This window comes from Oncorhynchus keta, chromosome 7 (genome assembly GCF_023373465.1).
Source record: "Oncorhynchus keta strain PuntledgeMale-10-30-2019 chromosome 7, Oket_V2, whole genome shotgun sequence".
Taxonomy (NCBI): Eukaryota; Metazoa; Chordata; class Actinopteri; order Salmoniformes; family Salmonidae; genus Oncorhynchus; species Oncorhynchus keta.
Genome location: NC_068427.1, coordinates 12,524,542 through 12,658,487, shown reverse-complemented (window position 1 = coordinate 12,658,487; position 133,946 = coordinate 12,524,542). Strand labels below are relative to the sequence as shown.

The 133,946-nt window shown below is 41.8% G+C and overlaps 2 protein-coding genes across 9 annotated transcripts; both read left to right on the top strand.

Annotated features, from left to right (window-relative positions):
• Positions 1–13,280: 13,280 nt before the first annotated feature.
• Positions 13,281–47,526, top strand: cobll1b (cordon-bleu WH2 repeat protein-like 1b). Of its 5 annotated transcripts, none has more exons than XM_035773341.2 (14): positions 13,281–13,431; positions 14,281–14,364; positions 34,899–35,096; positions 37,028–37,235; positions 37,388–37,613; positions 37,837–37,896; positions 38,089–38,183; positions 38,361–38,603; positions 38,801–38,918; positions 43,586–43,847; positions 43,945–44,030; positions 44,170–45,533; positions 46,422–46,601; positions 46,992–47,526. In XM_035773341.2, the coding sequence occupies exons 2-14, from the start codon at positions 14,303–14,305 to the stop codon at positions 47,046–47,048; spliced, it is 3,159 nt and encodes a 1,052-aa protein (XP_035629234.1). In that variant the 5' UTR covers positions 13,281–13,431; positions 14,281–14,302; the 3' UTR covers positions 47,049–47,526. The 5 variants fall into 5 exon arrangements, with proteins under 5 accessions (XP_035629234.1, XP_035629233.1, XP_035629235.1 ...); XM_035773340.2 differs by lacking the exon at positions 13,281–13,431 and adding an exon at positions 13,563–14,066; XM_035773342.2 differs by lacking the exons at positions 13,281–13,431; positions 46,422–46,601 and adding an exon at positions 13,577–14,066.
• An 861-nt stretch (positions 47,527–48,387) lies between these two features.
• Positions 48,388–108,151, top strand: LOC118386005 (growth factor receptor-bound protein 14-like). 4 transcript variants are annotated; one of them, XM_035773335.2, is made up of 15 exons: positions 48,388–48,552; positions 60,121–60,335; positions 61,849–61,981; positions 89,113–89,269; positions 101,201–101,322; positions 101,475–101,549; positions 101,785–101,922; positions 103,369–103,479; positions 103,648–103,743; positions 103,849–103,908; positions 104,996–105,112; positions 105,245–105,314; positions 105,910–105,997; positions 106,190–106,283; positions 106,364–108,151. In XM_035773335.2, exons 2-15 carry the CDS (start codon positions 60,157–60,159, stop codon positions 106,508–106,510), a joined length of 1,587 nt encoding a protein of 528 aa, XP_035629228.1. In that variant the 5' UTR covers positions 48,388–48,552; positions 60,121–60,156; the 3' UTR covers positions 106,511–108,151. The 4 variants fall into 4 exon arrangements, with proteins under 4 accessions (XP_035629228.1, XP_035629229.1, XP_035629232.1 ...); XM_035773336.2 differs by lacking the exon at positions 60,121–60,335 and having other exon boundaries at positions 48,403–48,552; XM_035773339.2 differs by lacking the exons at positions 48,388–48,552; positions 60,121–60,335; positions 61,849–61,981 and adding exons at positions 83,278–83,379; positions 83,476–83,562.
• Positions 108,152–133,946: the final 25,795 nt, after the last annotated feature.

Genomic DNA, 133,946 nt, shown 5'->3' with positions numbered 1-133,946 from the left:
GCCTTTAGGGTTGCGGATCTCTCCCAGTCAAACGACCCGCCGAGGTTGCCTGCCTCGTATTCGAGTTCAATTAACCTTTGGATATGATCCACCTCCCTCCTCTCCTCCCTTTTTTTCCTCTTGCAATACCCTATTATAAAAGCCCTAATCCTCACCTTAACTAATTCCCACCACTCTAACACCCCCTCGCACATGGACCGGAGGCCCTCAAGCCTCCAAAAGAAACCATAAAACCAGTCATCAAAAGCCTGCTCCTCCAGCACATCCCGATCTAGCTTCCAGTACCCCCTACCAAAGAGGCAGACTGGCGACCCCACCTGCAGGAGCACCCCGTCGTGATCCGAAAAGAAAACAGGCAACAGCCGCCCAGACAACTTACCCAAAGACCTGGGTACAAAAATATAGTCGAGCCTCCGCTCAACCCCCCTGGAGTTGCGCCATGTAGGACCGTCCATTTTCGGAGTAGTGTGCAGACCACCATCTACCAGACCATGGCAAGCCATTAGCCTGGCAATGGCGCCTGCACTGCTATCCCCCCCTCTTCCTAAATCTGTATTAAAATCCCCCCCTATCACTAATTTCCTATTTGTGACACACAGGGGAGTCAGACAGTCCACCATCTACCTCCTGTCTGCCACCACCTGTGGCCCATACACCACCACTAATCTAAATTTACAATCCCTTATCGTGACATCCACCCCTATAACCCTCCCCTGCATTACCACAAAAGAATCCTCCACTTTTACCTCCCTGTGCCCACACAACACCCTACCCCCGATGAGTGCACCCCCCCAACACCCCAAACCGACTCCCCCTTGTCCCACTCCCTCTTAAACCTAACATCCCCTCCATCCCTCAGGTGAACCTCCTGTAAAAAACAAAAATCAAACCCCACACCCTCCAAATAACTAAAAACCGCCCTCCTCTTAACAAAATCCCTTAAACCCCTTACATTTAAACTAACAAAAGTAAAATTAGACCCCATGAAAAAATAAAAACATGTAATACACTCAAATTCTAAACCCAGACAGAAAAGAAAAAAAAAACAGGAGACTCACCCGATGCTCCCCTGCTCCATATCTACCGGTGAGAACACCATCCGTACTCCCGACATCCCCCCCTCTTCCTCCATCTCACCATCCCAGGATGCAGGAATAGTGTTTGGCTCCGGGGTGCCCTGCACCCTGGGTCTACCCCCACAATCCTCCCCCTCCCCAGTGTTGCAGCTGTTTTGGAAAAAAATCGGGGAGGCTGAGTCCCCAAACAAAAAACTCCCCACCTCTTCCTGTACCCAGTCCTGAGTCTTGTTAGGTGTGTCCCCATCCAACAGAAGTTGAGGGCCTGGGGAAACCAGCAGCAACCCAGAGGTTTCTCCCACCCCCATCACTCTCTTGGCCATCCCCTCCCTCTCACTGTCGGCCAATCGCACCCTCCTCTTCATTCTCTTCTTTGGTGATGACGGCAGTGGAGAGATACCACCCCCACCCCCCCGCCAGCTCCTCCACCATACCCCTCATCTCTTCCACCAGGGCACTTTCCCCCCAGTCCACTTGCTCTTCCACCATCTCCTTCTCCACCACTCCTCCCTCGCTTTCTTCTCTCTCATGCTCCTCCACTCTCCTACTCCCGTGCCTTCCGTTTCCTTCTCTCTTCCATCCGCCGCTTCTTGCTCCTCCTCCTTCCTTGTGGCCTTCCCCTCTGGACCTGTACTCTGGTCATGAGGCGTGCTTCCTTCCCCTCCTCTTCTTCCCCCATCCCCCACCCCAGATCCACAAAATCTGCATTTTCTTGTACTGCACGAGGCGAATATGTGACCGTAGGCCATACAGCGCCTGCAAAATGGGGGCTGACGTGCATAAAACAACGTCCCCCTGTCAGCCCTTAGGGAGAACATAGCAGGAGGATGGAGGTAGCCACCATGTCCCTTTGGGTCCTCTCTGAGGAGGGCCTGGAAGCCTCTCCTCCCATTCCAAAACCCAAGGGAGTCTTTGAGGTGCCTTGCTGAGGAGACGTTATCCATGTATCTCCCCAGAAAAGCCCTCACCTCTTCGTCCTTAACGTAAGGGTTGTAAATGTTGACAGTTACAACCCTAAAGTTATTCTTCGCCAGGCTTGTTATTTCGTAGTGGCACATCGGCCTCTCACCTCCCACTGCTCTTGCCCTTCTCAGGATATCATCGTGTTTCTCCTCTGTATATAGTGCCACGTCGTATGCTCCCTCCAACGAGTTGCCTTGGAAACAAAACACGTCCTTCACCGTCAGCTTTAGAATCCCCATCAATATTATCCTTCCAAAAGTTTCCCGTCCTAAAGGCTCCAACTCCTTTTCCTTCCAAGTAAACCGAATGGTGTTGGCCAGCCCAATCCCAGGGACCGACCGTGTTGATGTATTTAGCACCATCTCCGCAAGGAGAATGGCGCTCGTTCTCTTCTCTTCCAAAACAAGTAAAAAAGAAAAACCAAAGTGACCGAGCCTAATCTGGTGAAACTACACAGAGACAGGAACAATCACCCACGAAATACAAAGCGAAACCAGGCTACCTAAATACGGTTCCCAATCAGAGACAACGAGAATCACCTGACTCTGATTGAGAACCGCCTCAGGCAGCCAAGCCTATACAACACCCCTAATCAGCCGCGATCCCAAATACAACAAACCCCAATACGAACCACAACATATAAACCCATGTCACACCCTGGCCTGACCAAACATATAACGAAAACACAAAATACAATGACCAAGGCGTGACAACAGTACTGTAAAAATAGGGGTACAAGGAGGAGGAAGAACAAAAAAACAAAATTGCAAAGAGCAAAGCAGAGTAGTAATTTCTGATCAATTGAGCTACTATGATAGAACATGTTTTCGTTCATCAAAAGACAATGACGGAAAAATATGAATGTTTTTTTTTTAGATTAAAAATGTACTTCTCCCTGAGAATTGTATGTTTTCTATTTTTCAGTGTATTGTTTACTGACTGCTTGAGAGTGTATATCATTTTGATCACTTTGTTTATGATTTGCGAGTAGCGTTTAATTTTGAACATAGGTAAAACTGTTTTGAGGCGAATGTTTCATTTTGAGAGAGGAGTCAGAGGTTATGTAAATAGTGCTTGAAGATGAGGTTTTGATGAGGATGGGGAAATGGAGCAAGGTTTCAGAAATTGTGTTTTAGCAATTGAGAAAAACAAATATAAAACCACTTACCCACCTCTTATCAGGCAGCCATCTAGCAACTGGGCACATGACGTCTTCAGGGGACCCTTTGAGGCCTTCTCAACTATATTGACTGCCATTTTATGCAGATTGGTTATCAATATATAAACCATGTAAATTCATGCTGTATATTTATTCTGTAAATTAATTAATCTATTGTATTTTATTCAGGATTTTATTCAGTTACAGCCTTATTCTAAAATGGAATACATGTCCCCCCCCCCCTCAATCTACACACAATACCCCATAATGACAAAGCAAACAGGTTTTTATACATTTTTGCAAATGCATAAAAAATATTCTGAAATATCACATTTATATAAGTATTCAGAACCTTTACTTAGTACTTTGTTTAAGCACCTTTGGTAGCGATTACAGCCTCAAGTCTTCTTGGGTATGACGCCCCAAGAGTGGCAAACCTGTATTTGGGGAATTTCTCCAATTCTTCTCTTAAGATCCTCACAAGCTCTGTCAGGTTGGAAGGGGCGCATCGCTGCAAAGCTATTTTCAGGTCTCTCCAGAGATGTTAGATCGGCTTCAAGTCGATCTCGCTGTTTCACTCAAGGACATTCAGAGATTTGTCTCAAAGCCACTCCTGCGTTGTCTTGGCTGTGTGTTTAGGGTCGTTGGCCTGTTGGAAGGTGAACCTTTGCCCCATTCTAAGATCATGAGCACTCTGGAGCAGGTTTTCATCAAGGATCTCTCTGTACTGTGCTCCATTGATCTTTCCCTCAATTCTGACTAGTCTCCCAGTTCCTGCTGCTGAAAAATATCCCCACCGAATTATTCGGCCACCACCGTGCTTCACCGTAGGGATGGAGCCAGGTTTCCTCCAGACGTGACTCTTGTCATTCAGGCTAAAGACTTCAATATTGTTTTTAACAGAACAGAAACTCGTGTCTCATGGTCTGAGTCTTTAGGTGCCTTTTGGCAAACACCAAGCGGGCTGTCATGTGCCTTTTACTGAGGAGTGGCTTCCGTCTGGCCTCTCTACCATAAAGGCCTGATGGGTGGAGTGCTACAGAGGTGGTTGACCTTCTGGAAGGTTCTCCCATCTCCACAGAATAACTCTGAATCTCTGTCAGAGTGACCATCGGGTTCTTGGTCACCTCCCTGACCAAGGCTCTTCTCCCCAAGATTTAGTCTTGGTGGTTCCAAACTTCTTCCATTTAAGAATGATGGAGGCCACTGTGTTCTTGGGGATCTTCAATGCTGCAGAAATGTTTTGGTATCCTTCCCCAGATCTGTGCCTTGACACAATTCTGTCTCAGGACAATTCCTTCAACCTCATGGCTTGGTTTTTTCCCTGAAATACACTGTCAAATGTGGGACCTTATATAGACAGGTGTGTGCCTTTCCAAATCATGTCCTAATCAATTGCATTTATCACAGGTTGGATTCCAATCAAGTCGTAGAAACATCTCAAGGATTATCAATGGAAACAGGATGCACCTGAGCTCAATTTCAAGTCACATTGCAAAGGGTCTGAATACTTATGTAAATAAGTTGTTATATATATTTATGGCACCATTAAAAAAAAAACGGTTTTCGCTTTGTCATTATGGGGTACTGTGCGTCGATTGATGAGGGAATTTTTCCCCCCACCCATTGTAGAATAAGGCTGTAACATAACAAAATGTGGAAAAAGTCAAGGGTTCTGAACATTTTCAGAATGCACGTTATCTAAGTTCCCTATCTACCATGCTAGACTGCTAGCTACACCAGGTGTGAGAGTTTGCTCTACACCACAGTTGCAATATTGGCTAGCTAGTAGACAGCTAACAATAGTATGTTGATATAACCAAAGACACTTGTAACTAGCTAGCTAATTTGGGGACCAGCATAATATAGATTTAACTTGTCCGAACGGACAAGTAAACAAAACACACAAAAATCATCACTATATCAAAAAATTACTCCAATCAGAATTAGATCAGAGAGGCCAACATTGGAATAATGTTAAAATCTATTTTTAATATAATAAATAAAAATGCCTACATGTCAAAGTGTAGGTGATATGCATATTGGTTACAACCTCATGTCCAAACCGATGCTGACATGAGGGAGGCGCCAGAAAAAGAATCCAAACTTTAATGAGACTTTTAAATACATCAATATGCACTAAATGCCAGTCATTTTGACAATTATAATGAAGGAAATGTACACTAGAGGCCCAGTTCATTCAGATCAAATGGTCAGGAGACCAGAGAGTGGAGGACCGTGCCTGTTAAGCACCGCACATCACCTTCCTTGAATCTGAGTGGAGGGAGTCAGCATTTTGAAACTATAGAGAACAAAAAGATAAATGCAACATGTAGAGTGTTGGTCCTATGTTTCATGAGCTGAAACAAAAAACACCAGAAATGATTCAGGCACACATAAAGTACAGTCACCCAGACAGCTGATGAAACTGTGGGTTTGCACAATCAACATCCTGATTAACTCTATGCGAAGGTGTCACGCCCTGACCATAGTTTGCTTTGTATATTTCTATGTTTTGCTTGGTCAGGGTGTGATCTGAGTGGGCATTCTATGTTGGATGTCTAGTTTGTCTGTTTCTGTGTTTGGGCCTGATATGGTGCTCAATCAGAGGCAGGTGTTAGTCATTGTCTCTGATTGGGAACCATATTTAGGTAGCCTGTTTTGTCATTGTGGGTTTTGGATGATTGTCTATGTTAGTTGCTTGTGTCAGCACAGTTCTTATATAGCGTCACATTTCTTTATTTTTATTTTTTGTTCAGTGTTCATTAAATTCACGCTGAACACATACCATGCTGCATTTTGGTCCTCCGATCCTTCCAACTACTCCTCCTCAGACGAGGAGGACGACGATTGTGACAGAAGGAGATTACTTGGTTTTGAGCCCTGGAGGGAATTATTTTATGAAGACATATTTGGTTGCAAATGTAATGTTGCAATATTTTATAAGCTAAATACAGTTTTTAGTCATGCCTTCTAAAAAAAAAGCAGGACATGTTTTGGATGACTTGCTACGTTGACCGACCACTAAGACTTGGAATAGCATTATGAATGTATAGGCAGATGAAATGAGTAAGTCAGAGAATTTGGCTGGGCATTCAACATCCAATAGGATGTCTCAAGGGGAAATCCTAACTTTACATGCATCTACAGTGCCTTCAGAAAGTATTCAAACTCCTTGATTTTGTCCACATTTTGTCGTGTTACAGCCTGAATATGAAATTAACTACATTTAGACATTGTTTTGTCACTGGCCTCCACAATACCCCATAATGTCAAAGTGGAATCATTTTTTTCAGAATTTAACAAATTAATTATAAATGAAAAGCTGAAATAGCTTGAGTCAGTAAGTATTCAACTCCTTTGTTATGGCAAGCCTATATACGTTCAGGAGTAAAGATTTGCTTAGTATGTCACATACAGTAAGTTGCATGGACTCACTCTGTCTGCAATAATAGTGTTCTTAATTACTACCTCATCTCTGTACCCCACAAAAAACATACCTGAATTTGCCCAATAGAAGCTCTCATTTGCAGCTGTTAGACTAATGATTACACCCTAGACCAGCTATATGCAGGCAAAAGTGTGCAAGGCGATATTAAATGTGTCACTGTTTTTATTTATTTATTTTATTTCATATTTATTTAACCAGGTAGGCAAGTTGAGAACAAGTTCTCATTTACAATTGCGACCTGGCCAAGATAAAGCAAAGCAGTTCAACACATACAACAAACATACAGTAGAAAAATAAGTCTATATACTATGTGAGCAAATGAGGTGAGATAAGGGAGGTAAAGGCAAAAAAAGGCCATGGTGGCGAAGTAAATACAATATAGCAAGTAAAACACTGGAATGGTAGATTTGCAGTGGAAGAATGTGCAAAGTAGAGATATAAATAATGTGGTGCAAAGGTGCAAAATAATTAAATAAATACAGTAGGGGAAGAGGTAGTTGTTTGGGCTAAATTATAGATGGGCTATGTACAGGTGCAGTAACCTGTGAGCTGCTCTGACAGTTGGTGTTTAAAGCTAGTGAGGGAGACAAGTGTTTCCAGTTTCAGAGATTTTTGTAGTTCGTTCCAGTCATTAGCAGCAGAGAACTGGAAGGAGAGGCGGCCAATGGAAGAATTGGTTTTGGGGGTGACCAGAGAGATATACCTGCTGGAGCTCGTGCTACAGGTGGGTGCTGCCATGGTGACCAGCGAGCTGAGATAAGGGGGGGCTTTACCTAGCAGGGTCTTGTAGATGACCTGGAGCCAGTCGGTTTGGCGACGAGTATGAAGCGAGGACCAGCCAACGAGAGCGTACAGGTCGCTGTGGTGGGTAGTATATGGGGCTTTGGTGACAAAACGGATGGCACTGTGATAGACTACATCCAATTTATTGAGTAGGGTATTGGAGGCTATTTTGTAAATGACACCGCCGAAGTCGAGGATCGGTAGGATGGTCAGTTTTACGAGGGTATGTTTGGCAGCATGAGTGAAGTCTGTCTTTCTGTCACCTTGATTACTCAAATTCCTCTCGACCTGTGCAGCTACGTTGAAACGTTCATTCATAGGCTAGGTTGTAGTAACCTCATGATGGGTACAGGGAAAATTGGAGTATCATGTAGTAGCCTAAATGTATCGATATTACATTGGGTTGTGTGAATGGAATATGAATTACAGTCACCCAATACTTAATAAAAATAAGGCCAAAATGTTAATCCAATTACTCTGTGTCCATAGTCCCCCGACACTGAATGCATGAGTATTTACACGATGGAATGCAATTTAGGCTGTTGGTGTTGTCTTTTGAGTTCTCTTCTAATATAGCCTATGTGTGTACAGCTCAAGTTTCATAATAGCAGAAATCCACACAAAACAACGACACAAGAATGTAGCTTTGGACTTTGGTAGATTGTAATACTTTGCTATATACTTTTGTCTTGCATCCTATATCAGGCATCACAACAGCTTTATGATCTATGGCTCTCTGGAAGAACCAAGTCTTGGTCTCGTGTCACTCACGTCTGTTGGTTCTTCTCTGATTGTCAGTGCTCTGTTTGCTGCGACTGGCTATGCTACCTTCACTGGGTACACGCAAGGTAAAACACTCATGGTATGTCTCTAATCACTCTCCACTAAGTGTTCTTTTTCTAACCTCTTATCTCTTTTTTCTTTGAAAACTACTGCAGGAGCGATGACCTGGCTATGTTTGTTTACTTCTGTCTTGGCATCAGTATAATAACAACTTGTCCTCTGGAGTGTTTTGTGACTCGAGCGGTATGGTGCATTCTGAAAGTATTCATACCCCCTCATCAATCTACACACAATACCCCATAATGAAAAAGCGAAGACAGGTTTTTAGAAATTGAGCAAAAAATGTATAATACAAAAAAATACATATTTACATAAATATTCAGACCCTTTGCTATGAGACTTGAAATTGAGCTCAGGTGCATCGTTTCCAATGATCATCCATGAGATGTTATTGTAACTTGAGTCCCCTGTGGTAAATTCATTTGATTGGACATGATTTGGAAAGGCACAGACCAGTCTATATAAGGTCCCACAGTTGACAGTGCATGTTAGAGCAAAAACCAATCCGTGAGGTCAAAGGAATTGCCCGTAAAGCTCCAAGACAGGATTGTGTCGAGGTACAGATCTGCAGCAATGAAGGTCTCCAAGAACACTGAGGCCACCATCATTCTTAAATGGAAGAAGTTTGGAACCACCAAGACTCTTCCTAGAGCTGGCCGCCTGTCCATACTGAGCAATTGGGGGAAAAGGGCCCTGGTGAGGGAGGTGCCCAAGTACCCGATGGTCACTCTGACAGAGCTCCAAAGTTCATCTGTGGAGATGGGATAACCTTCCAGAAGGACAACCATCTCTGCAGCACTCCACCAATCAGGCCTTTATGGTAGGGATGCAAGACACAAAAAATATTGCAACATTACATTTGCAACCAAATATGTCTTCATGAAATAATTCCCTCCAGGAATTCCCTCTCAAAACCAAGTCATCTCCTTCGCATAGAGTTAATAAAGCTGTTGATTGTGCAAACCCACAGTTTCATCAGCTGTCTGGGTGGCTTACTCAAACGATCCCGAAGGAGAAAAAGCTGGATGTCGAGGTTCACAGCTGGCAACAGCTCTAGTGGACATTCCTGCAGTCAGCATACCAATTGGACTTTCCCTCAAAACCTGAGACATCTGTGGCATTGTGTTGTGTGACAAAAGTGCACATTTTAGAATGGCCTTTAATTGTCCCCAGCACAAGGTGCATCTGTGTAATGACCATGCTTTTTCATCAGCTTCTTGATATGCCACACCTGTCAGGTGGATGGATTATCTAGGCAAAGGAGAAATGCTCACTAACAGGGTTGTAAACGTATTTGTGCACAGAATTTGAGAGAAATCAGCTTTATGTGTGGATGGACAATTTCTGGTGTTTTTTGTTTCAGCTCATAAAACATGGGACCAAGACTCTACATGTTGCATTTATCTTTTTGTTCTCTATAGTTTCAAAATGCTGACCCCCTCCACTCAGATTCAAGGTAGCTGATGTGCGGTTCGCAACAAGTATGGTCCTCCACTCGCTGGTCTTGTGACCATTTGATCTGAATGAACTGTGCCTCGAGCAGCCTATGTCGACAGAATCAAGCCTATAGACATTAATGTACATTTCCTTCATTATAATTGTCAAAAATGACTGGTATTTAGTACATATTGATGTAATTAAAAGTGTCATTAAAGTGTGGCTACATTTTCTGGCGCATCCCTCATGTCAGCATCGGTTTGGACATGAGGTTGTAACCAATATGCATATCACCTACACTTTGACATGTAGGCATTTCTATTTATTATTTTAAAAATAGATTTGAATATTTTTCCAATGTTGGCCTCTGATCTAATTCTGATTGGAGTAATTGTTTGATATAGTGATGATTTTCTTAAAAAAAAAATGTTTACTTGTCCGTTCAGACAAGTTAAATCTATACTATGCTAGTCCCCAAATTAGCTAGCTAGTTACAAGTGTCTTTGGTTATATCAACATACTAATGTTAGCTGTCTACTAGCTAGTCAATACTGTGGTGTACAGCAAACTCTCACACCTAGCAGTCTAGCATGGTAGATAGGGAACTTAGATACAGAGCATTCTGAAAATGTTCAGAACCCTTGACTTTTTCCACATTTTGTTATGTTACAGCCTTATTCTAAAATGGGTGGGGGGGAGAATTCCCTCATCAATCGACACACAGTACCCCATAATGACAAAGCGAAAACCGTAAAAAAAAAATGGTGCCATAAATATATATATAACAAAAAATATATCTTATTTACCTAAGTATTCAGACCCTTTGCAATGTGACTTGAAATTGAGCTCAGGTGCATCCTGTTTCCATTGATCATCCTTGAGATGTTTCTACAACTTGATTGATTGATTTTTTTTTACTTTACAGCCTTATTCTAAAATGGGTGAAATATGTTTTCCCCCTCATCAATCATTTGCAAAGTGAAAACCGTTTTTAAAAATTTGTGCAAAAAAAATATATATATATATATATAACAACAAAATACCTTATTTACTTAAGTATTCAGACCCATAAGTATTCAGACCCTTTGCAATGAGCCTTGAAACTGAGCTCAGGTGCATCCTGTTTCCATTGATCATCTTTGAGATGTTTCTACAGCTTGATTGGAGTCCAACCTGTGATAAATGCAATTGATTAGGACATGATTTGGAAAGGCACACACCTGTCTATATAAGGTCCCACAATTGACAGTGCATGTCAGAACAAAAACCAAGCCATGAGGTTGAAGGAATTGTCCGTAGAGCTCTGAGACAGGATTGTGTTGATGCATAGATCTGGGGAAGTTACCAAAACATTTCTGCAGCATTGAAGGTCCACAAGAACACAGTGGTCTCCATCATTCTTAAATTAAAGAAGTTTGGAACCACCAAGACTCTTCTTAGAGCTGGCCATCCGCCCAAACTGAGCAATCGGGGGAGAAGAGCCTTGGTCAGGAAGGTGACCAAGAACCCGAAGGTCACTCTGACAGAGCTTCAGAGTTCCTCTGTGGAGATGGGAGAACCTCTCAGAAGGACAACCATCTCTGCAGAACTCCACCAATCAGACCTTTATGGTAGAGAGGCCAGACAGAAGCCACTCCTCAGTAAAAGGCACATGACAGCCTGCTTGGAGTTTGCCAAAAGGCTCCTAAAGACCTCTCAGACCATGAGAACCAAGATTGAACTCTTTGGCCTGAATGCCAGGAAACCTGGCACCATCGCTTCGGTGAAGCATGGTGGTGGCACCATCATGCCGTGGGGATGTTTTTCAGCGGCAGGGACTGGGAGACTAGTCAGGATCGAGGGAAAGATGAACGGAGCAAAGTCAGATATCCTTGATGAAAACCTGTTCAAGAGCGCTCAGGACCTCAGACTGGGGCGAAGGTTCACCTTCCAACAGGACAACGACCCTAAGCACACAGCCAAGACAACACGGGAATGGCTTGAGGCCCAGCCAGAGCCCGGATTTGAACCCAATCTAACATCCCTGGAGAGACCTAAAAATAGCTGTGCAGGGATGCTCCACATCCAACCTGACAGAGCTTGAGAGGATCTACAGAGAAGAATGGAAGAAAGTCCACAAATATAGGTCTGCCAAGCTGGTAGCGTCATACCGAAGAACACTCAAGGCTGTAATCGCTGCCAAAGGTTCTTCAACAAAGTACTGAGTAAATGGTCTGAATACTTACGTAAATGTTATATTTCAATGTTATTTTTTTCATATACATTTACACAAAAAAACAACCGTGTTTGCTTTGTCATTATGGGGTTATGTGTGTAAATTGATGAGAAAATCAATTTTAGAATAAGGCTGTAACGTAACAAAATGTTGAAAATGTCAACGGGTCTGAATACTTTGCGAATGCACTGGATGATTTTACTGATAATATGGCACTTCATAACTTCAGGCTCAGTGTTCATTCGTTTGAATGCAAATCACCTACGAACAAATGTTTTTTTAATGGGTCTCTCAACAACTGTGCCCATGTGGCTGTCACCTTGCTTATAGTTGCAGTGTTTACATTGCTATCCTTGGTCTACGACTGTCTGGGTATTGTTCTGGTGTTAAATGTAAGTCAGATGTCCTTTGAATTATTGAAACTTATTTCCCTACTCTGGTAAAAAAAAAGAAAAATGTATTATGAACTCTGCAATGAATGTGTGTGTTACAATTTACTATTTGACTATGATGTTTGTGTGATAATGTGCCAATACGCAATGCATTTATCAATCTGTATATCAAATTGTGAAACAGTGAAGTTCCACCTTGAATTGTGCATGTATTTACCTACCACATGATGTCGCTATAACATGAATAAAACGATCATAAAAAGGCTCCATTTGAAAACTAGGCTACCTACAGTATTGTCCTCTTGCCTTAATGTCATTATTCACCCTTCAATGATTAATATAGATCCAGAGCTGTAGGTGTTTGTCCATTGGTAGTGTCCCCCTAAGAACAATGTCCAATTTCTGACACAATAAAGCTAAGTTTGGTAAAAATTGTGGTATGTGGATGATGGTCAAGAACTATAAATGGATTTTTTTTTTTTTTTGTCATTTCACGAAATGTGTTTTTTAGACAAGGGGTTTTTCTGGGGTACTGGGGTAACATGAGAAAAACATGTATCTAAAAAATAACTCAATGAAGTTACTTGTAGATGGTTTGGGCATGATTTGAAATATGGTAATTTAGGTACCACTGACTTGCATTGGATCACCTTAAATGTTACTGCTTTATTAAAAACTGATTACAATGTGTATCTCTAAACAAGTGGTTATTTATCTTTAGGCTCTCCTAATGGTATATATAACTTTTTCTAAATGACAAAATATTAGATCAACTTAACTCAGAATTATTTTGTTCGAGTGACAATTTTTTTGTTTGTTGATGAGACAGATACCATTTTTAGTTGAGCAAGCGCATTGGCAGACAGAGAAAGTGTTGGAAAAAAACGCGAATTGTTCATTTCAGATGTTGAAAATACCAATGAAAGTCATACGAATTGGCTCCTTCAATCAAGTTTCACATAGATTTAGTGAACAAAATATTGATGCACTTAAATATTTTGTCTTTCCCGTTCACCCTCTGAGTAGCACACATACACACTCGTTACCAAGACTTAAACGTCCTTCTTTAACCTGTCCCCTCCACTTTATCTACACTGATTGAAGTGACATCAGTAAGTATCATAGCTTTTACATGGTCAGTCTTCCTTGGAAAGAGCAGATTATCCGCTGTTCTTAATGGGGTTTTTTTTAGCACTCAGTGTACATATTTCCAATATTTCCAACATGCTGCTTTAAATGAATACAAAAGCGAAACGTTTGTAGCCTATTCCTTCTGGGATGGAGAGATGAAATCAATCACCGCTGGGAGGAAAACTAGGGCAGTAAGGTATTCGACGCCCCACGAAAGGCTATTTGCACGCTGAGTCGTCGTCGTGCAAAGCATCTACAGTACCCATAGGCCTACGTTTGGACGCCGATTTATTTGTATTTTTTAGTTGTTGTGCATTCGACGGAGAACTTGGCATCCGTAGCATTGTGTCACAACTTTGATATGTTGACTGCTGGCTAAACGGGAAAGACTGGGTTGTGCTGGCGGCGTATTGGAACAGAGCAGTGACTTGTTTTGATCCAAGAGTTGGAGGTAAAAGTGGGAGTTCCAGAATTCACAAGAACGCAGAGTAGCCTAATGGATCACTGAACGAATGAAAAGTCTACGGTATATTTTGTACGGTATAAGTAATTTTTTGAATCCCTAATAAAGACTGATGAAAGTTGACAGCTGCTCGGAGGGGCAGGGCCATTCATGGTAAGAGAATGATCTTAATGAAATTGTACTTTAATGTCTGTAACACTTTGTAAGTCTGGGAAAAGTTATCCGGCGAAACTATGACTTCATTGTTAATAGGGGCTCGCCCATCCGCAGCAGGCACTCGGTCGTTTGGGACAGCTCTAGATGTAAATCTGTGCATTTTTTTGTTATGAAATATGAATAATTGTGTGTTTTTCTTGCCTTTCATTAGTCCGAGGGATTTAGTTAAACCTATGCAGCTAGACATGGAAGAAAATGGGTCCCAAGGAACTCGACGACGACTCTCTGGCTCTAGGTACAGTATGTGGATGCATTATGGGTGCTAGGTCAGAGGGTTCCTGTGTGAGAACTGTCAGCTGTCAGTTTTTCTTAGCTGTAGTCTACTACATTATTGTTCACTTCAGGATAGAATTGTAACCATTACTTGGAGGTGTTCTAAAATGCTTAGATTGATTATGACACTTAAAAAAATGTGTATATTAGATCATTTATGGTGGAATTCTTGAGATGACATCAGTTGGAAAATATGGGACTTTTGTAGCCCATGGTGTCTTATGTCATTCCAAACCCTTATTCAGTTCAAACCTTTTACAAAGCTCCACTGGGATTCCATCCCTTCAATGCCATTATCTACCCCCCACGCACACAAAGACAATGTTGCAATACATTTTCTAGACACATGTTGCAAGCAAATTGCAATTGAATGACATAATTGCATGTCTAAGACAAAGGGTTTGACTCATTTAATAGTCCACAACCAGAGGGGATATATCGGCTAGATTGAGTAAATGTAGTCAGTAACTGAAGTAACAGTTGTTGCAGACATTTCAGTAACCTTTGAACTCCACTCATTTCCTGCCTTCTGAGTTGTTCTGAGAAATTGCCTTGACCACATGTTGGGGTCATGGGAAGCATTTTGGAGGAAAAACCAGTGTGCATCTCATGTGCATTATAATCAACATCTGGTTATTTATTTATATTCTGAAGTCTTTTGGTCAATAATTGTATGGATGGGATGATCTCATAGATATATCCTCATATTTCAGTCTCAATATGGAAAACTCCACATCTGTGGAGAAATGGAAACTTCACATGGATTGCTATTAAACCCTTAAATTCTGCATCTCATTCCTAATTAAAATCTCAATAAATCTGCAGGCCTGCGTTGCATGCCAAGGGAGTGAGCAGTGACTTTCTAAAAAAAAACTTGCAAAGAACTTTGGAAAACTCACTCCCAAGTTTTTTAAGAGCAAACGCCTCTGACCAACTGGAATACGGTCAGCTGACATCACCTTCAAGCAACCGGTCTTGAACCAAATAAATGGGAAATTCCACACGGTCACAGTCATAACACTTTTAAAGAGCTCCTCGTTGACTCTTGTTTATTTGATATTCAATATTAGGCAAAATACACATTTAGACCTCTCCTCATGGATCATTTTTGTTTTACCACCAGTGGTATTTTTTGGGATAGGTGCTTATCACGAACTCCACATAACCACACAGTAATCTATTGGATTAAGTGCTGTAGTGTCAGCATGACCCTTTTGATATGTCATTGTAGAATTGTGTAATTTGGTAGCATAGCCCATCTCTGGCTTTCTAGAGTAGCAGACTACCCAATTCAGTCTGTGGTTTGTCTGTTATTTGGAAATGAAAGCCACTCTCCATGAGCTGTTGTGTGTGTGTGTGTGTGTGTGTGTGGGGGGTGGATACATGTGTGCCGGTTTTATTTGTGGCTTCTCATACTTTGAGCCACAACTGCTTCTGAAAATTCACCCCGCTTTTCAAGTGCAATGACTTGTGGAGACATCATGTGGCCCTTCACGCCATGCTACATTTGTTATCCTGCTTACAGACCCTTCCAAAACACAGGCCCTTGTCCAAGGGTGGCAGTTTGTAGTGCACACAAACATGCATAGCTCTATGAACACAGTGATATTCACGTGAGGATTTTCCAAATTAGACTCAACTAAATAATTGTATGTCTAGTTCTGCTTTGGCCGTTGGAAAAGTGACTTAATGTCTGCTAAAAGACAGCATCATTTTGCCACCACAGCATCTGTTTGCAATGACATCTGGTCTCTCATTTTGAAATCCTTCGCTTGGCAACCTTGCATTTCTGAGTAGAGCGGCACATGCAGTGCCTTCAGGAAGTAGTCATACCCCTTTTTCCACGTGGTGTTGTGTTACAGCCCGAATTCAATTCAATTAATTGATTCATTTGAGATATTGCGTCACCGATAACCCAAAATGTCAGCGGAATTATGTTTTTAGAAATGTTTACAAATGGATTGAAAATTAAAAGCTAAAATGTCTCGAGTCGATAAGTATTCAACTCTTTTGTTATGACGAGCCTAAATGTGTTCAGGAGTAAAAATGTGCTTAGCAAATCACGTAGGTTTCATGGACTCCCTCTATCTGCAATAATAGTGTTTATTGCACATAGAGTGGGGTACAGAGATGACTACTCCATCTCTGTACCCCACACATACAATTATCTGTAAGGTACCTCAGTCGAGCAGAGATTCAACCACAAAGACCACTGAGGTTTTCCTATGGTTTGTTATGAAGGGCACTTATTGGCAGATGGGTAAAAGAAAGCAGACACTTAATATCCCCTTTGAGCATGATGCGGTTATTATTTTTACACTTTGGATGGTGTATCAATACATCTAGTCACTACGAAGATACAGGCACCCTTCCTAAATCAGTTGCCGTAGCGGAAGGAAAACGCTCAGGGATTTCACAATGAGGCCAATGTTGATTTTTAAAACAGAGTTGAGTGGTTGTGATAGGAGAGAACTGAGGATGGATCAACAACATTGTAGTTCATCCACAATACTAACCTAAATGACAGAGCGAAAAGAATTAAGGCTGTACAAAAAACAAATATTCCAGAATATGCATCCTGTTGGCAATAAGGCACCAAGTGAATACTTCAAAAAATGTGGCAAAGAAGTTTAACTTTTTGTCCTGAATACAAAGCATTATGTTTGGGGCAAATCCAACACAACACCTCACTGAGTACCACTTCATATTTTCAAGAACAGCGTTATATGTATGCCTGTCCTCAACAAGGACTGGGGAGTTTTTTTTTAGGATAAAAATAAATGGAATAGAGCTAAGCACAGGCAAAATCCGAGAGGAAAACCTGGTTCAGTCTGCTTTCCACCAGACACTGCAAGACAAATTCACCTTTCAGCAGGACAATAACCTAAAACACAAGGCCAAATATGCACTAGAGTACGCACAAAATTGAAGGTTCCTGAGGAGCCGAGTTACAGTTTTGACTTAAATCTGTATAAAAATCTATGGCAAGACTTAATGACTGTCAAGCAATGATCAACAACCAATGTGACAGAGCATGACAATAAAAAAATATATATATTGTATTGTACAAATACTGTACAATCCAGGTGTGCAAAGCTCTTAGACTTACCCAGAAAGACACAGCTGTAATCACTGCCAAAGGTGATCCTAACATGTATTGACCCAGGGGGTTGAATACTTATATAATCAAGATATATTAGTGTTTTATTTTTATCCATTAATTACAATAATAAATAAAACATTTCTTCCACTTTGACATGAAATAGTATTTTGTGCAGATTGTTGACAAAAAAAAGTGACAAATCCATTTTAATCCCACTTTGTAACACATCAAAATGTGGAGAAAGTCTAGGGGTGTGAATACTCTCTGAAGGCTGTACAGGCCTATCCAAATGTAGGATCTTGATTTGTATCACCCTGTTGCAGGAGAACTTTCCTGAAATGCAGGAAATGTCAAACTTGAGAGACACCTTTTTTTTCACCATGATCTCACATTGCAGGCTTCCCTCGGAGTGGAGCCGAGCATGGAATTGGTATAGGTATTGTGAATCCCCGCAGCTGTTTCCAGACACTTTAGCAGTTCAAGGGCACAGCTGCATTTGAATTCAGTAGCTTTATTCCCATTTAACTGCATCCACTGAAGATATCGTAAGTCTCGACCCTGGCAAATGAAAACACTGTTGCACATTGTAGAGGCTCAACTATTTGGACGTTTCTATTTTAGGTCTTCTGTTCTGAGTTGAAACTTTGCAGGAGTATAAATGGATTGGGTCTCTGCAAATATTTTGGACAATTAATTAAGCTCACAGTAGCACTAATCAAACTGGTTGAAAGCTATGGCGAGAGGGATGGGCTGAATTCTACAACAGATCAATATTAGGAAAATATAGCTGCAAGCTGAAATCATTGGGGTCAAAGTTACTGCCCTATAACCATATTTTGTGTTATACCGCCAGAATTTAGCATACTGACAGCAGTACGCCCTTATAACGAGCTACTGCACACCCATGTTTTCCATGGTAGAAGTTATAGGTCTTCGAGGCTAACGTGTTCGCTGTGAGGAGAGGAACTTGTGAAACTAGTACTGCAATTTTAAAATCGAAATTTGCCATTTCAAACCACTTTGATTAGTGCTATTGTGAGCTTAATTAATTGTCCAAATATTTGCAGAGCCCCAATCCTTTTATACTCCTGCAAAGTTTCAACTCAGAACAGAAGAAGACCTAAAACAGAAACATCCAAATAGTTGAGCCTCTACAAACAGAAGTGTTATAAGTCTAGACCTTGGCAAATGAGATCTTCACTGGATGCGTTAAAGGGTAATATAGCTACTAATGTAAGGTTATGATAGCATAGACAAAAACCCTCAGAGTTCTAGCATTTGCAACATTTTCCCCTTAACTTTCCTGAGGGGTAAAAGCCTCTGTTCAGCCAGGAAAAGAGTTTCCAATTGGGCCAGGAACTACTGTAGGTTACAAATTAAACACAAAACACGGTCACAAAACTCTGAAAGCCAATAGAGGACAGCAGGTGTCATTCCCTCACTAAATGCGATGAACTTACATGAAAATGAACACATTTCGAAATACATTTTCAATACAGAATAGTATATACTGCGTTTTGATACAGCATTTGTGCGATTATTCTTATTATTCTTATTATACATTTGTACAATGTTGTTCATCACATTACAATACTGTTTGCCAGATTCAATAGAGTAGATACAGATATCACACAGGCCTTGTTGTTTGTAGTTTCAGTGAAGAGGTCAGTAGCATTCCAGAGGTCACCCACACCACTCATAGCAACAGCATTACATGTAAAGGAGAGGCAAAATCACTGCATTTGGCCAGTGGGAAAATGAAAACTTCTTCTAACAAAAAATGTCATTGAGACCTTATTAAGACAAGCTTGTGTTTGCTAAGCCCGTCAGGTCTTGGGAATACAGAGGCTTTTATGTCTTGTGGATGGGATGCTTTATGCCTCAGAGAGCTAAAACAGACAGTGGCCATCATCCAGAGAACAGGGAATAATGGGTTGTCTTTGTTGTGCAGTTGAAGCCAACGCACTGACCGTAAATACCAATGAGCGCTTATTCCTAGAGTTGTACTGGGTTAGTATACAAAATCAGTCAACTATATGTTAAAATTTCGCCAAATGAATTGGTAGGCTTGGCTATTGCAGGAATTTATGTGCTCGGTTTTATTACCAGAGAGAGCACGTATTCGACACAGATTCCACGCAATAGCTCTGTGCAAATGGCGTCATAGTGCCTGGACAATACCAATGGTCAATGGTGTGTATGAAGTCTTGGCCTGTGCTTTGTCTCTGTTGTGTACTCTTCCACCTACCATCCACCTTCATAACAGAGCCTTTTGTGTTAAAAAGGTCAGCGAAAAATAGAAGGACAGGGTTGAATAAAAGTATGTGTAGCAAATCTCTAGATGGCGCTATTCTCGCGCACATTATCATTTACCAGTTGTTCATTCGGTATATTGAATATGTCACAGAAGCAGACATTTCGCAGCCGTTAACCTGATGGTTACAAATTTGAGAAATATGTATCTTTCATAACGAATGCTAGTTTATGGCACTGTGGCCCATGTGTCATTTTATTTTTGGATTTCCTCTTGTGTCTTTTACATGGAAAACTGTAATCACAAAGCAAGATTGTAGTTAACGATTCCTCTTGGGCCTTTGACATTTTGTAAAGCTCCAGTGCATGTGATGAGCATCAGGGGAGACCGCAGAGCAACAGGCTAATGCTTCTTTGATAAACAGTCCTGTATAGACAATGCAGCATTGTCTCATAAAAGAATGAATGCAGTCTGATTATATATATTATAATTATGACTCGAAGGGGAAAAGCGCTCTCTTCTCCTGCATTTTTATGTAAATGTTGACCTCACAGAAAGGACAAACTTGTTCCTCTTTTTCAGTAGCGTACACATTTTATATACACTCTTAGAAAAAAGGGTTCCAAAAGAGTTCTTAGACTATCCCCATAGGAGTCCCCTTTTTGGGACCAGATAAAACTGTGTTTGGTTCCAGGAAGAACTCTTGGGTCCCATGTAGAACCCTTATTGAAAATGGTCCTAAATGGAACCCCAAAAGGTTATGCCATGAACCAAAAAGGGTTTTCCTATGGGGACAGGCGGAAAAAAACTTTTTCGGTTCTAGATGGCACTTTTTTTTCTAGGAGTGTAGGCAGCTGAAGCGTTACGTGTATTTGATGGGTTTACAGTGCATTCAGATAATATTCAGACCCCTTTACTTTTTAGACATTGTTACATTACAGCCTTATTCTAAAATTGATTTTAAATGGTGTTTTCCCCCTTATCAATCTACCCACAATACCCCATCATGAAAAAACAAAAAAAGGTTTCAAGATTGTTTTGCAAGTGTATAATTATTATTTAAACATCACATAATATAATTATAATATAATCATAATTATTCAGAACCTTTGCTCAGTACTTTGTTGAAGCACCTTTCGAGTCTTCTTGGATATGACCCTAAAAGCTTGGCACACCTGTATTTGGGCAGTTTCTCTCAAGCTCTGTCAGGTTGGATGGGGAGTGTTGCTGCACAGCTCTTTTCAGTTCCACTACAGGTGGACTCCAATTAAGTTGTAGAAACATCTCAGGGATGATCAATGGAAACAGGATGCACCTGAGCTCAATTTTGAGTTTCATAGCAAATCAAAGTTTATTTGTCATGTGCGCCGAATACAACAGAATAGTTACAGTGAAATGCTTACTTACAGACTCTAGCCAATAGTGCAAAAAAGGTGTTAGGTGAACAATAGGTAAGTAAATAAATAAAACAACAGTAAAAAGACAGGCTATATACAGTAGCGAAGCTATAAAAGTAGCGAGGCTACATACAGACACCGGTTAGTCAGGCTATTTGAGGTAGTATGTACATGTAGATATGGTTAAAGTGACTATGCATATATGATGAACAGAGAGTAGCAGTAGCGTAAAGGAGGGGGTGGTAGGTGGCGGGACACAATGCAGATAGCCCGGTTAGCCAATGTGCGGGAGCACTGGTTGGTCGGCCCAATTGAGGTAGTATGTACATGAATGTATAGTTAAAGTGACTATGCATATATGATAAACAGAGAGTAGCAGCAGTGTAAAAAGAGGGGTGGGGGGGGGTCACACAATACAAATAGTCCAGGTAGCCATTTGCTTAGCTGTTCAGGAGTCTTATTGCTTGGGGGTAAAAACTGTTGAGAAGCCTTTTTGTCCTAGACTTGGCACGCCGGTACCACTTGCCATGCGGTAGTAGAGAGAACAGTCTGTGGCTGGGTCTTTGACAATTTTTAGTGCCTTCCTCTGACACCGCCTGGTGTAGAGGTCCTGGATGGCAGGCAGCTTAGCCCCAGGGATGTACTGGGCCATACGCACTACCCTCTGTAGTGCCTTGCGGTCAGAGGCCGAGCAATTGCCGTACCAGGCAGTGATACAACCAGTCAGGATGCTCTCGACGTTGCAGGTGTAGAACATTTTGAGGATCTCAGGACCCATGCCAAATATTTTTAGTTTCCTTAGGGGGAATAGGCTTTGTTGTGCCCTCTTCACGACTGTCTTGGTGTGTTTTGACCATTCTAGTTTGTTGTTGATATGGACATCGAGGAACTTGAAGCTCTCAACCTGCTCCACTACAGACCCGTTGATGAGAATGGGGGCGTGCTCAGTGCTCCTTTTCCTGTAGTCCACAATCATCTCATTAGTCTTGGTTACGTTGAGGGATAGGTTGTTATTCTGGCACCACCCGGCCAGGTCTCTGACCTCCTCCCTATAGGCTGTCTCGTCGTTGTCGGTGATCAGGCCTACCACTGTTGTGTCATCTGCAAACTTAATGATGGTGTTGGAGTTGTGCCTGGCCATGCAGTCGTGGGTGAACAGGGAGTACGGGAGGGGACTGAGCACTCACCCCTGGGGAGCTCCAGTGTTGCAAATCAGTGTGGCAGATGTGTTGCTACCTACCCCCACCACCTGGGGGCAGCCCATCAGGAAGTGCAGGATTCAGTTGCAGAGGGAGGTGTTTAGTCCCAGGTTCCTTAGCTTAGTGATGAGCATTGAGGGTACTATGGTGTTGAATGCTGAGCTGTAATCAATTAATAGTATTCTCACATAAGTGTTCCTTTTGTCCAGGTGGGAAAGGGAAGTGTGAAGTGCAAAAGAGATTGCATCATCTGTGGATCTGTTTGGGCGGTATGCAAATTGGAGTGGGTCTAGGGTTTCTGGGATAATAGTGTTGATTGATGTGAGCCATTACCAACCTTTCAAAGCATGGCTACGGATGCGAGTGCTACGGGTCGGAGCCCTGCCACATAAGACGAGTGTCGGAGCCGGTGTAATATGACTCAATCTTAGCCCTGTATTGGCGCTTTGCCTGTTTGATGGTTCGACGGAGGGCATAGCAGGATTTCTTGTAAGCTTCCGGGTTAAAGTCCCATACCTTGAAAGCGGCAACTCTACCCTTTAGCTCGGTGCGAATGTTGCCTGTAATCCATGGCTTCTGGTTGGGTTATGTACGTATAGTCACTGTAGGGCGGGGGGGCGTCCTCGATGCACTTATTGATATAGCCAGTGACTGATGTAATGTACTCCTCAATGCCATCGTAAGAATCCCGGAACATGTTCCAGTCTGTGATAGCATCTGCTTCATCTGACCACTTTTTTTTTTATAGACCGAGTCACTGGTGCTTCCTGCTTTAATTTTTGCTTGTAATCAGGAATCAGGAGGATGGAGTTGTGGTCAGATTTACCAAATGGTTGGCAAGGGAGAGCTTTGTACGCATCTCTGTGTGTGGAGTACAGGTGATCTAGAATTTTTTTCCCTCTGGTTGCACATTTAACATGTTGATAGAAATGTGGTAGAACTGATTTAAGTTCCCCTGCATTAAAGTCTCTGGCCACTAGGAGTGCCGCCTCTGGGTGAGTGGTTTCCTCTTTGCTTATTTCCTTATACAGCTGACTGAGTGTGGTCTTAGTGCCAACATCTGTCCGTGGTGGTAAATAAACAGCCACGAAAGTATAGCTGAAAACTCTCTAGGCAAGTAGTGTGGCCTGCAATTCATCGCAATATAATCTACTTCAGGCGAGCAAAATCTAGAGACTTCCTTAGATTTCGTGCACCAACTGTTGTTTACAAATATGCACAGACCCCCCCATTAGCTGAATATCCATGTCATCATTCAGCCATGATTCCGTGAAACATAGGATATAACGTTTTTGATGTCCCGTTGGTAGGATATTTGTGATCGTACCTCGTCTAATTTATTGTCCAGTGATTACACGTTGGCGGGTAGTATTGACGGTTACAGCAGCTTTCCCAGTCGCCTTCTCTGGGTCCTGATCAGGCATCTTTGTCCTCTGTACCTGCGTCGCTTCCTCTTGCAAATAACGGGGATGTCGGCCCTGTGGGGTGTTTGGAGAATGTCTTGTGTGTCGTCCTTGTTACAGAAAAAATCTCGAATCCGAGGTGAGTGATCTGTGTCCTGATATCCAGAAGGTCTTTTTTGCCGTAAGATACGGTAGCAGAAACATTATGTACAAAATAAATGACAAATAACGCAAAAACCCCCACATAATAGCACAATTGGATAAAACTTCCTGCGCCGTTTTACAGGGCCTGAATACTTATGTAAATAAGGTATTTCATTTCTTTTTATTTTTTAACTTGCAAAGATTTCCAAACTTGTTTTCTGTAGATGGATGAGGATTATAATTTTTAAAATCCATTGTAGAATAAGGCTGTAACGTAACAAAATGTGGAACAAGGGAAGGGGTCTGAAATACTTTCTGAATGCACTGTAAATAGTTCCAGGCGCTAACTGCTCCTAATTTCAGCTCTTATCACTCCAAAAGCAATGGATTTAAACATACACATGGACAGGAACATATTACTTGTCGTTTTCTTATCTTAATGCTTGGCAGATGTTCACCCTGTCTTTACTGGGCCAAGTTACTTGCCTATACTGAGAAAGTTCTGGTAGAAGCATATATGACCTTTGAAATAAGGTGTGGGGAGAGAACAGGTCAGACAAGGTTGATCTCTTCTGTAACGTTATGTAGTGTCATGGACATGGAATTCAAGGATCACCCAGAATGATCTGGAATCTCTTTGATTGACAGACTGGCTGACTAACTTACTACCAGCTGGAGTCCCAGTGGTATTAAGAAGGATATAATGTACTATAGTCTCATAAGGAACGGCTAGGTGCCGTTTATAGTATACTACTTTTTGACCAGTGGTGCACTATATAGGAACATTTGGTGCCATTTGGGATGTGCCCAATGTTACTGAAGTGAAATAAGGCGATTCATAACAGAAGGTTATAACATACTGTATATTAATGCTAAGCCACTCTGGAGTTAATATTGCCCCCTGGATACAGTTGTCTAAATAAGGGTGTGAAAAGCCTGCATATGGACATGTTATGGGAAAATTGTTTTGTTTTGCCTAAAATAATAAGGTATACACATAGGAAGTGGGGAGTTCTCATAGTTTCTTTTTTTTCCTTTTATTTTTTTTAATCTCCTGCCATCCGTCCCACACAGCTCCTGGAGTAATGGCCTTTCCAGACCTTCTCTAAACAGCTTGTGTTTACTGTGAGCAACCTCTCACCAAATTACCAGCTGTGTCCCTGGTCCTGTGTTTTGTCTTTCCACAGGGATTTCCCTTCTCTGCAACCCAACCCCCAATCCCTGTCGCTCCGATTCCCACCCACTAATGCCTCCAACCACAAGTCGTCCCTTATCGTCTGATAGGGCTTTTCTGTTGAATGAAGGACAAACTCCAAAGGCAAAAGAGTATGTACAGAGGAAGTATACTAAGATCATGTGTTTCAGTAGAGATTCCTCTGTTTGTTACACTTGGAGCATGAACTGTGTGACACTTGATCATTGTACTGTAACAAGCACCTAGTTCTCTTATTTTAAGTGAAAGAACCAGGGAAGGGGACATCTATAGTACATAGTAGGGCAGAGGGTGCAGGAGAAGACTTTTACGTAGTTGAACCTATGTTGATCTGGCACTCTCATTGTAAAATGTAGGACATTTAGTTGAGTCCATTGTACGCTGACTACCCAAGGTCAAACTGTAGCTTCCTGCTTTTTTTTGTTGCATATTCAATGGGCAGACGGTGGGTGACCTCTTGCGTAGATTGTTCCATTTACAACCACTATGATTTAGCAAACAAAATACAACACAGGACTGTTAAAACTACTTTAAGTACTGTGTAATAGACGGTAAAAGGCAGCATCTCTGAGCCCTGACTTTCAGGTCATGTTTCAACCTGCATGTCATTCCTGACATTATCAAGTAGTATGGAACTGAAAAATGTTGATTATAGATAATGTTCCTCTGTAAAAAGAAAAAAGAAAAAAAAGAAAGAATCTAACACCAACCTGCATATTGGTGCTGTAAATCCTGATCTATTCTTCTGAGTTTAGCTTGCCTTTCCTCATATACCTGTTGAATAGTCCAACATCTATTATGTGCTGAGTAGCTGTGCGAGTAAAGCATTGGAAAGCAGGAGGCTATTAAATCGGGCCTTGGTAAGGTGCTGGGGTTAGTAATACGTAGGGTGAGAGTGGGTGAAAACACGCTTTGTTGATGACGTTTCACTTACGTTATGAAATACACTTTTCCAAGACAATTATAATTATCTATGTTCTGAATCGGTCGGTGGGGGTCTGTCTCACGTGTCATTAACAGTAGGTCCAAAAAGTTGCACTTTGTAACCTAATACATCCGACAATAAGCACCTAGCTGTGTTGACAAAGGGGTGCAGGTTTCTCATAACTTTTGAGGATTTTACATTTTGTGGTCGCCGTCTTCAAAGTTGTTTCCTCGGGTTGCAAAATTAACAACACGAGCTGAATGAAATGTAAAAAGGCTTTGAAAATAAATGGCTTGGTATACGCTCAGTGATCTGTTAACATTTCACAGAGACGCTCGTTTTTTAACAGATTATGATAGAGACATGAGGTTTAGACCATTTGTTTTCTTAGAGGATTATCTACACAATTGAAAATGTTTACCCGTTGGTAAAAAGATGCGGTTTAGATTGGACACCCTATAATAAGTTCTGACAGACTCCATTAGTTAACACTCACTATTTCATCACCGGCCTGTACAGTAGACCTAATCAGGCAGAATGCTCAGCTACATACAGATGTCAGATCTTAATTTGATCACTGTTTTGTCGCCGAAAAGTTCAGCATCAGGAAATTCAAATGAGCCTGAAAACCCAGAGTTCTTTTTTCTTTCCATGCGGGGCAGTTGAGTCATTCGGACCAGTGCCAGCTCTCGCTCCCTCAAATGTTAAAAGCACCAGACAGAATATCAATAAATAACCCACTGTAGGCCTATAGGTCCAATTACTGCAATCTTTAAATACATTAAAAAAATCTAAAAAATCTGAGATGCATCAATACACATCAACAATCGTTGTTTTATATAGCTTAACACAAGATGGATATTGGTCTCCACGACGACATACAACACGTGTCAAGTGTAGAATGTATGCACACATGACTGTAAGTCGCTTTGGATAAAAGCGTCTGCTAAATGGCATATATTATTATTATTATTATTATTATCCGAAATGCAGCCGTACAGTAAGCTAAACCTTAGGCTACAGTAGGCTATAAAAACGAATTGCACACAGGCCTATAATATCACAAAGACGAGATGAAATTGAGAATAGTGAGGTAGCCTATGGAATGGAGCGTAATGTCGCATAAAAGAGCAACTGATTTTTAAAGCCAAAAAACGCAGCCCGTGATTTTTACGGTGTGTGTGTGTATATAGTGAATACAGAAAGTATTCAGACCCCTTGACTTTTTCCACATTTTGTTATGGTACAGCCTTCTTCTCCATTAATCTACACACAATATTCCATAATAACAAAGAAAAAAATGTATTTTTAATACATTTGCAAAAAAATCTAAAAATAAGTAAAAGTATTCAGACCCTTTTCTCAGTACTTTGTTGAAGCACCTTTGGCAGCGATTACAGCCTCGAGTTTTGGGTATGACGCTACAAGCTTGGAACATTTGTATTTGGAGTTTCTACCATTCTTCTCTGCAGATCCTCTCAAGCTCTGTCAGGTTGGGTGGGGAACGTCGCTGCACAGCTGTTGTCAGGTGTCTCCAGAGATGTTTGATCGGGTTCAAGTCCGGGCCACTCAAGGACATTCAGAGACTTGTCCCGAAGCCACTCCTGCTTTGTCTGGGCTGTGTGCTTAGGGTCGTTGTCCTGTTGGAAGGTGAACCTTCGCCCCAGTATGAGGTCGTGAGCGCTCTGGAGCAGGTTTTCATCAAGGATCTCTCTGTACATTGCGCCGTTCATCTTTCCCTCGATCCTGACTATTCTCCCAGTTTACAATAAAGCCCTGATTGGTGGAATGCTGCAGAGATCTTTGTCCTTCTGGAAGGATCCTCCATTTCCACATAGGAACTCTGGAGCTCTGTCAGTGACCATCAGGTTCTTGGTCACCTCCCTGAACAAGGCTCTTCTCCCCCGATTGCTCAGTTTGGCCGGGCGGCCAGCTCTAGGAAGAGTCTTGGTGGTTCCAAACTTCTTCCATTTAAGAATGATGGAGGCCACTGTGTTCTTGGGGACCTTCAATGCAGCAGAAATGTTTTGGTACTCTCCCAGATCTGTGCATTGACACAATCCTGTCGCTCTCTGGAGCTCTCTGTCCAAGCTCATGGCTTGGTTTTTGCTCTGACATGCACGGTCAACTATAGGATCATTTTATATTGACAGGTTTGTGCCTTTCCAAATCATGTCAATTAAATTTACCACCGTTGGACTCCAATCATGTTTTAGAAACATCTCAAGGATGATTAATGCAAACGGGATGTACCTGAGCTCAATTTCGAGTCTCATAGCAAAGAGTCTGAATGGTTATGTAAAGGAATTTGTTTATTTTTATACATTTACAAAAATATGGCTGTTTCATCAAGTGGAAAAAGGGAAGGGGTCTGAATACTTTCGGAATGCACTGTTGTTATGGTCTTGGGAGTGGATGACCCTTACATAGGTGAGATTTCCATTGCTTAGCTGTTATGCACTGACTACAATAGCGTAGGCCTACTGTACTTTTCAGTTTGATGCCGGCATTTGAAGTCATCCTGTATTGTGTCGCTTTAATATTTAATTTCATAAAGCTATCAAGATGTTTTATGCATTTAAGCTTATTAAAAGATTATTTAATTGAGCTTGAGATTGGAACCCATGCCGACTCTGGCATATTTGTGAGGACACATCATTTATTCAGTTTTTTCTTGCCTTGAACACACAAATTATTGATAAAAAAATATATATATTTTCTCTTAACAAAAATACATCTACCCCCTACAAATATGTACATTTATTATAATCCACATAAGAATCAGCGCTTCTCTTGTGAAGCCTGCATGTAGACTACATACAGTAGGCTACTTGAACTGGCGCCCTAGTGGACCTGCAGTCTAAGATACAATGTATGTAGCTACAGTACTGCATTGTATACAAACACCGCTTCGAGGTGCCCCCTGGCTGGGATTTCTAAATATTTCTTTAGATATTCAAATCCTCCTGCTGTAGGATTATTTCCCTACTGCGCCGAAATGGGCCAAATTAAGATCCGACATCTGTAGTAACCACTACTGTAATGAACAACGTCACTTAGATCACATCATTTGACCTAGCTTCCCAGGCACCCTGCAACAACCTCTTTTCTGTTTTAAGATTGACTTCTCTAATGCTATTTTACTATTTCTGATTTAAACCAAAACCAGACATGCTGGATTCATTTAAAGAAATGTTGATCAGACGTTGTAAACAATAAAGTGTATTCCGAATGGAGACTTGTGGATTCATCAGATGTATAATACTAAGGTAATGCCGCTACTGTAGGTACGTTATCTTAGATTAGGCTGATTTAATCATGTCAATCTCAACAGCCCTATGCAAATCAATACAAATCAGAGGCTTGAGGCAAAGTCTGTTGTCGTCTATAAGGATATGTTTATCAGAAGTCATCAGAAAGCAATCATCCAGAAGTGATTTATAAGATTAGCTTACAGGGAATCTGTTCCAAACCCTCGTCTCAGCAACTAGAGCACCCTAGAAACATCTGAGCAGGCGTGTAATCTCATTCGTTGGCAGGTTTGTTCATGGGAGTAAGATACACACAGAGCTGCTGATGTGATTTCAGAGTGGGCTGTGTTTGGGATAATGAATGGCAAACACATATAAAGTAACACCTGATTGAATGAAGTGTTGGAAAAGCGTCCCAGGCATGCTATTGTAGCCAGGCTCAAGGAGGCGGACAGATTGCTAGCGGACACAGTGTGGTTTGGACTGGAGGATATGAGAGGAAGTTGATAAACTCGCTGTGAATGTGATTGATGGCAGGGCTGTGTTGTTTCACCGCCCTGCCCACAGGTTCACGGCTCTAGCGCAGTGTGCAGGGAGGTAAAGTAAAGCTGATTTAGCCCTTTGCTTATTACTGAAGGTGGGGGAGTTCACTCACTCACTGAACTGAAGCTCTACCGATACACCGGGCTTAAGAGATTTCTGCGACCGACTGACTGAGGGGGCCCACTGTGTGAAGGGATTTGAAGTACAGGAGACTACAGATTTTCTGATGTCACCGCCTGGGCGGGGCATTAAGGTAGGCCCGGTCTCCTCTGCTCCAACAGTCCTAGCATAGCGGAGTCTGTCTTTGAACGCAGTGGAGATGGCAGGTCTTTAAGAGGGGAGAATTCAACACGGAGGCCAAGAGGTAAGAAGGCGTTACAGGTTAATGATTGGAGGAGAGGATCTGTTCTAGGACGAATGTGTAATGTTCAAACCTGTAGCCAGCATTTGAAAATAAAGTACAGGTGGACTTGAAGCACTCTAGTTTTGCTCTACTTCCTAGAGCACCCTGTCTAACTTTTGTTGCATTGTTTCTTCCCTAAGACAGTGTTGAAGGGGAACATGGTGGGTGTACATGCCTCCAGTTTTAGGATTATCTACACTTGTGTATTACTGCTACGATTCTTGAAAGTACATGCCTGGGTAATAACTTCAGACAAGACAATGTGGGCCATGTTGCTTGCACTGTCATACAAGAATGTTGTAAGACCCGTTGGTTTGAGTAGCTAGTTTACTGGTTGTAGTTTGCTTGGATTCAATGGTTTTGTGGGAGTGTACAGTAGAGTTTCTGTTAACCCTGTATGTGTGAGGGCCGGTACAGTAGATTACTCAGGCAAGGCAATAAAAATAAAAAATGGAAAAAAAATTGGTGTGGACGTTGGTGGTGGTATGCATTGTTGCACTCTCGCTTCTTAAAATACACAGGGTGTTGTCCAGAGGAGAGCAGGAAGGCTTGTTTGCATAGCCACTTTGTTTGTCGCTTTGTTCATGAACCTACCTTTCCCCAAGGGACCTTTTTTTTTAGGCTACACAGCCGGTAAGAGACTTCAACAGCGGGAAGGCTTCCTAATCTTTATGCATCAACTCTCAGTAAAATAATTCCATGTATTCACTGAACATAACTACAGCTTGGCAACTTCAGCTTGGCAACTCCAAGAACACTCTTGTCAGTCAGAAGCATAAACAATCTGTTTTCCCCCCCATCAAATATTTACTTTTCCCCTCAGGGTTTCCCATTGATTATGAAAGAATTTCATGGAAGAGGCTGAAACTGTCTTTCACAGGAACATGCCTATGATCCAGCTGCAAACATGTCCATTGGAATGTAAGGAATTTAGACAGCCCTTGTGGTGATGTTATTTGTGCCTTCCTTATTGGTTCAAAACAAATATAAGAATGGCATGTCAGGATATGACTGGTTTAAAAATGGTAACAATCAAAACCGAACGTATTTAATACAGGCCAGCGAGTAGGCTTGAGCAGGTTGCCTGCTTCCCAGCCCCTTCGGCTTATTCATTCAGAGGAGCGAGTAGCAGCCTCCCTGATGCCAGCGATTTGATATTGCAATACTTGTTTTATAGGTTAGTTAATTATGTTTGCCCTAACAAAGAACCGGAAGTAGCCATCAAAGGTACGACACTATAACAACGTCTGTGGATTGATTTGGAGACACCGTAGTCATTACTGTTGAACTTCTATGGACTGTTGTTTCGGTCTGTCTCACTCTCTCATATGCACACACACGAAGGCATCTCAGGTATATGAAAGTCTGTAGCAGTATCTGGATATTATGCCTTTGAGCTGTAGTCCTATTTGTGCATCGTCAGACAATAATGGAAGGAACAGGCCACATGCCTTTGATGCTAATCTAACTGTAGGATTATGAAAATGCAATATGGCTTCTTGTGTGCCGTCTGGATGTATTTAGTTATTGTCTGCTTTAGGTAGACTGAATGCGGACCTTCCTGCAGCTGCGTTGCACATTTGCGCAGTACCAGGTGTGAGCAAAAACATTAGAGGCTGATTTCACTCTACATCTGTTTTCATATTTCACACTACTGTAGTGATTCATCAATTGTTGGTACCAGACTAACAGTAACTGATGGCTGGCAATGGTACCCCAGAGTTCACACAACTATTGTGTGTGTTCTGATACAGTCTGGCAACTGGCAAGTCCATAAGTATAGTAGGCCTAGTTCGACTTGTCTACCAAGGTTACACTCTTAGAAAAGAAAGTTGCTATCTAGAACCTAAAAGGGTTTGCCGGATGTCACTCTCTGAAGAACCCTTTTTGGTTCCAGGTAGAACTCTTTCCACAGAGGGTTCTACCTGGAACCCAAAAGTGTTCTACCGGGAACCAAAAATGGTTCTCCTATGGGGACAGCCAAAGAACCCTTTTGTGTACTTAGTGGTAATGAATCAATCTATAGGCTGTATCTTACACTCTATGCATCAGTAGAGGCTGGTGGGAGGAGCTATAGAAGAACAGGCTCATTGTAATGGCTGGAATAAAATAATGGAACAGTATCAAACAAATGGAAACCACGTTTGCCTCCGTTCAATATATTCCGTTCCAGCCATTACAATGAGCCTGTCCTCCTATAGTTCCTCCCACCAGCCGCCGCTGGTATACATACACAGGATACACTCTGGTACACAGGATCAGCTGTATCAAGCCTGTGATCAATAAAAGACACAGAAAACAAAGGCACCAAATGAGTCATTTCCTCCTGTCTATTGACCAATCAGCATGTTCCCTGGTTGCGAATGGGTTTGTTTATGCACACCAGACCTCCTATATGCAGGGAAACACTTAGGGGTAAATGTAGGCTTAGACGGGTCAAGCTGCAACATGTCTCCTCCGTCTATCATCATTCACCAGTCACCTCACTGTCTGGCAGAGACTGCTGCTGCAGAAACATGGGCTTGGATGAGGAAAACAGTCCTTTTTGTCTCTGCCTCCTCTGGATACGGCTCCTGAGAAAAGCTAGGCTGTTTTATAAACCCAACAATATTCTGTTTGTCTTTTGAGGACTTTTTGACTAGTATTTGTATTATTCTATTGGTTATATTGGCACCTGCTTTTTTTGTTTCCAGAGTCTATTAAAGTGTCATTGTTGTAATTTGTAGACATGCCACTTTAAATGTTGTTTCCTCTCTGTGGAAAGTAAGTAAATCTTGGCATAATTTCGACGAATGGTATAACATTTACATAGGGAGAGTGTAGCTCATTCCCATAATCGCATTGCCAAACAAACTTTTAGAGCCATGAAATCTGGACTTTGTACCCTAGCCTGGTGTGGACCACAGTAGTCTGTCTGTTTTAGCTGGGGGCGTCTGTTGACATATTTAGTCACAAGGCTATTCATGGACATTTCTGGTGGTTCTAGACTAGTTTTTGTCTGTGTGTTGAATATAACTGTAATTTAACACTTTGTCTTCCCTGCCTAATGCTTCTGGACGCACAAGTCCCACTCTTTGTTCAAATCTAAAGCAGTTAAATTACTTTTAATTGCATCATTGTGCAACTATTGTGAATGAAGGTGGGGGCTTACTGGTGTGATTTACATGATTAGAACCATGGAATATTTGAGAATGGAACTCCCTTGAAGGAACAAATATTAATTTCAAGTCGGGGCTTAGTGGGCCTGGGCCCATCAAGTTAAGACATTGCAAAAATGTCTCTTTTTTTTTCAGAGTAAGTGGTGACCTCTGAAGAAATCACATACACTACAGGTCACGCAGCTTAGTCAATTGTGTTACTCCCCACTGAATAACACCTTGAATAATTAATGACAACTTTAATTTATAGATTGTTTTAGTGACGCATCATGTATACTGCATTTCACTGCCAGTTTCTCATACTGTAATGTGCAGTATCCCTCTGAAGGACAAAGTGTCTGACATCTTATCAGGAGATTTGTCTGTTTTAAAACGCGTGCATGTTTGCTTTGGCTGATGGGTTAGCTGTCGCAGTCAGGTTAGAGCGGATCTGTCTGTACAGTGAGAAACATTTTCAATCCGACCTAAAGAAAAAGAAAAATCGGCCATATTTGATTTTACTTAACTAGGCAAGTCAGTTAAGAACAAATTCTTATTTTCAATAACGGCCTAAGAACAGTGGATTAACTGCCTGTTCAGGGGCAGAACGGGGCTGTACCTTGTCAGCTCGGGGGTTTGAACTTGCAACCTTCCGGTTACTAGTCCAACTCTCAAACCACTAGGCTACCCTGCCGCCCCATGATTCCACTCTCCCCAGTTAGGCCCAGTCAGTTATAATGATGATGGTGTAATTAGTATAATAGTAAGGATTGGCCACACACGTCTTCTGACAGACGGTCCGACATTTTTCTATCCAGTTGTACACACCACACAGCAGATGCCACTTTTACTCTGTATCGTTTGGAAGAAGGCTAGTCAGTAATACCTGTTGTATTCGGCGCATGTGACGAATACAATTTGATTTGATGGTAATATTGCTGATTCGGTGATTTTTAAAGGGGAGACTGATGGGTTTTAAAAGACACCTGTAGAGAGAGACATTTTAGAGAACAGTTCAGAGGAACAGAAACTTTCATCACTGTGCTCCACCTTTTTTTTTGGTTTCTGTTTCACATGGGTTAACCTTTCACCTCACCGTCCTCAGGCCCAATGGACAAATCACTGCACTTGTGTCTTGTGACTTGTTTGCAAATGGAGCCTCAAACGCTTTCATCTAATAGCTGCTTACTTTAAGTTGGGAAGAAAGGATTCCTTTCATGCTATATAATGCAGTGTTATGTGTAACCAGATTTGTTTTATGCAATAACAGAATCATGTCTCATGAAATGTAGTTTTTAGATCTATTGCGAACGGTTAGGATTATTTTCGTGACAAAAATTACCCAGAGTCCTTCTCTTTTTCTACCTGTTCAATGCTTCTTATTTCTATGGATACCATCAGGGAAAGATGTATATTCATACCAGTGAAATACTACCATATTGTTTTTAGACTGTAACAGGCTGATTAATATTGTGTTTTAATATTATCGTGTGAGGCTCATCTTGTCCCTTTTCCTACTGACAGAGTGTCAACCAAAAGCAAGGCACCCTCTCCCCCAGTATCAGTGAAGGGCCTGGAAGGTGCAGGCCTCTCCCAGAGACACTCTGTATCAGGATATCCTCTGATGACCATGGACCAGAAGGAGAACCTACTTGAACAGGACCTGACTCTGGTTGTGGTTCTACCAGGTGGCGTGGAGAAGACGGCCACTGTACATGGCAGGTGAGACTTGGGCTTAAGTCCCACATGGCACCTATTTAGTGCCTATAGACCCTGGTCAAAAGTAGTGCACTAAAGAAATAAAGGAAGTGTCCCACTGTGACTAAACACCAACCAAGTGCTCCCAACTTTCCCTCCTTGAAAATGACCTCAAAGACATCCCCATGATTCCAAGATGAAGCGTGATCTAAATGTATTTTGAGCGTCAGAACAAAAATATAAACGCAAGGCAACCATGTTCGGAGATGTTCTATATGCACAGAAAGCTTATTTCTCTCAAGTTTTGTGAACAAATTTGTTTACAACCCTGTTAGTGACCATTTCTCCTTTGCTAAGATATTCCATCCTCCTGACAGGCGTATCAAGAACAGCAATGATCATTACACAGGTGTGCCTTGTGCTGGGGAGAATAAAAGGCCACTCTAAAATGTGCAGTTTTGTCAACACAATGCCACAGATGTCTCAAGTTGAGTGGGAGCATGCAATTGGCATGCTGACTGCAGGAATGTCCAACAGAGCAGTTGCCAAAGAGTTGCATGTTCCTGTCTCTACCATAAGCCACCTCCCAATGTTGTTTTAGAGAATTTAGCAATACATCCAACCGGCCTCTCAACTGCAGGCCACGTGTTACCATGCCAGGACCACCCATGGCTCTGCCCCTTCCCAGTCATGCGAAATCCATAGATTAGGGCCTAATGATTTCATTTAAATTGACTGGTTTCCTTCTATGAATTGTCACTCAGTACAATCTTTGAAATTGTTGCATGTTACGTTTATTTTTTTTATTCAGTATAAAATGGTATATGAGTACTGCACATCCTACCATTACATCATCTTTCCAATGCTCTAATGTAATGTCCTATCTCTCTGAGTCAGATATTGTAGGTGGTGCTGTAAAAGCTGTGGTTTTGGTTAACAGTACTTGCACCATTAATTGCAAAAAAAAAGTTTTATGATGTGGCTGATTCCTTTCCACTTGCTAAGGTTTAATAATGTTATTTACGTTTTAGGCCCAGTAATCACATTTTATGGTTTAAATATGTGTAAAAAAAATATATATATATTTCCTGAACTTATATCTCCTATATATAGGACACACTTCCTGAACTTATATCTCCTATATATAGGACACACTTAACCCCCATCTTAGACTTTAGAGAATTAGCTAAGATTAAAACATGTAGACTGTGTAATTTGCTACAGGCCCCCTGCACACACATTTCATGAAAGTTAGTCTTATGAAGTCTGGACGATGAAACTCTCATCCACACCAATTCAGCTGAGACCAAAACTAATCAGACAAACATGAGATTAATATCTCACAGTCAAAGGGCTTTGTTGTTTTTCAGAACAAGGACTTTGTGTCCTGGTATGAAACTACAGGCCCACACTCTTCACTCGCCATCACCAAAGTTTACTCAAGATATCATTCTTCTATTTTTGCAAGACTCAAATACTCCATTGGTACATTGTGCCCCTTGCCCTCTCTAGCTTTAATCAAGACCAACTTTTTAATATAACTGGATTAAGCATCAAATTCTTCACCCTCTTTTATTTTACAGAGCACAGTGAACTCATTATGATAAGGATTAAACTTTTTGGTATTATATTTCCAGAGACTGGAATTTGGAAACTGCTGCATAGCTTTGTGTAGATGCTGTTGCTAAATGGTTTTCCACATCACCAACGGTTGTGTGTGTAGCACAAACTGACAGCTCCTTGTGCAAAGCTTTATCACTGTGAAAAACTAGTGTAATAATGCATTATTATTACGTAGAGTGTAGAAGTCTTCTGTGATTAGCATCTACTTTCGTGAGAGTAGTTTCTCCTTGGCATTTGCAATTCCCACACAAAAGTTCAGTTTTCTCGATACACACAGCCTTTGATCCTTAGCTTGGGCGATTATTACTACTAACCTTTTTTGTGTTTTTCAGCAAGCCTATGATGGATTTGTTAGTCATGCTTTGTGCCAAGTACCACCTGAACCCATCAGGCCACACTATAGAGCTCGTCACCACCAACAGAAACCACATCAAGTTCAAACCCAACGCTTTGATCGGGGCCCTAGAGGCAGAGAAGGTTTTGCTCAAGCCCAAAGGAATGGAGGAAAAGAGTAAGAAGCCTGGTCCTCAGATGCCGGAGGTACAGTTGAGACATCTGTGGTAGAAATGCCCTAGTTAAAATAATTGCTTTATCTTGTAATGTCTATATGAAATGATAGATCTATGTTTTTCTGGCAGTTTTTAATGAGGATAGTCATGAGGTCTGATAATCTAATTGCTTTGACTCTTCAGGCAACTGTCCGTCTGGTAATAAACTATAAAAAGACCCAGAAGACTATACTAAGAGTCAGCCCTCGAGTCCCCCTTGAAGACCTCTTACCAGCTATTTGTGAGAAATGTGAATTTGACCAACAGAGCACACTTTTATTGAGAGATGCCCAATCTGAGGATCCTTTGGATTTGACCTGTTCTCTCAATGATTTTGCAATAAGGGAGGTTTATGCAAGGGACACAAAAGGTAAGGGCTTCTCATTAAAACTATCAGCCTTCGAAACATTCATCCATCTGAATAATTGCCATACATTCTGAACTAATCTCGGCACTCAGAGCCAAATCTTGTGTGTTAAGTCTGTCAACAAGAGACTTATTCTGAATAAACACTATTCACCATTCATTCATTCATTTTACAATTACACAGGTGCATTTACTACCGCATATAATTTCCACCTTCTCTTCCATAGCTATGTACTCAACAGATGTACCTGCCTCACCTACTACACCAACTCACCAAGGTCATCTAGGTAATGTAACATGATTTTACATGGGTTTTAGTTTTGCGATTTCTATTTACCAGTGACATTATGCATTTGAAGTTCATCAATAATTTTGACAAGAGATTTAAGAAACGTTGTTAGTAAGATCAAATCAAAGTGTATTTGTCACGTGCGCCGACTACAACAGTGAAATGGCCGGGATCTGTATATTCCTAACAGATACCATTCCACCCAGCAAAGATAAAATCCAGAAGGAGAAAGAAAACAAGGGATTGTTCAGTCTATTCAGGAGAAGTAAGAAGAAACCTGAGCAGGTGTGTACTATGTTCATTTACAGGTCAGTTTGGGCTGATTTATGAGTTAAATGCGTGTGTGTGGGTGGGGCATGGGGATATTGTCACAGCCATGTGATTGGATAGTTTTCTCTTTGCTTACTGCAGAAAACAGGCCTTTGATCAGGATCTGATTGGATGTTTGTTTGCTCTTTGAAGGGAATGACTGCCAGTGCCCCGGCGTCCCCAGTCTTCCCTAGCAGGCCTCGACCTCTCAGCATGAGCTCACTCAGTGCCCACTCCTCCACATTCAACTGCAGCACCATGCCTTCTGACATGTCAAAGAAGAGACGGGCCCCTCTGCCACCAATGCTGGTGTCCCAGAGCCCCCCCTCTAACCTCAGCCATCGCCAGAGGTCCATCTCCGCCTCGGAGCCCGAAACCCAAACGGATGGTGACCAGGTGAGTGGGACTCAACCCGACTGGACCTGTGCTCTGGCTTTACCAGGTCTATTTGTAAAGGTAGTTATTAGTATGTCCAGAGAAATGGCTCATGATGCATTTTTAAAATTGAAATCCTAGACAAGCAAATCAATCATTTCAGGTAGGTTACTTCTTTGCATACTTCAACTAACTCGTTTTCCTCTTCTGTTGTGGAGATGACGACTGGTCTGAGTCGCAGAACAGAGTCTTCACTGAAGAGGACAAAGCGCAAGGCTCCTCCACCCCCCGCATCTCCTGGAGTGGTTGTCCAAGATGAAACTTTGCTAGATAGAGGTAAGAGTGGTTTCACTGAATTCATATGTACTGTATTGAATCGGCTTGTGCTCAAGCCCCTGTCTAGATACTGTATTTCAGGTGTAGTTTCTTACATTGGGGAGTTACCTGAAAAGTTTTTTGGGATGTTGGTGATTTAGTTGCTCTTTCTTCTGGTTTGAGACCTTGAGTACATATATTGTACTTTGGTCTCTAAAGTCAACAACTGAGAATAGTAAATAAGACCAATGATTGATCAGTGGGAGTTGCAGTCATTGTATTTGACTCCGATGCCTCCTAGTGGTCAATATGAAACAGTTACAGAATGAAATGGCTACACTTGTGGAGCCTTCAGTACTCGAGAGTTTGAATACAATTCAGAAAAGCAAAAAATGTTGTGATCTCATGGGAGATATATATATATATATATATTATTATGTTCCTCCATAAGGGTAAACACCACGTTCTATCAGTACTTCCTCCCTCCTAAACTTGCAGCCTGCGCGTCACCAGACTTTAGTGCCCGAGGGAGATTCTGCGCTGGCGCAAGCTTCCTGTTGTCTCTCCTACCCACTCTGCTCTGCTGCCTCTTTCACCTCCTCCTCAAGCATCTCCTCTTCCTGCGCTGGCCTGCTGCTTCTCCTTCCCACACGTTCCGTCAATCGGATGAACGTGTCCTGTTGATTTTCTTGCTGCGTGTTTCCACCTCAATATGATCAAATTGGTCAAACAAAATACACTCTTGAACACAACAATACAGACGTAAATACATGCATTACTTAGTTGCGATACATTGAACGACCGTTTCCAGACTTTTGATCCAATGCATGGATTTCTATGGGTTTATGATTATAAAGTGATGGAAATCAGACACACTGTTATTCAAGGGAAACAGGTCGGAAAGGACTATCCGGAAATCCACTACCTGCTATTGATTGAATACCGGCTTTTGGTTATACCTGTTACTGACTAGCTTAGATTGGGTTGCATGCTTTCTGTGAGAGAGGAATGATCTTTAGTGATCTTTTTAAAGGTTAAATATACATGAAGTACGTTCTAATCACTCCCAGTCGTTCAGCAATACAGACAGCCCCGGGAGACTTTGCGTTGGATCTAGCCATCATCCTCTTGTTTATTCTGAATTGTGTTTTTGCATTTTCAAATGGCTCTTTTGATAATTGTTTCCGCTCTGTTCCAGTCTTTTGTAACAAGTCTCCAGTTATGCTTTCCACACGTCAACTCCTTGTGTTGTCAGACCTGCGTGTATTTCATAGAAATGTAATTTGTACGTTCAGTATTTGAATACTACACTAGCCAATTATCCCAGATCGTATGAATAAAAGATGTGACTGCTCTCTGCTTGTATTGCTACATCTTCCATCTGCCCTCCCTCCCCCGCTGGCTTCACATCATCGACTTCGCAGAGAAAGATCAAGCCCCGATTCTGGATGTCTCTCCCTGACGTCCCACGGCTGTTCATTTCAGTTCCACATCAGACTGCACAGTGAGGAGTCTCAGCTTTTGTATAACCAGCCTGCTGAATGTTCCTTCTGCTCTCTGTTTCCCTGTGATGGCCTTGAAGTGCCGAGAGAAGAACTAGAGGGGAATATGAGATGCTAGATGTCTTCATTAAGCCCAATTCACTTGTCTGAAGTATCCCGAACACAATAATATTATGTTCGCTGTTGTGTGATTGTGAAAGTGACACTAGTAATTAGTGACATTTTTAGTAATTAGTGACATTTTTAGCCAATACCAATATTTTCCTTGCCAAAAAAAAACATTTTAGCGGCCTTTTATGCATTCTAGTACATTTTAAATAGTCTACACACACACATGGACGCAGCGGTCTAAGGCACTGCATCTCAGTGCACGAGGTGTCACTACAGTCCCTGGTTCGAATTCATACTGTATCACATCCAGCTGTGTTTGGGAGTCCCATAGGGCGCAATTGGCCCAGCGTCGTCCGGGTTTGACCGGGGTAGGCCTTCATTGTAATTAAGCTTTTGTTCTTAACTGACTTGCCTAGTTAAATAAAGGTTACACACACCACACTGTCCAAAAAGACATTTTGGGGGGAATTTACTTATGTCCCCATTGCCAGTAAAACATAATCAAAACCTATTTCTTTCACTTACTTGCTGTGCTGTTTCGTTGTTTATTTGTTCAATCATTTCATTCTCAACCAGGATTTCATCAAACATGCCAAGCAGTGAAGTTTCAGCTCTGTCTGTCCGCAGCCTCTCTTCCTCTGTGCGCACTGTCACTGTGTCCATTTCTATCTTCTCCAGCTGTGTATGTAACATTTCACGTAAACCCTGTTTCTTGTCTGCATTGAAGTAGCGGTCTTGGTACATAGCATCGAGCATGGTGGTGACACAATAAAGAGAGAATGCCGCTGAATTGTTCACAGCCTGTGTCGGCAGTTTTGTTGAGCAGGCGTTTCAATGCCATGACAGAGGGTATCACGTCTGCTGCAAGCGCAGTTGATGAGATTCTTTCTCAAATCAGTTGTTCGAATGGAGTACACTGGTGTGTTCATGTTTCAAACATGTCCTCAAATGCTATTGAAATGTCAGCAGAGGTATGACAACCAGCACATTCATGAGCATGCAATACGACCTTCCTCAGTACGAAATCCTCAACGACCCACTGTGCTGTCAGACTCCGCATGCTCATGGGGCTGATATTGCTGGTCCAAATGTCAGTCGTGAAGCTAATAGCAGTGAAGCCACTACTGTGTAACTCCGGTAGGGCAACATCTGAAAAATAGCGCACTTTATTGTGTGTACCGGTGCTCGACTAGTCGGCGAAAGCCAACATCACCCACGACACGACAGTTGATTGTCAAGTGCAATGAATTTCATTATCTTGACGTTTTGGTTGTCTCGCTGAAATGTTCTTACTCTTTCAAATGACTGCTCGACTTGTTGACTGCTCGATCCACACGGCAGACATTGTGGGCTAGGTTAGGAATGCTGTGTTGTGCAAAATTTTACATGGCGTCATTACGTCATGTGCATACCTAATATAATGTAGGTACGTCAGCTTTGACATCGGTTTTGCACATCTGCGTTACACTAGACATCGGGCCGATGTCTATATTTGCCTGACATGAGACCCATCTTGTCCAAAAAGTTGACTCAAGTTTGTTAAAAATCACCTGGAGGCACCTGGATGATCATCAAGACTCTTGGAAGAATGTTCTATGGACAGATGAGTCCAAAGTTAAAACCTTTTGAACGCCATGGGTCCCATTATGCCTGGTGAAAACCAAACACTGCATTCTACAGTAAGAACCTCATACCAACGGTCAAGCATGGTAGTGGTAGTGTGACGGTTTGGTGATGCTTTGCTGTCTCAGGACCTGGACGACTTGCCTTAATAGAAGGAACCATGCATTCTGCTCTGTATCAGAGAATCCTACAGGAGAATGTCAGGCCATCCGTCTGTGAGCTGAAGCTGAAACACAGCTGGGTCATGCAGCAAGACAATGATCCAAAACACACAAGTCTACACGAAAATGGCTAAAAAGCAAAAATAAAAATAGTTTTGGAATGGCCTAGTTAAAGTCCAGCCCTAATCCCAATTGAGATGTTGTGGCAGGACTTGAAACGAGCAGCTCGTGCTTGAAAACCCACAAATGTTGCCGAGTTAAAGCAGTTCTGCATGGAAGAGTAGGCCGAAATTCTTCCACAGTGACATGAGACTGAGCTACAACTACAGGAAGCGTTTGGTTGGAGTCATTGCAGCTAAAGGTGGCACAACCTGTTATTGAGTGGAAGGGGTAATTACTTTTTCAGACCGGGGCATTGGGTGTTGCATAACTTTGTTTATGAAATAATAAACAAAATGAGTATGTACTGTAATTGTAGCGTTATTTGTTCACTCAGGTTCCCTTTGTCTAATATTATATATTTTGGTGAAGATCTGATAACAGTCAGTATCAAACATTTGCAAAGGTAGAGCATTTTAAATGGGGCAAATACTTTTTCACTGTACTGTAAGTATTCACACACCTGAGTCAATACTTTATAGAAGCACCTTTGGCAGCAATTACAGCTCTGAGTCTTTCTGGGTAAGTCTCTAAGAGCTTTCCACACCTGGATTGTGCAACATTTGCCCATTTATTCTTTTCAAAATTCTTCAATCTCTGTCAAATTGGTTGTTGATCATTTCGAGGCAACAATTTGCAGGTCTTGCCACAGAGTATTATGTAGATTTAAGTCAAAACTGTGTCTCAGCCACTCAGGAACATTCACTGTCTTCTTGGTAAGCATCTCCAGTGTAGATTTGGCCTTGTTTTTCATTATTGTCCTGTTGAAAGGGAAATTCATCTCCCAGTGTCTGGTGGAAAGCAGACAAACAGGTTTTTTATCTAAGATTTTGCCTGTGCTTAGCTCCATTCTGTTTCTTTTTCATCCTGAAACTCCCCAGTCCTTAACGATTACAAGCATACCCATAACCACTAAGCTTGAAAATATGGAGAGTAGTAATGTGTTATATTGGATTTGCCCCAAACATAACTTTGCGTTCAGGACAAAGTTAATTGCTTTGCCATATTTTTTTTTCAGTATTACTTTAGTTCCTTGTTGCAAACTGGATGCATGTTTTGGTATATTTTTTTTATTCTGTACAGGCTTCCTTTTCACTCTGTCCTTTGTCATCTCCATCCTGTTGTGCTGCAGGTGGCCAACCTACTACACTGGAAGAGATCGTGGAGCAGGAGGAGACCACTGCCTCTGTGATCCTAGACTCTATGAGTGATGTCCAGGAGGACGACAGCAGCCTTAACCTGTCAACAGCAGACATCTCCGTGGACTCTGAGAGAACCGAGGGTCTCTCTCCATCCCCGGACGCCCCACATGCTGAGATGGAGACCTCCCCACTGTCTGAGAGCGAGTGCCCAGCGGGGGAAGATCAGTCTTGTGATCTGTCCTCAGATGGCAAGTACGAACTCTAGCAGTTAGTCCTACATTATGAATGAAGTAGTGCATCTTTGACTTCGGTTTTTTGCATTGCTTTTCTTAACTCCTGTTTTTGACAGACTAGTCCACAGCATGCTGAACAACGCTGAGTGCACGGTTCCCATGCTGAGTGTGGGGATGGACACATCTGAAACAGAAGGTGCTGGTAGGTTTACAAGTAGTGATGAATTCAAATACATCAAGTTCCTAATGCGTTAACTATGGATGTAATGCTATAGCTTTAGAAGCAATGTGGCAAAATCCATGTCTACTTTGTACTAAATCATGTTATTTATGTTCTCCAGAAAGCCCTCCATGCCAAGCAGAGGAAATAAGTGACCAGACAGGTTTGCCATGTGAAGATTCCACAACACAAGATGGGGCCAAAGGTGAATGTAGTACTGAGAGCTCTCCTACTATCAGCCCACCAGCAGCCCAGCCAGTGACACAGAGCACAGGAACACAGGCCTCCGATCAACTGGACACTGAACCCTCCTGTGATGAACCACCAGCGGCCACCAGCACCCCCTGTCTCCCTGCCAAAGCCTCTACCTCTGGAGCGGTGGTCCAGAAGAGGGACATGTCCACATCCACAGAGAAGCTGCTGACCACTGACGAACCCATCACACCTGCCTTATCTCCTTCCTCAGCAGCCCGTCGGGACCAAACATCCACTCAAAGTGCCCCGGCCCCACCGAAGCCATCCAATGAGCTGACCAGGGACTACATCCCCAAGGTGGGGATGACTACGTACACTATCGTGCCTCAGAAGACTCTGGAGAAACTGAGATACTTTGAGGTAGAGCTAACGTTGGAGTCCCCTTATGTGGCTCTAGAGAAGGAAGTAGATATTGGTTCACTTGAACTCAAAGAGGCTGAGCAGCTACAGGTCAGAACACAACAGACAGAGCTGCCGTCTACTGTACCTCTGGAAGACTATCAGTCTCAGCAAGTCTACAGCACTACTACTAGTGAGAGCACTGTAAATGGCAACCTGATCGAGTCTATTCACTCCCCCTCAACACCGACAACAATAATTCTTGCAAGAGATGACAAGATTCCATCCCCTGCTAGTGGTGGAGACCAAGCAGGCTCCATAGCAGAGGTCAAGGAGATGAGAATTCCACCCGCAACTAAACCCAAGCCTGGCTCTTTTCGCTTGCCACAGCACAAAAGAACACCTGGGTTTTACGTTACCTCGGCTGCAGTGAAACGTTTGAGTGCCAGTCCTGACGCTGGCCAGAGGGAGGCTCCAGGCAGTGTAGTGGCAGCAGCAGCAGGGCAGGCCCTGCAGCCAGTAGGGGGCAGCTTCCCCCCTCCTCCTCCTCCGGTGCAGTGGGACAAGGAGACATCAGAGGGCGCTGAGATAGTTGAGGTGGAGCTGAGGCCAAAGGAAGAAGAGAGCAGAAGTGTGCCCCCTCCACGGCCCAGTCCCGTCAGGGCGCCCCCATCCCCAGGACTGAGCCTGGAGAAATTGAGGAGTTTTACTGCTCCCAAACCCTACTCTCCTACTACCCCATCCCGCTTTGCCCAAGCTGTATCTTCGGCAGTCAAAAGGTCCCAGTCCTTATCCACTGGGTCCACCTCACCATCTCCTTGCTCGCCACCATTCTACCCAATCACAAGCAGCTTTTTTGTTAAAGATCCTAAAGGAACAGATGGGGATAAGGTGAGTCGTTGCAGATGTTTTGTGTCATGTTCTTTCAATTAGAAGCCATCCAATGAGCTGACCAGGGACTATTATATTCTCTATATCAGAACATACAGTGGGAATCTGTATATTTATCTCATTCAATTCATTTCTAAAAGAGGATAGTGTATCTTCGCAGCTCAATGAAAGTTGCTTTTCCCTTAAAATTCAGAGGCTCAAATGTTGATTGCTTTGATACTTGTATTGAAGTTCAAAGCATAGGACTACCTTTTAAAAATACTTTGCAGGAGAATTGAATCTCTCTTCACAAGATGAATTAAAAGTGATCCATGTTTCACTGTCTGTGCTATCTTTAAACATTTGACTACCCTCAGATGAACTCTTCAGTCTGCTGTTTTCCCATGTCCTCTAGGGTCAGCTTTGAGACTTTTCAATAACACAGGAAAGGGGAGGTGTACTCCTCTGAGAATATGTATATACAATTTTCTCTCAATGGAATTAGCACACTACAATGAGCTTTTGTTTCTAGGTTGGGTGTGTGTGTCGTCGCCCCCCCCAGTGTGGCCTGGTAAACAATCCTAGCTGCTTATCCCACCTCTTAGACACCTTGACCTATGACACGTCCCCTCCATCAGAGACTGGGCCGGTGTGCCTGCGTGTCAATGATGTGCCCGTCCTTGGGGAGCCACACTTTGTATCTCCTTGTGAATAGCCTGAGCGCGTGTCTTTTACCATAGTTATTCCCGAAGGACTCTCTGTACCAGGCCTATACCGTGGTGTACTGGTGGTTGATGTATCTAAAGCAGGTACAGCAGTGTCTTCTTTTGAGTTTCTCTGTATTGACTGGCACACTCAGTTCTGAGTCATGATTGATTGTGTACATTGTGTCTTCTCCGCTGAGCACAGGGCAGTGACAATAGCGATTGGGTGAAGGACAAAGGCTTGGAGCTCCAGGGAGTGGGGGACCCGTGCAGTGTCCCAGCCAATGACATAACTGTTCAGATGGCAGGCCAGAAAGACCCTGGGCGGTGCCTCAGTACGTGTGGAGAGGAGCTGAGAAGCAAAGGGTCAACAGAGGCATCTACAGTAAGGATATGATATAATATGTGACAGTGGGGAGGGATTGCGACAGTGTCATAGACTGCTTACTGTAATATGACACTCCCTCACCACTTAACACCATGTTATGTGACAGTCTAGTGCTTACTGTAGATGTCTCTAATGATCCTTTGCTTCTCAGCTCCTTTCATTTACATTTAAGTCATTTAGCAGACGCTCTTATCCAGAGCGACTTACTTTCCACACGCACTGAGGCGTTGCTCAGCGTCACTCTGGCCTGCCATCTGAACAGCCATGTCACTGGCTGTCCCCTTCCCTGAAGCTCCAAACCTTTGTCCTTCTCAGACTACATGAATGTAGTATGTATAATTGCATTAAGTTTCAAGTTCCCTCTTCTTTTTTTTGTTGTATTTTCAGGAGCCTGATGTCCTGCCCTCGAGTCTGTCAGTGCCTGAGCCCAGGAAAGAGGAATAAAACTGTTTGATAGTTTTAAGACCTTGGTTGCTAGTCTTAACAACAACCTACACACTGTAGAAGACTACTTTTTCTGTTTTGTTATGAGATACAGTAATTTATGTCCTCCACATATAATTTTGATGTTATGAAATAATTGTATGTATTATTCCCAATTGTGTTTGAAATTTGATTCATATTGGACTTTTCAGCTGTCTTAATTTGCCAACAAATATGTATATTATTAGTTTTAATATTGAGTTGTAATTTTCATTGAGAAAATACAGTAGCCTATTTAGTACTGTCTACCATTTTGAAGAGGTCAATAATTGGACTGACCTGAAAGTGGTACTTATAAATTCCTCAGTCCATTTATTTTATTTTATGTTACTCATTTGGTTTTGATAAAGCTGTGCCCGGACATACACTGGTATGTAAAGTATTTCTCTGTTATGTATTAAAGTTACATTCACAGCATATTAAACTATTGACAATCAAAGAGTGTATCTCACTGACTATTTTCTGAATGACTTAAACACTAATTGCAACCAAATCTTAATATACACTAGACAATTCATGTTATTAAAAGTACAAAAGGTACCGTAACTGAAACGAAGCATGCTTCTACAACTACAATTAAACGGTACAAAACAACATCCCATAAAAAGTAAGCTGATTCTTCTCTCTACAAGATTGAACCATTTTTCAGTCCGGATCTCAGCGCCAGACCCCTCTCTTTTTTAATTTTTTTTTTATTGTTTTTTTATAAACAACAAATCAATACATAAAGCACATGAGGGAACACAAGCATACATAGATTACAAACAATGGACAATCGAGCTAGGGGGTACAATATCACATTACAATTACACAAGGACCTTAAGGGACATGCATATACTTACAATTCTAACAGCTTTTTTGTTAGTAGAGCATTTAACCGTCTTAAAATACAGTTCAATTTCTTTTTGTAGGATACGAAAATGTGGTTTTCTGTTTGTAAATTTACATTTGTGTATATGAAATTTGGCCAAAAGAATAATGAAATTAATTACATAAAAATTATTCCGCTTATTGTATGTAAAGAGTCCAAACAGTACATCTCTCCACAATAGTGTAAAATCTTCAGAAATGTGTTCAATTATAAATCTACTGATGTCTTGCCACAGTTTTTGTACATGCATACAATGCCAAAAAAGATGCACAACTGTTTCTGGGTGGTCATTACAAAAGGAGCAATTTGAGTTGATGTTTTCCTTAAACTTCTTCATATAGTGGTTGGCAGGATAATATTTATGAATAATTTTAAAGGAAACTTCCTTAATTTTGTTAACAAGTAGGTATGTTTGTGGCGCGCCAGACCCCTCTCAGGTAAAACGTGAGGGCTGTGCATGACGTAATGCATACGTAAATATAAACACCTGTCCAGGGAGAACGCGTGGACTAGATGAGCAAACACCTCAAAGACAGGGATGAAGACGAGAGAGGAAGCGATATGCAGTAACAGTGCTATTTCAGCGACCGGCAGGTATTATGTTGCAATAAACCATGTTCTAGGGAGCGCTGGCATAGGCTAATTGTTTGAGTTATACCGATAAAGAGTATAGCTAGCCTACTGTGTAATTATGTTAATGTCGATGGTTACATGGTGTCCTCGACCTATCCCGTTGTGTTTTTAGATGTCCTTCGAATATGTTGACTCGTAATCTTATTTTCTGACAGACGATGTGTGTCATGCATGTTATTGTGACCGTAAAGCTAAAACACGTGCAGCCTACCTGTCTTGTCTATGTCATAAGAGGCTGAGGTGAAATAATTTAGCCTTTTAAAAGCTACAATGTCACTTTTTTGGCAACCGGACCAAATGAACATAGACATTTAGTTATAGATCTATCATTCTAATTGATAACAAGTCTAAGAATCTACAGTGTGCAACTGCAGCCCACAATTCGGACGTTCCTGCATGTGGGCATTCCTGCAGCTCTTCCACCGCCCAGTATACTATTGTTTCCTTCATGAGACCCCCCTCCTCTTTAAAGTTTTTAGTTTTTGCGTCATTTACTTTCGGTTTTGTAAACCAGCATCAAACAGCTGCAAAAATACATTTTACATAACCCAAAATATTGTATATCACAGCGGTGAAAATACAACTAAAAGCTGTAACCCTTCATTATACATTCACAATTCAAAACGTAATTTCAAAAATGTTCAGCAAAAACAAACCGATAAACTACAACTTTGTCATGATGAATATTACAAATGGACTATTCTAGCGCTTTATTTCACACAGACTACCGTAATATGTAACTTCAATACCATACTACTGCCATCTGGCTGTTTGTATGAACCAACCGAGTCATGGCTCGACATTGAAATCCATATGGCCTAGCCTACATGTCATTATTAGAGCACAAGGCCATATAGGGTGCAGTCACCCTAACCGTCACTAAAGTAAAAACAATAGTATCCTATTATAGCACTTAACTGACCATGACTAAATGTGTAAAATATTTATGTACAAATGTTAAATTATTTATAATGTATGACTTAAATGTCAAGCTGTTATTGGTCAAATATAATAATTATTAAATTGTAGCATCATGTCTTTGCTTTTGGTCTTGAAGGTAGTAAGTTTTAAAGAGGCATGATCAAGTTGGTGCATAGCCGTTAGGAATTAAATAATGATATTTTTTAATTTTTTTAACCATTTTGCTTCCTAACCCTGACTAGGTTTGAAATTCATTGCAGGTTATTGCCTCATATAAAATTCTTCAAGAATGGGTGTGTATTTTTAGTAGTTTGATAAGGAGACCTCTAAAATATCCACTTAGGGCCTATCTCCTGCAAAACACTCAGAGGCTAAAAGCTCTTCAGCCTAGAGCTTTTGTACACTCAGGGAACAGGCTATGCTGTAACAGATTTAGCAAATGTTATCTACACGTTTTCAAGTATTTTCTCCTAGAGTTGCAAAGAGTGTGTGCTCGACAGATGCATGTTAATCTTTCATTATAATGAGCAGCAATATCTCTGAATATACAATATTGAGAGTGGTTGAGGACACCAGGCAGTCTGAGTGTTTACAAGTGTACTATTGTAGGCTGTAAAGTACAGCCTGTAATTTATTATGCTCTTGGGTATTTTGCCTGTCTTTTTGAATGCCTGAGTTCATGCAGTGGAATAAGAGGGCATGATGTGATAGTCCCCTGAAGTGGATCCAGCTGAACATTTTTATTTACTGAGAACAGTTTTTTTTTCTTTTTACAGATGCCAGTTTGCTCAACTGATGGATTTAGCTAATTAAAATAATAATAATTTAAGACTGTATCGCTAAATATTTTGCTTGGACCGGATACCGGGGTATTTTGAAATACTGACTATGATTTTTCTATAGTGTCGTTTTATTTGTATTTTTTTATTCACAATAATTCAATTGAGCTAGTCACATGGTATGCTTGTTTACAAAGAGCGCATGGAGCAAAATTATGTTTCGTGTTGAGCAGCACAAGAGAGGTGATCAAGTTACACTTGAAATTCACTACTAATGTTTGCCAGATAAATATCTTATAACTACAAGTTGACTATCTAAGTGCCAAATAGATTTCCTCCAGCTCAGGGCTCCAGTTATGCATTTGTTTTGCTAACTTGCTAGCAATAGGTGGCTAGCTTTCAAGAGGAAGTTTCTTGGTTACAGCAGAGACCATCAATCCCCTCCAAGGATTAAGTGTGGGTGGCCTTTTGAGATAGTTGTATAACTTTATGTGCTGGGTTATCTGTCCTTGCATTTAGTTTATGTTTGCTTGCGTTTGTTAGCATTTACCTAGCGTCTGCTATGGGAAATAGCAAGTACTTGATAGCATACAAAAATAAATGAACTCTTCTTGTGTGCGCTGCCGGTAATACCGTATACCCTGTACAGGAACAGTATGAAGGCATCTAAATCTGGATACCGTCCAACCCTACTCAATATGCGGTTCTGTTTACATTGATGTGCATATCAGTCAAGCTTGTATTGTATAGTTACAGTATCACACCTGTAACAGACAGAATGTGTACTTTTTGAAAACACCATTGAAATACTATTCACATGGATTATCCTTTTAAGAGTAGGATTACAGTTTTAAAGAAGAACCGTCTACATTGGTAAAAAAAAAAAAATGTTTTGCCTCTTTTGGCAAATCTGTTATCCATGCATGTCAGTAAATCCGGGATCAGTGAATTTAGCTGTCTTTTCCCCTTTTTCAGAAGGGATTTGTAAAGCAATTTAAGTTGCTTTTACCCATTATTAGGTGCTATACTTAAAAATGTATCATATCAGTTATTATTGAGTGTTCTTCACTTTTAAGTGTCACTCTTTTCTGGTAATAGTAATAATCTACTGAGAAAATACTTTCAGGCCAAAGTCTTATCTACTAATTGGGGAGTATTTTCAGAACTTTGTGTAAAACTACATCTGGAAAAAAGACCATACCGAGTTATTCAATAGTAACGGTCAACGTTGGCAAATCACAGGTGTGGAGTGGTCCTGTTATTTAGATTATACCCAAGAAGCATGACAATATTCATGACATCATTGGTACTGAATGTGTTGTGCCAGATTTCTTTCTTTAGTTCTTCATCTGCCACGACTCAGGATAGAATTCACCAGAGATGGACAATCCCTCAAGTCTTGGTGGTATTTGATATGTAAATTGCAGACAGTAATGTGTAGAGAATCTGATTCTTTCTCTCTTTCCTGCTCTCTCTTCCTCTCTCTCTCTTTGTGCCCCCTCCCAGTAGTTACATTACTTTACAGTAGTAATTTTAGTGTTGCCTACATACTGTAGACATGACAAATTTGGAAGTCTGTAACATTAGAGTATATCACATAATATTATATTTCACATTAAATTACTGTAATCTGCCTGCTGGATTGAGAATAGTATTCTTCTGCTTTTAGCTTTGGCACTTCTCGAGTTGGAGCAAAACAGCCAAGTTTCCTAAATCTTTTTTTTTGTCACAGGGTTTTGTCTATTGCTAGCATCTAGCAGCATGAGGTGTTTTGGCTACTCAGTCATACACATAATGGCTCATACAACATTTCTCTCTAATCATCAAACCGGGACTCCAAGAAATGATAGATTGGGGTATTATAGCTTTCCCCTTTTCTGCGTCAACAGAGGATGAAGCATTAGAAAGGTATTTGAATTCTACAAGGTCCTCCGTTAGAGCAGCTGATGTAGTGTAGCCAGCTGGAACTGGGGAGCATGTGGGGTCAGACTGCTTAGTAAGTTGTGCTGTAAAAGTCAGATTGGGGTGAGAGTCTGTGTGTTACGTGCTGTTTTTCTAATGCGTAATTATGTTTCTACGTAACAGTCTAAGAATAGCTGTTTCTGCACTTTCCATAAGCACAGTACCACTTGCGTGTGCGGAGTATGCTGCTCCAGAGACAAATAATTAATGATGATTATGAGGATAATGTTTGCTTATTTACTTCATATCCTAACGAGAACATAGTCGAGGGGCTAGATCATATGTTGACGTCAGTCACACTATGAGCCCAGACCCGTTCCTGTTTCTTCAGCTACAACGTAAACCACACCACCTTGATGAAAGACACCTAGGCTTTGTTTGTTTTTGCGAGCTTATATTTTCCCTACGAAATCATCTGTGATTTCCAACCTACTGTAGCACGAATTGCAGCTCACCTGCTCTCCCCATGTAACTCATGAATATTAGGTGAGGGGGGTGGGACCAGGATATTCAGTAAGAACAATCGACTAGGAAACGAGCAGCACTACTCGTATAATGACAGTACATACGTGTTGATCTAGCAATGCTAAGCTCTATCCTTAGCTCCAAATAGAAACTATTGAGACGTCACTGTTTTTCCCAACCTGGGGTGTAGGCTAGACAGGGCAGACTGTTCTAACAAGGCCAGGCTAATGCTGTGGACAGTCTTCGTGTTGGATCGAGTCCTGAGAGGGGATCACTTTGTGGGGCTGCTAAATGTATGAGAATGCAATATGACCTCTGGGAGACAGCACTAATATGGCTTTGTTTCCGTGCATGTACTGTGTGTGCAATGATGACAACAATTTAGATCCTAGGTTAAGGGACAAAACGGGTGCCACTGCTACTCTATGATTGGCCTGTGATCTTTCCGTTAATTTACAAGTGCTCAACATCTTACTCAACCATTACTCCTCATACATAATCCATGCAGGCTAGAATGTACTTAGGATTTCACCAGCTATTGTTGTCCCCCACAATGAAATTGGAGAGGGGACTGTGAATCTGTCTCCGTCCGTACATTTGTTCGTTAGTCACTCGCGATATCTGACAGCACTGTCCCGATTTTGACAACTTGGGTCAATGATGCTCCTTGCCATAAAGATTTGGCTTTTACAAAATTACAATGATTGGTCAGATGGTGGCGCTATAAATACAAACTTTGAAATGTCCCGCCCCTCACCTCGTTTGACTTAGTCATGAAATTCTGGACAAGGAACACATTTGCCTCAGGGACTGATGAGGTCTGCCATTTAGAATTTTGTGGAAAATACTTAAAATGCTACTCTTCTGGGACCGATCTGCACAAAACTTTATATGTGGCATCTATGGAAAAAAGTCTCTCAATACAAAATTTTCCAGACTAGTACCTAAAACAACATGGCTGCTTTTGACCAATAAACACCTGGGCGTGGTCTGGCACATAAATGCATATAAACCAAGGATCCCGAGTAGCGCGCGCAGTCTAAGGCACTGCATCTCAGTGCTAGATCACAGCTGGCTGTGATCGGGAGTCCCATAGGGCGGTGCACTAATTGGCCCAACGATGTCTGGGTTAGGGGAGGCCGGGGTAGGCCGTCATTGTAAATAAGAATTTGTTCATAACTGACTTGCCTAGTTAAGTAAAAGGATATTTGTATTTGGTACACGTTGCTACTATCAATACTCGACATATGTAAGAACATTTAATATCGACCACACGGTGGCGCAATAATGGGCACATTTATATCTATTGATCTTTTTGACTCTTGAGTGGTGACATTTGGTACACATGCTCAGCATATGAGTCTAGCTAACCCATGCGATATCTTTGAAACCATTGGCCCGATTTTGAACAAATTTGGGTGAATGATGCGTCTTGCCATAGAGATCCGTCATTTACAAAATGCCACTGGGGGACAATTGGAAAGCATTTGCATTGACTGATAGCCGAAGAATATGTTTCAGGCCAGGGTTATTTTTGGACAGCTCATTCTGCTCTGCCCTGTCCTTGTCACAGACTTTGCTTTTGTAGGACCCCAGTTGGATTGTTTGACTAGTCTGTCTCTTACTGTCTTTTTGTCTTACTTTTCTGTCTGTCTGCGCTCTCTCTGACGCACACACACACACACACACACTACTGCGCTAATTCACTATTGTGCCACTAATGCAATAGACTTGCGTCCTGTCCAGGGGGTATACTTGTACATCAAGCTGCTACACACTACAGAAACGGGAGGCTCCTACCCTATGAGCCATTCCGGCTCGCACAAGGCTTTTGCAAGGCTACTAGTCTACCTACGTACTGCTTATGCATTGGATGAATAAGCATGGGACTGTTTACATTCACCTTTACAGAGACTTCAGCATGTCATTTATTTTATTGTTTCCTGTTGTTTGTGTGTGTGTGTCGTGCTTTGTCAGTGGTGCTCTCCAAAGAGGGGGCCTTTCTTATGAGGGTGTGTCTAAAGTGAAAAGGTAACCTAAGCCAGGTGGAGCTGTGTTATTGTGACAGTGCTGTTAGCTCGGGCTCCTTTACACTGGGAGTGCATTACTGGAGGCACACAGCTCCCTTTCATACAGATCTGTCTGAATTGCTAGGGGGCTGCTAAAACAACTGAGGACCCTGAGGGCTGTGGTCAAAAGTAGCGCACTATATAGGGACTAGGTTTCCATTTGGGAAGCACACTGAGACACAGGAGCCTCTTCAGGGTGAGACTGAAGCCATGTTCTGGGAAAAGATGCTCAGTGTCCTTCTCAAGAAAAGCCTTTAGTGCTTGTTTTGTTATCTGTGAAAAGACACAGTGATGGGCCATTTGAATCCTAGGATCGAGTGATAAGAAAAAGCAGAACATGACTTATATTTAATCAAAACAAGTGATCTTCAGGTAGTGGGACATGTAACCAAATTCCCCTTGGAATTTACCGAATACATGGGGGGAGGGGGGTGTAATCTGTTACTTTATCAGCAAAAATATTGTAATACTTCTAGGATTACTTTTAAATTCATAATGTATGTTTGCAATAAATATTTGACTCCTGTTTTTTCAAATCAACATTGAAAAAAGGCACAAATGTAAGTTTGTTCCGCATGAGCGAATCTGACCACAAGTCAGAGACCACTGTGATGACACACCGAATGCCTTTTGAAGGATTGCGTGAAAAGAGTAGGCTTTTGTAGGCTACAGTCCAAGCTATTATCTTCCAATGGCCCTGACTGCATCCAATGATTATCCAACTTGAATAAACTCTTGGAGGTAAGGACAACAGCAGTGGTGTAGCCTACGTGCGCTACGGGTAACACTTATTATTGAAATCTACATACAGTAGCGCAGTGATGTGAATCACAGTGCTGCTCTCTCATTTAGCCACCTTAAATTGTGGTTGTTGTGGATGGCTGTTCACAAATGTACACTGAGTTTACAAAACATTAAGAACACTTTAATATTGTGTTGGCTGGATGTCCTTTGGGTGGTGGACCATTCTTCATACACACGGGAAACTGTTGAGCTTGAAAAACCCAGCAGCGTTGCAGTTCTTGACACAAACCGGTGCACCTGGCGCCTACTACCATACCCCATTCAAAGGCACATAAATCTTTTATCTTGCCCATTCATCCTCTGAATGGCACGCATATACAATCCATGTCTCAATGCTTAAAAATCCTTCTTTCAACCGGTCTCCTCCCCTTCATCTACACTGATTTTAAGTGGATTTAACAGGTTACCTCAATAAGAGATCATAGCTTTCACCTGGTCAATTTGTCATAGGAAGAGCAGGTGTCCTCAATATTTTGTACACTCAGTTTATATGTGTATCTTAACCCAAATGTTTTTCGACCAGTGGAAAGCCAGTGAGAATTGTGCTCTTGCAACCACCGCATAGTGTGGATAAAAGTTTGAGGGATTTCCTCCCTTCCTCTGTGGTATTGTGCTCCACATACTGTCAAAAACAAGTTTTAATTTATGAAGACTACAAGTAGGGCTTTTATTGCTCAATCTAGTTAGTGCTGATAAAAAAATATATATATATATAAAAAAAAAACAGGCCTAACAGACACATGCTTAAACTCGCACAGACTTAACATAGACTTAAACATCTGCAAATTGTTGAGATATCAAGGTGACACCAACAAAAAAAGTTAATAGTCCTATAGAAAATGCAGCATACGGCATTCATCTTTCACATGCAAATAGCACTTATCGGTAGTGCTCAAAGCATGCAATTCCACGACGCAATGATACCAATCAGTCCTCCATGACAACAAAATCATTAACAGAGTAGGCTAATGAGTTTTTAGTTTGAGTTATGCTCAGGTAATTTTGGGCTAAGCTATATTTCACAATCCTTTTCCTGAAAATCAAGGGGTATTAAATCAACTGGAATGACTGGAGATTTGACCGACTTTGGTGAAGATATAGCCTAATTGTATTAGTATCTGTAGTAGAAAAGAGTGGGATATAAGAAGCCTACATAACCAACCCATAAAGTAAAATGCAACATACATTCATGGCCAGCAAACTCTAACATTGCTTTATCCTGCAATAGATGTTGTTCAATATACATTTTTGTCTCCTCAAGGGGAAAGTAATCAAATAAAAGTAATCCAATTACGTTACTGAGCTTGGGTAATCCAAAAGTTATGTTACTGATTACAATTGTGGACATGTAACTGCAAGTAGCCTAGTGGTTAGATCGTTGGGCCACTAACCGAAAGGTTGCTGGATCGAATCCCCGAGCTGACAAAGTAAAAATCTGTCCTTCTGCCCCAGTGGGTTACACTGTTCCTAGGTCGTCATTGAAAATATGAATTTGTTCTTAACTGACTTGCGTAGTTAAATAAAACATGAGTTACTGTAACGGATTACATTTAGAAAGTAACCTACCCTAGCCATTAGTAACCCTAACATGTATTCCATAGATTTGTATTTTTTACAAAATATTGAAAAGCATGTTAAAAAGAAAAAAGTGTTATATTCTCGGTTACAATTGTGATGTGCTTATAATACAATGAACATACATTGACCCCAATTCCTCAGCCCCAATATCTATATACCACACCCCACTTACCCACACACCTAAACCCAATTAGCCACACACCCCATGCCCTGACCCTAACACCCACATGCCAATTCCCTAATATTGATACAATCAAGTACCGATATACCCATATTATAGCCCTAAATGCACTATTTGGTACTCGTAGACTCCAGTTCCTTTTCCAATACTCCTCGGCCCACTTTCCTTAGGCCTCTATTCCCCAAGTCACCAACAGTAACATATTGAGCTAATTTCTGCACACCCAAATTTGCATATCTTAGCCCTGTGATCTCTGACCTGAATACGCTAGTCATTTCATTGATAAACTCGTAGTACAGTGTTATAACACGTGCCCCATTAAATCATTTTTCCTACCACAAACTTGTTGCCAGAGGATTTGAATGTTCGATAGCCGTCCGTCCAGACCCAGCCATATGAGCCTTGTGTATTTCTACACTCCATTACTCGTAAAGCAGGTACATCCATGGGCATGCTCATATATAAAACAGTTGTGCCCAAGCCTCAACATCCCTACAAACAAGGTCTACAGTTGTACTTTAGCCCCAATATTCTTACAGACCAGGTGTACACCTGCACGTGCAACCTCCATTTTATTTAATGTTTTAACAGGTCTACTGCTACATGTCAGGCCCAATTGTAAAAAAAAATTAAAAATAAATAAATAAAATAAAAAATAAAAAAATAGGTGTACTTCATTTCAGACCCAATATTTATACACACAAGGGTACACCTGTAATTCAGCTCCAATTTACATACCTACAAAGTCTGCACCTGTGCTTGAACCCCAATAGTCAACTAAGCCAGGTCTAAATATGTGCCAAAGCCTGGATACTCAAACTGTAAACCAGGTATACCCCTGCACCTAAGCTCCAGTACTCCCGCAAACCAGGTCTACACCTTTGACTGAGTCCCAATATTAATATAAACCAGATCTCACCTTTATATCTCAGCCCAAATATCCATACAAACCAGGTTGACACCTGTGGCTATGTCCCAATGCTCTGATAGCCAGGTCTTCCCTTGTGCAAGAGATGCCAAACAAACCTTACTTACATTCAATATTTGTTACATTCTTACACTAATTCAGTTTCTGGGTCTATACATGGCCAATCCCCCCCTGAAATGACAAAATATGACTTTCTACAGTCAATCATTGATTTAAACATATAGCATGTAGAGGCTAATGGATTAAAGTCTGTAAGATCATCTTGATGAAGTATACCCAAATCGACTTCAATCTACTGAAAAAAATAAAGACTCTGCTATGATAAATGAGTTAGAGCCTCTGTATTGGTCACACCATTGGTCACACTGTTAAGATATGTTCATATACCTCCAGCGCCATTGATTCAATGGATTGAAAATGGAAGGCACATTTGTAAACTAGACACTTTTTTAAAACATATTTACATAGAAAATATTTTTAAATGCCAACAATGTATTTGTTTTTTTAAGCTGTTGAATACAGACTTCTGGTGCCAATATGTCTGTAAAAGTACACCTTGGAGATTTATGCTTGTGGTCTTGAGACCATTAGAGAAATCATATTAAACTTCTCTGCCTAGTGGTTAGAGCGTTGGACTAGTAACCGAAAAGTTGCTAGTTCGAATCCCCGAGCTGAAAAGGTACAAATCTGTCGTTCTGCCCCTGAACAGGCAGTTAACCCACTGTTCCTAGGCCGTCATTGAAAATAAGAATTTGTTCTTAACTGACTTGCCTAGTAAAATAAAGGTAAAAAAAATAAATACTAGACACCTTTTTACTCATGCATAATGACTCATTTGTTGATCTTCTCTAGAGCCTGTAAAGTACAAACATTTCTTTCCACTATTGTGACCGATGGTATTAAATGGGTTAATAGCATTTTCCATCATTTTTTTGTTATTGCAATTTTAAGTAGCTTTTTGGAATGTTGCTCCTATACAGATAATGGCCACTTTTCAGTTTTGAAGCACATAACATTATCACCCTCAGCAGCCAACAACAAGCCTACTTACTAATAAAGTAGAAATTGGAGTTAGAAACATTTTGCAATGGTTTGTATAGAATGAAGTTCTGCCGTCTAGATTTCAGCAAGCTAAGCAAACTGGTACTGCGACCGGATGTTACCATGATGACTGCCTGCATGTGATTATCTACAGTAGCCTCTCAGCCCAATCTCTGTTACACGTTACCTTTCAGATAGATGTTATCACGTCAACTATCACCCCCCACAGAATTACATAACCTACACAGCCCACTACATCATGGCTGGGATACTCTCCGCTTCCACATTCATCCAGTCCAGCACAGGGCTCAGTTTGAAAGTGAAGTCTGTGACAGAAGAAGCAGTTGATATTACAGTCTGGTAGCCATCCAGGACTCACGACTTCGCTAAGTTACAGACTTGCAACCCTTTGCGCAGGTGTGCTTACTGTGCTAGTCTGCTTTCCAGGGAGTGGGAGAGGGGGAAAAAAACAAAGAAATAGAGGGAAGAATTAACAACTACAACCAAACCAGGGGGAGAAAACAAATCCCAGAGTTGGTGCATGCATTTTAATACGCCACTGTGTCAAAGCCAGGGCTCATTTGCGAGTCATTGAGTTAAAAATAACTTTATTGTGGTGGATCATGTTTTGCCCCACTGGGCCAGTCGCACGGGCAGCAGATGAGCCTTGCGAAGGGGCTTGTTGTGTGCTGTGAGCAGACAGAGGATCCCTTCCAGCTCTTGCTCCCTCTCACTGTGCTCTACTCTGCTACTTCCCCGTACACTCCATTCCAACAGCTCGTCTCTTTTTCTCTGCTCCAGATGATGCCTTGGATATAGCCGGCCCCCACGAGTGATATGAATAACACACTGGAAGACGTACACACCTCCGGCAGCCTCGGAGAGAAAGCAGGGGTTTCTGGGAGAGGGAAGGGTAATGTGAGTTGCTTTTCCAACCCATCCCTCATCCCTTTGCATGGTCCTTTACAACCACCAAATGCCCAGCTCTCCAGGAATGCTGTCTGCCAGGGGAATAGGTATTATTAATTTCTCCTTTGGAATGGCTGGTGTGTGAATGAATGTGATTTAGTGTCACATTTTTTTCTTTTTAGTCATAGTTATGTTTTCAATGAACAGTCTAAAACACACACCTTGTGTTGGTAATGTATATCCCCAGATTTCCTCAGTCTCAGCATATCTATCTTACTTTATACTGTAACTCGCGACTTGAAGTTAATATTTAACATATGTGATTAGTGCGCTCGTACAATGTGCTGTCCTACAGAGGAATAGTACACCCTTTGTATTCGCAACAGCAGGGCACAGAGGTCCCAGTTGAACAATTGCCGTAGACTTTGTACCGGTAAATGCACGACTGTCGGTGAGAGAATAGTTTTACCCAATTTTGAGAGTACGCTGAAAGAACTGGACTCAACTCAAACACCTGTTACTTTGATGCTTGTAATTAGTAACTTAGTAACTGCTGTGTGTTTATATAGCAGTAAGGAAATGTCAATGTGAGCCACTTTTTACCATTCAAGGCCCTCAAATGTATTTGTCAAATGTGCTGAATTTCAACAGGTGTAGACTTTACTGTGAAATGCCTTCACATATATAAACCATGTTAAATCTCAATTTCATATCTTCTCATGATACTAATGGCAAATGTGGTGATGCTTTTGTCAGGCCGGTCTTTCCCACACGGACAGGGTTGCTTTTTCTGCTCGTTTTTGTATGTGCTGATTAAACGGACACGCTGGCTGAGTTTTTGTGAAGTCAACAGCGTAGCGGCCATTGTGGCCTCTCCCTCATACAGACACAATCAGAAATCCATGTCAGATTATCATAAGGATCGTAGGCCTGTATTTCCGTTGTGGATTCACTATGTGTGAACGGGGGTGACCCGGCTCTACAGTGTGTAGCCTATAACGTATAGAGAGGGTAGCCAAACTCTGTCTTGAATGATGTCAAGTTCGAATGTTCTTTATGCAGACTTGGAGCGAGCTAGGCTACAAGTGCTCTTTCTAAGCTGCGCACTGCTGCGGTGGAGGGTGCATTGTAATCTATCGTCTAGTCAAAATTCAGTTTTGTCCCTCTGCTTGGTGTGTCTTCTGACTGGCGGGGGACACACACACACACACAGTCTCACTGTCGGTCAGCCATGTCTGTGTCTGTCTGGGAGTATCAACTGTTCCGTCCTACTTATCCCCTCGAATGTACAGAAGAGACATTATTCACAGCAAAGGTACTAACAATAGCTAGGAGGTATACAGTAGATTCTGGCAATACACATGCTTCAGTTTGGGTATTGACAGTGATATATGATGTCTCAGGTAGAGGCTAAGGAGATCCCATGACTCGCTGTAGGCTCCAAAAGCTCCAGGCATCTAACATCTGATATATCATTGCAATGACATTACCATGAATGCCTATCTCTCCTCATTCCAGATGGAAAGACTGACCGACAGACGGCATATTGTTTGTGTTAAGAGTCAAGCTCAGCGGTTGTCAGTATAATGTTTTATATACTTATTCTTTGTCTCTCTCCAGGAAAATTGAAGAGGGAGAGGAGTCTCTGCTGGCTGCTCCTGTTCCAAGCCTTTTCCCAGAACTCATTCCCTCAACCGTCTCATCCCTTGTCTCCGATTGTTTATTACCCTCGACCAAAAGTGGCGCAACTCAGGTGAGCAGATATTTTATTTTACACAGACAAATAGAAAATACAATGTCCCCCTGTAATGATTTCCAGTGGAAGACCTCTGGCATTACATGTGATCCTAGAAGGGACGACACTGCCAGATTTTAAAAAACCAAGCCGCAAGACACGTGTACGTTCAAATTCTCGCATGACGCATAGCGGTTACAATGAACAGCGCACTTGTTCTAATGGCACAACATGTACAACCAAAGAGCTCAAACGAGGGTCGGTGACCCAGTATTTATGTAGGTCTATGTGGTGGTTCTGTATGGGCACGCATGCTGTCCTTCACCCTGCCATGGGCTGCATCCCAAATGGCATCCTATTCCCTATATAGTGCACTACTTTTGACCAGCTCTGTAAAAAGAAAAAAAAAGAAGGTGAATGAGGGGGGGAGAAGAAAGCTGGCACTGGATCAGCGTTCACTCCTCACTGGACCCTGGTTCTGTTCTGCTTGATCTCATCATATGGCGTTCCTGTGCCTAAGTGAAAAACTTTCAGTGCATGCTTGGGTAACACTTAAATGTAAAGTGAAAATGTAGATTTTCTCCCTAAATAGACATACCCAAAAGTAATTATTTATCACGAGAGGGCTAACAATCATCAAACTAAAAGCTAGACAGTCGGGGAGAATAGAAAAATGAATTTAGCAGTTTTTGATTTTGTTGTTGTGTTTGAGTAAAATAACAGCGTTTGTCATGGCAAAATGCATAGAACTGCAGAAACATTGCTTTAAAACGGCAAAATGTTCTCTCAGCACCATGGAGAAATGTGGAATTGCAGGGAATTGGCACACTTGGGCAATCAGAGAAGGGGCAAATTATTGTGGCCCTGGTGGCACAAAATAATCTCAAGGTCTGATGCTTTGGAATGTGTGTGTGTGTGTGTGTGTGTGTGTGTGTGTGTGTGTGTGTGTGTGTGTGTGTGTGTGTGTGTGTGTGTGGTAAGGGGGTGTGTGTGTGTGTGTAGTAAGGGGGTGTGTGTGTGTGGTAAGGGGGTGTATCTGACCGCCATCAGCTAGGACTTGACATTTGGTTAATCAAATCTCCCCATTCTTGTTCCATTTGACATGCCTTCTCAAACAGCTACAACTGTATATGCATTAGCACATCAAGTCTTCTCTTGAGTTGGGCTCGGGGATGGAACAACTGTTGAACATCTGATCTTGTGGTGTGTATTATATCCCACATCTGTTGCTATGGGGTAATGATGTTGGGGAAAATACAGGATTAATCACAATAATTTTTTTGCCAAAATAATAATTGCTTGCCAAAATGTTATTTTTGTAATGCCAATCCTGGTTATAGGTAACATTCCTTCATATGAACTGCTGACATTATTGAGCATCTTATTAGTTCATTGTGGAAATAATGTAAGATATGCAATATTTAAAAAAATATATATGTGTGTGTGTGTGTGTGTGTGTGTGTGTGTGTGTGTGTAATTGAGGTGAGCGCATTGGAAATGCTTTTGTCAGTTAATCTGCTTCTGTTCTGTGGGTGGCACTGTGTGCTCTTTTTTTAAAATGATTGGTCCCAGTCTCTCAAAGGCCCTCGGATACATGTGGACAGGGGTGATCTGACAGTTACTGGGACGACAGTCCAACTTGGGATGGGGAGAGGTTTTAGCAGGTGGAATAGTGGAGAACAATTGGAGGTTTACTTAGTAGCAGTGAGAATTCCATGGTATAGCTATATGGACACAATCATTATGGTGCTTTTTAATGGTAAGTTTACAAACATATATTTTGATAAATAGAATTGAAACTTGTATTTCATTATGGTGATATAAGTATAGCCAATTATAATTGTAATGGCTCAGCAGATAATGAGAACTGACGATCAGTATTTACCTGGCTAAAAGGAATATACAGTGCCTTTGGAAGGTATTCAGACCCCTTGACTTTTTCCACATTGTGTTAGGTTACAGCCTTAAAATGGATGAAATAGTTTCCCCCATCAATCTACAAACAATACACCATAATGAAGAAGCAAAAACCGTTTTTTAAATAATTTTTATTTTTGCTAGTTTATAAAAAAAAAAGTGTGTGTATATATATATATAAATATATATATATATATAAGTTACATAAGTATTCAGACCCTTTACTCAGTACTTAGTTGAAGCACCTTTGGCAGCGATTCCAGGCTTGAGTCTTCTTGTTTATGACCCTACAAGCTTGGCAAACCTGTATTTGGGGAGTTTGTCCCATTCTTCTCTGCAGATCCTCTCAAGCTCTGTCAGGTTTGATGGGGAGCATTGCTGCACAAGTATTTTCAGGTCTCTCCAGAGATGTTCAATTTGGTTTCAAGTCTGGGCTCTGGCTGGGCCACTCAAGGACATTCAGAGACTTGTCCTTCGCCCCAGTCTGAGGTCCCGAGAGCTCTGGAACAGGTTTTCATCAAGGATCTCTCTGTACTTTGCTCTGTTCAGCGTTCCCTCAATCATGACTAGTCTCCCAGTCCCTGCTGTTGAAAAAAAACCTCCCCACAGTATGATGCTGCCCCCACCATGCTTCACTTTAGGGATGGTGTCAGGTTTCCTCCAGACGTGACGCTTGGCATTCAGGCAAAAGAGTTCAATTCTGTTTTCATCAGACCAGAGAATCTTGTTTCTCATGGTCTGAGAGTCCTTTAGGTGCCTTTTGTCAAACTCCAAGAAGGCTGTCATATGCCTTTTACTGAGGAGTGGTTTCTGTCTGGTTGGTGGAGTGCTGCAGAGATGTATGTCCTTCTGGAAGGTCCTCCCATCTCCACAGATGAACTCTGGACCCATCGGGTTCTTGGTCACCTCCCTGACCAAGGCCCTTCTCCCCCAATTGCTCAGTTTGGCTGGGTGGCCAGTTCTAGGAAGAGTCTTGGTGGTTCCAAACTTCTTCCATTTAAGAAAGATGGCGGCCACTGGGTTCTTAGGGACCTTCAATGCTGCAGAAATGTTTTGGTACCCTTCCCCAGGTATGTGCCTTGACACTGTCTCAGAGCTCTACGGACAATTCCTTCGACCTCATGGTTTGGCGAGGACATGTACTGTCAACTGTGGGAACTTAAAATGACCTCTGTGTGCCTTTCCAAATCATGTCCAATCAATTGAATTTAACACAGGTGGGCTCCAATCAAGTTGTAGAAACATCTCAAGGATGATCAATGGAAACAGAATGCACTTGAGCTCAATTTTGAGTCTCATAGCAAAGGGTCTGAATACTTATGTAAATAAGATTTTTGTTTATTTGTAATACATTTTGCTAACATTTCTAAAAAACTGTTTTACCATTATGGGGCATTGTGAGTAGATTGAGGAATGTTTTATTTACTCAATTTTATTTCACAAGGCTGTAACATAACAAAGTGGATTGTCAAGGGGTCTGAATACTTTACGAATGCACTTTATAATCATTTATCAAGCCTACAAGCAATACAAGACCCTATTATTATTATTATAGTGGTTGATTATAATATGGTTTTAAATACCTCAATGGACCGTGAAGGAAGTCTCACTGCAAACGATCACCTTTATGCACTTAAGGAAATCACGAATATCATGGATATAATGGAACGAGTGGATATATGAAGGCTTAAATATCCTGACCTAGTGAAATATACAGTTGAAGTCGGAAGTTTACATACACCTTAGCCAAATACTTTTAAACATTTCAAGTTTTCCACCATTCCTGACATTTGAATTCCTTGTCTTAGGTCAGTTAGGATCACAGCTTTATTTTAAGAATGTGAAATGTCAGAATAATAGGAGAGAGATTATTTATTTCAGCTTTTATTTCTTTCATCACATTCCCAGTGGGTCAGAAGTTTACATACACTCAATTAGTATTTGGTAGCATTGCCTTAAATTGTTTAACTTGGGTCAAAAGTTTCAGGAAGCCTTCTACAAGCTTCCCACAATAAGTTGGGTGAATTTTCGCCCATTCCTCCTGACAGAGCTGGTGTAACTGAGTCAGGTTTGTAGGCTTCCTTGCTCGCACACACGTTTTCAGTTCTGCCCACAAGTTTCTATGGGATTGAGGTCAGAGCTTTGTGATGGCCACTCCAATACCTTGACTTTGGAAGTATGCTTGGGGTCATTGTCGTTTTGGGAGACCCATTTGCGACCAAGCTTTTACTTGAGATGTTGCTTCAATACATCCACATAATTTTCCTTCCTCATGATGCCATCTGTTTTGTGAAGTGCACCAGTTCCTCCTGCAGAAATGCACCCCCACAACATGATGCTGCCACCCCCTTGCTTCACGGTTGTGATGGAGTTCTTCAGCTTGCAAGCCTGCCCCTTTTTCCTCCAAACATAACGATGGGCATTATGGCAGTATTTTTGTTTCGTCAGACCAGAGAACATTTCTCCAAAAAGTACGATCTTTGTCCCCATGTGCATTTGCAAACCGTAGTCTGGCTTTTTTATGGCGAATTTGGAGCAGTGGCTTCTTCCTTGCTGAGCAGCCATTCAGGTTATGTCGATGTAGGACTCGTTTTACTGTGGATATAGATATTTTTGTGCCTGTTTCCTCCAGCATCTTCACAAGGTCCTTTGCTGTTGTTCTGAGATTGATTTGCACTTTTTGCAACAAAGTACGTTTATCTCTAGGAGACAGAACTCATCTCCTTCCTGAGCGGTATGACGGCTGCGAGGTCCCATGGTGTTTATATTTGCATACTATTGTTTGTACAGATAAACATGGTACCTTCAGGCATTTGGAAATTGCTCCCAAGGATGAACCAGACTTGTGGAGGGCTACACATTTTTTTTCTGAGTTCTTGGCTGATTTCTTTTGATTTTCCCATGATGTCAAGCAAAGAGGCCCTGAGTTTGAAGGTAGGCCTTGAAATGCATCTACAGGTATACCTCCAATTGACTCAAATGATGTCACTTAGCCTATCAGAAGCTTCTAAAGCCATGACATAATTTTCTGGAATTTTTCAAGTGGTTTAAAGGCACAGTCAACTTTGTATTTAACTTCTGAACCACTGGAATTGTCCTAGCCAACTTGTCAAAACTATAGTTTGTTAACAAGAAATTTGTGGAGTGGTTGAAAAACGAGTTTTAATGACTCCAACCTAAGTGTATGTAAACTTCCGACTTCAACTGTACATGGCGGAGATTCAAACCAAGCTAGTTGTCTTGACTACTTATGTCATTCTCGCTGGCACTAAAAGTAAAATAAATTGTTGATGGGGACAGAATGCGGTCTGAACCTGAATAAACTTTCAAAGTTCTTGAAATGTTCCAGATTGACTGACCTTCATGTCTTAAATTAATGATGGGCTGTTGTTTCTCTTTGCTTATTTTAGCTGTTCTTGCTGTAATATGGACTTGGTCTTTTACCAAGTAGGGCTGTCTTCTGTATACCACCGCTACCTTGTCACAACACAACTGATTGGCTCAAATGCATTAAGGAAAGAAATTCCACAAATTAACTTGAACAAGGCACACCTGTTAATTAAAAAGCATTCCAGGTGACTACTGTACCTCATGAAGCTGGTTGAGAGAATGCCAAGACTGTGCAAAGCTTTCATCAAGGCACAGGGTGGCTACTTTGAAGAACACTTTTTTTTGGTTACATGGTTTAGATGTATTCACTGTTATTCTAATTATAGAAAATAGTAAAAATATAGAGAATCTCGAATGAGTCCGAACTTTTGACTGGTACTGTACATATTTCCCCCCAAAATTTGGGTGATTGGAATTGATACAGGCAATTGCTTTGATGGAAGCCCCCACCCCCCAAAAAAAAATATATATATTATTTGGCTTAAATATTTTTATAATTCTCTACACTGCCAAGAGGAATGGCCTCTGAAATCTAGCTTCCCCGATTGGCCGACCATGCCCCGCCCACCATCCATGGCCCTTTTTCTGGTCCAGAAAAAAAACATGCAAATATTTTTAACGAAAGTGGGGGAATAGGCTTTTAAAATGATACTTAGTGACAGTACAAAATTTGCACCATTTCATATAAATGACAGAGCATTTTCTGCCCAGCGTCCTCTGAGTGACAGAGACCCCATTCAAATGCCTGCTGACTTGTAATAACTTCAGCTTTAAGCATAAGGTTATTTCTTATTTCGCTTCCTATGCAAATGGTGTGTCAGATTTCACATACTGCATCTCCGATGAGAGCAGAGAATGGCATGCGAAGTGGGACAGCCAGACCTGTCACGGAGTGCACAGCAATTGATGTTTCGCCATTCAGAGTGATCTGTACACACATTCAATTCAGATAAAAACATATTTTTTTTCAGCTTGCACTGCGGCAAAAAATACAACATGGTCACACAACTGTTTTTGCCGTTCGTGATCTACAGAAATTAATTTGGAAATAGTGAAGTAAAACCAAAACAAATCTAATTTTGATTTTAATCTAAGCATCTTCCCTTTCTCATCACAGGTCAGGTGCAATGCTATTTTTGTACTGCTCAGATTTCATTTGAGCCTATGTTTAATTTGTGAGGTATGATATATATATATATATATATATAACGAGTTTACATTTGCTAAAATGGGAGCGCACTCATTATGTTTCCAGCTAAAAATGATGGTTATGCTTCAAGAAACGACTGAACATCAGAATGAAAAGTTTTGATAAAGATCTATATTATCCCAGAGACTGTCAAGTCAGGCTGGCTGTGGCTTGTTCATTGACCAGATCACCCATTCCCTGGAGGTGATTGGCTCCCTGCAGGTGTTAATTACACTCACTAGGCATCTCTGGCTGGGGGAGGGGATGAGGTGAAGGGGGGGGGGGGGTTAGCCCAACTCAGACCTCTGACTCATGGTGAAGCCTGAAATTTCAACGCTAACCCGAAGAACATCAGCTTCGTTAGACCTCGCTCCTCAGCTTTGAACGAGTTGCTTTCAGCATATATTTTCCATTCTCCAGTTTGTTCCGGTGCCCAGCATTGTGCGATTTTTAGAATACGTTGTGATTGTTTGTTCTCCTGTAGATGCCTGTAGTGCTTGATTATCTTCCCCAAATAAACTAAGCTGTCACTCTTCGCTTGATATGGCAGTCTCAAATGAGCCCTTTATACCCGATCCCCTTTCCACTTGACCCAGGATTCACACTGGAAAATCAGAGAGATTGCAATTCTCTAATGCAACCCTCGCTCTATTGTTTATAAAAGTCCAGGGGATTAGCATGGATTTGTCATTCTCTTTTGATTTTCGAGAGTACATTTTTGTTCAATTTCTCACCAGTGAAGAAGTATAATGACACCTTGGTGACCTCAGGCTTGAACAGTGTGGTTCCTTGTTAGCCTGTCTCAATGTGCTCCTTATGTAACACCGTGATGAGGGCTGCATTCGCACCTGATTAGGCTGACAGGCTTTCACTCAGCCTTTTGAGCTTTGCCATTGTCAAGACAAAGGGACGATGTCAGACTGCCCAGCTGTTTATGTGTCACAATCCCCCAGTCGCAGGGTCACGACCCATCTTCACAAGCACTTGAGAAACCGGTGACATCACTGCCCTAGCCTCCCTATCCCCATAAATGAGTGTGCCAAGCCTGTCTTTTGAGTCCCCCAGTCTGTCTTTGAGGGTAGTCTGTTTCTAGGCAAAACTGCTTACTCTCAACATGTAAAGCTGCAGATTCATGTCTATATGTCATCAGATTTCATGAAAAAGTCATTGGAACGCTTTACTTGTTTTTGAAACACTTTGTCCCACAAAAAAAGGTGGTGGTAGTGTTAAATGATAAACGATATAGGGACAGGGCTAGAGTTAGTAGTGGTGGTGTCTGCCTTGGTGCTAGTTGCCGTGGCAATTGGAGCAGCCAGTGTGCTTGTGCATGATTGGCCAGGTTTTGGTTTACTGTGGTTGGCCTGAATGCCTGTTCGGAATTATTTCCGAGGCCCTTTGCTTGACATGCCTTTGTTTTACATGGGCTTTAAAAGCTATTCCAGTCGTGAGAAAGCAGTTTGCCTGAGCCCCTGTCAACCGTGCGTTTTCAGAAGAAGGTCTATTTTGTATATAATTTGCCCTTGTCCATATTTTTGCTTCTCTCTGTCATGTGTTTTATGCGAGGAACCGGTTTGGCCACACATTGTTTGAGTTCTATCATCATTGTCTACATTCAATATTAAAATGTTCTTCGAGCGAATTCATTAATATTGTATAAAGTATTATTTAGATGCCGAATGCCTGTGCGGTTTAAAAGTTGTTTTTAATTGTTAAAAGGTGACATACAGTTGTGTTTGTGTAGGGTAGACACTTTAACCACTGATTTATTACAATTGGACACAGTATTTGATGTTTGGATATGTTACATACTGTGCAGTGACTGACCGTGTATATATGTTTAATCACAATTGTTCAATGATCATTTTCACCTTACGTGGGGTATTAACTCTGTGCATAAAATGTGCAAAATGTTGTCACTAAGAAAGACATGGAGGACATGAGCCAATGGCAGGCAGTGATTATGACGGCAGATGATAAGGGGAGTAAGTGAACCACGATCTGTCCTATACTACTTCTGCTCCCTCAGCCATATCACAGGCACTTCTGTGACTGCCTTGTGAAATAGAATACTTATGCACTTTGGATCATAACCTCAAGTTGGATCCCATTGGCAATGCCAGGGACATGGCTCCTACCATGTCTTTGCAGCACCAATGGCCCTCAATAATCTAGCACAAAGCCCTCTAATCCGTTCAAGGCTTTGCAAGGTACTGTAGGCGCTACGGTTGTTTGTGTGGTAGGGCATGCGGTTGTGCAGAGCCTACTTTTGGAAAATGAAACTCTCTACGTCAACCAAATTGTCCCATGACAGCTACTTGCAGGCCTGACATGTGTTGTGATATTTTAGTTTTTTGTGAGATTGGTGGTTAGGTTGCAATCGAATTGTTCAATTGCATAACAATCATAATAACGTGCATATCATTCATATAGCCAATAGAAAGTGCATAATATTGATTTCAATCATTCTCAGAGGCAAATTTCACACAATAACGGACACCATAGAATCTTAGTTTAGTGGATGTCCGTCCACATGTATTCTGAGTCTTTTTAGATGTACCAAATTGGTAGAGTGGAAGGACTGGACACTCTGCTTGGCCTGTCATTGGCCGGACAGACACCCGGAAGTTTACATGCACTTCGGTTGGAGTCATTAAAACTTGGTTTTCAACCACTCCACACATTTCTTGTTAACAAACTATAGTTTTGGCAAGTCAGTCAGGACATCTACTTTGTGCATGACACTACATTTTTCTAAGAATTGTTTACAGATTGATTATTTCCCTTGTATCACAATTCCAGTGGGTCAGAGGTTTACATACACTAAGTTGACTTTGCCTTTAAACAGCTTGGAAAATTATGTCATGGCTTTAGAAGCTTCTGGTAGGCTAATTGACATAATTTGAGTCAATTGGAGGTGTACCTATGGATGTATTTCAAGGCCTACCTTCAAACTCGGGGCAACTTTGCTTGACATCATGGGAAAATCAAAATAAATCAACCAAGATCTCAGGAAAAAAATTGTGGACCTCCACAAGTTTGGTTCATCCTTGGGAGCAATTTCTGAACACCCGAAGGTACCATGTTCATCTGTACAAACAATAGTACGCAAGTATAAACACCATGGGACTACACAGCCATCATACTGCTCTGGAAGGAGACGTGTTCTGTCTCCTAGAGATGAATCTTCTTTGGTGCGAAAAGTGCAAATCAATCCCAGAACAACAGCAAAGGACCTTGTGAAGATGATGGAGGAAACGGGTACAAAAATACCAATATCCGCAGTAAAACGAGTCCTATGTCGACATAACCTGAATGGCCGCTCAGCAAGGAAGAAGCCACTGCTCCAAAACTGCCATAAAAAAGCCAGACTACGGTTTGCAACTGCACATGGGGATGAAGATCAGAGGACATTTCTCCAAAAGGTACAATCTGATGAAACATCAATAGAACTGTTTGTCCATAATGCCCATCGTTATGTTTGGAGGAAAAATGGGGAGGCTTGCAATCCAAAGAACACCATCCCAACCATGAAGCAGGGGGTGGCAGCATCATGTTGTGGGGGTGAATTGCTGCAGGAGGAACTGGTGCACTTCACAAAACAGATGGCATCATAAGGAAGGAAAATTATGTGGATGTATTGAAACAACATCTCAAGTTAAAGCTTGGTCGCAAATGGGTCTCCCAAATGGACAATGACCCCAAGCATACTTCCAAAGTTGTGGAAAATGGCTTAAGGACAACAAAGTCAAGGTATTGGAGTGGCCATCACAAAGCTCTGACCTCAATCCCATAGAAAACTTGTGGGCAGAACTGAAAAAGTGTGTGCGAGCAAGGAGGCCTACAAACCTGATTCAGTTACACCAGCTCTGTCAGGAGGAATGAGCTAAAAATTCACCCAACTTATTGTGGAAGGCTACCCAGCACGTTTGACCCAAGTTAAACAATTTAAAGACTATGCTACCAAATACTAATTGAGTGTATGTAAACTTCTGACCCACTGGGAATGTGATGAAAGTAATTAAAGCTGAAATAAATCATTCTCTCTGTTATTCTGGGAATTTTTACTAGGATTAAATGTCAGGAATTGTGAAAAACTGAGTAAATGTATTTGGCTAAGGTGTATGGAAACTTCCGACTTCAACTCTATATTTGTATCTACTGGAGGTCGGCGGATTATGATTCTTCGACGCCAATACCGATTTCATTGGAGGACTAAAAAAAAAGCTGATTTTAAAAATAATTTATTTTATTTGCATTTGTAATAATGACAACAACAATACTCGATGAACATTTTTATATGAACTTAATATAATAAATACATTTAGTCTCAAATAAATAATGAAACATGTTTAAATAATGCAAAAACGCAGTGTTGGAGAAGAAAGTAAAAGTGCAAAATGTGCCATGTAAAAAAGTGAATGTTTTAAGTTCCTTGCTCCGAACTTGAGAACATATGAAAGCTAGTGGTTCAGCATTCCCAGTTCTTCAATATTCCCAGTTAAGAAGTTTTAGGTTGTAGTTATTATGGGAATTATGACGCATCGACTATTTCTCTCTGTACCATTTGACTATTGGATGTTCTTATAGGCACTTTAGTATTGCCAGCCTAATCTCGGGAGTTGATGGGCTTGAAGTCATAAACTGCACTGCGCTTCAAGCATTGCTAAGAGCAGCTGGCATACGCAGTAAAGTGCTGTTTGAATGAATGCTTATGAGCCTGCTGCTGCCTACCACCTCTGTCAGACTGTTCTATCAAATCAGACTAAATTTATAATATAATTAACACAGAAATGCAAGTGTTTGGTCATTAATATGGCCAATCCAGAAACTATCATTTCGAAAACAAAACGTTTATTTCAGTGAAATACGGAACCGTTCCGAAATTTTATCGAATGGGTGCAACCTTAAGTCTAAATATTGCTGTTACATTGCACAACCCTCAATGTTGTCATAATTATGTAAAATTATGGCAAATTAGTTCGCAACAAGCCAGGTGGCCCAAACTGTTGCATATACCCTGACTCTGTTTGCATAGGAACGCAAGAGAAGTGACACAATTTCCCTAGTTAATATTGCCCGCAAACATGAATTTATTTTAACTAAATATGCAGGTTTAAAAATATATACTTGTGTATTGATTTTAAGAAAGGCATTGATGTTTACGGTTAGGTACATTTGTGCAAAGATAGCTTTTTTTCGGCAACGTGCTTTTGTTAAATCATCACCCGTTTGGCGAAGTTGAAATAGGCTGTGATTCGATGATAAATTAACAATCCCCGCATTGATTATATGGAACGCAGGACAAGCTAGTGAACCTAGCAATATAATCAACCATGTGTAGCTAACCCTTTCACGCGTACCATCACACGGGTGTGATCGTTCTACAGTGGTCCCTGACACGTAAGATCACACCCCTGGGATTTAGAAAGCTTATTTCAGAACACTTATTTAGAATGGCCAGTTTCAAATGACGCATCAATCAACATTTGAGCTGGCCACGCTTTTTTTTCAGAAACTATTTCTATAAACAGTTCTTACAAAGTTATGTCCAGAATGTGAGCAGTTTATTTTTGGATGCAATGTTCAGATATTCGCTAGAAGTATCTATAGCATAACACATACATCCAAACCGGAAAAATGTAGGCGAGATTTGTCCTAGCACTAACTGAGGAAAGATTGACGCAACACAAGCGGTCATATTTTAGAACTCTCGGCTGACAAACTACTATGAATTAGCTAATAGCAATTGCTATTTATAATTAATCACATCACAGGTGATCAAAATACTTGAGTTAAACACTTTCTAGAAATTGAAAGTAATCTGCTTTTTTTTCCTCACAGAAACCAAAAATAATAAGAGAAGACAAGATGAGTTTGGTCTGTTTGCATGTTGAAGGGATGTGTCATCTACCATTGTTACAAAATGAGTGAACCCTTACTCACCTCATTTTGTTATAGCATCTTTGGTCCCACAGACAATTACGTTAAATCCAGAATGCATTCTATATCAACAAACATGGTTCCACACATAGCTGGAATTAGCTTAGCTCATCATAATCAGTAAAACCTTCAAAAAAGTATTTTACACACATAATATGTGCCCTTTACAATCTATGCAAAATGAAATGCATGATTTATCACCGGTACTTGGAAGACATAATTACCACACAAAACAATTTCTGATAGTGTTTTATTGATACAAATGGTGCGTGTAGGCAGTCAATCATGTAACCTCTCACTCCCACTCTGAGCCATTCAGTGTTGTTGCTTATGTATGTAGTTTGTGTGCTAAGCTGTAGCATTAGTAATGTCTTTCAAAAGGATACAACTCAAGAATGTGGAAATTCTGGAGATTTAAAAAAATTCTGACAAGGAGTCAAAGTCAGGAATCAGATTCTGACAGTGACAGTGAGGAGCTGCTCCCCTGCCATTGAGATCCCTGAATCTGAGGACCCCTTGTCCACTGACAAAGTCCCAGTTCCCTTTGAAGATGCTGGTGGTGATGGAGGCAGGCCGACAGTGGATGGAGTTCTGTGGTAGCTGGAAGGCTGCCAGCCATTTCACCCTTCCTGGCCCTGCTATTTGCTTTGATGAATCCCAGTTTGGAGTGCAACGCCCCTTGCCATTTCCATCTGAGGCAGAGTGCTTCAAGTTATTTCTGACAGAGGAGCTGGTGGGAGACATAGCAGAGACCAATCGCTATGCATTGGAGCTACAGGAGAAGAGAGAGCCAGGAGTGGGGGGGGGGACAACCACAATTAGTGAAATGTATACCTTCCTGGTGACAGTCCTTCTCACGCGGATAGTTAAGAAGAACTCCCTAAGAGAATACTGGAGCACAGATCCTGTTTGCAACTCCCTTCCTTGCCACCTTCTTTTCCAAAGACTGCTTCCTAGTTCTGCTGTCATGACTGCATTTCATCAACAATGCTACTGCCATCCTAAATGACCCGTTATACAAAATAAGAAATGTCATCAGCTGGCAGTAAAGTGGCATGACAAACGAGACATCCATGTCCTCTCCACTGTCCATACAGCAATCATGTCGACCACAGGAAAGGTGGACCACCTGACTGGAGAGAGAAATCAAACCAGACTGGGTGCTTGACTATGCACACATGACTGTAAGTCGCTTTGGATAAAAGCGTCTGCTAAATGGCATATATTATTATTATTATTATTGACTATAACCTCAAAATGGGGGCAGTGGATTGGGCGGACATGATAAACAGCTTTGTGGAATGCACTCCGAAAACAACCAAGTGGTATAAGAACCATTTTTTTTTTCATTTTTCCAGGGTAGCTTCAAAATAGAACAAGCCAATACTTCTCTGACGCAATTAGCATTGTTTTACAGCGCTAATAGAATAATGTAGCTACATAAGCATGATTGTAGCCCTCCATGTGCTCGCCAGAGGTAGCCTGACTGCCATTAGGTACCGAGATGAGATCCTCAGACCCCTTGTGTGACCATATGCTGGTGAGGTTGGCTCTGGGTTCCTCCTAATGCAAGACAATGCTAGACCTCATGTGGCTGGAGTGTGTCAGCAGTTCCTGCAAGAGGACGGCATTGATGCTATGTACTGGCCCGGCCGTTCCCCAGACCTGAATCCAATTAAGCACATCTGGGACTTCATGTCTCGCTCCATCCACCAACGCCACGTTGCACCACAGACTGTCCAGGAGTTGGCGGATGCTTTAGTCCAGGTCTGGGAGGAGATCCCTCAGGAGACCATCCGCCACCTCATCAGGAGCATGCTCAGGCGTTGTAGGGACCATGACTGACCCACCGCCAAACCGGTCATGCTGGAGGATGTTGCAGGCAGCAGAACGTTCTCCACGGCGTCTCCAGACTCTGTCACGTCTGTCACATGTGCTCAGTGTGAACCTGCTTTCATCTGTGAAGAGCACAGGGCGCCAGTGGCGAATTTGCCAATCTTGGTGTTCTCTGGCAAATGCCAAACGTCCTGCACGGTGTCGGGCTGTAAGCACAACCCCCACCTGTGGATGTCGGGCCCTCATACCACCCTCTTGGAGTCTGTTTCTGACCGTTTGAGCAGACACATGCACATTTGTGGCCTGCTGGAGGTCATTTTGCAGGGCTCTGGCAGTGCTCCTCCTGCTCCTCCTTGCACAAAGGCGGAGGTAACGGTCCTGCTGGGTTGTTGCCCTCCTACGGCCTCCTCCACATCTCCTGATGTACTGGCCTGTCTCCTGGTAGTGCCTCCATGCTCTGGACACTACGCTGACAGACACAGCAAACCTTCTTGCCACAGCTCGCATTGATGTGCCATCCTGGATGAGCTGCACTACCTGAGCCACTTATGTGGGTTGTAGACTCCGTGTCATGCTACCACTAGAGTGAAAGCACCACCAGCATTCAAATGTGACCAAAACATCAGCCAGGAAGCATAGGAACTGAGAAGTGGTCTGTGTTTGCACCTGCAGAACCACTCCTTTATTGGGGGTGTCTTGCTAATTGGCTATAATTTCCACCTGTTGTCTATTCCATTTGCGCAACAGCATGTGGAATTTATTGTTGATCAGTGTTGCTTCCTAAATGGACAGTTTGATTTCACAGAAGTGCGATTGACTTGGAGTTACATTGTGTTGTTTAAGTGTTCCCTTTATTTTTTTTGAGCAGTGTATATAACATTTAATAATTTAACATATAACACCATAAAGGTTATGTAATGAGTAATGTTACCTCGCTTGTACGCGGTAATAAGGTATATACACATATATTATGCCATACACACAGAAACGTTATAACACGACATACAGAAACTATTTATAACGTAATAAGGCACTTACTTTGATAGAAACGCAGTCTGGATTTGAACCTGGGTGTCTTGCCTCTCGCACTGAGACAGCTGTGGCACTTGGGAGTCATAAGGCCAGGGTAGCTTCAAAATACAACACATGCTAACACTTCTCTGACGCAATTAGCATTGTTTTCCAGAGCTAATAGAGGAATGTAGCTAGCTACCTAAGCATTGAGTATAACACCATAAAGGTTATGAAATGAGTAAAGTTACCTCGCTTGTCCGTGGTTATAAGAAATATACACACAAATGTTATGCTACAGTAGAAACGACGACACGACATGCAGAAACTATTATAATGTAATAAGGCACTTTGATAGAAATGCACACATTTCAAAGTTATTATTGGTCACGAAAACAACTATGACTGCGATGCAGGCAACAGACGGAGTGTGTGTGTGACGGGAGATGAGCAAATGTCTGCAGACTTGAACTGCAGAAACAATTGGGAAGTGTTTGAGGAATTTTGTTCGGGTCAGAAATGTCCCAAAAATTAATTGGTCTGCAAAAGTAAAAATGACTACTTTTATGTGAATGAATGAGGCGGAACACACCTCAATTCAAACTGTTCTTTGAAAATAATTTTGAAATTGACAAGTTGAAAACAGCCTATAAATGAAAACAGGCTGCGTGCCTTGGTTTGAGGGCAGCGCGCATTAAATGTACTGTTGCGTAACAATCGCATTCTGGAATGGAGAGAACGTTCTAACTAGAGGTCGGCTGATCAACGGCGATACCGATTTATTGGAGGACCATAAAAGCCGATGCTGATTAATCGGCACATTTTTTTTTTTTATATATATATTTATATATATATTTTTTATGTATTTCTTTTAATGTTATTTATTTGTAATAATGACAATTACAACAATACTGAATGAACACTTATTTTAACTTAATATAATACATCAATAAAATCAATTTAGCCTCCAGTAAATAATGAATCATGTTCAATTTGGTTTAAATAATGCAAAAACAAAGTGTTGGAGAAGAAAGTAAAAGTGCAATATGTTCCATGTAAAATATGTGCCATGTAAGATAGCTAACGTTTCAGTTCCTTGCTCAGAACATAAGAACATATGAAAGCTGATGGTTCCTTTTAACATGAGTCTTCAATATTCCCAATATTGATTGTTTTTTTATAAGATAAGTTTAATGCTAGCTAGCAACTCACCTTGGCTTACTGCATTCGCGTAACTCCTTGTGGAGTGCAACGAGAGCGAGGCAGGTTATTGCTTTGGACTAGTTTAGGTTGCAAGATTGGATCCCCCGAGCTGACAAGGTGAAAATCGGTCGTTCTGCCCCTGAACAAGGCAGTTAACCCACTGTTCCTAGGCAGTCATTGAAAATAAGAATGTGTTCTTAACTGACTTGCCTAGTTAAATAAAGGTGTAAAAAAATTAAATAATAATCTGCAAATCGGCGCCCAAAAATACCGATTTCCGATTGTTATGAAAACTTGAAATCGGCCCTAATTAATCGGCCATTCCGATTTAATCAGTCAACCTCTAGTTCTAACATCACGTGCCTAAAAAAAACCAAGCTGGGGTGACCGTTAGAGTATTTGGAACTCACGTATGAAAGGGTTAACTTGTGATTATGTGAAGATTGATTGTTTTTTTATAAGATAAGTTTAATGCTAGCTAGCAACTTACCTTGGCTCCTTGCAGCCACAAGTTCCTTTTTGACGCTGCACTTGCGTAACAGGGTGTCAGCCTGCCACGTAGTTTCCCATTATTTTTATATTATGAAATTTACCAGTAATCCCCAGTCTCATGTTTGTTTACAAGCAAACAACGAGGTGAGACCGGCGTCTTGTGAGTCACTCACTGTTTCGTAGCACACGCCAGGTGATCTAGTGACGGTATGGCATTTAGCTAGATCTCTAATAACTATTCAGTTTGTTTTGTACACTGCTGCTACTCACTGTTTTATTATCTATGCCTAGTCACTTCACCCCTACCCCTAAATTACCTCTAACCTATACCCCCGCACACCGACTCAATACCGGTACCCCCTGTATATAGCCCCGTTACTGTGTTACTTTTTAATAATTTTTTACTTTAGTTTATTTAGTGAATCTTTTCTAAACTCTTCTTGAACTGCACTGTTGGTTAAGGGCTTGTAAGTAAGCATTTCACAGTAAGGTTTACACTTGTTGTATTCGGCGCATTTGATTTTTTTTATTTAACTGTTCAGTTAACTGTCTAAAATGTGCTAAGTGATCTCTAGTTGTGCTTTTGGTGATGTCTACTTGATTGAGGACTGAGATATGTGGTTGTCCCATCTAGCCATCTTAAGATGAATGGTACTAACTGTAAGTCACTCTGGATAAGTCTCTACTAAGTGACTAAAATGTATATGTAAGTGGTTAGCTTCTTGCAATCAAGCCCCTCTTGGTAACACCAGAGGATCCCCTCCTGGATCAAGAGCCTTGCTGTCTAATATTGGTTTTGTGTGTGCAGAAAACTGCGAGGAGAATTTATGAGCTGGGATGTCTGTCCTGCAAATAGTTTTGAAAATAGCTCCCCTTGTGTTCAGTGCCAGTATTACTGAATATCCTGGGATGGCACAAGGTCGGTATGACAATCTGGATACCGACAAAGCCTAGTGTATACATGTCTAGGGTGTATGATTTATGCTCTTATGATGTTAGGCCCGGCACAGTCAAGTCACGCACCAGTGAAGGAGGATATGAGAATGGAAATGGGAATTACTTTTATGTAATAAAAGAATATTAACCAGTGGTGTAAAGTAACTAATTAAAAAATACTTTGAAGTACTAATTAAGTAGTTTTTTGGGGGTATCTGTACTCTATTATATATAATTTCGAAAAAATTGTACTTCCTCCACTACAATCCTAAAGAATAAATGTATCTTTTACTTCTGTACATTTTCCATAAAGTACTTGTTACATTTTGAATACTCAGGCCGGACAGCAATATGGTCCAATTCACGCACCTATCAATATGTGTTGTCATCCCCTACTGCCTCTGATCTGGCAGACTCACTAAACACAAATACTGAGTTTCTAAATGTGTTGGAGTGTCCCCCTGGATGTTTAAAAACATAAATACAAATTGTGCCGTCTGATTTTGTTTAAGGAATTTGGTGTATAGCTTTTACTTGTACTCATGTATGACAAATGAGTTATTTTTTGACCACTTTAAGGCGCTTCAGAGAAGCGGATAGTAATTTAAGTGCGCATAGAATGGAGTCATGAGCGCATTTCCTTCACAATGGAACAAACGGGCTCATTCTGTTCAGAACAAACCACTGTGTGATGTCGTCCTTGTAACTGTATGTCAAACACAGGGATCATAAACGTTTGTTATTGTAAATGACATGAATATTAGAATATGGAAATGTGAAGCGCATATTTGGACACACGGATGCGTGGTTTGCTTATATGACATCAAAGCTCTATTTATTATAATCCTCAACGTCTCAGCTTTCAAAATATATCGCCTACCATTTGATCTACAGCTTTACCCCACACACAAACAAAACATTTTTGTAAAAGTAGCCCAATTAGCGGGAGGGATGAGGGGCGCGTCTTCTCGTTGTGCTTGGTGCTTACATCTAGAACTGCTGTCAGTTGAATCCCATACAGTGCTGTAAAGTGGAGAACCTGAGCTCTGACATCATGTATAGCATGTTACTGTACAGCCACTGTCGTTTATCAGTGTCCAAATCTGCCATTTTTAACCTGTATACAGGGTAGGTGTGTAAAGGTCTACGAGCAGATAATACACTCTGTGATGTGGATTGAGAATATCCATTTGAGTGGACTGACTGTACAGTTGAAAGAAAGGAGTACATTGATAGCGGTGTTTCTACTCCCATACCGCTCAACAAAGGCATTCATGCATAATTGTAGACCTGCATTTGCCAGAGTTTGTTTTATTTGCAGGCATGTGGGGTCAGAAACAGTTCCTCCTGCTCTGCTGTGTGTGTGATCCCTGCTCGGCTCTGACGGGGCCTGTGAAAGGATCTTGTTTGAATCGAGCCCTGGTCAAGGACAGAATGTCTGGAGCAGGCTTTGTTATGAGAGTTGCGGAGACTCCGTTATCAATTTGGCTCCATTAATCCAAATTCATTTTTTGCACTCCGATAACTAGCAGCGTCTGCTTGTCTGTGCGATTCACAACATGTTGTGCTGCGATTCCAGATAAACTGTGAGCTTGGGATGGACTCCTCCTCCGTACTCATGAGGGAAGCTGTATGACAGTCACCGCTGTGCTGCCTGCAACCCCCCCCTCTGGGAGGGAAGTAAGGAATGAAAGAGTATCAGGAGAGAGGAATCCTTCCACTGCTACAATGTGTCCAGATTTTGTCTAAACTACAGTACATGGTCTGATTCTGACTTGTATACTGTGTTAGTACATTTCATGCACTATTAATGTACGTAAAGCCAGATAATGTGTTTTCTTGTTGAATTCATTCAAATGTATGCCATTAGAATGTTGTTGATTTAAATCATTTATCGGCCCTTCTGTGAAATAATAATACTAAAAAAAGAACATCTGGTCTCGTTGTTTCTCTCATAATAGAGGCAGTGTAGTATTTCCTCAGCTGAAGTTGCCTCCTCTGCTTGACATTTTAAGATTAATAGGAGAGTTTTGGCTCAAATGTTGAGCTTTGCCCTGCACTTGGAAAGACAGAAATATGTAGCAGAGCGGTACTGACCTGTGCATGGTGTTTGTGTGCATCTAGCAATGCATTTCTGGTCCCTTTTCGACTGTGACCCATTGTAGGGCCTAGAGGTAATTGTATAACTGTGTTTTATGAAAAGAGCTCTAGCACTGTCGGATGTTTCTAGTTTCGTGTGTCCAAGGACATGTTTCTGCTTTCCTTTTTAATAAAACATAAGAAACACTTGAACACTCCAACAAAAACACCACTTATCATCATTATCAAATTCCCCCTTTTTTCTCTTCCTTTAACTTTTTATCCAAGTTGAAGCTTATCAGCAGGAACATTTGGCAGAATAGCCAAGGCAGCTAATATAATTGTTTAGCGTTGTCAGAATTAAAATGGAGGTTTTGTCAGGGCCCAATCCTCTTTTACCATTGACAAAAAATGTATTGAAATACACAGCAAATATGATGATGTAACTCGTCCTTATCAGACCATTGAGTGACTTTCATTATTACATCATTAACTCTTAATGCATACTGTGTGAGGCTGCTCGTTTCAGAGACTTCTTTGTTCATCCTTACAGTAAAACAGATGTCGATGATGATGAATTGTGGCAATTGTCGCTCTGGGAACAACTTGGCGTAGAGCTATTTTGAAGCCCCCAATTCATACAGTCTCCCAAACTCCTCCTCGTGTCCCCATTCCTCTTTGCCAACCACATCTTTTCCTTGCTGTAGTGTCGTATAGATATGATATCAGCGATGCACTATTGTCCATTGCCTATAGCTGTACTTGACTTACACGCTTTTTCATGTCAAATGTGATTTGCCAGATATTCTTGTGGACATATTTGCAAATTACATTTATTCTTAAGTTGACAACATTTATACACTTCACATTTGGATTTATTGCAGAAAATTGTAGTACAATGATATTGTTGAATAGACAAACACGTTCTGGTAAGGGGGGTCAATTCTCCTAAATTACTGGCCATCGACTACGTCACAGTTTTCCCTTCAGGCATTTTTTTTATTTTATTTCATGTTGCTTTTGTACCAATGGAAAGATTTTCTCTGAGCTGTTAGAAATGGGCAACTATATTACTATAAATAATACACCTACTCACTTTTGTGTCAGATGTTTCATCTTTTTTTTTTGTCGTTTTTAGCTTTCTGGCTTTCTCTGAGCCTCTGCATTGTAAACTATAGGCCGTCTTGGAACTATTTTTTTTTATCAAGACTTGTTTGTGGCTTGATAAAGTGGCTTTCTTTAAAAAAAAAAAAAAAAACTTTTTTAGATTTCCAAGGACAAAGGAGGAGTTTCTTGCACAGCGATGACTTCTCTGTCTCACACATTCATTGTGCACGACCTCAGTGTAGAGAGATATACGATACAACGTGCATTCTATAGCATACAGTAGAATCACTTAGAGAAGAGTCTTCTGCATATTAAGGTAATATACTTAGTATGACATTGCATGTTTGATTTGTCTGAAATCTATATAATACCAGTATTTACAACTTCGATATATGGATATGATTTATTTTAGTTGTTGTGTACTGAGGAAAGAAGCATGAACTTCCATGTGAGAAGAGTCACCTTGCCTGCCATTACTCCACTTTGTCTTCAGAAGCGGGTAGGAAACGTGCTTGTAATTTCCCCTTTGCCACACTGCATGACTTCTGCTTTCTTTAACTGTCCTAGTAGTGTGTCCGTGTTAAATCGTACAATGGGAATCGACTAAACCACTCTGAAACTAAAGTGGAAAAACTGTTTATTCATCCACTTTTCTGAACCAGTTTGGCCTGGAGTTCAGAAGAAAAAAAAACCTCCAGTCCAGAGATACAGTAGTTTTTATTTAATCCTTTTGGATTGTGCTTCAGTTTTTCTATCAGTTTCCCATCAGTCATAACATTTGCTTTTTTAATTATTATTATTATTTTTTACATTAAATTCATAGATTTGTCTTCAGTATGTTTTCTCCTTTACTGCTGAGGTACAGTATATGGCAGTCATTGGAGCAGCTATGCTTCTTCGGAGGTTAGTGTGTGTGTGTGTGTGTGTGTGTGTGTGTGTTAGAGACAAGCAGGCCTATATTTTTCACCATGCGCTTCCCTAGATCTTTCTCAGCAGCGTGTCTACAGTAGCAGCTGAATAGAAATGTGATACAATTTTGCAGTCGACGCACTTATTAAAAAGTGAGAGGGAATAACCCCCCCCCCATGGTTGACATTAAAACACAATTTTGTCCACATATTTCAAAAGACCCTGTGAACTCTGACTTGGACAGCCCAATGCCATGATGATATCACGCCAAGGATACATGTAAAAGTCATTTGGAATAGTTAACATCTGACCGGTTGAAATATGTGTCTGTAACGGTCTATAAAACCTGTTGGCAAAAATGACACTAGAGTAAGCCATTTCAAGGTTCCATGTGAGCCTGTTGCCTGTTGAACCACCGAGGAGTTCCACTGTTAAATGTGTAAAATGTTTGACCTGTGGTTATTTATGGTCCTCCAACATATTCTTGGTTTGGTGTTATGAGTACCCTTTTTAAAATGTGTTGTTAAAATACGTTTTTTTGCATTAATCATGAAATGAAAGGCTTGACATTACGTGGCAGAAACGCAGAATATGCAGCTGCACAATGGTCAACTGAAATTCCTTCAAGATGAGAGCAGTAGGGCCAAGCGACTGCATCGGCCCAGGTGTAGCACCTAGGACTGCTGTGCCCAGACGGGCAGGGAGTTCAAGCATGTTTAGGTGTAGCGTGGCTAACTGAGCTTATCCAGTGCTTTTGCTGTAGTGAAGGGCACTGTGGATGTATATGGTTGTTACACACTGAGCTGAGCCCAGGGCTGAGGCCACTGCTGTGGCACTCACAGATAGAGCTGCAGCTGTGGGAGTGGAGTTCAAGGTAAAACTAGCACACGCAAATTAGCAAACCGGTGTCCGCAACCCTGTCCTTGAGATAACGAGGACTTTTATAGCGTTGTTAGCAAAGCATAGACAAATTTATATTTAGGCCAGCCCTTTTGTCTGTCTGGATTTTCCCTCCCTTTTTTGTCTCAATTGGAGACCATGTTCCTTTTCTCCCAGAGTGTCTGTACAATTTGTATGTGCAACCACGTGGCTGTCGGCGGGGAAGGCCGGGGCTAAAGATTTGGGTTGTAGTTAGTACTGGTTCAAAGCTCGTAGCGCTGCGTAGCCCTGTCATCAACCTTATCGCTGTTGGCCAACTCTCTTATCTTATTTCCCTCAGCACTCTCCCATGTCAGTCCCTGCACAGTGTATGTCATTGTGTTAAGTTCCCGCAGTTCCAGAACGACTGACTATCTGAAGTTAAACCGCGAGCACACTTCACATTTACTTTTGGACTGAAATGCACTTTTGGTATTTAGTTGCACAGGCCAGGTCGCCTGCATGTGCTCTGGACTACTTTTTCACTTCAACTGAGGCATTAAGTAGTCCTTATGTGTTCATCCTCTTTGGATTTGTTGTCATATTTTAGTGTCGTCTTTGAACATGATATAATGAAGAGAATATATATTTTTAAATTGGTAGAAAAATGCAGGTTTTAGACTTTATCTGTCTTTCTAGGAAAGCTTTTTGTTACGCATCCACAGTAACTATATTAGTGTAATGACACTATCAAAATAAAATAAAAAGGGAATTTGGCAGATGGAAACGGAGCTGTGAAATTAAAGCAGGTGCAGGTGGGCACATGGCGCAGCATGGCTACCTGATGAACACTCCTCTTTGTGCTCATTGATCCAGAACGCAGCAGTTCACAGTGGCATTTTATCTGGCTTCGCCGTTCATTTGACTCCTCTCGGACCAAAGTGATTTATCATGGATACCGAGGCCAGTCATTTCAACCCTAGTTGAAACATCCCAGCATGCTCTGAACAATGATGGAATCGATATAGGCGAGAGCCGGCGCATGTAGATGCTAGTGTGGGCTCAAGTCTGTTGAAGCACTCATTAGAATGAATTATGCACGTTTTTTTTGTTCGTCAATTGTGAACTTTTTTTGCTGTCTGCAATCTTGTATCTCCAGATACGGATTGTGGGACACCGAATGAGGACCGACTCAGCAGATTTTTTTTTATTGCAGAGTGTTGAATGCATTTTAAAGAACCTCACCAAATATTTGTCCAAAGCTCTCTGAAGTGGGTAAACATAGATATTAGTCAAGAGATGTGCACACAGATTATATCTAGCTTTGCGGAACACTCCAAAAAGGACATAGAGACCAAATTTGTTTTATTGCTAAATATAAAGAGACCGAGTGCTACAGGGAGTATGCACAATGCCCCAATCACACCTACATAGTCTTTTTGCTAAATGGTACGCAGCAGAATGTGGATATCTGTGCAACAAAAGTTCAACCTTCTGCTACCATTTCTGTCAAGCCGTCTACGTATACAATTGTTATGCATACGTTCGATAAATCCAACGAATTCGCCACACAGATCGCACTGCAACTGCCTCTGCCATGCAATGCTGTGGGGCAAATGCAGTGTTCCATTGGACATTTTAAAAGTACTTCTGGTGTACCAAAACGCAATGTCGGTGTGATCGAGGCGTAACACTGCAGTACTTTTATAATACATGTGTAGCATTTTCGTGAAGCAATATCTCAAAATGAATACACAAATGTTTCTGTCATCATTCATTTTGGGTGTTTTATTGAAAAAGGTGCACTGTACTGGTAGTCATGTAGAACAGTTTCCAATCAACAAAAATGTTGTAATTAGTGTTGTATTGCACTGGAACAAATGACGACAAACTATAATAAATAAATAAAAAGTTGTAATAGGATTCTGATTGGGGTGACAACCTTACAAGGCAAAAACCTATAGGATTACTTAAAGTAGTCCATTAAGGACTGATACAAAATATTTTAGGATTGTGAGAATCTTATCGGATCCAATATGATAACTTTTGATTTCCAATCAGGGTGAAAAAGCAGTCTAATAGGATTCTGAAAGAGGTGGAACAAAATCTTATCGGATTGTGAAAACCCTACAGGATTCTATTGTAAAAATCGCAAATCCTATATCATTTTTTTTTACTAGGGTTTTCCTATACATATATTAAAATATCAACCCGTCATCTGCAGGAGTAACGCAGTAAAAGCTGTTTCACCCCCTGACAAACCCTGCCCTGTTCCTCCATGAAACACGATCCTTTGGAGATTTGATTTGGCAAATTCTCAGGAAGTGACTTCCACAGAGGGACACAACTAGATTCCTGCCTAGATGTTTTTTTCCACAGCCTGATTTAGAGGCTCCTTCACACAGTTTTCATCTTTTTTTTGTGTGTTTTTATTTTGTTGCTTTTGTCATTTCTATCGCTGGAAATGCATTGGATGCAATGTAATGTTTTATACAGTAAGTGCTCTGGGCTTTGAGATTATCATCTTCGGCTTTCTACTTCAACCTCCGTGACTTCAGTGTTACTGCAATGTATGAGATGATTAGTGTGTCATTGTTAGCTTGTCCGTCTGTACTGTACAGACAACTCACCAAAAGGACATTAAAGTAATCCCAGTAATGCAGTCCCTTGGCTTTTGTTAGGTACCCGCAAAGGGGGATCCTTACGTGTTTTTTGGGTCTTGTAAATCTCGGCACTGACATTTTTAAAAACAAGATTTTCTTTTTTACTTCATTGAGGGGTGACGTCATAGTTGGTGGTTGTGATTCGCTGCGGGCTCCTTAAGGGCGCTGACCCCAGCTCGGCTGGAGCACTGTGGCCTCGTTTCACTCCACAAAAGAGGGCTGGTGCATCCTGCCCCATGATCCGCCTTAAACCAAGGCACAGAGACCCGTGCACACAGAAAGAGGCAGCCAGTTGGTCTTTACTGTGACTCTCTTCCTCCCTTCTCCCCGCCCACCCCTGTCAACTTTAGACGGAGTTGACCCAACTAGCATTACATTTAACCAGCACCTTTGTAATGGCTTTAGAGCTCACGCAGGGCTTTATGCTAAGAACTCAAATTGCCATGGCTGTGTGAATAGGGAGGGGAGTGAGCCTTTTGACTCTTTTCTCCTCCTCCTGGGCTGTGTGGAGCAGAGCAGGCTGATCCTGGGCTCTTTTACTGGGGGGGGGGGAGAAAGGTAGCAGGTGATTGGGCCATAGCCCCAGTGACATATATCTGTGGAGTCAGGAAAACGCTGTGCTCAGAGGCAGCTCTTTCTAATTAGCTCATTTCTGCCCCACTGCAGTAAAGAGAGGAGAAAGAGAGGGAGAGCGGGCTCTACTTTCCGCTTCCCAGCTGATACCGACTCGCTACTCGGCTCTGTTCTGTTCGGCTCTGCACTGTCTGCCTGTCTGATGCATGTTCCTCACTAAAAGCCCAGTTTACAATGCTGTGCACTCAGCCCTATATAGGCTGCAGAGTTAGCTCAAATTCACAGATCTTGTCTCTCAACCGAAAGGTAAGTTGTGATGTCAGATGATTTGTTAGTAGCTTGTTTTGTGTTAATATTGCATGACTGTTGAGATTCTCTGAGAGCTTTTTAATGCAGAGCTGTAATATACCTGCTGTGAAGAAGGAAAAAGAAGGACAAGGTAATTGGAACAATAGGCTACGCAGTAGGCACGTTGATGTTTGTCGTGTCTTGTCCTGGAGGCAGGACTGGTCGCTTTCCCATTTTAGATAGGCAGGCTGCAAATTCCAAATAAAAATGTATGAAAACAAAAAATTGTTGTCCTGACGTTTAAGTTAGGGTTAGCAGTGTGGTTAGGGTTAGGTTTAAAATGTTCAGACTTTGTGGCTGTGCCAGCTAGTGCAGAGCTGTCTCCAGAACAAGATTTACGATGGAAAAACTCTAACCTGCACGCAGTAGGCTACTTTGTTAGGGATACATTTATCAACTTTTGGGAGAATTTTGTGCTCTTGTGTGTGGGTTGAATGATTATGGGGTAGAATTATCGTGGACTTTGACAAAGATGAGATTTGACATGCCTAATATCCTATAAAGCTTGGAAGCTTTCTGAAAGCTTTCTGACCACTATTTCTTGCCTAGTTGGTTATTTGTAAAGTTTGATGTATATTTAATGTACGTTTTTATTTAATGTACATATGTGGTATGTATTTTAAATGTACATATAAAGCAAGCTCTGAACTTTTCTGATACATATGTTGTTCAAGTCAATGTGTTTTGTTTCGCTGCAGGTAATCAAAGTGTATAATGAGGACAATACAAGTCGAACAGTAGAGGTTCCCACTGACATCACAGCCCGGGACATATGCCAGCTGTTTGTCCTGAAGAATCACTGCATTGACGACCACAGCTGGACTCTGTTTGAGCATCTCACCCATCTAAGCATAGGTAAGAATTAAATTCAAAACAACTTTATTTATCCCACCAGGGGCAATTAAGACAAAGCCGTTTTACAAGTACAGTATCAAATAGACACAAAATCTTCTACGTAAAAAAAAAAGTGTATACAAAACAAACAAAAAAAGTGTATACAACCTTAGATGATGCACAAGACTGGGTCGAGTGAGTGAATAACCCTAAACCGGATACAGTTTATTTAGATTTTCTTATTATTTCTGTGGCACACTGCAGTGTGATTCTGCTCTTTGGAAAGATACCACCAAGTTGATCAGCAAAGGAGTTAATCGAACAGCAACGGTGACTCCAATCTTCCTACAGGTGTAGCCTTACCATTTCTCAGCAGCTTACATTGCACAATTTATCCATCTGTTCTGTTCATTATTTCATTGAGTCTTGAAAGCATTGAATTTGCTGGAAATGTGCTTTTATCATTCAACCAGTTTAGTAAGGTGTGTCCTAAAGTCTGCAGAGTTGCTCTGAGTCTCCTTTTCTCCTTGACTTTATTGGCATGACTGTAATGTGGAATTATATATTTTTTTAAGTGTTCATTTCAGATGAGCTTAACTGAACAAGAATATAAACGGAACATGTAAAGTGTTGGTTTCATGAGCTGATGTCAAAGATCCCAGAAATGTTCCATATGCACAAAAAGCTTATTTCGGTCAAATTGTGTGCACAGATTTGTTTACTTCCCTGTTAGTGAGCATTTATCCTTTGCCAAGATAATTCATCCACCTGACTGGTGTCGCATATCAAGAAGCTGATTAAACGGCATGATTATTACACAGGTACACCTTGTGCTGGACATAATAAAAGGCCACTCTAAAATGTGCAATTTTGTCAGACAACACAGTGCTGCAGATGTCTCAAGTTTTGAGGGAGCGCACAATTGGCATGCTAACTGCAGGAATGTCCAACAGAGCTTTTGCCAGAGAATTTAATATTAATTTCTCTACCGTAAGCTTCCTCCAACGTCGTTTTAGAGAATTTACCAACTGGCCTCACAACCGCAGACCACGTGTAACAACACCAGGACCTCAACATCCGGCTTACCCACCTGCGAGATTGTCTGAGACCAGGCTCCCGGACAGCTGATGAAACTGTGGGTTTGCACAACCAAAGAATTTCTGCACAGTCTCGGGAAGCTCATCTGAGTGGTTGTCGTCCTCACCAGGGTCTTAACCTGACTGCAGTTCGGCGTCGTAACCAACTTCAGTCAGCAAATGCTCACCTTCGAAGGCCACTGGCACATAGAAGTGTGCTCTTCACGGATAAATCCTGATTTTTAACTGTACCGGGCAGATGGCAGACAGCATTTATGGCGTTGTGTGGCCGAGCGGTTTGCTGATTTCAATGTTGTGAACAGGTGGTAGGGTTATGGTATGGGCAGGCATAAGCTATGGACAACAAACACAATTGCATTTTATCGATGATATTTTGAAATCGCAGAGATACTGTTACGAGATCCTGAGGCCCATTGTCGTGCCATTAATCCGCTGCCATCACCTCATTCAGCATGATAATGCACGGCCCCATGTCGCAAGGATCTGTACATAATTCCTGGAAGCTGAAAATGTCCCAGTTCTTCCATGGCCTGCATACTCACCAGACATGTCACCCATTGAGGATGTTTAGGATGCTCTGGATCATCGTGTACGACGGCGTGTTCCAGTTTCCGCAATATCCAGCAACTTTCCAAAGGCCACAATCGACAGCCTTAAGTCAATTATGAAGAGGATGTATCGCGCTGCATGAGGCAAATGGTGGATACACCAGATACTGACTGGTTTTCTGATCCACGCCCCTATGTCTTTTTTTTTTAGGCATCTGTATTCCCAGAAATCCATAGATTAGGCCCTTATGAATTTGTTTCAATTGACTGATTTCCTTATTTGAACTGTAACTCAGTAAAATCTTTGTTGCATTTATATTTTTTGTTCGGAGTATGCAGAAAAGACTCAATTAATCCCTAAATGCAAATGACCCTTTGGAAAAGAAACTTGTGAAAAGAATGTCAGCTAAAACACAACCTATTTTATTACAATAGTCAATTGGTTCCTGTTGATGAAGCATTGAGCTAACAGGCTCCTAACTGTTGTCATTATAAAGAAGCCGTAAAACTATAAAGAACTAGGGTTCCAAAGTGTCCGTGTTTTCTGGAAATCCCGGTGGGTGGATTCCTTGATTTCCTGCTCATTCACTCTTAAATCCAGGCATTTTCTAACCTGGGTTTCTGGAAAACCTGTTAACTAGTATTTTGCAACCCTGTAAAGAACCGTACACATGACTACATTGCAAGGCATCTCAGCATCTTTTGTGCCATGTTATATCATACTGACATAAAATATTGCTTTTGTCCCCCAAATGGCACCCTATTCCCTAATATAGTGCACTACTTTTGACCAGAGCCCTATGTGCCATTTGGGATAGACTAATTAGTTCCTCTCGACCTTTTAGAGCCCTTTGAACTCCTAACAATCTCTGGCCTGATTCACTCATCTTGGTCAAGCCAAATAAAGCTTGCACTTCAAACTACTTCTATAACAGAAGCACATCTGCTTTCACTGAGTTTGTAGTGAAGTGCTACTCGACTTAGATGTACCATTTTTGCATTATTCATTCTCTAAGCCCTTTCAGCACTTAATGCCGTGCTTATGTGGAAATTATACCTTTTTTTTCTTCTCTAACGATACTAGACAGTCATTGCTTTATTGGCTGTAATAGACCCTGACTAGGATTTGGGTCTGATGACCATGCGGCAGCCCGCCTTGCCCCGGCTGTGGTTATACTATGGGAATTACTCAGCCTCAAATGGCTGTGCAGCATTCCAGATGACTGCCTGAAAAAACGCTGCTTTCCACTGGAACGATGAATATGCATTTGAGGTTCAAAAGATGAGTAAAGTTCGATAACTTGAACGGGGTTCACAGGATGACCGAAGTTGCACATGATCCGTTGGATAACAAAGTTCGTACGTGAGAGATTGCTATTTTCCTTTATGTACAATCAGCATGACCATGTTTATCTCTCAATACCACAGGGATGAGACAAGTGACGTTAAGTCTAGTGCTGTAGGTTGCATCTTTGAATGCAGCAGGTCATTATTTTTAAGTGCATTACTTAATGTATTGAGTTTACACACACGTGTGTGTGTGTGTGTGTGTGTGTGTGTGTGTGTGTGTGTGTGTGTGTGTGTGTGTGTGTGTGTGTGTGTGTGTGTGTGTGTGTGTGTGTGTGTGTGTGTGTGTGTGTGTGTGTGTGTGTGTGTGTGTGTGTGTGTGTGTGTGTGTGTGTGTGTGTGTGTGTGTGTGTCGACCGATTATGATTTTTCAACGCCGATACCAATTTATTGGAGGACCAAAAGAAGCCAATGCCGATTTTTTTTTTTTTTTTTTTTTTTTTTTAACTTAAAAAAAGTTTTTTTAATAATGAAAATTACAACAATACTGAATGAACACTTATTTTAACTTAATATAATACATCAATAAAATCAATTTAGCCTCAAATAAATAATGAAACATGTTCAATTTGGTTTAAATAATGCAAAAACAGTGTTGGAGAAGAAAGTAAAAGTGCAATATGTGACATGTAAGAAAGCTAACGTTTAAGTTCCTTGCTCAGAACATGGGAACATATGAAAGCTGATGGTTCCTTTTAACATGAGTCTTCAATATTCCCAGGTAAGAGGTTTTAGGTTGTAGGACTATTTCTGTCTTTACCATTTGTATTTCATATACCTTTGACTATTGGGTGTTCTTATAGGCAGTTTAGTATTGCCAGTGTAACAGTATAGCTTCCGTCCCTCTCCTCGCTCCTACCTGGGCTCAAACCAGGAACACATCGACAACAGCCACCCTCTAAGCAGCGTTACCCATGCAGAGCAAAGGGAACAACCACTCCAAGTCTCAGAGCGAGTTACGTTTGAAACGCTATTAGCGCGCACCCCACTAACTAGCTAGCCATTTCACATCGGTTACACCAGCCTAATCTTGAGAGTTGATAGGCTTGAAGTCATAAACAGCGCAATATCATCAACCATGTGTAGTTATAACTAGTGATTATGATTGATTGTTTTTTATAAGTTTAATGCTAGCTAGCAACTTACCTTGGCTTCTTACTGCATTCGCGTAACAGGCAGGCTCCTTGTGAGGCAGGTGGTTAGAGTGTTGGAGTAGTTAACCGTAAGGTTGCAAGATTGAATCCCTGAGCTAACAAGGTAAAGATCTGTCGTTCTGCCCCTGGACAAGGCAGTTAACCCACCGTTCCTAGGCCGTCATTGAAATTAAGAATAGCGGAACCCCTCGCCAACAGCCAATGAAATTGCAGGGCACCAAATACAAATCAACAGAAATCTCATAAATCAAATTTCTCAAACATATACAAGTATTAGGCACTATTTTAAAGGTAACTTTCTCGTTAATCCAGCCACAGTGTCTGATTAAAAAAAAAATGCTTTACAGTGAAAGCTCCACAAATGATTGTTAGGTCACCACCAACTCCCAGCCATTTTCCAGCCAAAGAGAGGAGTCACAAAAAGCACAAATAGAGAAAATTAATCACTATCCTTTGATGATCTTCATTAGATGACACTCATAGGACTTCATGTTACACAATACATGTATGTTTTGTTCGATAAAGTGCATATTTATATAAAAAAGAATCTAATTTTACATTGGCGCGTTACGTTCAGTAGTTCTAAAACATGCAGTGATTGTGCAGAGAGCCACATGAATTCACAGAAATACTCATTATAAATTTTGATTAAAATTCTAGTGCTATGCATGGAACTTTAGATACACTTCTCCTTAATGCAACCGCTGTGTCCAATTTTTTTATATTTTTTATTACGGAAAAAGCATAATCTGAGAACATCGCTCGGAGCCCAAACCAGCCAGAGAAATATCCACCATGTTGGGTAGTCGACATATTCATAAATAGCATTATAAATATTCACTTACCTTTGATCTTCATCAGAATGCACTCCCAGGAATCACAGTTCCACAATAAATGCTTGTTTTGTTCGATAATGGCCATTTATGTCCAATAGCTTCTTTTGTTAGGGCGTTTGGTAAACAAATCCAAAAGAGCGATATGGTCCAGTCGGACGAAACGTTCAAAAAGTTATATTACAGGTCGAAGAACTTGTCAAACTAAGTATAGAATCAATCTTTATGATGTTTTTATCATAAAAGTTCAATAATGTTCCAACCAGAGAATTCCATTGTCTGTAGAAAAGCCATGGAACGAGCTAACTCTCTCGTGACTGCGCGTCATGAGGCTGTGACACTCTGCCAGACCACTGACCCAAAGAGCTCTCATCCGGTCCCACTTCACAGTAAAGCCTCATTCAAGTTTCTAAAGACTGTTGACATCTAGTGGAAGCCTTAGGAAGTGCATCTCGACCCATATCTCATTGTATTCGTTAGGGCTGAGTTCAAAAACTACAAACCTCAGATTTCCCACTTCCTGTTTGAATTTTGTTCTCTCAGGTTTTTGCCTGCCATATGAGTTCTGTTATGCTCACAGACATCATTCAAACAGTTATAGAAACTTCTGAGTGTTTTCTATCCAATACTAATAATAATATACATATATTAGCATCTGGAACTGAGTAGGAGGCAGTTCACTCTGGGCACGCAATTCATCCAAAAGTGAAAATGCTGCCCCCTATCCCAATTAACTGACTTGCCTAGTTAAATAAAGGTGTAAAATATGTATGTATATATATATATATATGTGTGTGTGTGTGTGTGTGTGTGTGTGTGTATATATATATATAGATTGAGAGATAGATATATATAGATATACATACACACATATATATATATATATATATATATATATATATATATATGGCCAGTTGAAGCCGGTGAAAGCCATGATCCCTTATTGATGTCACTTGTTAAATCCACTTCAATAAGTGTAGATAAAGGGGAGGAGACAGGTTAAAGAAGGATTTTTAAGCCTTGAGACAATTGAGACATGGATTGTGTACGTGCCATTGAGGTTGAATAGGCAAGACAAAAGATTTAAGTGCCTTTGAACGGGATATGCTAATAGGTGCCAGGCGCACTGGTTTGAGTGTGTCAAGAACTGCAACGCTGCAGGGTTTTTCACGCTCAACAGTTTCTCGTGTGTACCAAGAATGGTCCACCACCCAAATGACATCCAGCCAACTTGACACAACTGTAGGAAGCAATGGAGTCAAGATGGGCCAACATCCCTGTGGAACGCTTTTGACACCTTCTACAGAGTCCTTGCCCCAATGAGTTGAGGCTGTTCTGAGGGCAAAGGGGGAGGTGGAAACATACACATGGCCACATTCATAAAAAGTGGCATTGTTTGTCGTTACCTAGCAATGCACTACTACTTTTACAGATCCACTGCCTCATCTGCCCAGCCATGCAACTTATAAACTTGATCGCCACTGTAAAAGCATCTAGGCGTTCTCTCCGACATTTCAAATATTGAAATGAGATCTCCACTGTGTCCCAAAATAATGTTGTCAGGACAAGATAGACAGGCAGCTTTCCTCAGCCAGTAGAAATGATGAATATGCATCATTTTATGGATATATATATATATAAATTAAATGTCAATAGAGAAAGAGGCCAAATGAAATGCATCTAGTTTGCGGTCTTTCTAACTGAAGTGATTGTGTTAGCTGTGTAATTGGCTTGCTAGCAAGGGGGAGGGGGAAGAGCCTCCTAAGCAACCATTTTTGTTTGCCATGGCAACCTGTAAAGTTATGGAACTATCAACCAGCGCTTGGGTAGTTTTTGACAGTCAATTTGAATAGAACTAGCGACCAGAGAAGCCCCAAAAATTGCACTTGACTACCAGTGTTAGTGAATGTAGCATCACGCTCTGTTGAAATAGGTGGTTTGAGAAAGAATCTTTCTTATTAATCCTGGCTACCCATTGTATAACCACAATAATACACTCGAGTCCATGTGTTAAACCACATCAAAGCCATGATAAAAATGTTATAAGTCACTCAGCAAAAAATGCCATAAGACATGGCCTCGTATTATTGCTTAATTAGTCCTTGAGCATAATCTGTATGATTTATTTTAAGCATTAGTGCCATATTGTCAAAGTGAATTCTTATTAGTTTCCTTATTTTTAAAGTTATCCATGCCAAACTTAAATCAATCTATGCTTGATTTATTTGAACATGTCAAGAAGAAAAAAAAAGAGCTAAATTCAGACAATAATGTGTTTGTTGTCGTTGCTGTGAACTTCTAATAACACCCACAGGGCCAGGACTCGTACTGTAACTCCCACCTTAAGTTATTTATTAATCTATCTCTTGATAAAATGTTAATAATCAATCTTCACGGTGTAACATTTTTATAGGTAGAAAAACACATGTCCTGCCGTGACACAGGTCTGATTTGTACTGGGCACTAAGATGTGTTTATATTGCTGTTATGATTAATTATGAACAAATAACCACTAATGTACTGTATGTGTAACGTGGTTAATTATGTTTCCACTTGCCACTGCATAAATGTGTATTTTAATGTTTTGTGTATTCTAATTGGTTGGTTTAAGTTAGATTGTCAATAAGAGGTAATGTCATTGGCTACGCTTGCAGATGGGGGGAGATTGCAAACATCAATTATTCCCAGTCTGATATTGGACATGCAAGCGGTAGGTCACATTCTGAAATACTGTATTATATTTAAGCAATTTGGCCCAAGAGGGTGTGGTACAGTGCATTCGGGGAAAGTATTCAGACCCCTTGACTTTTCCACATTCTGTTACGTTGCAGCCTTATTCTAAAATTGATTAAATCATTTTTTTAAATCATCAATCTACACACAATACACCATAATGACAAAGCAAAAACAGGTTTGTAGAAATGTTTTGCACTTTATCAACAAAAATGGAAATATGACATATACATAGGTATTCAGATCCTTTACTCAGTACTTTGTTGAAGCACCTTTGGCAGCGATACAGCCTCGAGTCTTCTTGGGTATGATGCTACAAGCTTGGCACACCTGTATTTGGAGTTTCTCCCATTTATTCTCTGTAGATCCTCTCAAGCTCTGTCAGGTTAGATGGGGAGCATCGCTGCACAGATATTTTCAAGTCTTTCGATGTTAAGAATGAGGGAGGCCACTGTGTTTTTGGGGACCTTCAATGCTGCAGAAATGTTTTTGTGCCTTGACACAATCCTGTCTCTGAGCTTCCCAGAGAATTCCTTTGACCTCATGGCTTTGTTTTTGTTCTGACATGCACTGTCAACTATGGAAGCTTTTATATACAGTACCAGTCAAACGTTTGGACACACCTACTCATTAAAGTTTTGGTCTTTTTTTGTACTATTTTCATTCTAGACAAACTATGAAATAACACTCATGGAATCATGTAGTAACCAAAAAAGTGTTAAACAAATCAAAATATATTTGAGATTCTTCAAAGTAGCCACCCTTTGCCTTGACAGCTTTGTACACTCTTGTCATTCTCTCGACCAGCTTCAACTGGGATGCTTTTCGACCAGTCTTGAAGGATTTCCCCCATATGCTGAGCACTTGTTGGCTGCTTTTCCTTCACTTTGCGGTCCAACTCATCCCAAACCATCTCAACTGGGTTGAGGTTGGGTGATTGTGGAGGCTAGGTCATCTGATGCTGCACTCCATCACTCTCCTTGTTGGTCAAATAGCCCTTACCCAGCCTGGATGTGTGTTGGGTCATTGTCCTGTTGAAAAACAAATGATAGTCACACTCAGCACAAACCAGATGGGATGGCATATCGCTGCAGAATGCTTTTGACTGATACTGTAGACAAGTGTGTGCCTTTCCAAATCATGTCCCATGAATTGAATTTACCACAGGTGGACTCCAATCATGTTGTAGAAACATCTGAAGGATGATCGGTGGAAACAGGAGGCACATGAGCTCAATTTCAGGTCTAATAGCAAAAGGTCGGAATTCTTATGTAAATAAGGTATGTTTGTGCACGTTCAAGACCCGAAAAAAACATTTATGGTACGGAGAACAGTAGAAACATTGTGGAGCAATGGATGGTCCCATTCAAAGTTATCAATCCCTCACCGAAGCCAGTAACAGTGAGACGCAATGCCAAGATAGCTGAGGTTTTTCCCTGTATGGCATTGGAGGACATTGCCACTGACTACTTGGAGGGGCCCGCTGTCCCTCCAGTCTCCCTGGGGCAGCAGGTGGACAAGATGGATGACAACCCCAACTGTGGCAGTGCTAGTGCATATAGCTTGACTATTGACAGTGACATCAAGCTGCACAGAGCAACAAGTGAGGTGCTGCAGGAGTTGGGGCTAGGTGACATTGAGTCCACTCCGTTGTCGCCGCAGTATAAGGCCAAGCTAGTTAAGCTTATAGACCACCACGAGTCCATGTTCTCAGGGCACAAGCTAGAAGGCTGCTGGCTATGTACATCACCTCCAGAATCGGTGACGACAAGCCGCTCAGTCGGCCTTACCTTAGGCTCTCCCCCAACCACTATGACCAGCTCAGACGGGCCTTGGATGAGATGGAGGAGCGAGGGATAGTCGAGAAGTCCCGCAGTGAGTACGCCCCCCTACTCATGGTGTTCTGGAAGAAGTCCGGTGACCTGAGACTGTGCAGTCTTCTGATGGCTTAATGATCGCACCATCCACGATGCTCACTCTCTGCCTCACCAAGCGTCCTGGGTATGAGGCCTTCTCCACTATGGATTTGACCTCGGGCTACTACAATTTGGAGATACATGTGGACGACAAGAAATTCACAGCCTTTACTTCCCCTTTTGGCATATATGAGTATTACCATCTCCCACAAGGCCTCTGCCAGAACTTGGATTGAAGTGCTGGGACAGACTCCATGCCATGGGAAAGGCAAGAAGAAGCGAAAAATACATGGAAATCGCACAGCAGCAGACTGGACAGAAGAGTGCAAACAGGCCTTCAGTCAGTTAAAACAAACCCTCCTCGATCAGGTCATGCTAGCCCACTCTGATTTTCAACAGTCCTGACGCTGCCTTGGAGACACCTGATACAGGAGACGGTGAGGATCAGAGTAAGGAGACGGAGGCCTCATCCATGAATGACATACTGGACATGGGCGAGAGGACTAGTGGGTGGGTATCAGCGCTGACCACTGAAGAGGAGATCCCGGACACGCAGAAAGATGTGCCACTGGTAGGTGACCATCGGAACACACCACATTCTGAGGGTGCCGCAAGCGTGCCAGAGCTGACCTTTTTAGAGGATAAAGGTCAACCCTCTGAAGAGGAAAGTAATTCTGAAGACTCCGCTGGGGCCACAGGCTCCAGCAACTGTAGCAGAACCCTTGACCTGTGGACAGTGACCCCCCCTATGGTGGTTGTAGTCGAACAGGATGACTGTAATGATAGGGGTTGGTTCAAATGAGGAAACCACCAGTGAGCCTCATAGACTATGCAGATACTGAGGGTGTTTCATAATGAGTTTATTAGAGTACCTGTGTGGGTATAGGATGGGACTCGAGGTTAGCTTTTAGATTAATTCTAGGTCTTAAGGTCCCTCCCAAAAAGTATTGCTTTCAGGATGGCCCTACGGGGTTAATGGGTCAGAGGTCAAGTAGGCCCAGGTTTTTCTTTTCTTTCTATGAGGTAACCATTTGTCACTGAGTGTACTTAACATGTAACCTGCATGTTTGCCAATGGGGTCTATTAATTTATTTTTAATTTTACTTTTAACTAGTTCACCTAATTCCCTTTAGAGAATAGTCTATAGACTGGAATATTTGGTGACATTGCAAGGTATTGCGTTCCTCATATTTTGTTTATAGTTTGCAAGTGGAATTCGGCAGAGGAATATAACGTGGTTAATTATGTTTCCATTTGCCACTGCAGAAATGTGTATTTAATGTATATGTATTCTAATTGGTTGGTTTAACTCTGATGTCAATACAAGGTAAAGTCATTGGCTATGCTTGCACATAGGGGGAGATTGCGAACGTACATTCCTCTGTCTGTTATTGACATGCAAGCAGTAGGTCACGTTCTGAAATACCGTATTTTAATTTATTAACTGGGGGGTTTGAGCCCTGAATGCTGATTTGGCTGACAGCCATGGTATATCAGACCGTATACCACAGGTACTACAAAATATTTATTTTAACTGCTCTAATTACGTTGGTAACCAGGTTATAATAGCAATAAGGCACTTTGGAGGATTGTGTGATATGGCCAATATACCACGGCTAAGGGCCATATACCACACCGCCTCAAGCCTTATTGCTTAATAAATGTACAATGTGTACGAGTTCACTATGTTCATGTCCTGATGTTGGGGGCTTTCTGGATGTGCTTTTGTATGTTATTGCTGTAAGAGCATGTTAGCTTCCATGCTCTAAATGTAATGGTCACATTAGCCCCTGCTAAATCACTTATGTCCATGCTAACAGGCTAATCACGAATCTACAGCCATCGACATTCTGTTGTCCTGCACATCTGATGCGCTTCCTTATGTCTATCGTCTGGAACTTACATTTTATTGTATTTTTTACAATTTTCGCAATTGTTATGTTTGATTTAAAAAATTTAAAAATACCCAGTCTGATATTGACATTCAAGCGAGTAAACACCAATCAACTGGGATTGCTGGCTGGACAGTCCTTTCTTTAAAAACACAACGCAAGAGTTAGGAAGTACGATCACATCTGTTAACACTGGTGCCGAGACCAGTCGTGCTTGTGTTCGCTGGACAGCTGTTACATATGATCACAACTATATGTTTGAGCGGATAACCTTACTTTGAACCTTGATGATGCATTATGGTATTGTGACAAGGAACATGGACGGATGCTGTAGGTTTGACTAACTTGACCTTTCTCACTTTCCCCTCTGTCCATGTCTTTGTCTTTTTGTGGTCTCTACGTTTTGACATTTCCTTCTCCTGTATCCACCAGAAAGAATCATAGAAGACCATGAATCTGTTATGGAGGTGCTGTCTGGTTGGGCCATGGACACAGACAGTCGGTTATATTTCCGGAAGAACTATGCCAAATATGAATTCTTCAATAAACCGCTGGTAAGATTGAGGGTGTGATATTAGCAAAGAAAATGGTGTACTCATGTAAACATTATCATTATCATTATAATGCACTCAGCTGAACCAGTAGGTATTGGTTCATATAAAGAGCATGTGTGTTGTTATGACTGATGTTGTTTTCATGTTGATAGGATTTTTTCCCAGATCACATGGTGTCCATATCAAGTGAAACCAACGGGATGATGAACCACTCTCAGCTAATACAGGTATCCTTCAAGCTACATTCTACATGTACATTATCTTCACTTTAAAAGGGACAGAGTTTTGGGGGCCAGTTTCCTGGACACGGATTAAGCCAAGTCCTGGACTGACAAGCCCTTTTCAAAAGAGATTCTTCAGCTGGTTTGCTTGCAAGTCTAAGACCAGGCTTAATCTGTGTCCAGGAAACAGCCCTTCAGTGGTGCTGCTAAAGTATTTACGGACTGCTTTCTGTCAAAACAGACTTTTCTCAACTCAAGCACTTGTCCAGAGATCCATGGGCACCTCCATGCCAAAGAACAAGGCAGGAAGTCTTGGAAGAAGTTCTACTTTGTCTTGAGGAGGTCAGGTCTCTACTTCTCCAACAAGGGGACATCAAAGGTCCGTCAATGTCATTGATACATTCGTGTGCATTCAGATGTTTCCTAAGTAACTGTCAAGTTTTCCAGTTTTCAATTAAACATGAATTCATTACAATATGAATGGAATAGATTTCCTTCCCAAAATAATGATGTTAAAAAGCAAAAAGTATGTTTGCAAAAAGCTTTTTTTGCTGGCTGCTCTATGGGATCATTTGATAACTCTGTGTCAATGTGCCAGAGTGGTGTGGTGTACAGTAGGGGACTAGCTCGCTCTTGTCTCCTGGGTGCTTTGTGTAACTGGTTGAGCTAGATTTCCCTTAGCTCAGCTGGCATGCCACTGCCAGGGACTGAGCCCTCAACACCCACCACTGACAGGTGAGGCTTAGACCTGCCCAGCGCTGTGCCAAGCCAACCACTTCTCCCTCTCCCAACAACGGAAGACACTAGAACACAAAAAAAACTCGGTTTGCTTTCTCAAATACAGGTGACGAAATTAGAGAAGTAAGATCTGACTTTGTTTCTTTTGGTTTGATTTGAAGGGATTTATAATGTGTAAATTGGTTTTGGCCCTACACATTGCCAATCAGTCAACACAAGCACAGACAACTATAGCTACCCGTTCTTTACTCTGTGCCACAGAAGTGAGAATGTTGTGTCGCAGTCCCACCAGGTTTGAACAATGGTTTGCTTTGTGCTTCTCTGCTTGGTAAATCTCTTTTGCCTTGGCTCCCTGACAGTGTTCTTATTGTATAAATAGAGCTCTTATCACTTTGTCACATATTTGGTCCTATGTCAAACACTAGCCACACCTACAGTGTAATGGATAGGGCAGTATTATTTGCTTGACTATGTTGAAGTGTTTCAACCCCGTCCCACCTCTCCATTTTTAAGGAGTCTGCAGCAAAAACAACACTCTTTTTATTCTGTGATCACAATGGACCAGGTTGATGGGAACCTTTGTCCCAAATGGCTCCCTATTCCCTATCCAGTGCTCTTGGACTCATAGGGCTCTTGTCAAAAGTAGTTTGCTGTAAGGAGAGTAGAGTGCCATTTGCGATGCAGACAAAAACTCCAAGCTACTCCCTCTTTACTATTGTCACAGTGACCAACATACTTCAGACTGGCATTATACCACATGCCTTAACTGCTAGCTTTTCCTTACGTTGACCCGGCCCACTAAGCTCACACAGATTTACGTCTGTGTGTACATAATGGCCAAGAATTATGACATTGCAGTCTTTATTTGCTTAGCATCTGTCTTCACACTGGGCAGCCCAGCATTGTTCACATTTCTGCCCTGATCCCTCACATAGTTAGATTTGGTAATGGAACTTGAGTCTACTCTACAGTGGAATGCTTGAACCAACCCCTCCTTGCAATGGAGCATGGTCGGGGGGGGTGTTCCGTAAAGGGGACACTGAAAGGCATGTGGGGATTTGAGGCATTTCTTGTTTCCTATTCACAGGAACCAAGACATCTCCAGTTCATCGCTGAGTTCAGTGACGGCGACGTCTACACGTTACTATCAGCGAGAAAGATACACGGCGCGCCTACGGACTATGGCTTCTGTGTCAAGGTACTTTATTACTTTCTGTCTATAAACCTATATTTGGTTTTTTATCATGTTAACTTATTCAAGTCATTCTAACTTTTTATTTATCCCATCAGGGACAATTAAGAAAGGCAAGTCATTTCCATGTCATGTTTGGTAAATTCATGCTTTGTCTTCATGATGATCCTCCAGTCTACCAAGCGTGGCTCTCCACGGGACCTCAAGCTGTTATGTGCAGATGACGAGCAAACCAGAACCTGCTGGGTCACTGCCATGCGCCTCTTTAAGGTACAGTCTTCCACGCTGCCCCCCCTTATCACATCCAAACTCTGTCTAGTGTCTACACATCTAAAGGCTTGCCTTTTTGAAACGTGCTCATGTTTTGTGTTGCAGTATGGGATGCAGCTGTACCAAAACTTCATTCAACCACACCAGAAACAGAAAACACCTATGGTAAGTGATGTGTAGATGCAATGTGCTGATACACTGTTTAACAGCACATGACACAGGACACACAGTCAGTACTCATCCTGGATTGATTTTCCAGAATATTCTGAAATGTGCGTATTCCCCCCTCAAATAAGAGTATTCTGTATGAGTAAACACCTGTTCTATTTTGGGCACTGGAACATGTTCCAGCCTGTCTGCTCTAAAAATAACCCGTAGATCAGCTGCTCTCAGACTTACCAACTCATCACCCCTGCTTTGCTGTCAGAAGAACGCAAAGAGTGGCCAGGCATGGGGCTGGGACCCTGAGCTCAGCGCTGCACAGGGAGTGGCTAGGATGCATCTCAAATGGTGTACTTTTTTGACCAGGGCCCTATGGGAAAAGTAGTGCACTATATAGTGAATATGGTACCGTTAGGGACACACTCAGACTAACCCTCTGGGAACACCCTGGCATACAGCTGTTACAGCCTAGAGCACGACGTGCCGTTCGACTACGGACAGAGAATCAAAGCACAATGAAACCAATCCAACGAAAGGAGCAATCAGTTTGTTTGCACAATGATGCCTGGGAGCCCCAGAATGATCTTTGCATCGCCTGAATAGACCCAGACCGGGGCGGAGAGTCTTAGAAGGATTGGAATGTTTCTATCCTTAGAGTAAACAGTCATCACTTTGTGACGACTGCCTTTAAGGATCCTGAGGTTAGGGCTGATAGAGGGGCAAACCATGGCAATTTTAAAGGCTTCTCACTAATCCTGATTAGTATTTTCTTTTGTGTGTGATTTATTTAGAACCGGTGACTACGACAGCTTATGGGACCATAATCAATTCTATGTGCCCATGTGTCATTTTATTCACATCCCGTCTAATCCCCAGTCACTGGAGCACATTCTGCTCGGAATCATCTAGAAATTATACTGTCAAACTTCTCCGACACTAGATGGCAGCACAATGCCACACACGAAAGCATGAATGTGCTTCTCCTATAACCTGTCACTTACTTGTATCATTTTTTTTCAAACGTTTAAACCCTGTTACACTGTATACTCATAATAATGTATACTACCTCAAACACGATGTATATTTCCAGAGAAGTATCTCCGAGAACTCCTTGGTGGCCATGGACTTCTCAGGACACAAGAGCCGGGTGATCGAGAACCCCTCGGAGGCGCTGTCCGTAGCCGTGGAGGAGGGACTCTCATGGAGGGTAGGCCATTGGTTCTCTCTCTGACGTCATTTCTCTCAACTCAGCGACCATAAGGTATGAAATGATGGTGCAGCCATGGGAAAATAGTCCTAGCATGTGAGACTTGAAATGCTCTTCTCTCTCTCCCTTTAGAGGAAAAGCTGCCACCGTCTGAGCTCCCATGGAAGCCCGTCCACCTCTCAGAGTCCCATGTCAAACATAGGTTAGTAGAAGGCCACTTTCAACATCCAAGCAGCAGCTTCCATCGATACAGCCACATGACTCTCCTGACCAGATACACTGTGCTTAATGACTCAGCCACCAGTATCGTGTCCTCTCCCTCCCTTTGACACATGGGTCGTATTCATTAGTGCACACCGTAGCAATACGATTTTGGTGGCAGGTAGCCTAGCGGTTAGAGCGTTTGGCTGCTATCCGAAAAGTCGCTAGTATCCCTGAGTCGACATGGTGAAAAATCTGTCTGTGCCCTTGTTCGAGGCGCTTAACCCTGATTGCTCCAGGGTTGCCGTAGATACTGGCAGAGCCAGTACTGACCCCACTCTACAAAGGTGTCTCAAGGAGAGTTGGCATACCCCCCCCCCCGAAAAATCAATTTCACATATGCATATTAATACACACTTGTACGTGTATGAAATAGGACAAATATAAGCACCCGCCAAATGTATTATTTTGCAACGGATAACTGAAACAAGCGTTTTTTTATTGGCCAAGTTCAGCTAGTCACTCACTGTTTCTGCATGTTTCCTTCCGTTTGGTGCCTAATGAACATCACCATGGTTGTCCTGTGTGTTTTGCAGCTCTCCATATGGCCCAGCCCTGGTTCCACAGCAAACTGTCCAGAGATGAGGCACACCGCTTAATCACTCAACAGGGTCTGATTGATGGGTGAGCAGCATCAGGCACTTTTCTATGCGTTGTTTGACACTGCAAGCTAAAGAGTTTACATATGGATGTTATTGTAGAGTAATTTACTCTTTATTTTTTCCAGACAGAAATGTGTAAAAAAAAATAATAATAAATAAATAAAAAACGAAAAGTTGTTCTTGATGAAACCAAGAGACTTGTCTTTGTTTTCAGAGTATTTCTTCTAAGGGACAGCCAAAGCAACCCCAATACATTTGTACTGTCACTGTGTCACACACAGAGAATCAAACACTTTCAGATCTTACCGGTGGGTATAACCTTTTTGTCTTGGTATATTCTCTACTCTTTCAGACAACATCTTGTTCAAGTTTGTGTTTTGTGTGCCAGGTGGATGAAGAGGGGGAATTGTTCTACAGCCTAGATGACGGTCACACGCGCTTCACTGATCTGATCCAGCTGGTGGAGTTCTACCAGCTCAACCGAGGAGTGCTGCCCTACAAACTCAAACACCACTGTGCCAGGATCACCCTCTGAGGGGGAAGGGGTCTCCAAGGGCCCCATACATACCTTTAATCACAGCCAATATCCCTCTAGAGAACCAACCACCCACGCATCCCTCCTTCCCTCCCATGCCATGGCAAAGGAGACACCGAGAACACCTCCAGACATAAGCAAACTGAAACCACTTATCACCTTCTAGAATCCATTCTCTTGGAGAAAACCGGGGTGATCCAATCTTTTGTAATGACTTGTGTTTTTCACTAAACTATGAAATGGGTGTTATGGTGAAAAAAATACATGACGACATTGTGTCATACGTGACCATAGGTGTTGAGAAACCTGGCGTTGGAAAAAAGTGAATCTACTGTAGAATATATGTGACTGAGAGGACTCTATTGCAAGCCCATTGGTTGGCCCTGTATGACGAATCACAAACACCACGGGGACTGTGTCGAGTCCAAACTTCCGTTAATATACTGTATACACAATGCAAGCATGATCCACATTGTATCGGCTCACTTTACTACTCTCTATGGGAATAAACATTTACTGTAGCCAACGGTTGAAACCGTAGAGCGAGAGCTGATATTTGACAGTGTGTTCACACCTCGAGAGTAGAATGACCAGTGTGGTATAGCCATCAATGTGCATTATCGGCACAGTTAAGCTGAACCTGGTAATTAGTCAGTAGAAGGGGATCACTGCTACCAGACAAGACGAGGCATGATGGGAAATGTAGTATGTTGTCTCTAGAGTAGGCTGGTGGGAAGAGCTATAGGAGGAAGGGCCCATTTGTAATTGCTGGAATGGATTAAATGAAACGGGGGGTGAACATGTGGTTTCCATAAATTTGATACCGTTCCATTAATTCCATTCCAGCCGTTACAATGAGCCCGTCCTCCTATAGCTCCTCCCACTAGCCACCTCAGGTAGGCCACTGTGGTCCTCTGGCCATGGTCATCTCCTGGGTAAGCGAAGCTGTTTTTATCAAATCTCAAGGAATTACGGTGTATTTCTAAAAATAAATAAAAAAATGATTGTTTATTTTCGAGGTATGAGTAGCCGAGGAGAATTCAAAGTGGTTTCATGTTGTTTAAGCTGGACATTGACCGCTGTAGGGAGAGCATGTACAACAACATGCTTTTACTAGCCTGCACTGTACATTTATTGTCAATGTATTGGTTGCATTTGAATCAATAAACGGAAGGCTGCTCCCTTTTTGTTCTCGCAAGACCAGCAGAAGATATATTTGACTGATTTGAGATTCAAAGATAGAAATAAAGTATAATATTGTGATTTTTTTTTATTGATCAAAATCTGAATTGTTGTACATTGAAATGAATGTTTTATAGTCTTTTTTTCTCTCTGAGATTCAGGTAAAGCATGTGCAGCACCTGAAATGGTTACATTTTGATGTAAAGAACCATGACTTATATCATGTACTGTTTTGTTGCTTCATTTTGGAAATGGTACTGTAATCATACAGCAATTTATACAGACAGGTTTCACCAGTACAATATAATAAAACAAGGTGTAACTTACTTTGAAAGAAGTGACAAGCAAGACATGTTAACAATGCATTTCACACAATATTTCTTTTTAACATAAAGAACAGTGCATTTAAACAGTAACGATGTCATGGACTGCAATGTTTTATAAAGGAAGCAAAATCAATGTCTACTTGCAATGTATGATTACAGTTTTAGAATTATGTATTGAGAGAAAGCCACAAGGTAAACAAACACGCAGTAGCTAGGTTTCTATACAATTGGCAACAGATTGTCATATGAATATTTTCAAATCTGCATAAAAATCATGTCGGCATTTTCGTCAAACTGACTTGCATCATCATGCACCGAATTTGATGAAAAGCACATAAAAGTAACTTATGTCGTTAAAATTCCTATGTACTGAATAAAAAATATAAGTTAAGTGGGACTCACCACTGTAATCGCTGCCAAAGGTGTTTCTACATCTATTGACCCGGGTGGAATATTTCTGTATTTCATTTTCAATACATTAGCAAACATTTCTAAAAACATGTTTTCACTTAGTCATTATGGGGTATTGTGTTTAGATGGGTGAGGGAGAAAAAAATCTATGTAATCCATTTTGAATTCAGGCTGTTACAAAATGTCTAGGGATATGAATACTGCATTACATTTATATTGCTATAGATAACCTGTTCATTGCACTGTGGTAGGTGAAACACTGGTAACACACATGTCTGATACTAATTGTCCAGCTAGCACATAAGGTTCTTAGAGCTTGGTGATTGTATGGTTGCCATATGTTTATTTTGCAACAACCTTTCCATTCCGTTTCCTACAGGTTTTCTCATGGTTCTATTTAAAGTAATGTTCTCAGAAACGTTCCGAGAACGTTAAGAAACAACATTCTGTGCGAATGTCAGTACTTCAGTATAATGCTTTCTGCAGGTTTCCTCATGGTTCAATTTAGTCATGTTCTCAAATTGTTTAGAGAATGTTAAGAAACAACGTTCTTCTGTGGGAATTCAAGTACTTCAGCATAACGGTTTCTGCGGGTTTCCTTGGGGCTCTATTTTAGTCGTTCTCAGAACATTAAGAAAACGTTTTAAGAATGTTATTTAAAAACACATTCTGTTATCAGCATTAACAAAACTCTCATCTTGTTAAGTGTGTTGGCCGTGCCCTCTAATTGGCCACACCGGATTTATAAAGAGTGCTTGTTTTCTTTAAAATAGGGTCTGTTTGAATAGACTAAAATGAACTGCGATGTAAAGCAGCATGGTATGGTAGCGCCATCCTGGTGTACTAATTGGTGGACTTATTCCATGGATAAAGAGCAGGAGATCATAGGTTTGAATCTCACTGAAGCCATGCCACAATAAAAAAAAATGTGCTAGTTGGGGGGTTACACAGACTGTTAAAGGGCAACTGTACTTCCTGATTTAGCCTTGTTTTAGATTTGGTTCATTAACAAATGCTTGTGACCATGACGGAATTCAAACGCGAGTTGGTTTCATGTGGGTGTCGTGTGTGTTCACAGTTGGGAACAGTTAGCCAATTAGCTTCAGCCGGCTGGTGTGCAACCGACCGTGGCAGAGTGGGGCGGCAGGTAGTCTATTGGTTAGAGAGTTGGACTAGTAACAGAAAGGTTGTAAGATCGAGTCCCCGAGCTGACAATATGTCGTCCTTCCCCTGAACAAGGCAGTTAACCCACTGTTCCAAGGCCGTCATTGAAAATAAGAATGTGTTTTTAACTGACTTGCCTAGTTAAATAAAGGTAAAAACTTGATTTAGCCTATCACTGGGGCTAGTTAGTGACACCAATAAATGACACAATGTAAATGAGACCAATGTTCTTTTTGTACACTTTCCAGTTCTCCAGTTCTCATTAAATGCTTTAAATATTTGTATATGAATCTCTCAAATCTATAGTTGGTTTGAAGTTTTATAGTCATTGTAATTTGGAGCTATTGGAATTTTTAACGTTGTCCCAGGCTACATTGTGTATTTTTACGATGGTCCCTAACTAGTCCCATAAATCAACCCAAATTTACCACAAGTATTAGGATCGGGTCTTATGCAGCTGCACTCCGAATTGATGATTACTTGTGTCCTGCCAGCTGTGGGCATGTGGGCAGGATTGAAACAAACCCAACCTTAATTTAGATTGTGATGCAGTCACGACCAGTGCAGTGACTTTATGACCAACATTACCCTAAACTGTACTCAATATTGACAGTAGAATAGTTGTTTCTGACTCATACTCAAAGTCACATAGGCTGTTCTCTAAATGAGAAGTTGTTTTTTTAGGGGCAGTTTCTCTTTAAGAGCAGTTAGCTGCTTTCTTTTTATACCATAGGAGGGTGGGGGCAACTTAATTGGGGAGAGCGGGCTTGTGTTAGTAACTGGAGTGGAATTGTATCATACACATGGATTCCAGATGTTTGATGTAATTCCATTTGGTCCATTCCGGCCATTATTATAAGTCATTCTCCCCTCAGCACCCTCCTGTGTTTTATACAGACCTAAATAGCCCAGTATCTACATTATCTGAAATGACAATGTACATATCATTTGTCTTCTATAAAGCTTTCTCTGTGTTCACTATTTCTCTGCATCTGTTATCAACAGTCACCCATTGTCCTCTTTGGTCACATTTACGGTTGTCGCTAGTTACCACGGCCACAAAGTCATAGACCTGGCCTGGTCATCGGTGGCACGGTTGTACATGTTATAACCACTAGATGGCAATAAATGGCTTCTCTTAATCTCCTCACCTTTACTGGTGGGTGTGATGAGATCCCACCATTGAAGTCCATGGATCTCTCCGTGGCTTGCATAGACCTGTAATTGCCACTATTTGAATAGGCTAATCAGTCATTTACTTAATACATGGATTAGCATTCTGTAAATTGCAGTCAGATGGCTGAGCTTTTTGACTTGAGGCGCTTCATGCACACAACACGAGTAACACAAACACAGTCTCTAGTGAGATGAACAAATCACCCCGCCACATCCTGACCACAGCTATTTCAATGTCTCACTTTGAAAATGTGCTCACGTCCAGGGTTGAGATGTGCACAGTGAAGTCTTAAATGCACCCCTGCTTCCAAGGTCTTCAGCTAAATGCTGCTCTGGGATGTATTCCTGCCATTGATCCATGTCTGGCTGCAGGGCTAGAGATTAGGGAGAGATGGGGGGGGGGGGGCTCCCCTTAATGAATTCATCCAGCTAGACAACAGCCCAAACAGCCTGTGGATAACTTCTCCTCCCAGGCAGACTGGGGCTCACTGTCTGGGCCCACATGAGAACAAGAACAACTCCTCTTCTCTACTGGACCTGACCAGAAGGAGAGCAGCAACCGGGCCTGTATTGAGGCTATGTGAGGGTAGGTTTGGACTATAAGGGGAGTTGTTGTGCGGAACTGTATCTGTACTGTCCATGACCCAACAATGTGTCAGCAGGAAGCTGGCTACCCCAGCAGGGCAGCTCTACTGCTGATGCCACTGTGGCCCGAAAGGAACAGCACGGTCACTAAGGTGAATGGGCAAAATCTGAATATCACTGTCCTTTAGTTTTTTTCAGCCTGTTTTTCCTTTTGTCCTTGTACTATCTAAACAGCAATACAAAAAAATGTGTTTATATAGTACAGACGTGTGCAAGAAATAATATTCAATATAAGATCGACTATGGCTCTTAACGGGAACGTTGCCTTTTAAAGCTGAAGAATCTAATATTTCAGAGTAGAGCCCTGGATTAAGGTACGGTGTATCTATTGTTTGCATTGCAGCCAGATGTATTGTATTAGAACGCATTACCACAATGCCATACCTCAGAACATATCATTCTTTTTTTTGTTGCTCAAATGCTTTTACCCACTAAACGAATCCACGGCCATTTCCTCATTGCAACACGTTTTTGCAGAGTATTTCCATCCACCGAGTGATATACACACACAGACACACATACGGTAGTTTAAAATGAGCGATACATTATTAACGAGCATCCTGATTGAGCCGCTGATTTCTCCTGGCAAATGACAATCATATCTGTCCATTTATTTAGAGATGTAATTGCTATTGTACACTGAGTTGAACAACAGGTGTAGAAAACAAATAGCATTAGCTCAACAAATAACTATATTAAGACGGTGGGTTGTAATGCAGAGTTTAAGCACATTTATGATGAGAGTATGTGATATTGTGTAACATCTCAAGTCAACATTTTAGTTGTTTAGCAGACACTTATCCAGAGCAACTAGGGTACATTGACAGAATTTTCACCAAGTCAGCTCAGGGATTCAACCCAGCAACCTTGCAGTTACTGGCCTAACGCTTAAGTACTAGGCTACCTGCCAGTACTGAGGTAAATATTGGATTTTGTGCTTGTATCAACCTTAAAAAAATATATACAATTATTGCACTTCCAGATAAAGTAAGGACATAATTGAATAAAGATACATTTCTTCATGTATTTAAAAGGTCTAGTTTGGTAGTAAGATGAATAATGGACAGCTATATTTGCATGTCCTTTATGCTTAAATTATCTCATTTTACTAGACTTTTTCTAAAGGTGGTTTTCACCTCATATTTTTCTGATATATTGTGTCACGGCTAATTGCACAGTTTCAATGTTGGCTTCCTAGTCTGCCTGCTAACCCCACATATCTTTTTTTTCCGGAGGTCTTGGTACTGGAGAACGCCAAGTATCCAGGTTTGTTAATTACAAGGATAGCACATTCAGTCGTCAAATAATGGATGTGGTTTGCAATTTCAAGTTTTAATAATCAATTACTGGGAGTAATTCTCTGTGGAGTCACAGGAGAGTCATTAACTCATAAAACATATGTAATGTAGCTTTTTCTAAAGCCCTATTTTTAAATACATAAGGGAACAGGTTCTACTTCAATTCTACGCATGTCCTTCCCTTATTACAATCTAAAGTAGCTCAATTAGACCTGGACTATTCAGTTTCTACACCACACTACTATATACTTTATCCATCTAGGTAATGAATGCTAAAATACAAGTATAATGTAAGATGTTCAACACTCTTGGTTAATATTGTACCACAAACGTATTGTTCTAAGCAACACATTAGAAATACAACCGATGATACCATGAGCCTTTGTCTCTGATGTGAAGCTTAACACACTAGGTTCAGGCGGATGCCTTTACTTGTTTAGCTTAGTAAAGCCTCCTCAAACTTAGTAAACCAGTGGCAGTGTCTTTGTCATTGTTTTCCACACCAGCAGTACAGTTGTGCTTGTCTTCTCGGAACACATTCAAAGCAGCAGCGTTATAGAGTGATTTCTGACCTTGAGAAATGAACATGTGAAGAGTGGCTCTGCTCTGAGGCAACCTGGCGAGATGCCGCCACCCCCCACCCCAATCCTCGGTTGAAAGGCATACCTTTATATTGCTCGAAGGAGATAAAGAAATCACAGCAAGTCAAGTGTTTGTGTGATACAAACTGACGCGTAAGTAATGCCTGTGCGATTACAGCAAAGAAGGAGATATTGCAAATATGTATAGGGCTCTAAGTAAGATCACACGTTTAATCTATGATGATAACAGAGCTGATTCCGAGGGTTATTGGCTATCCTTGTACCCCTGCCTGCCTGTTGTCTGAGCTGGGCTGGATAGGTGCTCTGTGATGGAGAGAGAGAGAGGGAAGGAGATACAGAGAGAGAGAGAGCCTGGGGGGGTGGGAAAAGAGAATAAAAGAGAGAGCGAAGCCCCGGCAGCTTGAGCCTGGGTTGACTAACAGTGCAGGAGCTCCCTGTGTGGCTCAGTGGCTGACTGGCTGACCACCGACTGAGCAACATTAAGGCAGTGCTGCATGTAAAACCTTCTCACTCCTCACAGAAACACTTGAGTTTGGCAAGCAGGCCGTGGCCCAGCGGGGAGGTGGGCACACTGGGAGGCAGAGAGAAAGAGCTGTGGACAGACAGCAGGGAGACAGCTTATAGAGGAGATGGACTGATGTTTTAGGTGATCAAAAGGATGGATAAGAAAGGGAAAATAACAGGGGGAAAAACAGGAGGGGGTCTCGCAGAGAAAACATTTGGATTTTTACAGGTATAAAAGAGCACAAAACTTGAAAGCCATAGCAAGGTTTAGATATGTATTTTTTTTTTACAGCAGAATAGGCCTACTGAGAAACATATTACATAGTTCGTATTCAACTACAAAGTCCTACATTAGACATGCTGTAAAAGGAATACATCAATAATGCACATTAAACAAGTTGTACAGAAATCTCATTTTATCCAGCATCAATGTTTAATATTCAGTTAACTCAAATTTGCATTAATTTTCAGTGTGAAGAACAAAAATGGCTATATATTATCACATACAGTACCAGTCAAAAGTTTGGACACACCTACTCATTCCAGGGTTTTTCTTTATTCTTACTATTTTCTACATTGTAGAATAGTAGTGAAGACATCAGCACTATGAAATAACAAATATGGAATCATGTATTAACCAAAAAAGTGTTAAACAAATCAAATATATTTGAGATTTGAGATTCTTCAAAGTAGCCACCCTTTGCCTTGATGACAGCTTTGCACACTCTTGGCATTCTCTCAACCAGCTTCATGAGGTAGTCACATGGAATACATTTCAATTAATAGGTGTGCCTTAAAAGTTAATTTGTGGAATTTATTTCCTTCTTAAAGCGTTTGAGCCAATCAGTTGTGTTGTGACAAGGTATGGGTGGTATACAGAAGATTGCCATATTTGTTAAAAGAGTCCATATTATGGCAAGAACAGCTCCAATAAGCAAAGTGAAATGACAGTCCATCATTACATTAAGACATGAAGGTCAGTCAATCCGGAACATTTCAAGAACTTTCAAAGTTTCTTCACGTGCAGTCACAAAAACCATCAAGCGCTGTGATAAAACTGGCTCTCATGAGGACCGCCACAAGAAAGGAAGACCCAGAGTTACCTATGTTGCAGAGGATAAGTTCTTTTGAGTTACCGGCCTCAGAAATTGCAGCCCAAATAAATACTTTACAGAGTTCAAGTAACAGACATCTCAACATCAACTGCTCAGAGGAGACTGTGTGAATCAGGCCTTCATTGTTGAGTTGCTTCAAAGAAAGAGTGAAGGAAAAGTAGCCAACAAGTGCTCAGCATATGTGGGAACTCCTTAAAGACTGTTGTAAAAACATTCCAGGTGAAACTGGTTGAGAGAATGCTAAGAGTGCGCAAAGCTGTCATCAAGGCAAAGGGTGGCTGCTTTGAAGAATCTCATCTGAAATATATTTTGATTTGTTTAACACTTTTTTGATTACTACATGATTCCATGTGTGTTATTTCATCGTTTTGACGTCTTCACTATTATTCTACAAAGAAAAACCCTTGAATGAGTAGGTGTGTCTAAACTTTTGACTGGTACTGTATATTATGCAAACAAGCATTTTTAAAACAATTACATTTACATTTACATTTAAGTCATTTAGCAGACGCTCTTATCCAGAGCGACTTACAAATTGGTGCATTCACCTTGTGACATCCAGTAGAACAGTCACTTACAATAGTGCATCTAAATCTTAAAGGGGGGTGAGAAGGATTACTTATCCTATCCTAGGTATTCCTTAAAGAGGTGGGGTTTCAGGTGTCTCCGGAAGGTGGTGATTGACTCCGCTGTCCTGGCGTCGTGAGGGAGTTTGTTCCACCATTGGGGGGCCAGAGCAGCGAACAGTTTTGACTGGGCTGAGCGGGAACTGTACTTCCTCAGTGGTAGGGAGGCGAGCAGGCCAGAGGTGGATGAACGCAGTGCCCTTGTTTGGGTGTAGGGCCTGATCAGAGCCTGGAGGTACTGAGGTGCCGTTCCCCTCACAGCTCCGTAGGCAAGCACCATGGTCTTGTAGCGGATGCGAGCTTCAACTGGAAGCCAGTGGAGAGAGCGGAGGAGCGGGGTGACGTGAGAGAACTTGGGAAGGTTGAACACCAGACGGGCTGCGGCGTTCTGGATGAGTTGTAGGGGTTTAATGGCACAGGCAGGGAGCCCAGCCAACAGCGAGTTGCAGTAATCCAGACGGGAGATGACAAGTGCCTGGATTAGGACCTGCGCCGCTTCCTGTGTGAGGCAGGGTCGAACTCTGCGGATGTTGTAGAGCATGAACCTACAGGAACGGGCCACCGTTCAACAATGACTTTGAAATGCTTCAAGAAACAGCATGCACTCTTTAACAAAATAATCTTTGTGGCATCACTGAAAATAGGGAGTAATGTACGTAGTGACACACATGGTCTTGGCGTTTATAGAGAGCAGAGCGGCTGACACATGACATTGAATCTATTTACATTTCTCCCTCATTTTGTCTCTCATTGTAATGGTGTGCAAGTGATTCCTGAACTGGGCAGGAAGCCTCGTGGAAGAGCTAGGAAATTGACAATTTCTCGGAATGCTGAGCAGTTGAAGCAGAGCAGCATATGTTGGGATTTGAATAGCCAATCGATGAATAACCTAAAGCAGTGTTTTTCTGGACGGACTGGTAGAACATTGCTCCGCGTTTGGGGGGGGTCATCCTTCCCCAAGGTACCAGGCAGTAGTAGAAAATATTTGCAATGCCAGGAGGTATTTTGAAAGATATTTGGAAAAAAATCTAGAGCTGACCTTTCACAGGGCATTTGGCGAACGCTCACTCCTCCTATCTCCCCTGTTTCTGAGGCAGAGGAATCATTGCACCACTTACACTGATTCTTTACTAAGAATATTCACATACTCTTTCTGGTGTTTCATTTAGTTAACGTTTTTGTCAAGAACAACTTTTATTGACTTTCCCAAGCCATCTTATCAAATGGTATGATTTTCAAAATGATTTGAACTGAATAAAAGTTGACTGTGTTTTAATATTGAGAGGTTTGCTGTGTTAAATTATTAACTTGATTACAATGTCTTCTTCCATACAGTATTGCACTTACAATGAAGACTATAATAAAACATGATCAGTCATTCTTATACATTATCACATCTTTGGAATGCATCCACATGTTTGTTCATCGAATCTTCATATGTGACAGTGATCCCCCCCAGAAACTCTTCTGCCCGTCCATCCGTGCTGTACTCAGTTAGACCACCACTAGAGGGCAGAAAGTGCCCAACAAGCAGGTCACATTAGAACAACCTCCAACTCCTTTCACTTTGTATTACTAAACACAAAGTCACGTAATAACAGATAGTATTATACTCTAAACTATATTATACTCTACTACTATACTATAATATACGCAGTATATTACACTTTTTATTTTATTTTTGTCTATAATGTTCCAATCCTATTTAGAACCACGTACTGAAACTGAAGAAATGCATGTAAAATAGAGACAGTACATCTTGTGCGGTGAAGAAACAAAGAACACTGGTATCACCAAAAAAACTACTGTATAATATTCCATTGGAAAGATCTGAAAACAATTGACCCTTTATTTGATAAATGACTGTTTGTGATCCCCATCTTGCCATGCTGCTAGGTGGTTGCAGCCTATTTTAAGATGTTTTTCACTGGAACAGATTGCTAGAGAGGAACAGATGTCAAGATCACAGGCTCACAACGTCTAATGGTTCTTAAGGGGATGGAGAGACTTTAGTTTGAACAAACAGCTTTATACAGAACAAGCAGCCCCCCCCCACACACACACACCCACACCCCATTAACAGTGTAATAGTGGTACATTGTTTAGATATACAGTACCATTACTCCAACGCAGGGAGAATGCATGTAAGTACTTGTGCAATGTGTAATGAATGGTTTTGATTTTGAATAAATATCTTTTCCATGAGTTTGAAAATTAAACAGTGGAGGATTTGTGCATTTGTCCTAATCTGTATCTAATTCAAAAGCCTTCAAGGAAATGAGTAGGTAACATGCTGACCACACCGCTCATGTTATGTGCACGAGCGTTGCAAAATAAATGACGAGCGTCTGCGTAGGCAGGCGCTAAAATAGAACTTGGTTCTATTTGTGATACTTGACTCGCTGGAAGTCCCAGCTCTCCCATCTCTTCACTGGTTTTAGGAGCATATACTACGTGGGTGATTGAAAGATGAGCTGAGGTCCATACTCCGGTCCAGTTGGTGGTGGTAATGCACCTTAAAGTTGGTTGCGAACCACCATATAAAGTCCAAAGAAGAAGAAGAAGCCTGAAGGAGGAGAGATTCTAGAAACAAATTTGGTTTATCCTTTTTATCTGTGGATTAGTTGTTGGAGTAGAGGGCAGCAAGCTAGCTAGCTAAATTGCCATGCATGTTGAATTCATTTCGACCTGTCACCAAGTTAATATAGTTGGTTCAAAGTTTGTTTTGAGATTTCAACCTGCGTTTCCTGAACGCGTCTGGTGTGGATGGACAAAATCATGCAACGCATGCGCGTGACCGGTCTAGTCGGCAGTAAGGCATATAAAAGGGAAAGAGGATACAAAGTCAGTTGCACAGCTGAAAGTATTAAATGACCCAATGTCATCGAATACGTTTACATATTGGAAAGAGGAAACTCAAAGTGACAGTAAGTATAGAGGCCGCACTACATTCCTCTACTTTTGGGCCATACAGTCTCAGTAAAGCTCCAGCCAATGGGGCTCCTCTCTGACAGAGCCTGACCGTTCTGACAGATCACCCCCAATAGTGATCAATGTCCACTGGGGTGGATACTGTCCCTCAAGTGCTGGAGGAAAATGTAACTCATACATTACACTGGCCAATTGATTAGCTATTGTTTTCCTCCCAAAGACATGGTCTTGGACAATAGCCATACATTGCCTGATCCATTGAATGGCTGTTAAGGGTGTTTCTGCTTGCTGCTACTTTTCTCTGTTGATGGTGCGCTGGAGGAGAGGGGCTTTGTTTCTGAGATTGGCTAAAGTGGTGGGTAAATGTAGGAATGTTCTATAAAATGGACTAGATGGTTAAACAACGTCCTCTATATAGTGTGTGTAACACGTAACACTGCTAATATGCATGATTTATATACTGTGAATATATAGCTAGAACAATAAAGGAAAAAATCTTACCCTCAACTTAAACATTTCTTTTTCCATTTTGGTTACTGTTATCATCCTACATTTTACAGTACTTCTATGGCTTCAAAACATGACAAGTGGCAGAACAACACGTCTAATGTATTCTGTAACTGCCTAGAGAAAGGGAAGGATTGTGAAATGTGCACTGAAGTGAAACATGGTTCCAGACAGCATCTGACACTGTGTCATTCAGCAACACAGATAAAACCCATTCGTCACCAAACTGCCTGCAACTTCTTTCTGTCCAACACGTACCACTTACACATGTCCAACTGTTGAGAGTATGCCAAATATCATCAAAGATGTTATGTTTATACAGAAAGTAGTGACTGCTGTGAGCTTTGTTGACATTGACTTAAACAAAACCCATATGATACTGTATCTGATTGCTGCTAGAAGTTGTTGACAATACCCCCTTCAGCCTTTCTCCACTCAAACACATTTCCTATTAGATTTTCCCCTCCATCAGGTCCTGCGATGCAAGCTCAGGTTTGTCCTTTGTCCAGGAGATTTATGATATAGCTCGCAGACTTATTCAATTCATCAGACGGCCACAATGCATGCCCATCTCAGTGCTGATCCCTTGGACACTACTTAATCATTGTTGCCTTTGTACATTATTTCACAATACCAGAAAACATGGGGGTTGATTCCAGAAGAAAGTGGATTGGACTTGGACAGGGAATATTATTCGAGAGCATTCTATTTGTTTACTTAGCTCTTCTTTTCATGAGGGGTTGAATCGAGACTAACGTCAATCATACCTCTGGACCTCAGACTTGAATAGCTAACTAACTCACTTTTTCCCATATTATCAGACAAGTTAATTGAATCTGAGTCCAATACGTCCCTCCAGATGCTCCTTTGTAACGAGGCACAAAAGTGCTGGAGCAGGTGTAGCCACGTTAACACTTATTTCCATGGAAGATCAGTTCGCTCTGGTTAGGCATCTGAGAGATGGGTCTATTTGGCTTTGTCAATACCTTTCGTTTTGATCACCCTGGGAAGTATTCCTATCATCCTCCATTCAAAAGCGTCCACTTTGACCCACATCTAGCAATCTATTGATATAACTGAGAGAGAGAGGCCTCCGCCTCAATGTGCAGTGTTAGTACAGTGGGATGAGGACACAAACATTGTCTGCTAATGGGGATATGGGCAAAATGACCGTGACCTCAGAATCCACTGCATTTTAGGAGGAAAGAAATGTGTCTTTGCCAATAGCAGAGTGCTTAACAGAGGTCACAAGACAAGACAATGCAAACAGATTTGTTTGCATTGTCTTGCAGGGGTGGGAATTTCACAACATGTCAGTGATTGCAGTAACATTCCTTACCACTAAAGATGTGAATAGGACAATGTAATACAGTCTTCTGCAAAGGCATATGTTGACCATGGTATGCAGCAGGTAACCTAGAGGTTAAGAGCATTGGGCCGGTGACCAATCCTCCTACCACCAGCCTCCTCTGCTCAATACTTACACCATTGTTTCACCTCTGTCACGTAGAGTAGGCCAGAAGGCTAAACTGGATAACCTAACCTCTATCAAAATAAAAAGATGGCGGAACAGCAAAAGTTATTCTGTGCAAAGGTGTTTATTTACAAGTGAATTCGGAACAAAAAAACAACAGTACTGCCATCAACGTCTACCTTATGGGACAGCTTAAAAACAATGCTGCCCCATCCACAGCTCAATCCAAAATAACCTTCCCCCACATGAAGATTGACTGTCCCCAGCTAAGGCCTTGTCAAACAAACATTTCAAGGTTGCGTCAGACTTCTGCAGTGTAGCAAAATTTTGTGGAACATCCCATTGCACCTCTAACCCAGACACATCAGCAACAGGTACAGGGGTTCCCACATACTTCTCAAGACGCCGCTGGCGGCGTGATTTCTGGGCCCTTTGGTTCCCCCTCGCACAGACTATCACACAAGTCAGGCAGAGGTTGTAAACCAGCTTTGGCCTGGGCACAGTGACAACTGAACATGCCATCTGAACATCAGACTGGCAAACTGACTGCTCATATAGCTGACCCCCACACTTCCCAACAGATCAGAGAGTACAGGCACATCCCTCCCCAAAATCATCTCAAAGGTAGCTTCTCCATTACCCCAACTTTGAGGAGGTATTTCTGACCCTGAATATCAACTGTGAGCTCAGCTGTGGGCTGCTGTGACTGGTCACCATGAACACATTGGATCAGTGTCTGATGACCATAATCAATGTCATTAACAGGTACATTACATTTTCTGATCAATGACAGGGAACTGCCAGTGTCAATCATTGCAGTAAGACTTTTACCATTCACTTTTACAGGTACCAAGCATGACCCTTCCCGAGTCTGTCTATTCTGAACACCATCCCCCTCTCTGGGTACATAACAGTAACCTGAGAGCTTGGATTTACGTAGCGGACACATTGAAGCTTTGTGCCCCTGCTGCCGGCAGTAAAAACAGGTCAGACCCCTCCCATCAGAGCGAACTGCATGATCCCTTACCTCCCTCCCAGACACATAACCCCCAGAGTTACCTCCACCATCTCTGGCGTTTCTGATGTCCCTTGTGTCTCTGAGACTCCTTGGAGCGGGTGCTGCAGGTTGTGGTGGGCCCCCTTTACGTGCATTAAGATACTGCAGTGCAAGCTTGGCCGCCATAAGCCCGTCCTTGGGCTCGTGCTCTCGGACCCAGGTTCGAATGTCGTGTGGTAGAACTTGTAGAAGTTGCTCGAGGATGATGACCTCCCGATTTCGTCCTGTGTCTTCTCCCCCGAACCCATCGTCGGTAGAGACCCTTGAGGCGGTGGTACGTCTCTGTCGGCGACTCACCCGATGGCGTTGATGCAGCTCTGAAGCGTTGACGGTAGGTTTCCGGTGAGATGTCACAGAGGCATGGAAAGAACGAGCAGAAGTCATACTGGCTCACCTGGAAGAAGACAAGCAAGATGAGCTGAAGCAGCTGTTTGGCAAGTATCCGGCCCTCTTCAGTCAGAGACCAGGAAGAACCAAAGTCCTAGAACACGTCATTCGTTTGAAACCTGGCCAGAACCCTGTCCGCCAGCATCCTTACCGTGTGCCTGAGAGGCTGGTGGTAGCCCTCAAGGTAGAGGTCCACACCATGATAGAGATGGATGTTGTCGAGCCATCTTCAAGTGAATGGAGCAGCCCTATTGTCATTGTCCCAAAGAAGGATGGCTCTTTGCGCGTCTGCATGGACTTCCGTAGGTGAATACCATCTCCCAGTTTGATGCCTATCCCATGCCCCGCATTGACGACTTACTGGAGAGAATAGGTAGAGCTCATTACATCACCACATTGGATCTCTGCAAAGGGTACTGGCAGGTGCCCCTGGATGAACAATCCAAGGCCTACACTGCATTCCGGACGCCAATGGGCCTGTTCCAGTTCAAGGTCATGCCGTTTGGCCTTCATGGGGCCCCTGCGACTTTCCAGAGGCTGATGGACAAGGTCCTCCAGGACTGTGACGATTACTGTGCTGCTTACTTGGACGACGTGGTGATCTACAGCCACTCCTGGGAGGAGCACATACAGCATCTTAGCAGAGTCCTGGGGAAGATCCATGAAGCAGGCCTCACGCTTAACCTCCTGAAGTGTGAGTGGGCGAAACAGGAGACAAAGTACCTGGGTTACCAGCTGGGTAAGGGTGAAGTTCGGCCTCAGGTGGAGAAAGTGGAGTCTATCAGGAATAGCCCTCAACCCAGAACCAAGAAACAGGTGAAGTCCTTCCTAGGTCTGGCAGGGTGGTACCGGAGATTCATTCCACAGTTTTCGACCATCGCTGTCCTCTGACCAACCTCACTTCGAAGGGGGCCAGCAACCCTGTGAAGTGGACTGAGGAGTGTGAGGAAGCCTTCATGACACTGAAAAACGACTGTGCTCATTCCCTGTTCTCCAGACCCCTGATTTTCAGAAGAGATTTTCGTGCAGGTGGACGCTTCGGCTGTAGGAATTGGAGCTGTACTGGCCCAAGGGGAGCCAAGAGAAGAGCTTCCTGTGCTGTACCTGAGTCGGAAGCTGTTGCCCAGGGAAACCAGGTATTCTACAATCGAAAAGGAGTGTCTGGCTATAAAGTGGGCCCTAGATAGCCTCCGTTACTACCTTCTTGGGAGGGAATTTGACCTGCACACGGACCACAGAGCACTGACCTGGATCCAGACCATGAAGGACCGGAATTCTCGTGTGACCAGGTGGTATCTGGAGCTCCAGCCCTTCAGGTTCTGTGTCCGTCACAAGGCAGGAAAAGAGAACGTTACTGCGGACTACCTATCAAGGCTCCCGTACATGGTCGCTTCAGGAGAGGAGGAAGGTAATGTGACGTAGAAGTCCGTCACTGGCCGCGGGCAGCATTTGGTTCTTTAACACACACACATATTCATCACTCCTCCCTGCGCCATTATAAGATAAGTTAACAATGTGGGTCGACACACAAATTAACTTATCTTATGCAGGGAGGAGTGATGAATATGGTGTGTGTTAAAGAACCAAATGCTGCCCGCGGCCAGACGGACTTCTACGTCACATTACCTTAAGCCTAAGCCTAGCCTAAGCCTAAGATAGGTCTTATGTTGCCCTAGATGGCCTGCCCATGGAACTGTATGTGCAAGGTTGAGAACAAGTGGTCTACAGGTAGATGGCACCACCAACTTCCTGCTATCTGCCTCTGACCCAAGGTAGAGTATGTGGTTGTCTACTGTGTAAATCCCCCCACATGAAGATTGACTGTCCCCAGCTAAGGCCTTGTCAAACAAACATTTCAAGGTTGCGTCAGACTTCTGCAGTGTAGCAAAATTTTGTGGAACATCCCATTGCACCTCTAACCCAGACACATCAGCAACAGGTACAGGGGTTCCCACATACTTCTCAAGAGGCCGCTGGCGGCGTGACTTTCTGGGCCCTTTGGTTCCCCCTCGCACAGACTATCACACAAGTCAGGCAGAGGTTGTAAACCAGCTTTGGCCTGGGCACAGTGACAACTGAACATGCCATCTGAACATCAGACTGGCAAACTGACTGCTCATATAGCTGACCCCCCACACTTCCCAACAGATCAGAGAGTACAGGCACATCCCTCCCCAAAATCATCTCAAAGGTAGCTTCTCCATTACCCCAACTTTGAGGAGGTATTTCTGACCCTGAATATCAACTGTGAGCTCAGCTGTGGGCTGCTGTGACTGGTCACCATGAACACATTGGATCAGTGTCTGATGACCATAATCAATGTCATTAACAGGTACATTACATTTTCTGATCAATGACAGGGAACTGCCAGTGTCAATCATTGCAGTAAGACTTTTACCATTCACTTTACAGGTACCAAGCATGACCCTTCCCGAGTCTGTCTATTCTGAACACCATCCCCTCTCTGGGTACATAACAGTAACCTGAGAGCTTGGATTTACGTAGCGGACACATTGAAGCTTTGTGCCCTGCTGCCGGCAGTAAAAACAGGTCAGACCCTCCCATCAGAGCGAACTGCATGATCCCTTACCTCCCTCCCAGACACATAACCCCCAGAGTTACCTCCACCATCTCTGGCGTTTCTGATGTCCCTTGTGTCTCTGAGACTCCTTGGAGCGGGTGCTGCAGGTTGTGGTGGGCCCCCTTTACGTGCATTAAGATACTGCAGTGCAAGCTTGGCCGCCATAAGCCCGTCCTTGCTCGTGCTCTCGGACCCAGGTTCGAATGTCGTGTGGTAGAACTTGTAGAAGTTGCTCGAGGATGATGACCTCCCGATTTCGTCCTGTGTCTTCTCCCCGGTCGAACCCATCGGTAGAGACCCTTGAGGCGGTGGTACGTCTCTGTCGGCGACTCACCCGATGGCGTTGATGCAGCTCTGAAGCGTTGACGGTAGGTTTCCGGTGAGATGTCAAACTTCACCAGCAGCGCTTCCTTCAAGCCCTTGTAGGACAGCCCCTCATCCATTGCTGTGTAAGCCTCTAAGGCCTTGCCCGTGAGCAATGGGACAAGCCTGCAGGCCCACTCTACCTCAGGCCACTGCCACGTCTTAGCCATGCGCTCAAACCTCAGCAGGTAGTTTTCAATGTCCTCCCCTGCTGGTATGAGGGCATCTTTGGCTCCTTCCTCAGGAATGCTGGAAGATGGACGTTAACACTGCTGGACTGGTCTCCTGGTGCTGGCCTCATTACTGCTTGGGGTGCCTGCTGTGGAGTTGAAGTCCCTGCTGCATCGAGCCTTTGTCGTCCTGGTGTTGGAAGACCCAATCTTGGGCTCTCACTGACGAGTTCCGCCTGGTGGGGAGCTGTGAGGATAGATTGGCGTAGGCCACGTAACTCCTGCTTGAGGTCTTCGTCCCTCCTCTCAAGGCAGGTGAAAAGTTGCTGAAAAAGGGTTACCATGGTTGGGTGTGGTTCTGGTCCCCCAACTGCTCCTTCAGTCAGCAGCTCACCCATTGACCTCTTCTTCACCAGACGATTCCATGGTATTCCACCCCGGTTCAACTTCAGGTACCTTTTCTGACAGTTGATGCTGTTGCTGAGAACGCAATCCTGTACGTATTCCTTTACCTCTCTTGTTGGAATTCACTGATTTGCGGTACGCCATCCCACCACTGCCACCATATGTCATAGAGTAGGCCAGAAGGCTAAACTGGATAACCTAACCTCTATCAAAATAAAAGATGGCGGAACCAAAAGTTATTCTGTGCAAAGGTGTTTATTTACAAGTGAATTCCGGAACAAAAAACAACAGTACTGCCATCAACGTCTACCTTATGGGACAGCTTAAAAACAATGCTGCCCCATCCACAGCTCAATCCAAAAAAATGCCCTCTCATGACTGAAAGAGAGGCTCCTTTTGTAGGGCTAGCCCCTCCCCTCAGAACAATTAACCCTAATTAATTAATCAATTAACAATACCAACCTACATTTTCCATGAACTAAACATACTAAAGGATATACATTGCAACACGGTTTTAAACAATATCACAACATAACATTTACAACATTACATCACTACTGACAATATCTTTCAATATGCCCATATGCATTAATGAGCCATTTGGGACAGGCACTATAAAGCCAACCCAATTCCCTGAGCTCGGGTCCTTTTCCAGCATACCCGGAAGCTACAGAGATGGAGAGAGAGAAACAGAACAAACAAACAATGCGCTCATCCACAACATTGATAAGTATAAAATGCATGCACCAAGACAGAAGTTAATTTGTGTGTCGACCCACATTGTTAACTTATCTTATAATGGCGCAGGGAGGAGTGATGAATATGTGTGTGTTAAAGAACCAAATGCTGCCCGCGCCAGTGACGGACTTCTACGTCACAACCTCAGTTCCCAACAACCTATAGTAATGTCATGGTCACTTATTTAGTGTGTAGTAGAATATGATCCTAAAGTCATGGTGAGGCTCAATCTCAATTCTAATAATACCAGAAATATAATGCACTTAAGCAATGTTCATCGTTACTTGTTTTATAGTCATTTTTGTTTATGGATGGACTACATTTCCAAGCTGCGGCCACTGACATGAATGAAGCACTGTGAATGATCCATAGCCACCTAGCCAAAAGGTTATGCTGCTAATACTTTCACCACACAGTGGTGTGGATCAGGACTTTTGTCAAAAGTCCTCACACTGGGTTTGACTTCCTCAAAATGTACTTTCACAAACATCCCGGTACGTGAGCTATTTTCACACAGGCAACCTTAGGCTTGAAGTGGAGTCACTCAATTCTGAGATCATTTATCAGTCGAGCATGAATTGAAAGATGGCTGGAGACTGTGCTTTATTCTTGAACATTTCAGACGTATGAGAGATGGCGGGATTAATGAATGCACTCTCCCATACTGATCCCAACACAATGATTTGACCATGCTGGTCATTTGTGAACATTTGAACATCTTGGCCATGTTTTGTAATAATCTCCACCCGGCACAGCCAGAAGAGGACTGGCCACCCCCCATATGCTCTCTCTAATTCTCTCTTTCTTTCTCTCTCTCGGAGGACCTGAGCCCAAGGACCGTGCCCCAGGACGACCTGACATGATGACTCCTTGCTGTCCCCAGTCCACCTGACTGTGCTGCTGCTCCAGTTTCAACTGTTCTGCCTTATTATTATTCGACCATGCTGGTCATTTATGAACATTTGAACATCTTGGCCATGTTCTGTTATAATCTCCACCCGGCACAGCCAGAAGAGGACTGGCCACCCCACATAGCCTGGTTCCTCTCTAGGTTTCTTCCTAGGTTTTGGCCTTTCTAGGGAGTTTTTCCTAGCCACCGTGCTTCTACACCTGCATTGCTTGCTGTTTGGGGTTTTAGGCTGGGTTTCTGTACAGCACTTTGAGATATCAGCTGATGTACGAAGGGCTATATAAATACATTTCATTTGATTTGATTTGAATGATAGTTCAGCTTCTGTTTTGACATATTTTTAATGAAGGCATACCCCGGCGAAACCCAGACAACGCTGGGCCAATTGTGTGCCACCTTATGGGACTCCCAATCACAGCCGGATGTGATACAGCCTGGAATCAAACCAGGGACTGTAGTGACGCCTCTTGCACTAAGATGCAGTGCCTTTGACCGCGCAGCTTTTTTTTGGTTCTGTTTTGTTCTGGCCACCGTTTATCAGAAGTGTATTTAAACACATTTTGTGGGTCTATCAAACTAAATAAAAACCCTACACAATTACATTTGCTTGATTGACCCATTACCTAGATATCAAACCAGCTTCCTTGGAGTTTCCACAAAACACACATTTATACAATAACTACCTTGAAAGTTTATAAATCCAAAATGTATCAATAAACTAATTGAATCCATTTTTTCATATACTGTAAACTGTTTAGTATTGAACATGGACATACTCCATTGGATAGATATGTTGTGTCCCAATTAGTGCCAAACCAAAATACACTTTCCCCTTAACATCAAATGCTAAGATGATTTTTATTGACCGATCTTTCGTCCAGGAAATTAAAGACGACACTGTGTCGATGCCCCAATGAACGTAGGCTGTTCTGAGGACAAAAGGCGGTGCAACTGAATATTAGGAAGGTGTTCCTAATGTTTTTTACACTCAGTGTATGTATTCATAGTTAAAGAGGGATACACAGATAGAGAGAGAGAGAAAGAGTGCAGGCATGCAAAAGCATGCACACGTGTCTCAGAGTTAACTGTAAAACCCAGAATAAAGCAGACAACATCTGAATACCATAACACTTCACCTTCCAACTGTGAGAGTGAGCGCCCCCCAATGCTAGCTTCAATCAAGTCTGTAGCCATATGACTCCTTGCCCCTATTTTCCCAACCAATCTTTGTGGTCTATTAAGGGCCTTGTTTCAGAATTTGTAACAGATATTGGCTTTCATTAACTCTCATCCCCCTTGTGTAAGTATGGAACACTTTACGAAGAGCACCCTTGTTCTCCAAAGACTGAAGAGCCTTGTTATTGGAAATGAAATTCCAAAAACATATAATATCATTTCCACCGAATAAGACACTTCTCAGAAATGTGAAGCAGTACTCTAGGACAAGGATAGCATTCCAGCACAATTGACGGAGAACCATTTACTCCCGAAGTGCAAGCACATACGTCATCCCTCGCCAGCATCCTAAACTTTATGGAGAGTTGATTCATGGCACTTCATTGGCTTTCTTTTTGCTTTGTTGATTTGTTTAAAGACTCTTCATCAAGTCCCGGCACTCCAAGAGATTTTGAGGGGGAAACCCCAGTGGTAGCTGAGACTCAAACATAATGCAGACACTCTCTAGAGATCCAGGGGATCTGAGGTCTCCAGAGAGTACTATGTATGCGCGTTTGTGTGTTCTTGCGTGCGTGCATGTGTCTGTTATCTTCCCAAATGAAAACAATCACTTTTTACGGGTACATATTATAGTACAGAAAACGAGTCACTTAAAATGAATATATGGAATGGCCCATATTACTCAATAGTGGGACCATAAAAACATCCCATTTCCTTTTTGATATCCCTCATTCTGTACCCCTCACAATGCACAGTCTCTGGTGTACACCTGGCCAGATCCCTGATGTTGAGAGAATTGAAATACTAGACATCAAAATTCTAAGCATGAGGCATCCATGATATAAATTCAGTACCCTCCAGATGACTGAATAATAACAGTAATGCCATTTTTACATTGACTAAAAGTCAGAGTTCCCCCTTCATTCATTTTATAGTCACTCTCTGGGACTTGGAAATGCCTAGCCATAGCACAAGACTCTTCGGTCTCATGTGTGTCAACTCTAGCCTTGCCACATCCATTGGAATTGTGAAATTGTAATTGCACCACAGAAGGTTGGTGGGACCTTAATTGGGGAGGATGGGCTCTTGGTAACAGCTGGAGCAGCATTAGTGTAATGGTATCAAATATATCAAACACATGGAAACCATGTGTTTGATGCGATTCCATTTGCTCCATTCCAGCCATTATTATGAGCCATCCTCCCCTCAGCAGCCTCCACTGAATTGCATACCTTTCAAAGGAAGGTAGAGTTCTCTTTCTTTCACATATTTTTGCTTACAAAGGTGCCATTCTTCCAGTACCAGAGGAATAGGAAATGTGATATGCAATCTCTCCATTGAATCTGATATCATATCAGGTATCTACAGTATGTGTGGGAGTACAGTAAATCAGAAGGCTTTACCGTTTCAGTACTGTATGCATAGGTGAACACTATCTTATCACAAAGGTCACATGTTTCAGGACTGTATGCATAGGTGAACACTATCTTATCACAAAGGTCACATGTTTCAGGACTGTATGCATAGGTGAACACTATCTTATCACAAAGGTCACATGATTCAGTACTGTATGCATAGGTGAACACTATCTTATCACAAAGGTCACATGTTTCAGGACTGTTTCAGCTGTGCTAACATAATTGCAAAAGGGTTTTCTAATGATCAATTAGCCCTTTAAAAGAAGAAACTTGGATTAGCTAACACAACGTGCCATTGGAACACAGGAGTGATGGTCTGATAATGGGCCTCTGTATGCCTATGTATAGTTGAAGTCGGAAGTTTACATACACCTTAGCCAAATACATTTAAACTCAGTTTTTATAATTCCTGACATTTAATCCTAGTAAAAATGCACTGTCTTAGGTCAGTTAGGATCACCACTTTATTTTAAGAATGTGAAATGTCAGAATAATAGTAGAGAGAATTATTTATTTCAGCTTCTGCAAAGGCATATGTTGACCATGGTATGCAGCAGGTAACCTAGCGGTTAAGAGCATTGGGCCGGTGACCAAAAGGTTGCTGGTTTATAGCTCCTACCACCAGCCTCCTCTGCTCAATACTTACACCATTGTTTCACCTCAGTTCCCAACAACCTATAGTAATGTCAAGGTCACTTATTTAGTGTGTAGTAGAATATGATCCTAAAGTCATGGTGAGGCTCAATCTCAATTCTAATAATACCAGAAATATAATGTACTTAAGCAATGTTCATCATTACTTGTTTTATAGTCATTTTTGTTTATGGATGGACTACATTTCCAAGCTGCGGCCACTGACATGAATGAAGCACTGTGAATGATCCATAGCCACCTAGCCAAAAGGTTATGCTGCTAATACTTTCACAGGAGTGATGGTCTGATAATGGGCCTCTGTATGCCTATGTATAGTTTATTTTAAGAATGTGAAATGTCAGAATAATAGTAGAGAGAATTATTTATTTCAGCTTTTATTTCTTTCATCACATTCCCAGTGGGTCAGAAGTTTACATACACTCAATTAGTATTTGGTAGCATTGCCTTTAAATTGTTTAACTTGGGTCAAACCTGCTGGGTAGCCTTCCACAAGCTTCCCACAATAAGTTGGGTGAATTTTGGTCCATTCTTCCTGACAGAGCTGGTGTAACTGGGTCAGGTTTGTAGGACTCCTCGCTCGCACACACCTTTTCAGTTCTACCCACAAATGTTCTATAGGATTGAGGTCAGGGGCTTTGTGATGGCCACTCCAATGTCTTGACTATGTTGTCCTTAAGCCATTTTGCCACAACCTTGGAAGTATGCTTGGGGTCATTGTCCATTTGGAAAACCCATTTGCTACCAAGCTTTAACTTCCTGACTGATGTCTTGAGATGTTGTTTCAATATATCCATATAATTTTACTTCCTCGTGATGCCATTAAGTGCACCAGTCCCTCCTGCAGCAAAGCACCCCAACATCATGATGCTGCCACCCCCGTGTTTACAGTTGGGATGGTGTTCTTCAGCTTGCAAGTCTCCCCCTTGTTCCTCCAAACATAACGATGGGCATTATGGCCAAACAGTTCTATTTTTGTTTCATCAGACCAGAGGACATTTTTCCAAAAAGTACAATCTTCGTCAACATGTGGTAGTTGCAAACCGTAGCCTCGCTTTTTTATGGAGGTTTCGGAGCAGTGGCTTCCTCCTTGCTGAGCACCCTTTCAGGTTATGTCGATATAGGACTTGTTTTACTATGGTTATAAATATGTTTGTACCTGTTTCGTCCAGCATCTTCACAATGTCCTTTGCTGTTGTTCTGGGATTGATTTGCACTTTTCGCACCAACGTACGTTCATCTCTAGGAGACAGAACTTGTCTCCTTCCTGAGCGGTATGACGGCTGCGTGGTTCGGCCTGATATGGTTCTCAATCAGAGTCAGCTGTCAATCGTTGTCCCTGATTGAGAATCATACTTAGGGAGCCCGGTTTCACTTTTGAGTTGTGGGTGTTTATTTTCCGTGTCAGGGGACTGTTTCGGTTTGATTACTTCACGTTTATTGTTTTATTCAGTGTTCATTACTTTATTAAATAACATGAACACTTACCACGCTGCGCTTTGCTCCTCACCTTCTTCCACCACAGACTATCGTTACACCAAAACTATAGTTTGTTAACAAGACATTAGTGGAGTGGTTGAAAAACGAGTTTTAATGACTCCAACCTAAGTGTATTTAAACTTCCGAGTTCAACTGTAGATATTCTATTTAAAAAATCTGCAGTTTCCAGCCACAATAGTCATTTACAACATTAACAATGTCTACACTGTATTTCTGATCAATTTCAATTTATTTTAATGGACCATTTCTTTTGCTTTTCTTTCAAAAACAAGGACATTTTGGGGGGTTGGCGCCCCCATTGGGTTGTGTCGTGGCGGAGATCTTTGTGGGCTATACTCGGCCTTGTCTCAGGATGGTAAGTTGGTGGTTGAAGATATCCCTCTAGTGGTGTGGGTTCTGTGCTTTGGAAAAGTGGGTGGGGTCATATCCTTCCTATTTGGCCCTGCCCGGGGGTATCATAGGATGGGGCCACATGTCTCCTGACCCCTCCTGTCTCAGCCTCCAGTATTTATGCTGCAGTAGTTAATGTGTCAGGGGGCTAGGGTCAGTTTGTTATATCTGTAGTACTTTTCCTGTCTTATCCGGTGTCCTGTGTGAATTTAAGTATGCTCTCTCTAATTCTCTCTTTCTCTCTTTCTTTCTCTCTCTCGGAGGACCTGAGCCCTAGGACCATGCCTCAGGACTACCTGGCATGATGACTCCTTGCTCTCCCCAGTCCACCTGGCCTTGCTGCTGCTCCAGTTTCAACTGTTCTGCCTGTGGCTATGGAATCGTGACCTGTTCACCGGACATGCTACCTGTCCCAGACCTGCTATTTTCAACTCTCTAGAGACAGCAGGAGTGGTAGAGATACTTTTAATGATCGGCTATGAAAAGCCAACTGACATTTACTCCTGAGGTGCTGACTTGCTGCACCCTCGACAACTACTGTGATTATTATTATTTGACCATGCTGGTCATTTATGAACATTTGAACATCTTGGCCATGTTCTGTTATAATCTCCACCCGGCACAGCCAGAAGAGGACTGGCCACCCCACATAGCCTGGTTCCTCTCTAGGTTTCTTCCTAGGTTTTGGCCTTTCTAGGGAGTTTTTCCTAGCCACTGTGCTTCTACACCTGCATTGCTTGCAGTTTGGGGTTTTAGGCTGGGTTTCCGTACAGCACTTTGAGATATCAGCTGATGTAAGAAGGGCTATATAAATAAATCTGATTTGATTTCTAAGTGACCCCAAATTTTTGAACGGTAGTGTATATATACACAAACGCACGCACGCACACATACACACACACACACACACACATACACACACACACACACACACACACACACACACACACACACACACACACACACACACACACACACACACACACACACACACACATCTTCATGTTCTGGGTTTTGTTCTACAGGGCTGGCTTGATGAGAGCATTGCAATTGAAAACACATTTCTGCCTGGCATTGAATAAATATTGACTGGAAGTGGAATAGAGAACTAGATATATAGCCAGAGGATTTTCCCCTTTGTATCCGGCTGCATTGATGTAATCGGAGGTGTGAGATACAACCAAAACAAGATGTTTGAACAGAAAGTTGATATACACAAAAGGTTAATCACTGCTATCATACCAACAAAAAGAAAATCTATCCCTCATTCTCTACTGTATTTACACCTGATAAAATATGTAAATAGAAATGATAAGATATTTCCCTCAAAGAATACGCAGGATGATCTGCTTGCAGTAGGATATGTGAATATAAATTATATAAGCTATGTGAAAAACATGATTCTCTGCTTGTCCATATAGGACACTGGGTTACTGTCCAGATGCCATATGTATCAAGCATCTAAGAGCAGGAGTGCTGATCTAGGATTAGATCCCCCTATCCACATAATCTTATTAATTGTGATTTAAAAGACTAAACAAATCCTAACTCAGCACTCCTACTGCTTGATACAGTTGGCCCCAGAATAACTGCCCCTTGTATGACCATAAGACCATAAGATCTGCAATACATCTAAAGCCTCCAAATGTTATTCTACAGAATGGCCTTATTCTCCCTGAAGGACTGGAGCTCAACCTGGGCAGTGGTGTAAAGTACTTAAGTAAAAAAT

Excerpts from the sequence above, each read along its gene's own strand:
- cobll1b (XM_035773340.2), top strand. The coding sequence starts at position 14,026 with ATGAAAGTTGACAGCTGCTCGGAGGGGCAGGGCCATTCATG. Across the intron at positions 35,097-37,027 it reads ACGGCCACTGTACATGGCAG|CAAGCCTATGATGGATTTGT; the intron begins GTGAGACTTGGG and ends TGTGTTTTTCAG. Across the intron at positions 46,602-46,991 it reads GGTCAACAGAGGCATCTACA|GAGCCTGATGTCCTGCCCTC; the intron begins GTAAGGATATGA and ends TTGTATTTTCAG.
- LOC118386005 (XM_035773335.2), top strand. The coding sequence starts at position 60,157 with ATGAATAACACACTGGAAGACGTACACACCTCCGGCAGCCTCGGAGAG. Across the intron at positions 101,550-101,784 it reads ACCACTCTCAGCTAATACAG|ACTTTTCTCAACTCAAGCAC; the intron begins GTATCCTTCAAG and ends CTGTCAAAACAG. Across the intron at positions 103,909-104,995 it reads AGAAACAGAAAACACCTATG|AGAAGTATCTCCGAGAACTC; the intron begins GTAAGTGATGTG and ends GTATATTTCCAG.